Source organism: Salmo salar, chromosome 22 (assembly GCF_965601325.2).
Source record: "Salmo salar chromosome 22, fSalSal1, whole genome shotgun sequence".
NCBI lineage: Eukaryota > Metazoa > Chordata > Actinopteri > Salmoniformes > Salmonidae > Salmo > Salmo salar.
Window position 1 is genome coordinate 19,294,788 of NC_138312.1, and position 111,539 is coordinate 19,406,326.

The 111,539-nt window shown below is 43.4% G+C and overlaps 5 protein-coding genes and 3 non-coding genes across 10 annotated transcripts; all 8 read left to right on the forward strand.

The window, feature by feature from the left end:
• The first annotated feature begins 6,599 nt into the window (after nucleotides 1–6,599).
• Nucleotides 6,600–21,184, forward strand: LOC106582784 (tubulin monoglycylase TTLL3). Its single transcript, XM_082967804.1, has 6 exons — nucleotides 6,600–10,031; nucleotides 10,144–10,160; nucleotides 10,209–10,462; nucleotides 17,127–17,295; nucleotides 20,827–20,837; nucleotides 20,941–21,184. The coding sequence occupies exons 1-6, from the start codon at nucleotides 9,809–9,811 to the stop codon at nucleotides 21,182–21,184; spliced, it is 918 nt and encodes a 305-aa protein (XP_082823930.1). The 5' UTR covers nucleotides 6,600–9,808.
• A 424-nt stretch (nucleotides 21,185–21,608) lies between these two features.
• Nucleotides 21,609–30,729, forward strand: LOC106582918 (cytochrome b-c1 complex subunit 1, mitochondrial). Its single transcript, XM_014166544.3, has 12 exons — nucleotides 21,609–21,758; nucleotides 22,729–22,869; nucleotides 23,023–23,109; nucleotides 23,228–23,357; nucleotides 26,230–26,428; nucleotides 26,580–26,659; nucleotides 26,806–26,921; nucleotides 27,437–27,741; nucleotides 27,879–27,964; nucleotides 28,304–28,392; nucleotides 28,538–28,613; nucleotides 30,230–30,729. Exons 1-12 carry the CDS (start codon nucleotides 21,696–21,698, stop codon nucleotides 30,292–30,294), a joined length of 1,437 nt encoding a protein of 478 aa, XP_014022019.1. The 5' UTR covers nucleotides 21,609–21,695; the 3' UTR covers nucleotides 30,295–30,729.
• Nucleotides 30,730–41,439: 10,710 nt separating this feature from the next.
• Nucleotides 41,440–42,926, forward strand: LOC145862665 (uncharacterized). The gene is made up of 2 exons (XM_082967788.1): nucleotides 41,440–41,644; nucleotides 42,088–42,926. Exon 2 carries the CDS (start codon nucleotides 42,104–42,106, stop codon nucleotides 42,482–42,484), a length of 381 nt encoding a protein of 126 aa, XP_082823914.1. The 5' UTR covers nucleotides 41,440–41,644; nucleotides 42,088–42,103; the 3' UTR covers nucleotides 42,485–42,926.
• A 2,928-nt stretch (nucleotides 42,927–45,854) lies between these two features.
• On the forward strand, nucleotides 45,855–55,756 carry cidec (Cell death activator CIDE-3). 3 transcript variants are annotated; one of them, XM_045705013.2, is made up of 6 exons: nucleotides 45,855–45,943; nucleotides 49,074–49,151; nucleotides 49,288–49,438; nucleotides 50,498–50,647; nucleotides 51,517–51,704; nucleotides 54,937–55,756. In XM_045705013.2, exons 2-6 carry the CDS (start codon nucleotides 49,099–49,101, stop codon nucleotides 55,208–55,210), a joined length of 816 nt encoding a protein of 271 aa, XP_045560969.2. In that variant the 5' UTR covers nucleotides 45,855–45,943; nucleotides 49,074–49,098; the 3' UTR covers nucleotides 55,211–55,756.
• Nucleotides 55,757–55,988: 232 nt separating this feature from the next.
• LOC106582919 (G-protein coupled receptor 22-like) lies at nucleotides 55,989–79,737 on the forward strand. Its single transcript, XM_014166545.3, has 2 exons — nucleotides 55,989–57,722; nucleotides 73,619–79,737. Exon 2 carries the CDS (start codon nucleotides 73,701–73,703, stop codon nucleotides 75,186–75,188), a length of 1,488 nt encoding a protein of 495 aa, XP_014022020.1. The 5' UTR covers nucleotides 55,989–57,722; nucleotides 73,619–73,700; the 3' UTR covers nucleotides 75,189–79,737.
• Nucleotides 79,738–84,547: 4,810 nt separating this feature from the next.
• trnaf-gaa (transfer RNA phenylalanine (anticodon GAA)) lies at nucleotides 84,548–84,620 on the forward strand. The gene has a single exon. It is a non-coding gene; the product is annotated as a tRNA-Phe (tRNA).
• A 97-nt stretch (nucleotides 84,621–84,717) lies between these two features.
• On the forward strand, nucleotides 84,718–84,790 carry trnaf-gaa (transfer RNA phenylalanine (anticodon GAA)). Its single transcript has one exon. It is a non-coding gene; the product is annotated as a tRNA-Phe (tRNA).
• A 97-nt stretch (nucleotides 84,791–84,887) lies between these two features.
• trnaf-gaa (transfer RNA phenylalanine (anticodon GAA)) lies at nucleotides 84,888–84,960 on the forward strand. Its single transcript has one exon. It is a non-coding gene; the product is annotated as a tRNA-Phe (tRNA).
• Nucleotides 84,961–111,539: the final 26,579 nt, after the last annotated feature.

The window sequence follows — 111,539 nt, forward strand, 5'->3', positions numbered from 1 at the left end:
ATCAGACAGTCCAATAACCAGATTTAGTTCCTGTTGATATAAGCACCAAAAACAGCCTACAAAGTAAACAGGAGGGTGTTGTCCTGTTCACATGTCAACCGTTGTTTCCTCTGCTGATCCTCTGAGAGTGAATAGCCTGTAGTGCTACCAGGCCATGAAGGGAAACGAGGGGGAAGTGGGGGAGACCCCCACATACTTCTTTAACACCGCTGGGTTCTAATAGTCATCTGAGCTGGATGGGAAAGAAAAAGTTTGGTTTGCATGTGCTGTCAGCCTCATCGGCGCTACACAGGGAGCTCCAACTGCCATGCAAATGAGATGCAAATAGATTGAAATGAGGAATGATAAAGAGCGGGTCAAAGGGTGAGGGTTACAGACAGTATGTTTACATCTGTCATGACATATGAGTCACAGTTACATCCACATGAGAAGAGCCTGTACCAGAGACTACTGGTTAATATGGGAGGCTGGATCTCTTCCTCTTGGTTAGAGAGAAAGACAGTAAAACAAGTGTGTGCACGCGTCGTGTCAACATGTATATTAGTGATTATTCTCTCCCGAATAAAATTTGAATGTCAGTTTACCCTAGCAGCAGCCGCACAGCTCTGAGAATGACAAACTGTGACATCACAATAGTAGAGGCAGTCATGGTGTGGACAATGGAGCTCTGTGAGGCAGAGGAGCCGAGGCGTGGCCTATCTGGACAGAGGCTCCTCACACTGGAAGGACCACAGCAGCTGTCTGAACCGCTGTGTCTCCCTGCCTTCACCCCACTCCCTCTCTCTGTTTGCCTCAAACACTGGAACGTAGGGATGGAGGTGGAGTAGGAGGAGAGACCGAGAGAAAGAGATGGCTTGCACAGACTGAAAGACAAAGGTCCAATGGACAGAGAGCCCCTCTCTCTGTAGAGACACACGCAGGCACGTACACACACGTTGACACACACAAGCACAATATATTCATCCTCTCTTCAATACCACCACAACCCTCACACACGGTGCCCACTGTTTGCCTCCTTCCCTTCCTTGCCATTTAAACCTTGTGCCAGTGGAGCTGATCTGAGTTAGAGTAGTGTTTACCAGACCCTCCAAATGGAGTGCCATCCTCTTCAAACACCCATAAAGGTTTACTGGACATAACAGAGAGGAGCGAATACACTCACTACTGAGCTCAATTTCACAAACACATTGAGAAGGAGGAGGTAATCTGTGACTGAGTAGAGCTCTGGTGTGAGGCAGGGTGAAGTTATGGCCTTGAAGATTCATGACAGGGTAGAACCACCTGAGTCCTACTGGCATTTAAAGCCAATGCAATAAGTGTTCTTGCAAATAGTGGATGAGCATCATTGAGGGTGTATGAGTTCTGAATCAACATAAAGCCCTCCTGTCCTTCAGTTTATGAGTACAGAACGGAACAAAAGCACACGGCACAATACAACCAACCAACAGCTATTCAGCATCTCATTACATTTTATCTCATTCACTTACACACACTCGTTGAATAGGTTTCAGTAGCTCCATCTGTTTTTAAAGTTTAAATGATAGTCATTAGCATTATGAATTTGCTTAGAGGACACAGGTAGCAGCTTTACAAGCTTTACCAGTCTGGTCTCATAGACAGATGTAACATAGTAAATATAATTCCGAGACACTCAAATGATTAAATCAAATCAAATTTTATTTGCCACATGTGCCGAACACAACAGGTGTAGACCTTACAGTGAAATGCTTACTTACAAGCCCTTAACCAACAATGCAGTTCAAGAAAAATACATAAAAAAATAGATACAAGTAACAAATAATTAAAAAGCAGCAGTAAAATAACAATAGCGAGGCTACATACAGGGGGTACCGGTACAGAGTCAGTGTGCGGGGGCACCGGTTAGTCAAGGTAATTGAGGTAATATATACATGTAGGTAGAGTGACTATGCATAGATAATAACAGAGAGTAACAGCAGCGTAAAAGGTGTGGGGGGGGGGGGGGGGGGGGCAATGCAAATAGTCTGGGTAGCCATTTGATTTGATGTTCAGGAGTCTTATGGCTTGGAGGTAGAAGCGGTTTAGAAGCCTCTTGGACATAGACTTGGCACTCTGGTACCGCTTGCTGTACGTTTGCAGAGAGAACAGTCTATGAATAGGGTGGCTGGAGTCTTTGACAATTTTTAGGGTCTTCCTCTGACACCACCTGGTATAGAGATCCTGGATGGCAGAAAGCTTGGCCCCAGTGATGTACTGGGCCGTACGCACTATAGTGCCTTGCGGTCGGAGGCCGAGCAGTTGCCATACCAGGCAGTGATGCAACCAGTCAGGATGCTCTCGATGGTGCAGCTGTTGAAACTTTTGAGGATCTGAGGACCCATGCCAAATCTTTTCAGTCTCCTGAGGGGGAATAGGTTTTGTCGTGCCCTCTTCGCGACTGTCTTGGTGTGCTTGGACCATGTTAGTTTGTTGGTGATGTGGACACCAAGGAACTTGAAGCTCTCAATCTGCTCCACTACAGCCCTGTCGATGAGAATGGGGGTGTGCTCGGTCCTCCTTTTCCTGTAGTCCACAATCATCTCCTTTGTCTTGATCACGTTGAGGGAGAGGTTGTTGTCCTGGCACCACACGGCCAGGTCTCTGACTTCCCTATAGGCTGTCTTGTCGTTGTCGGTGATCAGGCCTACCACTGTTGTGTCGTCGGCAAACTAAATGATAGTGTTGGAGTCGGGCCTGGCGTTGCAGTCATGAGTGAACAGGGAGTACAGTATGATATGTTATGTTTTGGTTGCATAAGATAGATGGTTACTTAAGGCAAAGACAAAAGTAGGGTGGGTGGGCATATAACAGGTCTAGTAACCGAGAGGTTGCAAGTTCGAATCTCATCACAACCTTTAACGTTTATGCTAATTAGCAACTTTTCAACTACTTAGCATGTTAGCTAACCCTTCCCCTAACCTTAACCCTTTAACCTAACTCCTAAACTTAAACCTAACCTTAACCCTTCCACTAACCTTAAACCTTTCAGCTAACCCTTCACCTAACCATAAACATTTTAGCTAACCCTTCCACTAACCTTAAAAACCTTTCAGCTAACCTTTCACCTAACACTAATCATGTTAGCTAACCCTTCCACTAACCTTAAACCTTTCAGCTAACCTTTCCCTTAATGCTATTATATTTGGCTAGGCCTACCTGTTTTTTTTGTTATGAATAAAAGTGTCATCGTATATTACACATTTGCACAATACTACTACAAGGCTACTACTAGACTACTACTAGACTACTACTAGACTACTACAAGGCTACTACTAGACTACTACTAGACTACTACTAGACTACTACTAGACTACTACTAGACTACTACAAGGCTACTACTAGACTACTACTAGACTACTACTAGACTACTACTAGACTACTACTAGACTACTTTTGCCTTCTTGCAATGCAATACTTCAACCACTAGAAACTGTGCACAAGCATGATCTAAAGTTTGGGGGAAGATTCCACATTCTCACATCAAGTTCAGTTTTTATACATTTTAACTTTTGCGTGAAAACTGGTGCATGCATGTTTTGGGACATATATTTGTGGTTATGCAATGTTTATAAATGAGACCCCAAGTCTTCAGGTAGGCTACCATGAGGGCTGCCTCCCATACCAGTAGCTACTGTAGGCCTACTGACAATGCTGGAGTTTAAATCGCTTGTATTATCTCATGTTATGGTATAAAAAAAAGTATCCAAGATTTACACTACTTCACCAGCTGCATAAGGCCCTGACATTTCCCTGGTGAGAGATCCCTGAATGACTGGGCTGAATACTTGCAACCTTTTTTATTTATAAAACCCTCTTAGGCCTCACTCCCCTTATCTGAGATATCTAGTGCAGCCCTCATCCTCCACATACAACACCCTTTCTACCAGTCACATTCTGTTAAAGGTCCCCAAAGCACACACATCCCTGGGTCGCTCCTCTTTTCAGTTCGCTGCAGCTAGCGACTGGAACGAGCTGCAACAAACACTCAAACTGGACAGTTTTATCTCAATCTCTTCATTCAAAGACTCCATCATGGACACTCTTACTGACAGCTGTGGCTGCTTTGTGTGATGTATTGTTGTCTCTACCTTCTTGCCCTTTGTGCTGTTGTCTGTGCCCAATAATGTTTGTACCATGTTTTGTGCTGCTACCATGTTGCGTTGCTCCCATGCTGTGTTGTCGTGTGTTGCTGCCTTGCTATGTTGTCTTAGGTCTCTCTTTATGTAGTGTTGCGTTGTCTCTCTTGTTGTGATGTGTTTTGTCCTATATTTATAATGTATTTATTTAAACATTTTAATCACAGGCCCCCATCCCTGCAGGAGGCCTTTTGACTTTTGGTAGGCCATCATTGTAAATAAGAATTTAAATAAAAATAAATAAATAAAATACTAGCCCCAGAGGGAAATGGCCATAGGATGAGAACCATGACCTTGCATAGTCATCCCACAGGGAGCCATTGGCAGTGAGAGTGAGATTACCCAGATTGTCTCTATCCATGTCCATGAAAACATGGTTGAGATACGGATAGATATCAGTCCATCGTTGTACAAAAGCCAGAAATAAAACATGGTTGTAGGCTAGTGCATTTTTTCTCCAACCACATGAGAGAGGCTTTGCGCTTTTCTCCATATAAGGAGATATGTTACTATGGGCATTGACCGCCACCTAGTGATCATAAGCATAGTGATCATAAGATCAATTTCTGAGAATTTTTTTCTACGGGAAACAATATTGCTACATAACAACATTGTAACAAGACAGCAACTTTGAGCAGAAGGCAACGCATTACAAATATCAGTTCTTCTTAGATTTCCGTAGATTAACCACTCACGAGATAAGCAAAGTCGTGCAGTAAATTAAATGGAAAGGTAATGTCACCTGAATGAAATGTAGTCCAAAAAAACAAATGAATTTTGCTTTGAGCAAAACGTTTGCCTAGTAGCCTAGCCCTCACACTGTCTTCATATGTCTCATGTTCGCCATTGTCACAGTATGGAGACAGTGGGCTAGGCTGGCTAAACTGACAGCAGAGAGAAATGGAATTGCGCAGGTGCGACCCTGCAAACTGGAGAACGCACGATGTCCTATGAGTCGAGTGAATTATGGCGGAAAAATCGCTTTCTGACAACTCGTTTTTTACCGTACTGAAATGTCAGTAGGCGTAAACATTAAGAAATCCCGTATGCAGGATAAGGTGAACCGAAAATTAAACCTATTCAATGGAAAAAATGTTTTGTGCAGTCGGGCAATCACTCCGATTATTGTAGCGTCACAAGCATTGAGTGAAGCTGGTGTCTTGTAAACGAACAGCAAGATTACGAATACAGACGTGGCAGTGTGAGAAAAAGGTAGTTGATTTTTGTGTCTGTCTATCAATGACAGACTCATTTTTGTCATTTAGGATTTTTGGTTAGTTCTCCTGCTGTGTTAACCTGTGAATGTCACAGATATAGGCTGTTCAGAAGTCGGCCAGTGTTCCACTGTCTGAAGTAGTAGGTGTAACACTGCCTGGTCCAGGGTGTAAGAATCGTGACAGGTGTCCAAGCTGTCTCCACTCAGCAATTTGACCCACTTTATAGTCCACTGCATCTACTAAAGGCACATTGCATGCAACAATCAACTGTATAGCATTAGATAAACAGTGGATGTAAACAGTTGAATGGATATGACATGTTTGTAATTATGCATTGGGTATTATAGTTTCCATAATTGAAACCTCACAATAACCTGTGAATTATTTGTACAGTTACTATGGCAAACTGATCAAGCCAAACAGAGACTTAAGAGAAGAGTACAAGCTGGAGACAACATGGTATAGGGAGTAGAGACCAGGGGCCCCAGGGCCCAGAAAGTGTGTCCATCCGGGGCAGAGGCAGGAGGGAGATCAGCACACTGATGGAAGCCCAACACCAAGCATTGACAGTGGTGAGGGATACCAGCTGTAATCATCTGTCTGTCAAAGATAAGGAGAATACACACAGCCACATTTCAACTAATAGGGGTTTCTTGCATTTCTGCTACAGTGCAGCATTTATTTTCCACTGGACTCAGCAGCAGATATAATATAGGCTATGGGTGTTCTGTATGGCTTACACTCTCAGTAGATTCAGCCTTTGTGTGTGTATACCGTATGTATGTATAAAGACGGTTGGATAAGTCACGAGGTCACACTTGAAAATGTCAGATGGTTTAATGTTTGAATACAGAGGTTAGGCATTATTAACATTTCATGTTTGCTCTTTTGGTCCTGGGCTGAACAGGTCGAGGTTTAGGCTTCAGTTACACTCCCAGGGGTTTGTGAACTTCATGACATTTATCTGCTGTGCACATTAGGCCTACATGGAGATGTGAGGATGTTATATTCTTCCCTTAGACTGTCTAGCAGCATGTCATGTTATTTACTTGTTAGTACTCTGCCAATTGTTCGGTGTCATTGTCACAGCAATGTGTTTTGTTTTGACTGAATACAGAACTTTGGTTAGAACACTGAATTGCTACATGTACCCCAAACCGCATGTAGATGGCTTGAGTTGTCCCCCCCCCCCCCTCAGATTCAGACCCTCTAGGAGGGAAACCCCCCATTAACACCGGCAGAGCAGAGCCCTGTGCCAGCGACGCACTCAAATGCGCTGAACCTCACCACAGAGAAGGGCCAACAGCAAACACCATGCAGGCCTGCACGCAGAACCCTCAGACACTTAACACTCTGACTAGCCATTCATACTAAACACAGACTAGGCCTACAGTAACACTTAAACAGCTTGTAAAGTAATTGGTTATTACAGCCACTGTATCTGACTGTGTGTTTATGTACATGTGTGTGTATCAGTGCCACCTGGTGAGGGAAGAGTGAGGCACAGCCTGCTCAACCTGCCCATCATCAAACCAGAGAGACTGCAGACAGCCAAAGTACTGGTGGAGAAAGCTGTAAAGGTAAGATTCTAAAATAGCACAATCCTTCTGTCCATATACTGTATGTGATGCTTAAGGCCATGTAGATAGAGTCTCTCTCTGTCTCTCTCTGTCTCTCTGTCTGTCTCTGTCTCTCTCTCTCTCTCTCTCTCTCTCTCTGAATTCAAGGGCTTTATTGGCATGGGAAACATATGTTAACATTGCCAAAGCAAGTGAAGTAGATAATAAACAATACAAATTTACACTAAACATTACACTCAGAAGTTCCAAAAGAATAAAGACATTTCAAATGTCATATTATGTCTATATACAGTGTTGCAACGATGTGCAAATAGTTCAAGTTCTCTCTCATGCGTAAGGTGTTCTCCATACTGCGTCCAAACACTGGGGTTCGGGCTGCCCTAAGGGCGAGGGGATGGCTAGAGCATTGTCTGCCATGTCGAAACCAGCACTGTCACCATGGAGATGAGGAGGATGATGATGATGATGCTGATGACAATGGTGAGGCAGGAGGGCCACTGCAAATTGTAGTAATTCATTCTCACCAGTTTGTTAATCACCATTGACCATTATCTTAAAGACTAGATTGTAATCTCCCTGTATGATCTGTTTAGACAGCCCAGAGAGACAGACCCAGATGACAATAAAGGGAAAGGGGATACCTAGTCAGTTGCACAACTGAATGCATTCAACCAAAATGTGTCTTCCGCTTTTAACCCAACCCATCTGAATCAGAGAGGTGGGAGCAGTTGTTGGGGGTTAACTGCATTGCTCAAGGGTGTGTGTGTGTGGCTTATATTTTCATATGATCAATTCTTGTAGCACAAAGTTTTTGTGGATTTTCCCCACTCATCTTTTTGACAGTCGGACGAAACGACTGCTCATCTTTTTGGTGAGGACGAAACGACATATTTCTATTGGACGACAGATAGAGAGACAATCGACAACCGCTCATTACAAAGGAGCAGATGACCAATCACTATGCCAAAGCAGGCACCTTCACCACCAAGGTTGACTTTCACAGGGGAGAAAATAATAAACTCTTTACCTTTTCACTGTGATCATTTGGTTTGATGCTGCAGACCCTGACTCGTTATACCCACGCTGCTACAGGCTGGGGCAGAGGATAAGAAACATGAGTTTAGCGATCAGAATCCTCACCGCTCTCTATCCCAAACCCTCTTTCTCTGATCTTCCTATTTCCCTCCTCTAACGGAATGCGTCACTTCATTCGTCTTGGTGGGATTTACAGTACATCCCTTTAGTTTTCCATACTTTCTCCTACCCCGATTTCTCTGACTATACCCTCTGTTCATATTCCTCTTCTTACCTCCCACCTTTCATTTTAGGAAATCTCTAACTCCAGGGAGGGCAGGTAGCCTAGTGGTTAGAGCTTTGGGCCAGTAACCGAATCCCCGAGCTGACAAGGTAAAAATTTGTCGTTCTGCCCCTGAACAAGGCAGTTAACCCACTGTTCCCCGGTAGGCTGTCATTCTAAATCAGAGTGTGTTCTTAACTGACTTGCCTAGTTAAATAAAGGTAAAAATAAAAACTCTATAGCCTTGATCATGTTTTTACCTTCCACTTTTAACCCCTTGCTATTTGATTCTCTCACACACACACATATAGAGAGAGAGAGAGAGGAGTCCGGGCGAGAGAGGTGGGAGGTGGCACGAGCTGGATCAACTGAGCAATCATGTTAAAGTAAAACATTCCTCACAAAAAGAGGCATACCTCATCAAACCCCCCAGTGTAGGTCAAACAGAGCTCTGGGTTTCATTCTATTGTCCAATCCTTTAGGTCAAACAGAGCTCTGGGTTTCATTCTATTGTCCAATCCTTTAGGTCAGAGGAAGGCATGCAAGTGTCAAGCCATGTCATTGGTGGCCCCAGAATGATTGACAGCCAACTATTTGCATTGTGTCCTCCCCCCATCCCCTCTTTACGCTGCTGCTACTCTCTGTATATCATATATGCATAGTCACTTTAACTATACATTCATGTACATACTACCTCAATTAGCCCGACTAACCGGTGCCCCTTCACATTGGCTAAAAGGACTATCTGTATTGTGTCCCGCCACCCACCCCCTGCCAACCCTTCTTTACGCTACTCTCTGTTTATCATATATGCATAGTCACTTCAACCATACCTACATGTACATACTACCTCAATTAGCCCGACTAACCAGTGCCTGTATATAGCCTCGCTACTGTATATAGCCTCACTGCTGTTATTTTTCACTCTTTTTACTGTTGTTTTTATTTCTTTACTTATCTATTGTTCACCTAATACCTATGTATTACTTAAAAATTGCACTGTTGGTTAGGGCCTAGGGTCAGTAAGCATTTCCCTGTAAGGTCTACACCTGTTGTATTCGGCGCACGTGACAAACTTTGATTTGATTTGACTACAAGTGTGCCAGGACTTCCTGGAAAGTTTGGAACACAATGAGAGACATTGCCTTGTAAACACAGCCATCCCCTAACAGAACAAGAGTGGCTGGAGTTCATCCACAATTACTACCTGGTTGTCCAGTAAGTATTCTATATAGTATGATTATTATGTGTCTCTGTCATGCATCTCTTTGCATCTTATTGGCACTTCTCTCCCTCCCTTTCTCAGTGATGGTGTAGAGATAGAGGACCGTGTTCACTATGTGGACAGCTGTCAGGCCATGTTGCGGAGGCTTTGTGAGGTCAGTCCATAGTTCGACACAGACAGAATCCACAACATATAGATCGTCAAACATGGGGCCAAGTCCTGACGCAGAGGTGTGTGTGTTCCAAGAGGAGAAGAGACGTGACTTTATTTAAGTGTGTTTATTTGATGATACTTACAGTGTAAGCCTACGGTTACCTTGTTTGTGGGACTCTTCCATGTCCCTCATGTGTGCCAAAAGGCTGGATGACATCCTGAAGCTGGTGGACAGTAAGTGGGTGGTGCAGAAGTACCTGGAACACCCGCTGCTGGTTCACTGCACCAAGTTCGACCTGCGCCAGTTGTTTCCTGTGACTGACTGGAACCCTCTTACTGTCTGGTTCTATAAGACGTGCTACCTAAGCTTCTCCTCCCTGCCCTACTCAGTGGAGACACTAGACAGCTGAGGGGGCATTTTTACCCAGTTGCTACTATGTTTTTCAATGTTGATTCCAAATTTCACTTTGTCGCTAATTTCCTATAATCTCTGTCCCACCTCATTTCGCCTCTGTAGCCTCTCCCTCCAGTTCTGTCAGTATGTGTAAAAACTTCATCCAGAAGCACTTGCAGCCCTCCTAGCAGCATCACTCAGAGGTTCCTGAGGACAACATGTGGACGTGTGACCAGTTCCGGGCCTTCCTATCTGGGCAGGGCCAAGCAGCACAGTGGGGGGTCTCTGGTGGTCCCGGGGATGAAGAAGGCTGTGGTCTGCAGACTGCTCAAGACCTGGTGGAGTCAAGCAGAGGCAGCTTCGAACTCTACGGAGCCAACTTCATGCTAGGTGTGAATTATGTCACCATAGAATTAAGAGTTAGAATAGTAGAATGGACATGAACCTTCTTATGATGGTATAAAAAGCCAGCCAGGTTTAGAGGAATGATTCCATATATTTTTCTAAATAACTGCCAATATGCCAATAGGGCTGGGGATTGGCAGGGACAAGGACATTTCTAAGTGACCCCAAAATGTCCTTGTTTTGAAAGAAAAGCAAATTTTTCGTTGTAAATGACTATGTTGTAAATGACTATTGTAGCTGGAAATGGCAGACTTTTTTATGGAATATCTACATAGGCGTACAGAGGCCCATTATCAGCAACCATCACTCCTGTGTTCCAATGGCACGTTGTGTTAGCTAATACAAGTTTATCGTTTTAAAAGGCTAATTGATCATTAGAAAACCCTTTTGCAATTATGTTAGCACAGCTGAAAACTGTTGTTCTGATTAAAGAAGCAATAAAGCTGGCCTTTAGACTAGTTGAGTATCTGGAGCATCAGCATTTGTGGGTTCGATTACAGGCTCAAAATGGCCAGAAACAAAATAACTTTCTTCTGAAACCCATCAGTCTATTCTTGTTCTGAGAAATGAAGGCTATTCCATGTGAGAAATTGGCAAGAAAATGAAGATCCCTTCACAGAACAGTGCAAACTGGCTCTACCCAGAATAGAAATAGGAGTGGGAGGCCCCGGTGCACAAATGAGCAAGAGGACAAGTACATTAGTGTCTAGTTTGAGAAACAGATGCCTCACAAGTCGTCAACTGGCAGCTTCATGAAATTGTACCTGCAAAACACCAGTCTCAATGTCAACAGTGAAGAGGCGACTCCGGGATTCTGGACTTCTATCAAAAGTGTTATACGCACACCGGTCAAAGATAACTGTTGATAAATACCAATTGTTTTCAGCATTAGCGTCAATAGCCACGACCTTTAGCTATTTGCATTTCGAAACATTAACCATATATGGTCAAAATCATCCCTTTAAAGCCTGTGGGGGAATATACAACGCTGTACCATGAAATAGCTTACAACAGTGCAACTGAAAAAAATCTAAGAAAAAGACTATTTTCTCAGTCTGAAATAGAGGTGCTAATGTCAGAGATTGAGTAGGCCTACAACCAAAAGGTTTTATTTGGCTCGTTCAGTTGTGGCTTGACCAGTAAAAATAAAAACATATAGCTACAAAGAGAGGACCATTAAGACAATTCAAGTTGCTTTAACAATGACAAATATACTTCAAATGAGTAGGCAACACTCACCAATAAGCCATCCATCCTCAACAGCTCCCTCCTGTAGGCGTATAGGCCAACATTGCTGTTGTGCAGAATGAACGAGTCATGCGTTCCACCTGGCCACCACATTCAACAGTGTCTTTTGTGCATCATATAACCTATCACCTGCACATTAAGAGTCAAAGCCTTTTCTGTTCACATTTGAACTTGTTTTGGGATGGTGCTTTTATGGCGATGTGGGTGCCATCTATTACTCTGTTTCGTATTTGGGAACCCTTTGATGGCAAAGTAACCCTTCTCGACTTTAACCTGTTGTGCGATGGTGTATAGAAATTGTATGTTACAGTTCATTTTGCTGATGATTGCATCCAAAACATTGGTTCCTGCTGAAAAGTGTGGATAGCACTTTGATGTGCAATGGAATGGCATGTGTTTGCCTTGCCCTTCTAAAGTACAGGTCTTAAATCCTCACAAAGATCTTATGAGATTGGTTTTGGGAAACGATATCTGATAAGCCAATCTGTAGGCCTACTTTCTGCAATAAAGTCCCACCTGTTGCTAAAACGCACTCTGCGAAATGCAGCGCGTGTCAAATCTTCCAACAGAGCAAGATCAGGCATCTCTCATTTAATTTCCCATTATCCCAGTCTTTTATAGTATTTCAACAATGGTTTCACTTTCACATGCCTTTAACAAATTACTGTACTTTATATGGATTATTAATGAAACAAATGCACTGATGTAGACAAATTATATACAGTATAGCCTGTCAAGATATGTTGCAGGAATTCACAATGGAAAAACAATTAAATAGAGATTTTATTATTGTTATTAGGCCTACGCTCACAATTTGACACATTTAGAATATACACTACATTATCAAAAGTGTGTGGACATCTCCGTGTCAAATATCTCATTCCAAAATCATGGGCATTAATATGGAGTTGGTCCCCACTTTGTTGCTATAACAGCCTCCACTCTTCTGAGAAGGCTTTCCACTAGATGTTGGAAAATTGCTGCAGGGACTTGCTTCCATTCAGCCACGAGCATTCGTGAGGTCAGACACTGATGTTGGGCGGTTAGGCCTGGCTCGTAGTCGGCATTCCAATTCATCCCAAAGGCGTTCGATGGGGTTCAGGTCAGGACTGTGCAGGCCAATCAAGTTCTTCCACACCGATCTCGACAAACCATTTCTGTATGGACCTCGCTTTGTGCACGGGGGCATTGTCATGATGAAACAGGAAAGGGCCTTCCCCAAACTGATGCCACAAAGTTAGAAGCACAGAATCATCTAGAATGTCATTGTATGCTGTAGCGTTAAGATTTCCCTTCACTGGAACTAAGTGGCCTAGCCCGAACCATGAAAAACAGCCCCAGACCATTATTCCTCCTCCACCAAACTTCACAGGTGGCACTATGCATTGGGGCAGGTAGCGTTCTCCTGGCATCCGCCAAACCCAGATTCGTCTGTCGAACTGCCAGAGGGTGAGGCGTGATTCATCACTCCAAATAACGTGTTTCCACTGCTCCAGAGTCCAATGATGGCGAGCTTTACACCACTCCAGCTGATGCTTGGCATTGACGTGGTAATCTTAGGCTTGTGTGCGGCTGCTCGGCCATGGAAACCCATTACATGAAGCTCCCGACGAACAGTTCTTGTCATGAGTGTATTATCTAAAATAAGGACGCACAACAACGAGGTTCTAGCTCCAGCATGTTTACTAACCTAACCCTCGCATGTCATACATAGGTACGGATACCCCCAAGGGACATCCCTGATGAAAGGCGTGCCCAAATTAAACTGCCTGCTACTCGGGCCCAGAAGGTAGGATATGCATATTATTAGTGATTTGGATAGAAAACACTCTGAAGTTTCTAAAACTGTTTGAATGATGTCTGTGAGTATAACAGAACTCATATGGCAGGCAAAAACCTGAGAAAAATCCAACCAGGAAGTGTGGAAATCTGAATTTTGTAGTTTTTCAAGTCCTGGCCTATCCAGTAAACAGTGACTTAGGGTTCATTTTGCACTTCCTAAGGCTTCCACTAGATGTCAACAGTCTTTAGAACGTTGTTTGAGGCTTCTACAGTGAATCTTGAGCGAACAAGAGCTCCTGGAAGTTGATGACATGAGTTCAGTGGCGCACGTTCACGTGAGCGTTAGCTGTGTTCCAGTTCATTTTTGAAGACATTGGAATCGTCTGGTTGGAATATTACTGAAGATTTATGTTAAAAACACCCTAAAGATTGATGCTATACATCGTTTGACATGTTTCTACGAACGTAAATATAACTTTTTTTAACTTTTCGTTGTGACATTTCGGCGCACTTCCTGGATTTGGAGTAGTGGACTGAACGCACGAACAAAAAGGAGGTATTTGGACATAAATTATGGACTTTATCGAACAAAACAAACATTTATTGTGGACCTGGGATACCTGGGAGTGCATTCTGATGAAGATCATCAAAGGTAAGTGAATATTTATAATGCTATTTATGATTTTATTTGACTCCAAAATGGCGGGTATCTGTATTGCTTGATGTTGTTGTCTGAGCGCAGTACTCAGATTATTGCAAAGTGTGCTTTTGCCGTAAAGCTTTTTTGAAATCTGACACAGCGGTTGCATTAAGGAGAAGTTTATCTATAATTCTTTGAATAACAGTTGAATATTTTATCAACGTTTATGATGAGTTTTTCTGTAAATTGATGTGCTCATTCACCGGATGTTTTTGGAGGCAAAATATTTCTGAACATTACGGGCCAATGTAAAATGTGGTTTTTGGATATAAATATGAACTTTATCGAGCAAAACATACATGTATTGTGTAACATGAAGTCCTATGAGTGCCATCTGATGAAGATCATCAAAGGTTAGTGCTTAATTTTAGCTGTATTTCTGGTTTCTGCCAGAAACCTGAGCGGGCATCCAGCTTTGTGAAGACTTGTCAGCCATCCAACTGAGCCAGTGACTGCTCCACTGATGGTAAGATTTGTCTCTCTGCAGAGTGCCTCATTCAAGTTAGTCATGTCCACACAGATCCTTATGTCCCCATTGGCTTTTGGGACCACTACCATCCCTGCACACCAGTCAGTGGGACTCTATATTTTAGACACCGCCCCAATTTCTTCCATCCTCCCCAACTCTTCCTTTACTCTGGCCAATAAAGGGATAGGCACACGGCGAGGGGTGGTAAGGGCATAGGGGACAGCATCCTCTTTCAGGTGGATTTTGTAGTCACCTTCTATCCTTTCTAGACCAGAAAACACTTTTGGGATTTTATTTTTGAAAACCTCACCTGGATCCTCCAGTTTGCTCACTCTCTCAATGAGTTGCAATGCTTCAATTGCTGGCAGCCCCAGCAACGGTCTGGCTAGAGAGTCAATGACGAAGACAGGCTGGATGGCACTTTTGTCTTTACTCTCCAATTTAATCACCAACTGCCCTACCACTGGTAAAATCGTATTACTGGGCCCGTACAGTTTTTTGTTTGTAGAGAGCAAAGGGCCATCTCTGCTATAGCTATACAGCCTAGTTGGGATAGCTGTCACTGCTGCCCCAGTGTCTAGTTTAAATGACACAACCTCCCCATTTGATTTTAATGTCTGAATGCCAGCCAGCCTTGTTTTCCTTTACTTCTCCCAGAAAGATGCTGTCCTGCTGTACCTCCTCTGAGCAAAATAATGATATGCTCTGTTTTATCTCCAACAATGTGCCCTCCCTGCTTTGAAACAGCTTGAATGTATGATTTACTTGGTTCGTCCTTCACATTTATGTGAATTTTAAACCCACTACTGACACCATGTAGTATGATCTAAAATAAGGAGTGGCGACACCATGTAGTATGATCTAAAATAAGGAGCGGCGACACCATGTAGTATGATCTAAAATAAGGACGCACGACAATGAGGTTCTAGCTCCAGCATGTTTACTAACCTAACCCTCGCATGTCATACATAGGTACGGATACCCCCAAGGGACATCCTACTACAGTGAGTGTTGCAACCGAGGACAGACGATTTTTACGAGCTTTAGCACTCGGCAATCCCGTTCTGTGAGCTTGTGTGGCCTACCATTTCGCAGCTGAGCCGATGTTGCTCCTATATGTTTCCACTTCACAATAACAGTCACTGAGCTCTTCAGTAAGGTCATTCTACTGTCAATGTTTGTCTATGGAGATTGCATGGCTGTGTGCTTGATTTGGTACACCTGTCAGCAGCGAGTGTGGCTGAAATCGCCTAATCCACATACTTTTGTATATATAGTGGATATTTTGCTCTCTATGCATGACAACCATTTGGGACTGTGTGTACACATGGTCATGGCTGTGTGTATATTTACGCACACTCGGGTTCATATTGTTAACTCTCACAAAATGAAATGATTCCACGCTTGGTTTACGCACTATTTTGTGCCTAAGCATGATTGACAAATGAGGCCCCTGGAGTTTTGGTGCAGGTACAGCCAACTAGTGCAAAAAATAATATTGCGATATTGTCAAAAATAATATACCAATATGTAACTGTAACGATTTTTTTTTTCTTCCCATCACTGTATGCCAACATTCCATTCAAACGATTATATAACATATAATCTTTGAGATCTAACAATCACCAACATAGAAGCTAGACAGTCAGCGAGAATTGAAAATTGAAAATTTAGCAGTATATATTTTGTTATTATGTTTGAGCAAAATAAAACAGGTTTAACCATGGCAAAACACATAGAATTGCAGGAAATTTGCTTTAAAACAGCAAAATGTTCTCTTAGCTCCATGGCAGAATATGTCAATTGTATAAGATTATCTTTAAAACTGCAATATTTCCTCATATGGCAAAATGTGAAGAATTGCAGAAAATTTGCTTTACAACTGCAAAAACATCTCACAGCTCCATGGAGAAATTTGAGAAAATGTTCTCTAAAATTCAGGTGCACTGACTGGCCTGCCACGCCCACCATCTAAACCCACAGCTTTCCAAGGAAACATATTCCCAGTTGTCTTGAATGCACCAACTCACATGGCTGCTAGCACCGTCATGAAAAGGGGCATGACATCAGCGAAGCCCTACAGTTTTTCTAAGTAGTGAGAAGGCTTAGGAGCAATGTTGAAAGGTAAGACATGTTGTACTTAAACATAGTTTTATAATTGACTAAAACAAGCAGACAAAAAAATTGCCTTTGGAAAAAGGTCAAGATTTTGCTGTGAGCCAATGTGGTAACAAATATAACCACGGGTTTGTTTTCCCCCAAGGAGGACAGGACCGCGACATTCTATCATAGGGCTACCCGGTGCAACGGGCCATGTAAAACTAACTCACCCATACTGACTGGGAGTATGGCTGCCATTTTCGGACCATTCTGGAACTTTGAAGGTTTGACATATCCTATTAAATTGCTAGAGGAGATATCTATGGATGTCACTTAGTTACATCAGTATTTGTTTTTATTGGCAGTGAAAAGGTAGATAGCTAAACATATTTTATTCCACAGGTCGATGCCCTGGCTGATAGAGATCAACGCCAGCCCCACCATGGGCACCTCTACAGCAGTGACAACACCCCTGTGTGCTGCTGTGCAGGGGGACACTCCCTGGGTGGTCCTGGACCTCCGGCTGGACCGAGGGGTACACACTGGGGGCTTTCAGCTGATATACAAACAGGTGAGATGTGTGCCTTTTATTGAGGAAAGGGTAGTTTTAATGCATTTATTAATGTCATTTTGTTTTTGCAATGTTTATTCTATTACGGACACCTTAACACATACTTTTAACTTATATTATGCAAGTTAGAACTTGACATTTTATGTTATGTTACTGTCCCCATTACAACAACAAAAATACTTAAATGCATGTAATTTTGTCTTTAAAACGTTTAATTGAAATACTGTAGAATTCCATTAATTCCTATGGAGGACTGTTTCTCTGGGGAGTGCCAATATGGCCGACCATTGACCAATACATAGCATCAGCAATCCAGGGTTTATTGGTGCTTTAAAGATTGGGAACTAGGGGAAAAAACTAACAAAAAAAACAGGTCATGACGTCAGCGATCTTCAGGTCAGAAAGTCGGAGTTCTAGAAAGATGCCAGTTTACAACTTGGAATTCCGAGTTGGATGACTGTTAAACGATTTTTCTGAGATTTCCGAGTTGCAGTTGTTTTGAACGTGGCATATATACTCACGGCCAAAGTGACTCACAGCGTAGGGAGAGCTGTGACACACTGATCTGGGAAGAAGGCCATTTGTTAATGCAATATTCAGAAATTGTGTGACGGGTTTGATTGATTCTCTCAAATGTTTTTTTTTTTCCTCTGGGGTTGAGACCTCTTGTTGTTTGGATTTGAAAATCCAACCTTTGTAATGGAAGGGGTCGGCACTCAAATCAAATTGTATTTGCAACACGCGCAGAGTACAAAAGGTGTAGACATTACAGTGAAATGCTTACTTACAAGCCCTTAATCAACAATGCAGTTAAGAAAAATAAGTGCATTTTTAGTAATAATTAAAGAGGAACAATAAAATAACAGTAGCGAGGCTTCCGAGTGGCGCAGTGGTCTAAGACACTGCATCTCAGTGCAAGAGGCGTCACCTGGTTTGAATCCAGGCTGCATCACATCTGGCCATGATTGGGAGTCCCATAGGGCTGCGCAAAATTGGCCCAGAGTCGTTCGGGTTTGGCCCGGGGTAGGCCGTCATTGAAAATAAGATTTTGTTCTTAACTGACTTGCCTAGTTAAATAAAGGTTAAATAAATAAAATTAAAAATATATATACAGGGGATACCGGTACAGAGTCAATGTGCGGGGGCACATGTTAGTTGAGGTAAATATGTACATAGAGGTAAAGTGACTATGCATAGATAATAAACAGAGTAGCAGCAGCTTAAAATGGGGATGGGGGAGTCAATGCAAATAGTCTGGGTAGCCATTTGATTAGCCGTTCAGGAGTCTTATGGCTTGGAGGTAGAAGATGTTAAGAAGCCTCTTGGACCTAGACTTGGCGCTCCAGTACCCTTTTGCCATGCGGTAGCAGAGAGAACAGTCTATGACTAGGGTGGCCGGAGTCTGGCAATTTTTAGGGCCTTCCTCTGACATCGCCTGGTATAGAGGTCCTGGATGGCAGGAAGTTTGGCCCCAGTGATATACTGGGACATACTCACTACCCTCTGTAGTGCCTTGCGTTCGAAGGCCAAGCAGTTTCCATACCAGGCAGTGATGCAACCAGTCAGGATGCTGTCGATGGTGCAGCTGCAGAACTTTTTGAGGATCTGAGGACCCATGCCAAATCTTTTCAGTCTCCCGAGGGGGAATAGGCGTCGTCGTGACCTCTTCACGACTGTCTTGGTGTGTTTGGCCCATGTTAGTTCGTTGGTGATGTGGACACCAAGGAACTTGAAGCTCTCAACCTGCTCCACTGCAGCCCCGTCAATGAGAATGGGGGCGTGCTTGGCCCTCCTTTTCCTGTAGTCCATGATCATCTCCTTTGTCTTGATCACGTTGAGGGAGAGGTTGTTATCCTGGCACTACACTGCCAGGTCTCTGACCTCATCTCTATAGGCTGTCTCATCATTGTCGGTGATCAGGCCTACCACTGTTGAGGATCAGTGTGGCAAATGTGTTGTTACCTACCCTTACCACCTGGGGGTGGGCCGTCAGGAAGTCCAGGATCCATTTACAGAGGGAGGTGTTTAGTCCCAAGGTCCTTAGCTTAGTGATGAGCTTTGAGGGCACTATGGTGTTGAACGTTGAGCTGTAGTCAATGAATAGCGTTCTCACGTAGGTGTTCCTTTTGTCAAGGTGGGAAAGGGCAGTGTGGAGTGCAATAGAGATTGCATCATTTGTGGATCAATTGGGGCGGTATGCACATTGGAGTGGGTCTAGTGTTTCTGGGATAATGGTGTTGATGTGAGCCATGACCAGCATTTCAAAGCACTTCATGGCTACAGACGTGAGGGCTACGGGTCGGTAGTCATGTAGGCAGGTTACCTTGGTGTTCTTGGGCACTGGGACTATGGTGGTCTGCTTGAAACATGTTGGTATTACAGACTCAGTCAGGGACAGGTTGAAAATGTCATTGAAGACACTTGCCAGTTGGTCAGCGCATGCTTGGAGTACATGTCCTGGTAATCCGTCTGGCCCTGCAGCCTTGTGAATGTTGACCTGTTTAATGGTCTTACTCATATCGGCTACAGAGAGCGTGATCACACAGTCGTCCAGAACAGCTGGTACTCTCATGCATGCTTCAGGGTTGCTTGCCTCGAAGCGAGCATAAAAGGCATTTAGCCCATCTGGTAGGCTCCGATCACAGGGCAGCTAGCTCGTGGCTGATCTTCCCTTTGTAGTATGTAATAGTTTGCAAGCCCTGCCACATCCGACGAGCGTCAGAGCCGGTGTAGTAGGATTCAATCTTAGTCCTATATTGAAGCATTACCTGTTTGATGGTTCAGTGGAGGGCATAACGGGATTTGTAATAAGCATCCAGGTTAGAGCCCCGCTCCTTGAAACCGGCAGCTCTACCCTTTAGCTCAGTGCTGATGTTGCCTGCAATCCATGGCTTCTGGTTGGGGTATGTACGTACAGTCACTGTAAGGACGACTTCATTGATGTACTTATTGATGAAGCCTGTGACTGATGTGGTGTACTCCTCAATGTCATCGGAAGAATCCCGGAACATATTCAGGTCTGTGCTAGCAAAACAGTCCTGTAGCTTAGCATCTGCGTCATCTGACCACTTCTGTATTGAGTTACTGGTACTACCTGCTTTAGTTTTTGCTTGTTAGCAGGAATCAGGAGGATAGAGTTATGGTCAGATTTGCCATTTGGAGGGCGAGGGAGAGCTTTGTACGCGTCTCTGTGTGTGGAGTAAAGATTATAGTTTTTTTTCCTCTGGTAGCACAAGTAACATGCTGGTAGAACTTAACTTAAATCCATTTTACCTTTCCTGCATTAAAGACTGGGAACCAATAAATCTCACTCGGAGGCTGTGTGTGGATGTGTGTGTGGGTGTTTGAGTGAGAAAGACGGAGGCAACCAGTAAAAGCACAACTACATTCATTATCGACGCATTGTGCCAACACCAAAGATCCATTCCAGACTCTGACGTCAGGAGGACTTTGAGAGTTCGGTGTTAGCCAGACTACCTCTTCCCTGAATAAGAGGTTATACAGATGTTCTCTCTTGCTCTCTGTCTATAGGTAACAGGGAGGTGCCTCAGTATGCGGGGGTCAACCTCCTTGTTGAGGGCTCTCAGATCAAATGGCCCGCCGTCATCCTAAAAAAACATCAAATTCCCCGGAGCCTCGAACCAGACGGCATCACCAAAGCAAGGACAACGAGGCTGTGGCAGAGAAACCCAAGCCGGCCTCTTCTAAGAGGTGGCTGAAGGCTGTGGTACGACACCTCACCTCTGTCATCAGAGTCCAGCCCCTACTGTCTCTTGAGAAGCTCCTGGCCGCGGAGTCCTGGAGGTTGCAGCGCCTGAGCCTTGTCAACTCCCTCCATCTGCCACCCAGTCCCATATCATGGACTGCTGGTGGAGACCCTAGGTTATAAGGCCCCAGGGTTATAAGCCCCCCGCTGCCCCTGATAGTTAGGTCATTAACCTTCAAGACCCAGACAAGGAGCCCCCTGCCCTGCGTGTGCCCACTCCTCTGGTACCCCATGCTGGGATCAGGTTCCAGAACATCTCCAGGCACCAGAACCTCACCCATAGGGACCATATGTGTATGGAGGGGAACTTACAAGAGCTCCTGACAGAGGGGGGTATTGGACCTCTGCTGCCTAATGTTTTAAGCAGTTTTTTGCACTCAGCCATTGTAGGCCTACCTCATTATAATAAAGTCAGTATTGAATCCACTTAGCTAGCTTGTTTAGCATTTCTGTATAATACTGTCATTTAGATAACAGTGCATGCTGCTACAGTGTAGCCTTTGTCCAACTTGTTGGCGCTGCTGCTTGTGTGAACCGTGGGAAGCGCTGACGTCACAGTTCTATACAGGACTTCGCGGGCGTCCACGTAGTAGAACGTGCGCGCAGCTGATCTTTCTTTATTTGCCAGGAAAAGATGGCAGCGTCCGTGTGCCGAGTCGGGAGCACGGTGGGTCGAGCCCTAGCCAAAGCACGTAGCGTAAGTATTCAGGAACATCTTGGCATTTGAGGGGTCTGTAAGGAAAATAACGTTGTTGGTTGGTATCTGCCTTTCCTTCACCAGAGCGAAAAAAAGTAAGCCCCTGTGTAGGCTGTAGCAGAGGTATATCTCTGGCTGTAGCTCGTTAGCTAGCTATCTTGGCTGTGTAACCAGACAAAGTGATAGCTAGCCGGTAAGCATTATATTGGAGTTAGCGCAAGGTCAACTGGCAGGAAAGGCGCAACACATCACTGTAGATTACGTAATATGAGTGGAAATGTTGACATCATGTTAGTTTAACCTATACCTGCGTTTATTCGATTTTAAGAACTAACCCAAGGTCATTTTGACCATCTTCCACGTTGTCCTTAGCTATTCGCCCAATCGTTAACCAGTTAGCTAGCAGATGTTGGTTACCTCTTGTCCAGCTAAATGATGACAGTATACTTTAGTAGTCGACCAGTTGCGTTGCTGACTGGTAATCACATTCCACTGGCCATATGTTAAGTTGAACTCGCTAGAAAGTCATTATATGATCTTAGCTAACTATGAAGTTTATTTTCACTTCAAACTGTAGTGGGCTGCTATGCTAGCTAACCGGTGAAGTGTTTTCTTGACGGACCCTCACTGAAGATAAAAAAAATAGCCCCTCACTGTCACCTCCAACGTATTAGCTAGCAAAGGTCGACAGGCTGTACGAGTAAATTGGTGGCTATCACTTATTGTGGGATCAAGTCTGCAGATCACCCCACAAGCGCTTTATCTCTTGTCCATTTAACCTTTTTATTGGCCACGATGACATTGAGTTGGTAAAAAAAATCATATTTTGCTGTCTAAATCCCATTGCTACAAATGATTTCAGCAATTTCATATGTTATCCGTACACCAGCTGTAGTCTTTATCAACACAACCAAATGAATGTACTATTTGCTGAAGAATCTCTTCACAGCTGACTATCCTCTCCCTCTAGCCCATCCTGCTGTCTCTACGGCATGGCCAGGCGACGGTGACCTACGCCCAGAGCCTTCTAGGAGCTCCGGAGACCCGTCTCACTACCCTGGACAATGGCCTGAGGATCGCATCTGAGGAGACTGGACACGGCACATGCACTGTAAGGACCTCTGCTGTGTCACTGATTATACAATCGAAGTACTGTTCATGATGGTTTAGGGAAACATTGCGTAATACAGTCACATTTCAGATGAACCTGACTGTCTATTTGTTTGCGCAGCATAGTATAAGTTCCACCTGTACTCTCTCTCAGGTTGGGTTGTGGATCAGCTGTGGAAGTCGCTACGAGACTGAGAAGAACAATGGAGCTGGGTTCTTCCTGGAGCATATGGCTTTCAAGGTACATAACAGCAGTGACATCTGTGAAATCTACCTTGAGTCTCATAAGGGACCAGACTGGCCCAAAAGCATTTGACACTTTTCTGTTCTCCCCTTTTCCCTTGGTTTCTTTTCCCCAGGGGACAAAGAAGCACCCCCAGATGGCCCTGGAGCAGCAGGTGGAGTCCATGGGTGCTCACCTGAGTGCATACACTTCCCGGGAGCACACTGCCTACTACATGAAGACCCTGTCCAAGGACCTGCCCAAAGGTGAGCCAACCAGACACAATGAGACAGGAATAAGGAATGGAGACTGTTTATAAGATGTGATAATTCAGTGGTGTATGTGGGGTTCTTATAAACCCCACGTCATAGAGATTGAGTGAGTGTGTTTGTGTATATACAGTGCATTTGGAAAGTATTCAGACCCCATCACCTTTTACACATTGTTACATTACAGCCTTATTCTAAAGCTGATCATTGTTTTTTCCCCTCATCAGATCTACAAACAATAACCCATAATGACAAAGCAAAAACTTTTTTAGACAATTACATAAGTATTCAGACCCTTTACTCAGTACTTTGTTGGAGCACCTTGGGCAGCGATCCTCTCAAGCTCTGTCAGTTTGGATGGGAAGTATCACTGCTATTTTCAGGTCTCTCCAGAGATGTTCGATCGGGTTCAAGTCCAGGCTCTGGCTGGGCCACTCAAGGTCATTCAGAGACTTGTTCTGAAGCCACTCCTGCATTGTATTGACTGTGTGCTTAGTGTCGTTGTCCTTTTGGAAGGTGAACCTTTGCACCAGTCTGAGGTCCTGAGCGCTCTGGAGCAGGTTTTCATCAAGGATCTCTCTACTTTGCTCCGTTCCTCTTTACCTTGACCCTGACTAGTCTCCTAGTCCCTGCCGCTGAAAAACATCCCCACAGCAAAATGCTGCCACCACCATGCTTTACCGTAGGGATGGTGCCAGGTTTCCTCCAGATGTGACGCTTGGCATTCAGGCCAAAGAGTTCAATATTGGTTTAATCAGACCAGAGGATCTTGTTTCTTATGGTCTGAGAGTCCTTTAGGTGCCCTTTGGCAAACTCCAAGCGGGCTGTCATGTGCCTTTTACTGAGGAGTGGCTTCCGTCTGGCCACTCTACCATAAAGTCCTGATTGGTGGAGTGCTGCAGAGATGTTGTCAATCTGGAAGGTTCTCCAATCTCCACAGAGGAACTCTGGAGTTCTGTCAGTGACCATTTGGTTCTTGGTCACCTCCTTGACCAAGGCCCTTGTATTCTTGGGGACCTTGAACGCTGCAGAAATGTGTTTGTACCCTTTCCCAGATCTGTGCCTCGACACAATCCTGTCTCGGAGCTCTACGGACAATTCCTTTGACCTCATGGCTTGGTTTTTGCTCTGACATGCACTGTCAACTGTGGGACCTTTATATAGACAGGCGTGTACCTTTCCAAATCATGTGCAATCAATTGAATTTACCACAGGTGGACTCCAATCAAGTTGTAGCAACATCAAGGATGATCAATGGAAACATGAGGCACCTGAGCTCAATTTCGAGTCTCATAGCAAAGGGTCTGAATACTTTTTGAAAAACCTGTTCTTGCTTGGTCTTTATTGGGTATTGTGTGTAGATTGAGGTAAACATTCTAAAATTGATAAAATGACATAAGACTAATGTAACAAAATGTGGAAAACATGAAGGGGGTCTGGATACTTTCCAAATCCACTGTACCGTAATTTCCGGACTATTGAGCGCACCTGAATATAAGCCGCACCCACTGAATTTAAAAAAATATATTATTTTGAACATAAATAAGCCGCACATGTGTATAAGCCGCCAGTGCCTACCGGTACATTGAAACAAATGAACTTTACACAGGCTTTAATGAAACACGGCTTGTAACAAAAATAAATAGGCTTTAACGAAACATGACTTGTAACAAAAAAATAAAAAATTAGCAGTAAACCGTAGTCTACCAAGAAAGTCATTGGTCACTATCTTCCTCCTCCTGTGCACTGAAACCACTGAAGTCATCTCCTTCGGTGTCGGAGTTGAATAGCCTCAGAATTGCTTCATCCGATATTGGATCGTTTTCATTGTCGCTCTCGTCACTGTTTGACCTTAACACGTTCGGCAATTTCATTGGTCTAATGAAAGCTTCATGCCACCAAAAAACTGAGCACGTCACAGAATGTGTTTTTTTTGGCCCAAAAAAAATTGAAAGCGGGAAAAATCCATATATTAGCCGCGTCATTGTTTAAGCCGCGAGGTTCAAAGCGTGGGAAAAAAGTTGCGGCTTATAGTCCGGAATATACGGTAGTTGTAAATCACCTGTTGCCTTTTGGCCAATTATACTGAACAAAAATAAACACAACATGCAACAATTAACAATTTTACTTAGTTACACTTCGTAAGGAAATCAGTCAATTGAAATGAATGAATTAGGCCCTCATCTATGGATTTCACATGACTCTGCAGGGGCGCAGCCATTTGAGGGCATAGTCCTACGACTTGGCAGCCAGGCCCATCCACTAGAGCCAGGCCCAGCCAATCAGAATGAGTTTCTCCACAAAAGGGCTTTATTAAACAAATACTCATCACCCCTCCCGCCCCCCTCAGATGATCCCACAGGTGATGTAGCTGGATGTGGTGGTCCTGGTCTGTGGTTGTGAGGCCGGTTGGACTCCCTGCCAAGTTCTTTAAAACTACTTTGGAGGCACTTTATGGTAGTGAGATTAACATGAAATTAACTGACATTCCTGCAGTCAGCATGCCAGTTGCACCCTCCCTCAACTTGAGACACCTATGTCATTGTGTTGTGACATCTGCACATTTTAGAGAGGCCTTTTAATTGTCCCCAGTACAAGGTGCACCAGTCTAATGATCATGCTGTTTAATCCGCTTCTTGATATGCCACACCTGCCAGGTGGATGGGTTACATTGGCAAAGGAGAAATTCTCACTATTAGGGATGTAAACAAATTTGTGCATATAGAACATTTCTGAGATCTATTATTTCAGCTCATGAAACATGGGACCAACACTTTACATGTTGTTTATATTTTTGTTCAGTGTAGTTATTGTCGTGGATATATGTGTGTGTGTGTGTGTGTGTACTGAATCAGTACTCTATTCCCAGCGGTGGCGCTGTTATCCGAGGTGCTGCAGAGCAATGCCCTGAGCGAGGCTGACATTGAGCAGCAGAGGAGTGTAGTGCTGAAAGAGCTGGAGGAGGTGGAGGGCAGTCTGCAGGACGTGTGTCTGGACCTGCTGCACGCTACAGCTTTCCAGGGCACCCCCTTAGGACACAGTGTTCTGGGGCCATCCCAAAACGCCAGGTACACACACTTAGCCTACCAGGGAATCTTATTGGGTGAGAGCATGCTAGGGCCAAGCCAAAACACTAGGGAAAGTCCCACATACCCGTTACAGCATCCTGTTACATTTCACAGCACTCCGAGTTAGTTTAGATCTGTCTCTTCCCTTCAGGACTTTGAGTCGACAAGATCTGGTAGATTTCATCAGGAGCCACTACAAGGCCCCCCGCATGGTGCTGGCAGCTGCTGGAGGTATGTCTCCCATACTGCCATGTTAAGGCTGTGTAGAGAGGTATAATATGCAAATACAAACCGGCCCTGATTGATTTTGTGTGTGTGTGTGTGTGTGTGTAATGTCGTCCTTGTTTGTAATGGCTCACTGCCTGTCTCCTGTGTAGGTGTGACTCACGAGGAGCTGGTTGGGTTGGCCAAGCAGCACTTCAGTGGCGTTTCCTTTGAATACGAGGATGATGCTGTGCCTGTTCTGTCCCCCTGCCGCTTCTCTGGCAGCGAGGTGAGGAACGCTCCGGTCTCTCTGTCTGAATTAACAGATGTCTGAACAAGGGCGCACGTATCCCATCAGGTTTTATTTTTTGTGATTACAATCTTGTCTCGTCGCTGGAACTCCCCAATGGGCGAGAGGGAGGCGAAGGTTGAGTCATGTGTCCTCTAATACGACCCGCCATACCGCGCTTCTTGACGCTCGCTTCACCCAGAAGCATGCTGCGTCAATGTGACAGAGGAAACACCATTTCGCTGATAATCGAAGTCAGCCTGCAGGCGCCCGGCCCGCCACAAGGAGTCGACTAGAGCGTGATGAGCCAAGTAAAGCCCTCCCCCGGCCAAACCCTCCCCTAACCCGGACGACGCTGGGACAATTGTGGGGGTCACGGCCGGTATTGGGATGGAACCCCAGGTTGTAGTGATGCAGTGCCTTAGACGGCTGCGCCACTCGAGAGGCCCGGAGCTTTTCTTTGTTCTATTTAGAATGTTCATATTGTTAACCCTTCGTTGTCTCCCTCTTTGTAGATCCGCATGCGTGATGACGATATGCCCCTGGCACACATTGCCATCGCTGTGGAGGGTGCCAGTGCCGCCAGCCCAGACATAGTGCCTCTCATGGTGGCTAACGCCATCATTGGCAGCTATGACATCACTTTCGGTGGTGGAAAGCACCTGAGCAGCCGCCTGGCTCGTCTAGCCTCAGAGGAGAGTCTGTGCCACAGCTTCCAGGCCTTCCACTCCTCCTACAGCGACACTGGTCTGCTGGGCATCTACTTTGTCACCGACAAACACCACATCGATGACATGATGCACTGGTCACAGAACGCATGGTTAGTTGGGATTTACAATACGTACACTCGAGCTACACATGGATGCAGTCCTGGTCGAACACTTGTCCTCAGCCTGTGTACTTCTACCTATTCAATTTGATGGTATTGACCCTCCTTTTTCCTTTCTCTCCCTGAAGGATGAACTTGTGCACCACAGTGACAGAGAGTGACATTGCCAGAGCCAATAATGCCCTCAAGGCCAGCCTGGTGGGACAGCTCAACGGTAAGATCTTTACCTCATGTTGCCCATAAGAAGCGTAAATGGCCATTTCAGAAACGTTCTCATCTCCAGCATCACCCCAACATCAACATGTAAAATGTATTGAAAGAGGAAGATGTGTGTTTCCAATGACATCGGTATGCATCATGTGATTTTAACCATTTGTGAGTCGGTGTTGCCTACTAATTGGTTGATTTCATTGGAAACACTCATCTTCCTCTTACTACAAAACATAGAAATGTGCTGTTTTTTCCCATGTTAATGTTGGGGTTGTACTGGAGATGACATGGTGAACTAGTACTCCTTGGTCCCCACTAACACTGCCTTACTGCTGTCCTGTAGGAACGACACCGATATGTGACGACATCGGCAGGCATGTCCTGAACTACGGCCGCCGTATCCCTCTGGCCGAGTGGGACGCCCGCATCAACGTGAGTGCATCCCCCTTCTCTGCACCACACATACGGCTGTTACACCCTCCTACCACCTAGAGGGTGCTATTTATGGTCTTTCTCCCCCCGACCCCCACATTCACCCACATTCTTCCTACCACCTCTGTCCCTGTCTCCCCCTCAGGCTGTGACGCCCAAGATGGTGCGTGACGTCTGCTCCAAATACATCTATGACAAGTGTCCCGCCGTGTCTGCTGTTGGTAAGTTACCACTAGGGATGTTGACTTAAATCGGTTAGCTGCCGAAAAATACATTTGACTGGTCATGCTTATCGGTCTCTAGGTTTTGTTTATTTTGATCTTATCACATGCGCACAGCATACAGAGCCTAGTTTGAGAAACGGAATAGACTAGCACCTGTCAGACAGCACAAGAACAGCTCCTCAAAAAGCCGGTACAGGAGTGAAACGTGCTTTCGTAAGCCCGGTCTTTGCGCAACAAATAACTATTCTAAATGCAATCAAGTGTAACTGTTGATGGCCATGATTTTAAAGAGCTACTTTATTTCTCCATCTCAACACATAAAGCGCACCTCCCATTCGCGTGCGTAGAGCATAGGCTATCAGCGCGTCACACGCCACTTTGCAATGTGACCTTGAGGCAGTAGAATTGTTTGAAACCTGAACGTTTTACTTTAGTTCATAGAGCAATTCTTACCTTGCTTCAAAGTAGCCAAAATCCAGCCATAGAAAAGTGGAGGCAATTATTTTATAAAGACTTCCTCTTGACATTAACCAGCAATTCTCTCCTGTTCTATTGGTTTTCATATCAACTTTCTTTTATTGTCCAGAAGCACAATCCTTGTCATATTAACTAACAACCCCATCCTAGTCATTAACAACCCCATCCTAGTCATTAACAACCCCATCCTAGTCATTAACAACCCCATCCTAGTCATTAACAACCCCATCCTAGTCATTAACAACCCCATCCTAGTCATTAACAACCCCATCCTAGTCATTAACAACCCCATCCTAGTCATTAACAACCCCATCCTAGTCATTAACAACCCCATCCTAGTCATTAACAACCCCATCCTAGTCATTAACAACCCCATCCTAGTCATTAACAACCCCATCCTAGTCATTAACAACCCCATCCTAGTCATTAACAACCCCATCCTAACAACCCATTGTAGTTGTTGCTATTAGAATCCCTCTGTTTCTGAGATTTCTGATATGGAATTGCTCACATTAGGTTACATTTTTATTTAACCTTTATTTTAACTAAGCAAGTCAGTTAAAAACGTTCTTATTTTCTAATGACGGCCTACCCCGGCCAAACGTTCCCCTAACCCGGATGACGCCGGGCCAATTGTGTGCCGCCCTATCAGACTCCCAATCATGGCCGGTTGTGATACAGCCCGGGATCGAATCGGGGCCTGTAGTGACGTCTGCTAACACTGAGATGCAGTGCCTTAGACCGCTGCACTACTCGGGAGCCTTGGGTGCGCTGTTCAGAACAGTGTTTGCCCGCTATTGCATTTTGGCAAATGTTAAATTGGCTGCTTCATTACAGGAGGTGGATGTTAAATAATAGGCTATAGTCTTTTGATTAAAACAATTAAGCTCTTAATGAAAAATGTCACTTCCTTGTATGCATGCATAGTTTGTTGGTCACAATTTTACCTTGGAAAAAAATTCAGTTTGACTGGTTAATGGTCGGTAATTCGGCAGAAAAATTGACAGAAATTTGCATCCCTAGTTACCACACATCAGTATTCCTTCCAAGCAGCCTTTGCACCTTTATCCTCTTGTCTTGGATAGTCTGGAAGTCCATACTCTATCCTCTCATCTGTCTTTCTCTCTGTTGTACAGGCCCCATTGAGCAGCTGCCTGACTACAACAGGATGCGCAGTGCCATGTACTGGCTCCGCTTCTAAGATCCCCCATAGTGTTGCTACGCTCCTCCACTTCCATACTCCTCCCATCACTGCAAGAGTAAAGAACCGAGGACTGCCTCAGCTCATTAGCACAGACCGGTATGGGCTCGGGGCCTTCTCTCCATCTCTCCTCTCACTACGTCAGTTCTAGTTGGTTATGAGGGAGAGAACCATGGTGTTGAGGGTGTGCATAAGTTGAGTGTTCCATTTCCTTGTATTTGTCACTGATGATCTTGAGGAAGATTGTTAGTATCACGGAGCCTTTTCAGGCACCTGGTACTGTTCTGGGGAACAGAGGGGGACACCTGGACACATCCAGTGATGCATATACTGTACAACCAGTTGTGGAGGAGTATTTATGAATTGAGGTAATGTTTTGTTTCTGTCCTATTGTACATAACTCATTCTGACATTGAAATAAAACATTTTAAAACATGTTTGAGTCATTGTCACACAGAATTAGATTAGTAAGTATTAACATGTTATGATCTATCCTTGTTTTTCTATCAAATGGCATAATTCCAGTATTTAGTTAGTCCTTGTTCCACTTCAGCCACAATATTTGGTTAAAACTCATGTTCCTCTGACTTGAACTGCAGGGACCACTTCTACCCACTAGAGGGACAAGATGACTCCAGTATGAACTGATACTCTCAATGGTATGAACATGCTTTATTGACGAAGGAGGAGATTACCAGTCATGAAATGACATGTCTTCCAATATAAAGTAGATCAAATTGAAATATATAGCCCTTACATCAACTGATATCTCAAAGTGCTGTACAGAAACCCAGCCTAAAACCCCAAACAGCAAGCAATACAGATGCAGAAGCACGGTGGCTAGGAAAAACTCCCTAGGAAGGCCAAAACCTAGGAAGAAACCTAGAGGAACCAGGCAGGCTATGAGGGGTGGCCAGTCTCTTCTGGCTGTGCCGGGTGGAGATTATAACAGCACATGGCCAAGATGTTCAAATGTTCATAGATGACCAGCATGGTCAAATAATAATCAGTAGTTGTCGAGGGTGCAACAAGTCAGCACCTCAAGAGTAAATGTTAGTTGGCTTTTCATAGCCGATCATTCAGAGTATCTCTACCGCTCCTGCTGTCTCTAGAGAGTTGAAAACAGCAGGTCTGGGACAGGTAGTACGTCCGGTGAATAGGTCAGGGTTCCGTAGCCGCAGGCAGAACAATTGAAACTGGAGCAGCAGCACGGCCAGGTGGACACCAAGGAGTCATGTCAGGGAGTCATGTCAGGTAGTCCTGAGGCATGGGCTCAGGTCCTCCGAAAGAGAGAATTAGAGAGAGCATACTTAAATTCACACAGGACACCGGATAAGACAGGAGAAATACTCCAGAAATAACAGACTGACCCTAGCCCCCCGACACAAACTACTGCAGCATAAATACTGGAGGCTGAGACAGGAGACACTGTGGCCCCATCCGACGATACCCCCGGACAATTTTAAAGATTTTACTGAGTTACAGTTCATAAGGAAACCAGTCAATTAAAATAAATTCATTAGGCCCTAATCTATGGATTTCACATGACTGGGAATACAGATATGCATCGGTTGGTCACAGATGTCTTACAAAAAGGTAGGTGCATGGATTAAAAAAAAATAGTATCTGGTGTGACCACCATTTGCCTCATGCAGCGTGAAATCTCCTTTACATAGAGTTGATCAGGCTGTAGATTGTGTCCTGTGCAATGTTGTCCCACTCCTTCAATGGCTGTGCGAAGTTGCTGAATATTGGCGGGAATTGGAACACGCTGTAGTACACGTCAATCCAGAGCATCCCAAACATGCTCAACGGGTGACATGTCTGAGTATGCAGGCCATGGAAGAAGTGGGAAATGTTCAACTTGCAGGAATTGTGTATAGATCCTTGTGACATGTGGCCGTGCATTATTATGCTGAAACGTGGGGGATGGCGACAGATTAATGGGCCGGCCTCAGGATCTCATGGTATCTCTGTACATTCAAAAATGCCATCGATAAAATTAAATTGTGTTTGTTGTCCGTAGCTTATGCCTGCCCATACCATAACACCACTGCCACCATGTGGCACTCTGATCACAATGTTGACATCAGCAAACAGCTCGCCCATACAACGCCATACACATCTGCCATCTGCCTGGTACAGTTGAACCCGGGATTCATCCGTGAAGAGCACACGTCTCCAGCATGCCAGTGGCCATCGAAGGTGAGCATTTGCCCACTGAAGTCGGTTACGACGCCAAACTGCAGTCAGGTTAGGACGCTGGTGAAGACGACGAGCACGCAGATGAGCTTCCCTGAGATGGTTTCTAACAGTTTGTGTAGAAATTCTTTGGTTTTGCAAACCCACAGTTTCATCAGCTGTCCGGGTGGCTGGTCTCAGACAATCCCACAGGTGAAGAAGCCGGATGTGGAGGTCCTGGGCTAGCGTGGTTACACCTGGTCTGCTGTTGTGGGGCCGGTTGGACGTACTGCCAAATTCTCTAAAACGATATTGGAGGTGGCTTATGTTTAAGAAATTCACAAATTCTCTGGCAACAGCTTTTGTGGACATTCCTGCAGTTAACATGCCAATTGCACACTCCCTCAAAACTTGAGACATCTGTGGCATTATGTTGTATGACAAAACTGCTTATTTTAGAGTGACCTTTCATTGTCCCCTGCACAAGGTGCACCTCTGTAATGATAATGCTGTTTAAATCAGCTTATTGATATTCTACACCTGTCAGATGAGCAATTATCACTAACAGGGATGCAAAGAAATTTTGGCAACTGTATTTTGTGAAATAAGCTTTTTGTGCATATGGAATATTTCTGGAATCTTTTATTTCAGCTCATGAAACCAACACTTTACATGTTGTGTTTATATTTTTGTTCAGTATGTATGTATGTATGTATGTATGTATGTATGTATGTATGTATGTATGTATGTATGTATGTATGTATGTATGTATACATACACAACTCCCAAACTCCATCAGCTTGGGCAGGATCAGATAGATGGAGACATGTCAGGAGAGGTCACTGTAGTACAACTGCTTTACAGGGGACAGGAATTCTCATTACACATCAGTGAAAGACTGACTCACTAACAAATGTTTGGTCCAGATGTTATTTTATGATGATACCAGAGTTGACTATGCCTTATGTACCCTGATGCAGTACAATTATTATTTATTTTTTTACTGACGGCACAAACACGCTCCCTTAACCGCATCGCCTCTTCCTTTATTTGTGCTTCAACTCCCCCCCTCTAAATGTACCTCCCTTATCCCCCTTTCCTTTAAACATACCAATAATAATAATAATAATAATAATATTATTATTTGACCATTTACCTGTTCTCAAGATAGTAGATTTACTATCTGCCTCAATGGCGTACTGCAGTTTTGCGGTCTAAACAAGCGCAGGGAAACGGCTAACTTCCTACAATTAGACACATTTTTCCGGAGGGGAAGGAGAAAAATATGCAGTTTTATAGCTAATCTCAATGCTATTCTACACATTTTGCCATTAGGCTGAGAAGAAATGTTGCTGTTTTAAAGCAAATTGTCTGCAATTCTACACATACACATACACAATCCATGTCTCAATTGTCTCAAGGTATAAAAATCCTTCCTTAACCTGTCTCCTCTTTATCTGAACTGATTGAAGTGGATTTAAGGGGGCGGAATCATAGCTTTCACCTGGATTCAACTGGAGCCTGTGCCCCACCACACCCCACTTGCGGGGGCGTGTGGTACATCACTGATCTGCCTGTTCTCACTGTACAGACATGACTGGCTGTATGGCTAAACCAAACCTGAACCCTTACCGCAACGCAACCTAATGCCTGAAAAAAAACGATATCAACATGTAATCTGTGAATATGTTCTTCCAATCAGTCATCACCAGGAACAGAACACAGAAATAAATTAATTGTGGACAAATGGCAGAGAGACAGCTCATTGGTGTTATCTTGTTTGGCATATGAATAAAGCCTATTTAAAGAACCAATGTCATACCCCTAGCTTTGTGTAAGGACACAACTCTGCTACTGTATCATATGGACTGTGTGACATCATCTCACATCCTTATGAGGGCGGCAGGTAGCCAGTGGTGTATTTTTACATAAGTCATTTTTTGGGGTATCTGTACTTTTAAAAATATTTTTACAACTTTTACTTCACTACATTCCTGAAGAAAATAATGTACTTTTTACTCCATACATTTTCCCTAAGACCGAAAAGTACTCAGTACATTTTGAATGCTTAGCAGGATAGGAAAATGGTCCAATTCACACAATTATCAAGAGAACATCCCTGGTCATCCCATGTGCCCCTGGCTATTCACACACACACACACACACACACACACACACACACACACACACACACACACACACACACACACACACACACACACACACACACACACACACACACACACACACACACACACACACACACACACACACACACACACACACACACACACACACAAGAAAATTGTGCCATCTGGTTTGCTTAATATAAGGACTTAAAAATGATTCATACTTTTACTTTTGACACTTAAGTATATTTTAGCAATTACATTTACTTTTGATACTTAAGTATATTTAAAACCAAATAGTTTTAGACTTTTACTCAACGTAGGGTTGCCAGTTCGAATGGTACAAATTGGTCAGGAAGTGAGCTTGCAACCAGAGGGTTGCTGATATCAAATCCTAAATGCCATTGCCTGCCGTTGTGCCCTTGAGCAAAGCAACCCCCAAAACAACTGCTCCACGGGACCCCAGTGCGGCAGTCCCCTGCTCCAACCTGTATGCGTGTCTTTCAGAGGAGTTGGGACAAAGCGGAAGTCAAACTTCGGTTAGACCTTGTGTACGATTGATGATTAAAGTGATCTTCATCATCATCTGTGCTCCATCTATGATTCTGGGTCTGCTGGGGAGACTGGGTATTCCTTCAGCCGTTCAAGACGTCTCTATTTCAAGCTGTTCCTTTCTGTAGCTACCGAGAGGATAGCTTATGTATCGTCCCCCACTAACCTGACTATGCTGAATGACGCGTACATGACCCCCAACTCTGTGTTTACATACAGGGTCACTGACTAAAAGGGGCCTTCTCTCTGTGGCCCTCAGGGTCCAGTCCCTTGTCTCAGGCTGTGTAAGTAAGACCATGGTTATCATTAGTCAGATGAGGATAATGTCTTGATGGGCTAGATGTGACACAGGAAACGAAAGAGGCTTGTCTTCCTTTTTCCTCCTTTTGAGGTAGGCAGCCCCATCCAATACATTTTAAGAAAGTTGAAGCTCATTTACTGCATTTCTATACAATTGAAAAACTCAGAAATGTTATTTGGAGAAGAGCAGAAACAAGCAAAAATGAGCCCAGCCATTATCAATCTACAAACACAAAGCCTATTAGCTATACAATTAGCCACTACACTTTAACTCCAGGATTAAAAACTATAATTTAGTACACAAAGGGATCTCTTAGCAGAAGCAGTATTTTATTAATAAAAGGTAAAGAAATACATTTGATTTACAGATTTTTTGGGGGGCCAGTTTTACAGCAAATTTCCTGTAATTTAACACATTTTGCCATGGTTTGGGGAAACTTTTTTTTTTAAAGTTTTAAAGCAAAATTCTTGCAATTCTACACATTTTGCCATGTTAATATGATATCTGAGTGAGAATGACTTACAAAGTCAATGGTGTTCCCATGGAGGCCAGGACCCCTGGGCATGTGCCCTGCATGCCCATTTGGTAATTTGGCCATGATTACTACAAGTTCAGATTGCTGGCTAGACTAACTAAACCAATTTACCAATCTAAAAAATGTAACTGACACGGGCTAATTGTGTGACTTATAACAAGAGGAAAACTGCTGATGCACAACCAAGTTTATACATTGCACCTGGTGTATTCTACCATTCTAACTCTCAACAGTAAGTTAAGACCAGACAGTTCCAAAACATTCTATTTATTTTTTTAAGATTACTGAGGACTGGACATCGGTGTCCTGTAACTACGGCCCAAGCTAGCCTTAATGGTGCAGTTCAAGACAATGATAAATGGGTCAACGCGTACTGAACACACACCCAAGACATACAGTCACATCCAAAATTGTTGGCACGCTTGATAAAGATGAACAAAAAATGACACTATAAAATAAATAAATAAATAAATAAATAATACAAAAACTGAGATACATGGAGTATAGAAAACATTAAGAACACTTTCCATGACAGACTGAATCCAGGTGAAAGCTGGTTAAATCCAGTTGAAATCCACTTCAAATCAGTGTAGATGAAGGGGATGAGACAGGTTAAAGAAGGATTTGAGACAATTGAGACATGAATTGTGTATATGTGCCATTCAGAGGGTGAATGGGAAAGACAAATAATGTAAGTGCCTTTGAATGGGGTATGGTAGTAGGTGGCAGGCGCACCGGTTTGTGTCAAGAACTGCAATGCTGCTGGGCTCATTCTCAACAGTTTACCGTGTGTATCAAGAATGATCCACCACTCAAAGGACATCCAGTCAACTTGACACAACTGTGAGAAGCATTGGAGTCAACATGGGCCAGCATCCCTGTGGAAAGCTTTCTTATGCAACTCAGTATTAGGAAGATGTTCCTAATGTTTTGTATGCACAGTGTATATCGTATGCTATATATATATATATATATATATATATATATATATATATATATATATATATATATATATATATATATATATATATATATATTGTATGCTCAAAATAATGATATTCTTATATACTAATACAATTGCTGAGAGAAAAATATTTTGTTTAATAAGTAATAAAAAAAAGTCCAACTGATATTGGTCAACATTTTTGACATCCTAATTTTTATACTTTGAGCGAGGATAACAGCACTTAGACTATGTTTTATGATATTGGACAACACATTGGCAGGGATCACAGATAATTTCTCCATACAGAATCTTTCCAGATCCTTGATATCCTTCGGTCTGAGCATATGGACTGTCCTCTTATTAATTCAAACCACAGGTTTTCAAAGACTGGAGACTGAGATGGCCATTTTGTTGTCAATTAACCATTTCTTTGTGGATTTTGAGTGTGCTTCGGGTCATGGTCTTGCTGAAAGATCCCCTTGCGACCAGGTTTCAGCCTCCTGGCAGAGTCAACCAGGTTTTTGGCTAAAATGTGCTGGTACTAGGTAGAGTTCATGATGCCGTTGACCTTAACAAGGGCCGCAGGACCAGGGGAAGCAAAACAGCCCCATAACATCAAATATCCATGTTTTACAGTAGATACAGTAGGATGTTCTTTTCTGCATGCATCCTTCTTTCGACGCCAAACCCAACATTGATTTGCATGGCCAAAGACCACTTCTCATTTGACCATAGCAATGGTGCCAATGCTGTTTAGCAAAGTCCAGGCATTTAATTTGTTGGTTGCTCAATGAATACTTTTTTATGGCAACCCTTCCATTTTGCCAATTGGCATGGAGGTGGCATCTAATTGTAGATTTGGAGACTCAGGAATGTGACTGTAAGTTCTGTAATTCTCGGAGGCCCTTAGTCTTTTATTAACCCTTTGAAGCATCCTTCTCCCTGTTCCAGTGGTTTTAAACGTCTTAAATTGTTGCCCTAATAGTGGTATATAAGTTTTATTTAATCTTTTGTACCCTTTGTCTGAATTATGAATGTCAACAACCATTATCTCTTTTCATCTGTGAGTTCTTTGCCTTTTTCCATTGTGATGGATGACAAATGGATTTTACATGTGTGTTACCTCATTTTTATACCTCAGTGAAACAGGAACCATGAAAGTTCACAATACAGTTTCTTAAATTGAGATTAACTTAAAAAGTAGAAAATGAATGCAGATAAAATTGTGTTTGATTTCATTCATAAGAATTGTTACGTGTGCCATTCATTGACACCCATCTTTGGTGTTTTATTTTTAACATGTTAAACAAAAAGTATTTCTCTGAGACATTATTGTAGTATTAAATACTATTGCATAAAATATATCTATCTGCTACTAATTTTACTACGTCATTTTTGCTCACCTTTAACAAGGGCGCCAATTATTTTGGATGTGACTATACTGTATGTCATTGATCAGTTGATCTCATTGTTGGATTGATTAACTCAGTTACAGTGAAACCCTAGGTCGCATACACCCTCCAGTTTACTGTTGGCAGGATTGACAGAAGGAATCTGTCAGTAGAATGGCTTTGCGGTCACAGTACTCAAGGACACGATGATCTTGAGTGGCAAAGTGCTGTGACAGTCGAATGGCCCTCGATGTGAAGTCAATCTGATCTGAGTAGAAGAACTTTATCTTATTTTCAGAGTGGAAGTTTAAGTTTATCACATAGGTAAAACGTTAATCATGATAACTTCAAAATCAGAGATAGAGATCTGCATTCATCTTTCAGTGTTTGATTCTCTTTTCAAAGACCATAGTTAAAATCAAATTTATTTACAAAGCCCTTTATACACCAGCAAATGTCACAAAGTGGTCATACAGAAACCCAGCCTAAAATGCCAAAGAGCAAGCAATACAGATGTAGAACCACAGTGGCTAGGAAAAACTCCATAGAACGGCAGGAACCTAGGAAGAAACCTAGAGAGGAACCAGGCTCTGAGGGGTGGCCAGGCCTATTCTGGCTTTGCTGGGTGGAGAGAAACATACATGGCCATTAAAGAACAGATCGTTCTTCAAGATGTTCAAATGTTCATAGATGACCAGCAGAGTGAAATAATAAATCACAGAGGCTGTAGAGGATGCAACAGGTCAATATCAGTTGACCTTTCATAGCCAAGCATTCAGAGGTCGAGACAGCAGGTGCGGTAGAGAGGGAGAGAGTCAAAAAACAGCAGGTCCGGGACACGGTAGCATGTCCGGTGAACAGGTCAGGGTTCCATAGTGTTGTTACTTGATACCTGTGGACCCATTGTTTGAGGATGGTGAAATGTTGTATCATAAAGAAAAGACACTTGGTCAACTTCAGTGTACAAAGCATTTTTTTTTTGTCTGCATATGGTCTTTCTTTTGTCATACTGATAAAAAATATATATACACTGCTCAAAAAAATAAAGGGAACACTAAAATAACACATCCTAGATCTGAATGAATGAAATAATCTCATTAAATACTTTTTTCTTTACATAGTTGGATGTGCTGACAACAAAATCACACAAAAATAATCAATGGAAATCCAATTTATCAACCCATGGAGGTCTGGATTTGGAGACACACTCAAAATTAAAGTGGAAAACCACACTACAGGCTGATCCAACTTTGATGTAAAGTCCTTAAAACAAGTCAAAATGAGGCTCAGTAGTGTGTGTGGCCTCCACGTGCCTGTATGACCTCCCTACAACGCCTGAGCATGCTCCTGATGAGGTGGCGGATGGTCTCCTGAGGGATCTCCTCCCAGACCTGGACTAAAGCATCCGCCAACTCCTGGACAGTCTGTGGTGCAACGTGGCGTTGGTGGATGGAGCGAGACATGATGTCCCAGATGTGCTCAATTGGATTCAGGTCTGGGGAATGGGCGGGCCAGTCCATAGCATCAATGCCTTCCTCTTGCAGGAACTGCTGACACACTCCAGCCACATGAGGTCTAGAATTGTCTTGCATTAGGAGGAACCCAGGGCCAACCGCACCAGCATATGAGGGGTCTCACAAGGGGTCTGAGGATCTCATCTCGGTACCTAATGGCAGTCAGGCTACCTCTGGCGAGCACATGGAGGGCTGTGCGGCCCCCCAAAGAAATGCCACCCCACACCATGACTGACCCACCGCCAAACCGGTCATGCTGGAGGATGTTGCAGGCAGCAGAACGTTCTCCACGGCGTCTCCAGACTCTGTCACGTCTGTCACACGTGCTCAGTGTGAACCTGCTTTCATCTGTGAAGAGCACAGGGCGCCAGTGGCGAATTTGCCAATCTTGGTGTCCTCTGGCAAATGCCAAACGTCCTGCACGGTGTTGGGCTGTAAGCACAACCCCAACCTGTGGACGTCGGGCCCTCATACCACCCTCATGGAGTCTGTTTCTGACCGTTTGAACAGACACATGCACATTTGTGGCCTGCTAGAGGTCATTTTGCAGGGCTCTGGCAGTGCTTCTCCTGCTCTTCCTTGCACAAAGGCGGAGGTAGCGGTCCTGCTGCTGGGTTGTTTCCCTCCTACAGCCTCCTCCACGTCTCCTGATGTACTGGCCTGTCTCCTGGTAGCGCCTCCATGCTCTGGACACTACGCTGACAGACACAGCAAACCTTCTTGCCACAGCTCGCATTGATGTGCCATCCTGGATGAGCTACACTACCTGAGCCACTTGTGTGGGTTGTAGACTCCGTCTCATGCTACCACTAGAGTGAAAGCACCGCCAGCATTCAAAAGTGACCAAAACATCAGCCAGGAAGCATAGGAACTGAGAAGTGGTCTGTGGTCACAGAAGTGTGATTGACTTGGAGTTACATTGTGTTGTTTAAGTGTTCCCTTTATTTTTTTGAGCAGTGTATAAATATATATGTGGGTGGTTAGAGCGTTGGACCAGTAACTGAAAGGTCGCTAGTTTGAATCCCTGAACAGACAAGGTGAAAAATCTGTCGATGTGCCATTGAGAAAGACCCTAATCGCTCCAGGGTCACCGTTGATGGCTGACCCAACTCGCCAAGGGTGTCTCAGGGGCAGTTGGGATATGCAAAAAACACATTTGTGTTCATAGTAGTTTTGACAGGACCAGAGAGAGTAACCCTAAAAATGAACACAAAAATGATTATGGTATTTTAACATCGTATAATACACACTTGTACATGTCTGAAATAGGACAAATATAAGCACCCACCAAATGATTACTAATTTAGCATCTCTGTCTAAAGCATGAGATAACATGTTTATTATCTTTGTGTGAGAGATAAATATACAGTATTTTTAGAGTAGTGGTGGGGGTGATATCCAATCAAGACGGAGCAAAAAAAATGCAATTACCATCACGTTATTGTTAGACTAAGAGGATGATATCAAACCGTGGCAGAAAAGGAAATGAGACGGGAGGGCAATGGACGGAGAGATGTACAAGATAAACAGAGAGTAGGGGGAAAGCTGGATGTGACGGTGCAGTGACACGTGGACGATAGAGAGGGAGGAAGATAGTCTTGGGTAACAAGAGAGAAGTCCAGTTGAAAATCTGTGCTTGCATTACAGTGGTTGCTCCTCTACTTTGCTGGGCAAAACTGACAGAGATACTGAGAGAACCAGAAGAGGACAGAGGGAAACAAAAAAAAACAATACTTTGCCACCACCCTGCATCTAAGAGGTGGCTTTCGGGGACCTTACTACTTCTAAGCCAGGACATTGTGTAAGTCCCTATTACTGATGCTTGCATTGTGTTTTATACTTTCCAAGGATGAACCACAACTTACACAGTAAATGTGATTGTAAAAATAATTCTAAGGAACCAGAATGACTTTAATTATCAATTGAACAGGTGTTGAATGGTCTGATGTACTCCAGAAATAGAGTTTGAAGACCAAAGCTACATTTCTTCACTAATTCAACCATGTTTGGAAGTTTATGCGTCCGTTAGGACCACTGATATGTAAATACATCCCAGTGGGTAACCATTATTTGTGATAACTACATAGCATGGAGAAAACATTCATGGTGTGCCTTACCATCATTACAAGGACCATGGTAAATTTAGAACAAATTAACAAATGCCTCAAAATTGTAGGACAATTCTCACTCTAAAGCATGAGATTGAGTTATTGACCGTCTTCCTTTCCACCTTTCCTACTTCAGATCAACTGTGCTTACCATGCGAGGCATGCGTCTGTGTCTGAGCCTGGCTCTGTTGCTGCCATTGTGCAGCCTGTGCCAAAGGATGGGCCCTGCCAGTGCCAAGCTGGGAGAAGAAGACACAGAAAGTGACCTGTTGGCTGTCAACATCGTAAACCGCAGTGGCATTCTGGGCTCCCTGCTCCCCCTAGAGTTTCACCCAACCCTGCGGGAGACCAGAGCCCCACGCCCGGCCTCCCAGGTCCCCAAGAGAGCCCAGCAAGGGTCCCGCTTTGCCTTGTCCCTGGACGTGCCCACCAGCATCCTCAGTGTCCTCATAAACCTGGCCAAGAACCACGACATGAGAGCCAAGGCTGCTGCCAATGCAGAGCTGATGGCACGCATCGGCAAAAGGAAATAAGGGCTGGGGTCACATTGGCAAAGGCTAGGAGGACAATTCTCACCTCACCAGGGTTGTGGGTTTACAACACCAGGTTGAGGGATGGATAGGTCATGGAGAAACAAGTGTTGTTATTAGAGGAAAAGACAACTTGAAGTCTTTAATAAGTGTTGCCCTTTATCTGTTTTATATTTCCATTGCATAATTCTTACCTCATTTTATGCCAAAAAGTTCCACTGACTGCCTGTACTAAAACATTATGTAAAAAGAATGACACATTTTGCCAGATAAATGTCACTGATCAAATATAAGATGAAGCTGGTCTTTTGTCTCCGCTACAGTGAGCATAAATAATCATTTATAGGCAGATGGTCTCATGACATTGTAATAGGTAGGGAACCATTTGAATTCTGTTTATTGTGTTTGTATGTGTAACAATGTAAGGAAAGGTTGCAAAATAAAATCTGATCACATAACCTCATTTCTGTGTACTGCTTGCTTAATGTGCACTGACGTCAGAGGTGTTTCTTCATTTCAAGCATCAGTAACCAATGAAGCACTAAGGAATAAGCAATATCACCCTGCGTCATTCCCAACGGGTCTTTGACAACAGGACAATGGTACAGGGAGGAAATTGACCTCTGAGACAAACAGAGGCCCCTGTTTTAGAGATCCTCCATCTAGTTGATTTATACTTGATCCCAGTCAGGGCAGTAGCTACATATGAGAACACAGAGGTTGGGATATCTGTCATTTTTTCGAATGTAAAAATATAAATATTTTTAGTCAAAGTCTTAACTTCATGTTCAGAGTTCGAAACATGCCTGTGCGTCAGTGAAACCGTGTTATACGTCACTCACACAATTACCCATGTCAGTAAAAAAAAAAAATGTAGATTGGTAAATTGGTTTAGTTAATCTAGCCAGCTATCTGAACTTGTAGTAGTCATGGCCAAATTACCGACCGGGCACTCAGGGTACGTACCCAGGGGCCCTGACATCCAGGAGGCCCCCACTGAATTTGTTAGTCATTCTCACTCTGATATATTAACATGGCATAGGTCATGGCAAATGTGTAGAATGCAGGAAATGAGCAGGAAAACTGCAACAACAAAACATTTCTGTAAAGCAAACGTATTTGTTTACATTTTGTTAATACATTTTTTTTCTGCTAACAGATCCCTCTAAGTATTCAATTACAGTCTTTAATCCTGGTTCTGAGTTAGTGTGAGTTAATGTGTAGCAGCTGATTGTATGGCTAATAGCCAATGTGTTTGTAGATCGAGTGAGGTCACCTAAGCATCCAATGTGATAACGGCTGGGTTCATTTTTGCTGTTCTCCAAATAGCATTTTAGTGGTTTTTAATTGTATAGAAATGCAGTAAATGAGCTTAAAATTTTGTGGATATTATAATACTTTTTTTCAGACCCTCTGCTATGGCCCTGATCCCAAGTGAGTTGGATAATTAAAGTGGAAATCAGCAGTAGAAACAATAACAAAGTGACTAACTGCCCCTTTTGGTAAAAAGTGTATAGACTGACCATCCATGATATCAAAAGTATAGTTTTAACCATGTTTTGAGGCTATATAGTGTTTGTTAACTTTGTTAAAAAAATATATAGGAGTAAAACAAGCTTATATTTAAGGTTCTGAAGGGGTATGACAATGAGGCATTAAGTTACATTATTCAAGAATCATTGGGTACATACAGAGGTGTCATGCCCATAGGGTCACGTCACCCCTCAGATTTGTCCTGTTTACACATTTTTTATTAAAATACTGTAAATATATATATATATATATATATAGTTGTTGTTGCTCTGTAATACTACTAGCCAACTAGCAATTTTATGAAGATGAGTTTAGCTAGCCCAGATAGGTTCCCAATCTCCCAGCCTCATAACTAGGTATCAAGAAGCCATTTCAAGTCATCAATTAAGTTGGACGAGCTAGCTTGTCTAACTATCTTAGCTGGCATGCCTGCTGGCAAGGTTGGTAGACTTGAGAAAAGCAAGCAATTTATAAATGTAGACCTACATAATAAAACTAATATTCCTTTCAACCTTTTACCCAGAATTTAGCAGAGATGCAAAGAAACATTTAGTTTCTTTAAAAAGCTCAAGAGATATTTTAAAAATATGTATATTTTTTTCTGCATATATTTAAGCATAATGATTATGGCTCTAAATTGCCAGAAAAAAAGTTTTTCAGGTGTTTGAAAAATGCTAAAATTGTCCAATTTATGGATGGGGGCCTAGCCCCAACTCAGGACCATTCCCCAGCCATCCTCACATACTTTTTGCCCCCTCTGATTTTTGGGGTGCATGTCATTAATTTATAAATCCCAAAATAGATGTAGCAATTGCTGATTGCTTCTTTAAGCAGCAATTCTGACAGTTATTTTTTTACATCGCACACCATCACTAAACTCAGATACATGAGCAAATGATTACAAAGAAACATTAGTACTGGATGGAGTGAGTTAATGTATAGACTACAAAATGTCTGAGATTATGGTGTGAAATTACAATACCATGATGTTCATCAAAGCATATGCTTATGAAGGAAATATAGCAAATGCCTTAATTGTTCAATAAAGGTCTGCTACACACACACACACACACACACACACACCCTACCATAGGCTATACAGAAGTAGTGTATAGTATAATGTTCTTTCAATATACGATGTTCATTATGTGCAGCATTTTATCATTGATTAAAAAGCACAATCTGTATGATACCTACATACATTTTTGAAGAATAAAAGAAATGCCTATAATGAGCCAACTGTCCTTGCCCAAATGTAGGCTATCACTCCCCTTTTGGTTTCTGTTGTCATGTGTAGTCTACTACACTACCAACATTGACAAAACAAGTTAAGAGCTATTTTTAGATATAGAAACGGATATTTGAAAAGAAAATACAGATGAGTCACTGAACCCTGGGGCCTAATTTTTGGTCACTTTCCTGCGTAACCGAGACCGTAGTTGACAACTTATTGTAGCTCATTGTTTACTACCCCGAAGCGGTCTGAGGTGCATCAGAGCGGTTATAAACTATAGTGAATTAAACAGATCATACTTGAGATTGAATACCTTTCTGATGGCGCCGACGGCCTCGGGAATCATTAGACGATAAGCCAGTTCAGCGCCTCGACCGAGAGCAGCCTCACGGGTGTTGGAAATTAATTTGACATTTGTCCACATGATGTCGTTATTCACACAAAGTTGGACGAAGTAATTAATAAACCATTTATTAAAATACCAGAATCATTTTCACGGATACTTCCTCTGGTCCTGTCAAACTTATTAAGAACACATTTAATGTATTTCAGTGTTTATAGCCTATGTTCAGCACAGTAGCTCTAATTTAGTTTTATCATGTGATTAAAACAGGTGCTGCCAATAATAGCCAGGTGGATGACACTCTGCAGACAGGCATAAGGAGATGCTTTTTGACTCAGAGGAATACCAAAAAGTAAGTTTGTGATTTACATCTGCCCCTGACATTCAAATAATTAATTGAAGACTTCTCAATAGTAGCCCTAATATAGCAGGTACTTGGTGTTGCACTGATAGAATAGAATGGACATGGTCCTGAGTTTGACATTGCATATCATGAAATGTGTGTTATTGTGCAGATTAAATCTGCACATATTCTAATGTACAGTAGCCTAGGTTGTTGAGCTTTGACTATTCCTGACCTAGCCCAAGATGTACTCTTAAGGAGCCCAAGGTTACCGTTACTCCTCAAGGTCCAAGAACCTTATGTTCTTTTCAGAGGTGGACTGGTTCTAGCAGCCAAATACTCCATATAAATGTGAATTAAATCTCAATTGCATTATGGTTCTAGAAACATAAAGCCCTTTACTTTCATATCACATCGAAATCATTTCACAGATGCAGAATACACACTTACTGTATGTACACTGTTTTAACCGGCTTCACAGTTGCAGCTGAACACACAGGTGTTCAGAGCATGCTAGATAGCTAATTAGCACAGTTGGTCCCTCTGCGCTGTGATATGGCCGTGTGGGAACACTAACCCTATAAAGGTGTATAATTGACAATTTTCTTTTTTTTGAAAATAATTTCTTGCTGATATGAAAGATAAGGTCCTTATGCTTCCAAAACTGTACCGCAAGCGATGTGTGTTAATGTTCAGACCGAGCGTTGGAGCTCTTAACAAAACTCCCTCGTACAGAAGACGCCTTCGTCCAATGACACTTAGGTGTAAGGTAATGGAACTGAGAGGCATGATCAAGGGCTAGTCCTGACCCTGGCACTTGACCTATTTTGACCCAGTGCAAGAAGGCTGAGGTGGTAAGTGGTAACTTGGTACTGTGAGGTTGTGACCCGAGTTACCCTAGCTGTATTACTGAGTCAGGGTTTATAGTGAAGATGATCCTGCCACTGTTTAACAATGTGCCTCTGGCTTGTGTAACGAGGTGTGTGTTGTAACAGCACATCAGCATAAACAGCAGGACATTGTCATCTCAATTAACTTAAGCATTTTATCATACTCTCCTGCAATCCTCTCTGTCCCTAATCCATTTATGTACTTTCATTATTTGGCTGAGCGTACAAAGCTGTGTGTGTGTGTGTGTGTGTGTGTGTGTGTGTGTGTGTGTGTGTGTGTGTGTGTGTGTGTGTGTGTGTGTGTGTGTGTGTGTGTGTGGTGTGTGTGTGTTTTCGATTTGAGATGCAGTTGAATTGTGTTTTCATTTCAGTGTGTATGTTTGTTCTAAATGTTCTTGTGGTCGAGTGTGCTTGTGAATGCTCTGTATTGTTGTGGGGAATTTCTGTGTGTAAAAGCTAGAGGGTCACAGACAGTGTGTGAAATAACTGGCAAGAGAGAGCAAATTGTGAAAGAGTCCAGTAATTTCTCACCAAGCTAAAGGACTGCAGGAGGTCTTGACACTGTGTTCTGTAAAATGTCTCTTCAGTCCCTCAACACGTGAAAGCCAAGGCGGTCCCTCCATCCCCAGTGACCCTGAGGTTTCATTGGACCACACCAGATATGAGGTCAAAGGACAAGTGTGTACATCAGTGGCTGCCCCAAAAACGCCACTGCTAGTATGTGCTGCTATTCTCGGTTGGGGATGACCCATTTTTAGCTCAGATCTGATCAGACTCAATAATGAGGGGTTTGAAGATGATCTGTGATTGAATTAATGGTTTTGTTTTGTCACGCCCCAGTTTGAGTCAGATGAATCCTGTCTACATACTTTGCGTCTTTTTGATTTACCACAGTTGAATTACGACCCATAGAGTCTACACAATACCATCTAGAGCTAAATCTGACCTGGGTTTTGCAATGTGGGTGGTGTGATTAGGTTGAAAGTGCAGGGCACTCCCTATGATGTATAATTCAATTGACGTGTCATTGTGTTCTGTCAGATGGCGTCATTCTAAGGTGACAAGGCCAGAAGTCCGTGCAGGCGGCCATCTGACGCGAAACACTGAGTGACGTGTGTGATACATTGGTCAGATAACAACAGCAAGGTTGTGGGCCTACTGATGGACTCATATCAGTTGGCCCCACTACTGTTGGCATCTATTGATTTACAGCACTGGGATTTGTCATGTTTTTATTTTTGGAAACTTTATAGAGTGACTTTATAGTGTTGCCCTATACCACAGCTTCACTTACTCATTGTGTGTCTTAGACTGGTAATCAAGTTTGATCAGACAAAATGCTTTGGGGCTATATCAGAGGACAGACCCACACTGTGTCGATTTAAGAAGTGGCTTCTGTTCTTTTTACTGGCAAGGCCAGCTATATCTGCCCTGTGTTTAAGTGCATGGAAATTCACTCATTCACGTCAAAGTTTCAAGCATAAAGTAGAAAGACCACATAGAGAATAGGAGTGACACACATCAGATTGCAGGGTATTACAGTATAGGGGCAAGGGGCGGGATAGTGGGAGGGTGTAGAGAGTTGCTCAATATAAATGACTGCATACAGTCGACAGATTAGAACAAAGGTGAAAGAACAAGTGATGCAAGAGAGAGAGAGAGGGAGTAAAAAAGAGACGACAGGGAGAAATCAAGGCTCCATCGATTTAGCGATTTAGAAATTGGACCTTTGTTTCACAGAGACGGGAGAGCAAGCCAAAGAAGGTAACCCAAACTCAATACAGACCAGAGATTTAGTGTCACAACTGTCCGCTCTGTTTTCTGTCACATTTTTAGGGATTAATGTTTCAAGATGTCATTAGCAAAAAGTGTTTTCATTTTGTAGAATTACTTTACACTAATTTTTATAACTTTTTTCGTTGAGGACAGATGGGTAATAGTCACGAGACCATTACAGTTTAATGAAGTGCTAGCTGTGGTAAATTACATTATGGTAGCTGACATCTCGAGTATCTGTTGTGTCTGTTAGCGAGCTGTCAAGGGTTGCCTTTTCTCTCCAGCAATATTACTGTTTGGAGCTGTAGTCGTGGCTTGCTTGTGTGTCCATGTCGGTCATGTTTCTATCATACGAAATACTTTTTGGTAAAAAGAATTCCACCAGTACCGTGTTCAGTCAGTGTGGCGATGGCATCACCTGCTGGTGATATGTTGTAACTGCAGCAATAAAGACGACATTGGTGAATCCCCAGGCGCTGTTAGCCGAGGATCCAAAGGATGGATTATGCCATGAAGTCCCTCAGTCTCCTGTCCCCTGCCTCACTCTCCAAGTAAGAGCCTGATGCCGCAGCACTAAGGGAATTTATTTTGACATCGTAGGACATAAGTCATAGTCAAAGTTAGCATCGTTTTCCAATAGATTTGACATAATTTGAGTCTTTGTGTCTGCATATGTATCTCCACCAGGTGTGTGACAGCCAGCGTATCAGCCAGTGCCTCCATGACCCAGCAGCTCCTTGTCGGGACTCCTCGACCTAAGCCCTTCCGGGTCACCAGTGCAGACCGCAGCGTTAAGAAGGGAATCATGGCTGATGGGCTACGAGACCTACTCAACAAAGTGAGGAGAACGGTGGAGGAAGAGGGAGGGATGAAGGAGAAGGAAGAGGGTGCTTGAGGGAGGAGTACAAGTAAAAGGAAGAAGAAAAAAGTTTTTATATTTAACCTTTATTTAACCAGGTAGGCCAGTTGAGAACAAGTTGTCATTTACAACTGCGACCTGGCCAAGATAAAGCAAAGCAGTGCGACAAAAACAACAACACAGAGTTACACATGGGATAAACAAATGTACAGTCAATAACACAATAGAAAAAGCTGTATACAGTGTGTGCAAATGAAGTAAGGAGGTGAGGCAATAAATAGGCCAATAGTGGGGAAGTAATTACAATTTAGCAATTTACACTGGAGTGATATATGTGCAGATGAGGATGTGCAAGTAGAAATACTGGTGTGCAGAAAAACAAATATGGGGATGAGGTAGGTAGTTGATTGGATGGGCTATTTACAGATACAGCGATCGGTAAGCTGCTCTGACAGCTGATGCTAAAAGTTAGTGAGGGATATATAAGCCTCTAACTTCAGTGAGTTTGAATGAGAGAAGAGTAGTGTATGAGTGAGGGAGAAGAGGGACTCTGGTTACATACTCTACTTATTTATGGCATCATAAATTCAATCCAGTGAACAATGTGACTCAGAGATGGATAAAGGAATGAAAGGATGGGTGAGTCGGAGGCTTTCAAAGGGAAGCAGAAAGAACTAACGGTTTTCCTCATGCTTGCATGCTGGAGTATGTGCTCACATGCACATACTGACAATTGTCTCTGTTCTGGTTCTCCAACTGTGACAATACTGCTGTCTTACGCATGTCTTTGAAAAGTTTCACTTAATCCGAACATAATGATAGTTCCTGAAAAGTTTCAATATCATGTGTTATCTACTCAGCAGAGATAGGCTATCTTTTTTTAACACTCGCCATTTTGTATTATTCACTGTAGAAATCTATGACGCGCAAGAGAATGGAGTGGCTAAGTAACTACTTCTGAGAGGGGGAATGATTCTGTAGTCCCTAATGACTGGACTCTGTCTCTTCCAGGCTAATGGGTAGTTTGTTCCCTCTCAGGCCATGGACTCTCTGCACGTGTCCTGCGTCAGTGCCCTGGTTCTGGATGAAGACGGGACGGGGGTAGATACGGAGGAGTTCTTCCTGACCCTGCAAGACAACGCTGTCCTCATGGTCCTGGAGAAGGGGCAGCAGTGGACACCTCCACAGGTTGGTAGGGTGACATATGCATGACCTTCTTACCACAGAGTCCACTGGGTGGCGCCATTACACAGGGTCACTCTGGTAGAATGGTGAAGAGGCTTGACTTCTGTGTATTTTCGTCATCGGTGCCGACGTGTTCTCAGATGAAGATGCAGTTGTATAGCCTGCCTTTTTAGATAAGATGGGATGAACAACAAAATCTACTCCCGTATTGTATATGAATGACCTGAACTTTTGGAATTGAATATAGAGTAAGCAAATGATTCCATTCAGATAAATGCAAAAGCCTTCTTATTCTGGGCGAAGACTTGAGTGAAAGCATGTCTGACATATATGGCAAATCATAACCCCCTCATTTAGTTACCTCACACTTTTGGCCTCAATTAAAGCACCATTTAAGTCAGAGTTGAGGGGTGTTTGTTTGTCCAAAACAGGTCATTTCCATATTCATTAAATTATGTTCTGCCACCTGAATGGCATCACCCTGTGTGTTTACTTGGCTCCTGTCATGCTGAGCGTGTCTCATTAACATAATACCATTTCCTCTCCTGTTGTCCTTCCACTGTTCAGAATGAATTAATCTGTATTCCAATGCTTGTTAGCTTCCTTTGCAGATGACTGGAGCTCTTGGGTGGAGGGGAGGAAGGGGAGCGTGTAGGGGGGGGGCTAGCTAGTCTTGCGTTCATCAATCTTAGTTTGACAGACACTAAGTGTCAGAGGTTATATATGCAGTTTTCCTTCACATTCAATTTGATTTTCCCATAAATAAGCTGTAGGAGACTAGACTTAATTTGTGTTAACTGGGGAAAATTGATTTGCTCTTGTTTCTCCTCTGTCTCATATCCCTCCCTCTCTCTCCACCTTTCGGCTCCCAGAACACTCATCCCCGAATGCAGAATGAGCTCAAACCCCAGCGCAGGAAAGATGTGGCTAGAATAACCTTTGACCTATACAAGAACAACCCTCAGGATTTCATTGGCTGTCTGAATGTGAAGGCCACCCTGTATGGCACCTACTCTGTGTCCTATGATGTGCGCTGCTACGCTGCCAAGAAGATGCTGAAGTGAGTAATCTCTCTCTGTGTGTTGACGTGGGTACTTAAAGGTGAGTTTGTAAGATTTAGGAGGAGGTTGAGTTGATACAGTGCCTTCAGAAAGTATTCACACCCCTTGACCTTTATTACATTTTGTTGGATTTAATTGTAATTTTTTTGGTCAACTATCGACACAAAATACTATTATTTCAAAGTAGAAGAAAAATTCTAACATTTTACATTTTTTTGATGGAAAATAAAAAACGAATATAGCTTGATTAGATAAGTATTCAACCCTCTGAGTCAATGACAGGAGGGGAGAACAGCTCATAATAATGGCCGGAACAGAGCAAATGGAATGGCATCAAACACATGGTTTCTATGTGTTTGATGTATTTGATACCATTCCGCTCCAGTCATTACCACAAGCCCGTCCTCCCTAATTAAGGTGCCACCAACCTCCTGTGGAGTCAATGCATGTTAGAACCACCTTAGGCAGCGAATACAGCTGTGAGTCTTTTTGGGTAAGTCTCTAAGCGCTTTGCACAACTGGATTATACAATATTTGACCATTATTCTTTAAAAGATTCTTCAAGCTCTGTCCTGTTGGTTGTTGACCATTGCTAGACAGCCATTTTCAAGTCTTCCCATAGATTTTCATGCCGATCTGTTGGAAAGCAGACTGTTTTGCTCTAGGATTTTGCCTGTGCTTAACTTTATTAAGTTAATTTGTATCCTAAAAGACTCCCTCGTCCTTGCCGATGATAAGGATACCCATAACATGATGCAGCCACCACCATGTTTGAAAATATGAAGAGTGATACTCAGTGATTTGTTGTATTGGATTTGCCCTGAACATAACGTTTTGTATTCAGGACAAAAAGTTCAGTTCTTTGCCACATTTTTTTGCAGTTTTACTTTAGTGCCTTTTTGGATGCATGTTTTGGACAGGATGCATGTTTTGGAATATTTGTATTCTGTACAGGCTTCCTTCTATACAGGCTTCCTTCTTAGTATTGTGGAGTAACTACATCTTCAGTTTTCTCCTGTCACAGCTATTAAACTCTGTAACTGTTTTAAAATCACCATTGGCTTCATGGTGAAATCCCTGAGTGGTTTCCTTCCTCTCTGGCAACTGAGTTAGAAAGAGCACCTGTATCTTTGTAGTGACTGGGTGTAATGATACACATCCAATTAATAATTTCACCATTCTCAAAGGGATATTGTCCTTCTTTTTTTACCCATCTACCAATATTTGCCCTTTGCAAACAATTGGAAAACATCCCTGGTCTTTGTGGTTGAATCTGTGCTTGTTTGACTGAGGGACCTTACAGATAATTGTATGTGTTGGATACAGAGTTGGGGAAGTCATCCAAAAATCATGTTGAACACTATTATTGCCCACAGTGAGTCACTGCAACTTAAGTGACTTGTTAAGCACATTTTTACTCCTGAATTTATTTAGGCTTCCCATAACAAACGGGTTGAATACTTATTGACTCAAGACATTATAGCTTTACGTTTTTTTTATTAATTTGTAAACAATAAAAAAAAAAAATATCTAAAAAAAATCCACTTTGACATTATGGGATGTTGTGTGCAGATCAGTGACACTAAATCTTACATTTAGGCTGTAACACAACAAAATGTGGAAAAAGTTGAGGGGTGTGAATACTTTCTGTAGGCACTGTATGTTCAGATACATTTAGGAAGGTTATGTCATACGTGCTGAGAGCGGCTGATTTTCGGCTTTAGCTGAGCGGTTGTGACAACTAGGATTAAATTGTGCAGAATCAACAAATAACAGGTTTCTAGATTTCATTTTCTGCTCATATTTTTCTCTTTGAAAAGTCACTTGAGAGAATGAAACTTGTATCTCAACTAGGAGAGAGAGATTAGGGAGATGCAGGTTCCAGCCCTGCACTGTCAGCGTTTCCCTATCTTCCTGACTATATGTTCATATTATGTCTGTCTGATCACTATCTACAGTACAGGTATCTGTCTGACATAGGGTTGCAAAGGTGCCAGGAATTAACCAATGTTACCGGAATCTTCTGTAATTTTGATGATTAACAGATCATCCATCTATGGTAACTTTGGTAATATGTATTCATATACAGTACCAGTCTAAATTTCAGACACACCTACTCATTGCTTTTCTACATTGTAGAATAATAGTGAAGACATCAAAATAATGAAAGGGGAAAAATAATCCGCATTGACTGACTTTCATGTCTTAAAATAATGATGGACTGTCGTTTCTCTTTGGTTATTTGAGCTGTTCTTGCCATAATATGGACTTGGTCTTTTACCAAATAGGGCTATCTTCTGTATACCACCCCTACCTTGTCACAACACAACTGATTGGCTCAAACGCATTAAGAAGGAAAGAAATTCCACAAATTAACTTTTAACGAGGCACACCTGTTAATTGAAATGCATTCCAGGTGACTACCTCATGAAGGTGGTTGAGAGAATGCCAAGAGTGTGCAAAGCTGTCATTAAGGCAAAGGGTGGCTACTTTGAATAATCTAAAATATATTTTGATTTCTCTAACAACACTTTTGGTTACTACATGATTCCATATGTGTTATTTAATAGTTTTGATGTCTTCACTATTATTCTACAATGTAGAAAATAGTAAAAATAAAGAAAAACCCTTGAATTAGTAGGTGTGTCAACTTTTGACTGGTACTGTATATTATTGAATTTTTTATATCTATGTTCATATTGTCAATGAGTTTCTAGTGGATAGACAATATGGTTCTAGAGAAAATAACAATGGCATTATTTTCAATTAACTCTGCAACTCTTCCAACTATTGACTTCTTTCACAACTGCCAGCAGTTTGGCACCAAAACATTTACAAGAAATACATATTGACATTGTAAAATGAATCTGTATATATTGGATAATTCATGCTGAAACCCTCATTTTATTTAACTAGGCAAGTCAGTTTAAACACCAATGGTATTCACTATTTTGACGGTTTATATTTATAATGTTTTACAGGTTTGCCATTCTTTTTTTATTTTTAAATAATCTTATTTTATTATTTAATATATTTTACATGTGATAAAGCCACACCGAGGGCCGGAGATAATTACAGATACCTGTAATAATCTGAAGTACTTAAAAAGGCAACTAAATGTCTTCTGATAAAATTCCCCCTCTGGTAGTTTACTGGTAAACTCCAAAAGTTTCCAGTAAGATAACCTCCCTTTTCAACTCTCGTCTGACATATTTTCCCCTGTTCTTGTAGGGAGGTTCTGAGATGGACCCTGTTCTCCATGCAGGCCACAGGCCACGTCCTCCTGGGCTCCTCCTGCTACATCGAGCAGCTCCTGGATGAGGATGACCGGGCAGACCTGAGCCTGCCACCACTGCCACAGGATGGAAAGATCAAACAACTACAGAGCATCCTGATGGGCAAGACTGCTGTGATGGGCAAGACTGCTGTGATGGGCAAGACTGCTGTGATGGGCAAGACTGCTGTGATGGGCAAGACTGCTGTGATGGGCAAGACTGTTGTGTGATCTATCCCAATACTATGAACATGCATCTTTCCCTTCTCCCTTCCTTGAAGTAATCACCCATCTAAATCGATTTTACAGGTGAAAGGTAATGCTATACTACATAGCTTGCACATGTCCAGTGATGGCTGATAAGTAATCACTTCATGGAAAGGAAGAATGGATTGTCAAGATATTCAAACAGGGCTCTGCTCAGAGAGACACTCTAAAATTGCTGTTTGCTAAAAGGAATGAGTACTGGCAAACTGCAGGACCAATACCACGGCACAGTGCTGCATCACTTGGATGTCATGGTTACAGTGGCAGGTACACACCTTTTGGTTAGGTCACTCCTCTCGGTTGACTTTTGGGACAGGAAATGCTGTGTTGTCCTACATTTTGGCTATGATCACTTGCACTTTGTTACATTTGTCTATATGGCTTGCAACACTCCACAAGCGAATGCACTTTTCTATTGCAGTGACTGCTGCTGGTCTGTATCTTCAACTGATAGAAGGCACTTGGCTTTTTTTCATATTAATAAGCATGAATAAATCACAAGAATATTAACCTTTGAGAGATTTTATTTCCCCTCAACATAAACATGCGCGCAGGCACACGCACAAGCAAACACACACACTTGAAGTCCCACCTGAAAGCAGAGACCTGTGTAACTTTGTTGTCCAACCATAGTCACATGGCAGGGCTGTGCTCCAGTGTTGGACGTTATTATGGGTGACGTCTGTCTGCCACAGTAATTGGCAGCAGGTCTGGTTGTCTCCCACACTTCTCTAATTGCCCCCTGTTCTGTGCTGCCAGCTGGAGCCCAGCTTCCCTTGGCCTGCCAGGGGGTGGGAGAAAGCCAGGGCCAGGGAATGGCACACAGCTGCAGGGGCTGAAGTGGAGGGCCAAGGAAATGAGCCATTACACAGACAGACCAGAGAGAGGATGACGCTTTTGGCAGCAGCATCAACAATCAATCTACTCTCCCTCTCATCTCAAGTTAAATGGCGTCCGGATTTTTTTGTAATTTACCTAACACATTTTGGGATGTTCCAGCTGTCCTGAGTACTATATTGAAGAGCGGTCAATAAGGGAAAGGGTATACAGACATGCCTGGTGCTCAAAATTGATGACGTATTTCGTGCAGCGAGACTTCAGTGGGGATGAATGGATTTGGTTCAGTTCGTTCAGTCAGTCTTCCTGAGCCCTCGCCAGCTAGCTACAATAGTTTATGCTTGCGGTTAGAAACTTCCGTGAGCATTTGAAACTTGTCTGCCGAAATTTGGAATAGGGAGTGTTCAGAATCATTCAGTTTTTACCGGATTTTCAAAAGCAATTGTGATTTAGCTGTAACCCTGGCCTGATGCTACACTATCTAGCTACTTCCCTCTAAGTTACTGCAGGAGAGCAGCGCAAGGCCGTTTGTTTGCGTTGGTCTGTGGTGTGAGAGAGGGCTGCAGTGAACAACATGTAGAGCGCCTCTCCCCCTCACTCCCTACAGCTGGCATTTCTTAATGTGCTTTGGTTAATGGAAACATTTGTGTGTTGAATATAAACCATGCAATAATGTGGATGGTTTCTGTAGGCCTATTTATCAGCTCATATGCAGAACATTTAAAGTGAGTGGATTGTTGGATCGCTATTTCAAGCAGGTTGACCTGATGCCTTTACATAGCTGTGTAGTGTAAGCATTTCACTGTAAGGTCTGCACCTGTTGTATTTGGCGCATGAAGGTGTAAGGTGCACCTGTTTTCACACTATATGAAGAACCAGGAGCACCTACAGTATGTTTTGTCTATGTATTCTGCAGTAGTCAACGGAAGAACCTATCCTGCAACACAACCATGCTCTCTGTGTATGATGCTTTCTAGACATTGGAGAGCGCAAAATTCCCACACCCAGCCTTGCCTGTTTTAGCCTACATCTAGTTTAGCCTGCTTTTTCTCTTTCAACGTGACTGCGTTCGTTACAGCCTATTGGAAATCACTGAAATCTTGTCTATCCAAAAAAAATAATCTTAGTCTATCCAAAAATGTGCCATATGCTTTTCCACATGCTGATGACCTTGCCTGTCAAATTTAGCGCCTCCCTCCTGTCACTCAGGGTGCGAAATACAGTCGTTACTAAATTTCACACCACCACCGTGCAGTACGTGCAAGGCACGCCCCGTATTGGATGGAGGGAAAGCAGCTCTCCCTCTGATCTGACCAGAGGTACAGTAGTCTACTCTCCGCTGAGCATGTGGTCTCCGAAGACATTATCAACATGACCGTGAGAGATGAGTAGGGACTCTTTATGGTCGGCTACCTAAAACGGGTGAACGATCATCTCAGACAGAGGCAATGGCACAGCTTTTACATGCAGAGATGTAGGCTACAACAGCATCATTAGAGTCACATTACATAGCCATAAAACATGATATGAAATACATTGCAATATTCTGATTATTTGTCAAAGAAACAGAAGACAGAGCGCGACAAACGGACCTGCAAAAGAATGTAGCTGGGAATCTCCGGGACTGGCACGAGGCAAGGTAAATCTTGTTTCCCTATTTTAACTTCATATGGTATCTAAAATGCAAACACACAGTGCATGAATTTAATAAATTGTACAAAGTATGCGGCCCACATGTGTAAGTGTAACAAACATTTCAATTTAACAGCCTATAGGGCAGGCTACTTGTAGTCCCATAACACATTTTACTTTACAATTTACAACTGCCCTATGATAATATTGTAATAAAATAAAAAAAATACTAATAAATTGTTGCACATTTATTAGCAACATTTTGTTATATATTTACGTGTATTAGCCTATTGTCTTATATAGCACGGTGTCCCTTACTGTACGGAGTCCTAGTGTGTGCATTTTATCAAATAGGTAAACACACTCCTCTGGGAACACCTCCACTGCAGTCTTCAGAGATCTGACTAGGAAAACATCTCTCTACATACAGTCTGTCTGGCTATCTGTCTGTCTGTTTGTGGTGTTAGCCGTTAGCCAAGAGAGAGGAAAGAAGGTTAGCCAGAAAGTTGTCTTCATTAATTAACATCAGATTAATTCAAACGGCAGAATAAATAGAATAAACATCTATGCAGTCAAATTTAAGTAACTACATGATAAATAAAGATACTAAGAGCGAGAAAGAGTGATACTATTGACAGGGAGTGAAAAGTGCTTCTAAAAGCAGACCGCTTCAGCGGATGAAATCAAAATTGAGAAAGGAGAAATGGAGATAGTGTCTATGGGGGGAGTGGTGAAGATGGAGACAAGGAAATGTGGGAGGAAGGAGGTAATTAGAGAGGGGTATGATCTTGATGAAATTATTTGGAACTCTCCTCTACCTCCCGCCGTGTGTGTGTGTGCGCTCCTGTGAAGTACTTGAAGAACAGAGGGCAACCTTTTGACAGACATAGAGACACATTCATTATGAAGTCACTCTGCTCTCTGTCTCCCTGCAGCCAGGAGGCGAATTGGATTGTCTTTTAATTGCCTCCTTCTGTAGATAAGTAACCTCATAATTTTAGCAAAGCCGCTTTGTGTCCTGCATCCCTAATCCTCTGCCCTTCCCCTCCCCTAAACACAGTCACCGTACACGCGCGCACACTATCAAAAGACTCTTCCTCCTCCGCATTTCCTTTCTCTCTCTTCTTTCTGTCTCCTTTCTCTCTCTCTTCTTTCTGTCTCCTTTCTCTCTCTCTTCTTTCTGTCTCCTTTCTCCCGCTCTTCTTTTTCTCTCCTTTCTCTCCCGCTCTTCTTTTTCTCTCCTTTCTCTCCCGCTCTTCTTTTTCTCTCCTTTCTCTCCCTCTTTTCTTTTTCTCTCCTTTCTCTCCCGCTCTTCTTTTTCTCTCCTTTCTCTCCCGCTCTTCTTTTTCTCTCCTTTCTCTCCCGCTCTTCTTTTTCTCTCCTTTCTCTCCCGCTCTTCTTTTTCTCTCCTTTCTCTCCCGCTCTTCTTTTTCTCTCCTTTCTCTCCCGCTCTTCTTTTTCTCTCCTTTCTCTCCCGCTCTTCTTTTTCTCTCCTTTCTCTCCCGCTCTTCTTTTTCTCTCCTTTCTCTCCCGCTCTTCTTTTTCTCTCCTTTCTCTCCCGCTCTTCTTTTTCTCTCCTTTCTCTCCCGCTCTTCTTTTTCTCTCCTTTCTCTCCCGCTCTTCTTTTTCTCTCCTTTCTCTCCCGCTCTTCTTTTTCTCTCCTTTCTCTCCCGCTCTTCTTTTTCTCTCCTTTCTCTCCCGCTCTTCTTTTTCTCTCCTTTCTCTCCCGCTCTTCTTTTTCTCTCCTTTCTCTCCCGCTCTTCTTTTTCTCTCCTTTCTCTCCCGCTCTTCTTTTTCTCTCCTTTCTCTCCCGCTCTTCTTTTTCTCTCCCGCTCTTCTTTTTCTCTCCCGCTCTTCTTTTTCTCTCCTTTCTCTCCTTTTTCTCTCCCGCTCTTCTTTTTCTCTCCTTTCTCTCCCTCTTTTCTTTTTCTCTCCTTTCTCTCCCTCTTTTCTTTTTCTCTCCTCTCGCTTCTTTTTCTCTCTCCTTTCTTGCTGAAGTTTTCAGTCTGGCTATTTCAGGTCCAAATTTATGTAAAAGGCCAACCATAAATTATTAATGTAATAGGACAATATAAAGCCCCACAGTTGTGTCTCTGCCTCTCAAGGTCGAACAGTCCATCTGACCAACATGCTGTTTGGCCAGTTATCCCGCAAAATAAAGGAGCTTCACTATATTAACCTAACTAAAGGAATCTGATAAAGATAAAACACACATCAAAAATATAATATTTCAATATAATTCTACTCACCTACTCCGTCCTTAAATAGCCCTCACATAAGGCCCCCTGAAGGCCTGTAAATCCAGCAACTTGTAATGGATTGTTTGGAGCTAGCTATATTAAATTAGACATGCAGTAGGCCTTATCTTCCACATCTCTGTCACACCACCAGTCCACCATCTTCCCCTTTTCCTGCTTTCATCCTCTTGCATCTCATTCTCCCCGTGTTCTCTTCATATTTCATGCAACCACACTCTCAACCAGAATAGCTGCATCTCTTACTGCTCTTTAGCACAGTTAAGAAATTAGCAAAAAATATATAGGGCCTGGAAAGAAAGGGCAATTGGATTTCTGCATGAAAAGAAAGGATGAGGCCGTAACACAGAATGAGTGGCTGTTAAAATTCTATCCACATGGTCAGTAAGCCAATCACAGTTGAACAGGCCTGTGGCCCTCGACTGGCTCTGTTATGTTATGCTATTGATGAAGGTCAGAGCACTGGGTTGGACAGATCATTCTCATTTCAAGTCGTGGGAATAATGAGTTGAGAATATGGCTCTTTATAATTAGGCTCACTATATATTGTATATTCAGCCACATCCTTCTGTTTGCAGGATGGAAATATTTTGTACCAAAAGGAAGCACTGGTAGGGACCAAGAAAGCTGAAACAAGTGCAAGGAGCTATATGTCACTTTATATAACACACTGTGTACATTAATTGTGCATGTATACATTCTGGAAACAAACAATCTCTCTCTGCCATCTCCCGTAATGGAATACTGCTGGGGATAAAGCTGTTTCCCTCTCCACGTTTACCAACAAGACCACTTACCCTTAGCTGTTGCCCTGCTGGGCTGCTTACTGTGTGTGTGTGTGTGTGTGTTGTATTGCATTCCATTCCCAAATAACTGTGCTGAAGATGGGGTCTGTGTTTCGCTTTCATAAACGTGATGTCTAACCCACCCAAATCAGAATGTGGTGATGAATACAGCGTGAGAACTCAAATAGGGATCTGCTTTCTAAGTGGGGTGCTCAAACGAATGGAGATTTAGTCAGCTAGTCACTCCCTCCATCTGAACCCATGCTGTCCATTCCATGTACTTAGTTCTGTGAGGCTGGACTGCATGCAGTAAAGAACCATTTAGTTGTGTTGTTATTCACCTCGTCATGTTGTGAGGCTTCATATTGGAAAGTTGTCATTGTATTTGATCATAAAGCAGTCTTTTTGTGTTTCGCTGCGTTGTTAGTAATGTGTTTAAATCTATTGTCTTGGAGTGAGTGATACAGTAGATAGAGGGTTGTCCTGTGTTTTACTGTGACATTGTAATTGGTTGGTTTGTTTATGACACATGATTGAGAAAGCAATTGACATGTGGGAGGGATAGATGGATGGAGGGACAGGGCCAGCGGTTGTTAGTGCTGCTCTTCCTACCCAGACCATCGTCTCTCCTTCCATTTGTTTTCATATCTCCTGCTCTATTATTCATGTATTCAGTACATTCAAACTCTGTGGATTGTGACAGAGCAAAGAGAACGTTGACAGTGTTTGCAGAAAAACAAAACAATAAACCACACGAAAGAAGCAGTGTTATTACTATGATTTAGTGGAAAATTAGAGATATTGTACTATACATACAGCAGTGCAGGTGTAAATGAACACCATCACAATGCACTCTCTCTGTTTCCCTCCCTCATGTTTTCACTTTTTAAATTTAACAACCTGTTAGATCAGGCAGTCTCAAAGGAATATGATAATTCTGCTCCACTGCAATTCATATTTAACTCTGTCTTAACCCACTTGTGCAGCAAGACACAAATGTATGGGTGAAAATATACAGTAGTATAATATGGAGGTCGACCGATTAATCGGAATGGCCGATTTTTATTAGGGCCGATTTCAAGTTTTCGTAATGGGTAATCGGCATTTTTGGACACCAATTATGGCCGATTACGTTGCATTCCACGAGGAAACTGCGTGGCAGGCTGACTACCTGTTATGCGAGTGCAGCAAGGAGCCAAGGTAAGGTGCTAGTTAGCATTAAACTTATCTTTATAAAAAAACAATCAATCTTAACATAATCACTAGTTAACTACACATGGTTGATGATATTACTAGTTTATCTAGCTTGTCCTGCTTTACATATAATCTATGCGGTGCCTGTTAATTTATCATTGAATCACAGCCTACTTCGCCAAACAGGTGATTTAACAAGCACATTCGCAAAAAAAGCGCTGTCTTTGCACCAATGTGTACCTAACCATAAACATCAACGCCTTTCTTAAAATCAATACACAAGTATATATTTTTAAACCTGCATATTTAGTTAAAATTGCCTGCTAACATGAATTTCTTTTAACTAGGGAAATTGTGTCACTTCTCTTGCGTTCTGTGCAACAGAGTCAGGGTATATGCAGCAGTTTGGGCCGCCTGGCTCATTGCGAACTGTGTGAAGACCATTTCTTCCTAACAAAGACAGCCAACTTCGCCAAACGGGATGATTTAACAAAAGCGCATTTGCGAAAAAAGCACAATCGTTGCACGAAAATGCCTAACCATAAACATCAATGCCCTTCTTAAAATCAATACACAGAAGTATATTTTTTTAAACCTGCATATTTATTTAAAAGAAATTCATGTTAGCAGGCAATATTAACTAGGTGTCATGTCCTGACCCTAGTAAGATGTCATTTTCTATAGTAGAGTAGGTCAGGGCGTGACAGGGGGTGTTTTTGGGTTGTTCTATGTTTTCTATGTTTTTCTATTTCTATGTTGGGATTGTTTGGGTTGATCTCTAATTGGGGGCAGCTGATCCTCGTTGCCTCTGATTAGAGATCATATTTAAGTAGGGGTTTTTCTTCCTGGGTTTTGTGGGTAGTTTGTTTTCTGTTTAGTGTATGTCACCTGATGGAACTGTTGTCGGTCATTTTGTTTAAATATATTCATTAAAAGTAAATATGAGCACTTCACACGCTGCGCCTTGGTCCCCTTTATACGACCCACGTTACACTGTGCAAATTGTGTCACTTCTCTTGTGTTTATTGCACGCAGAGTCAGGGTATATGCAACAGTTTGGGCCGCCTGGCTCGTTGCGAACTAATTTGCCAGAATTTTACATAACATTGAAGGTTATGCAATGTAACAGCAATATTTAGACTTATGGATGCCACCCGTTAGATAAAATACGGAATGATTCCGTATTTCACTGAAAGAATAAACTTTTTGTTTTTTAAATTATAGTTTCCGGATTTGACCATATTAATGGCCTAAGGCTCGTATTTCTGTGTGTTATTATACACTGCTCAAAAAAAATAAAGGGAACACTTAAACAACACAATGTAACTCCAAGTCAATCACACTAATGTGAAATCAAACTGTCCACTTAGGAAGCAACACTGATTGACAATAAATGTCACATGCTGTTGTGCAAATGGAATAGACAACAGGTGGAAATTATAGGCAATTAGCAAGACACCCTCAATAAAGGAGTGGTTCTGCAGGTGGTGACCACAGACCACTTCTCAGTTCCTATGCTTCCTGGCTGATGTTTTGGTCACTTTTGAATGCTGGCGGTGCTTTCACTCTCTAGTGGTAGCATGAGACGGAGTCTACAACCCACACAAGTGGCTCAGGTAGTGCAGCTCATCCAGGATGGCACATCAATGCGAGCTGTGGCAAGAAGGTTTGCTGTGTCTGTCAGCGTAGTGTCCAGAGCATGGAGGCGCTACCAGGAGACAGGCCAGTACATCAGGAGACGTGGAGGAGGCCGTAGGAGGGCAACAACCCAGCAGCAGGACCGCTACCTCCGCCTTTGTGCAAGGAGGAGCAGGAGGAGCACTGCCAGAGCCCTGGAAAATGACCTCCAGCAGGCCACAAATGTGCATGTGTCTGTTCAAACGGTCAGAAACAGACTCCATGAGGGTGGTATGAGGGCCCGACATCCACAGGTGGGGGTTGTGCTTACAGCCCAACACCGTGCAGGACGTTTGGCATTTGCCAGAGAACACCAAGATTGGCAAATTCGCCACTGGCGCCCTGTGCTCTTCACAGATGAAAGCAGGTTCACACTGAGCACATGTGACAGAGTCTGGAGGCGCCGTGGAGAACATTCTGCTGCCTGCAACATCCTCCAGCATGACCGGTTTGGCGGTGGGTCAGTCATGGTGTGGGGTGGCATTTCTTTGGGGGGCCGCACAGCCCTCCATGTGCTCGCCAGAGGTAGCCTGACTGCCATTAGGTTCCGAGATGAGATCCTCAGACCCCTTGTGAGACCATATGCTGGTGCGGTTGGCCCTGGGTTCCTCCTAATGCAAGACAATGCTAGACCTCATGTGGCTGGAGTGTGTCAGCAGTTCCTGCAAGAGGAAGGCATTGATGCTATGGACTGGCCCGCCCGTTCCCCAGACCTGAATCCAATTGAGCACATCTGGGACATCATGTCTCGCTCCATCCACCAACGCCACATTGCACCACAGACTGTCCAGGAGTTGGCGGATGCTTTAGTCCAGGTCTGGGAGGAGATCCCTCAGGAGACCATCCGCCACCTCATCAGGAGCATGCCCAGGCGTTGTAGGGAGGTCATACAGGCAAGTGGAGGCCACACACACACTACTGAGCCTCATTTTGACTTGTTTTAAGGACATTACATCAAAGTTGGATCAGCCTGTAGTGTGGTTTTCCACTTTAATTTTGAGTGTGACTCCAAATCCAGACCTCCATGGGTTGATAAATTGGATTTCCATTGATTATTTTTGTGTGATTTTGTTGTCAGCACATTCAACTATGTAAAGAAAAAAGTATTTAAGATTATTTCATTCATTCAGATCTAGGATGTGTTATTTTAGTGTTCCCTTTATTTTTTTGAGCAGTGTATTATAATTAAATCTATGATTTGATAGCGCAGTCTGACTGAGCGGTGGTAGGCAGCAGCAGGCTTGTAAGCATTCATTCAAAAGGCACTTTCCTTCATTTGCCAGCAGCTCTTCGCAATGTTTCAAGCGTTGCGCTGTTTATGACTTCAAGCCTATCAACTCCCGAGATTAGCGCTGGCAACACTAAAGTACCTATTAGAACATCCAGTATTCAAAGGTATATGAAATACAAATGGTATAGTCCTTTAATAACTACAACCTAAAACTTCTTACCTGGGAATATTGAAGACTCATGTTAAAAGGAACCACCAGCTTTCATATGTTCTCATGTTCTGAGCAATGAACTTAAACGTTAGCTTTTTTACATGGCACATATTGCACTTTTACTTTCTTCTCCAACACTTTGTTTTTGCATTATTTAAACCAAATTGAACATGTTTCATTATTTATTTGAGACAAAAATTATTTTATTGATGTGTTATATTAAGTTCAAATAAGTGTTCATTCAGTATTGTTGTAATTGTCATTATTACAAATGTATATAAAAGTCCCCCGATTAATTGGTATCGGCCTTTTTGGGTCCTCCAATAATCGGTATTGGCGTTGAAAAATCATAATCGGCCGACCTCTAGTATAATAGTAGTACAACAGTATGATGAATGAGATTGTTTACATCAATCTTTAGTGACTGGTTTTTGGCATGATAAGATGATAAAGTATATCACTAAGAACCCTATAGGAAATGTCTATTCTCTGTGTGGGATCTGTGTGTGTCCTTCCCTCCTCTTTCTCTCTCCATCCCCATCTCCCTCCATGTCTGTCTCAGGGAGCTGGCCCAGCCTTCTCTTTAACTCACGAAAGGCCAGCGTCACATCAGGATGATGGATCTGCCACCTGGCAGCAGATAGATGTGGGAGAGGACCAGGCTGAGGTGCTGTGGGGGGAACAGTAGAATAAGCAGAAAATGATGCATGACTGTTCATACTTCCTACTGCAGTGACGGGGGTACATTACCTGCCCCAGACACAGTTCCAAGACTGAGCTGCTTGCACTTTAACTGATCATCTGCAGTGTTTGTTGTGAGTGCTTTTAGTGCCACTCTCTCAAGTGTGCTCTGTGAAGACAGTTTCTATTATGCTGCAAATTCAATGGATATCAAATCATTTTACATGGGTGTCAAGATAATGTGCTCACAGCATTCCAATCAGGTAAATGGGTCTACAGTATATAAAGCTGTTGTATGTACATGTTGACAAAGATATGTAAAGGACACAAATCCCACCAAACAGCAATGGAGCAGAATCCGCTTTCTCCTCCAAATTGACCCCACTTCATGACTACTGCAGCCCTTATGATTCAAACACCATCTCCCTCTGTCCCTTAGGTCGGGAATTTTCCATCCCTGGCCATATCGTATAATTTTATTTTCCATCCTCCCTCTCTCCCTTAAACTCTCAGTAAGTAGTAAGCCAGTCTTCATTATAAACTCTGCAGAGTGCATTGAGTAGTTATTGTTTCCAGGCTGGTGACTCAACAGTTGCCCAGTTGGGTGTTGATATTATCCTGCCATACTTGGAAATATGAATGGTGCCAGAGATACTGTATATAATGACAAGGTGGTCTTGTCTCCCCCTAACAATGGGAGTCATTGTCCCAAAGGCGGGAAGTCAGGCGGTCTGCTTATTAAGTAGAATCACTGTATTCCCACGTGGACAGATTTTGACGGGAGTGGACCCTCTCGTTTCACCTCTTCCTCTGATGCTACATATGAATTCAATTGTTCTTTGTGGAGTGAAGTCATTACTCTTTCTGCTGGTCGGAAGTGGAAAACACAATTACCTGGAGCCCCAGAGCTCCCCTGTGGGCCTCCTCTAGCAACCAGCAGACGACTTAATTAGAGTTAGCTTTAGAGCTGCTGCACCTGGGTTTCACACTATCCAGAGCAGACTGAGGGTGCAGACTCTGCAGAGCATGCTGATGATTAACTGTTGAGTGATCAGGATGGACGGCTCATAGCTGGACTGGTGCTGAGTTGAAAATTAACTGGTAGAGCCCTTGTTGCTCTCACTGCAGTGCTTTCATCACTGACTGTCTAGATACTGAACTAACAAGGGGAACTATGTTAACACGCTTCTGCTCTGCCAGACCTGAGCTCTCTCCCTTGTGATGGGAAAAACACTTTGACACTATGGTAACCAAGGTCTTCCACAGGCAGGAGGTGAGGCTTCGCTGTGTTTTGTGATCAGACATGCGGCTGTAAAGCCATGTGACCCTGGGTTAGCGCTATCTGGTATCCTTGGGACATCCCTACCCTAACCTTAAGCTTTACTCTAACCTTAACCTTTACCTTAACCATTTTAAATTTCAACTTCAATGGGTTAACGTCAGAGTTGGGATGTCCCAAGGATTACGCATAGCATGGACCGTGGCCCTTTCTCTGGATACTTGGGACGACATGCAGAGCATGTGAGCGGAGTTGAGCAGTTGGAAATCCCGCTCATGGAGCGCATCGCTCCAGCTCTCTGTCCTTTCCAACCACTCTGCTGAAAACCGCTCCGCACTCACAGGAAGAAAAAACTGCCTTCGCCCCATTCATTAAAATCACAATTTAACCATCTATTTTTGTGACTACCTGGACCTAACATTTGTTTCTGAAGTATTTAAACCAAACCATGTGGATTTGAATGAAAAGTATTTTAATAAACATGAAAAGGTGAATGTAAGAACAGCTCACAATTTCAAATAGGCTACATGTCATATTAAACTGCATATAAACACTCTAAATAGGTCAGGAGTCAGACAGGGAACCTAAGGGACTAAAATTAATTATTTTGGCTATATTATTTCAATTATTTCAAGGCTATAGCCTACAGAGAAATACATTGAAGAATTTGTGAGTGCAACACAATAGGCTGGTAGGGACATAAAGCACTCAGGATTTAATCAACATTTCTTTGTATTAAATCATTATAGCCAGCCTCCAGAGTGGCGCAGCGTTCTAAAGCACTGCATCACAGTGCTTGAGCCGTCACTACAGCCCCGGGTTCGATCCCAGGCTGTGTCGCAGTCGGCAGTGACCGGGAGACCCATGAGGCGGCACACAATTGGTCCAGTGACGTCTGGGTTAGGGCTGGAATTTCCTTGTCCCATCGTGCTCTAGCGACTCCATGTGGTGGGCCGGGCGCCTGCAAGCTGACTGCGGTCACCAGCTGGATGGTGTTTCCTCCGACACATTGGTGCGGCTGGCTTCCAGATTAAGCGAGCAGTCTGTCAAGAAGCAGAGTCATGTTTCGGAGGATGCATGGCTCTTGACCTTCGCCTCTCCCGAGTCCGTAGGGGAGTTTCAGCAATGGGACAAGACTGTAACTACCAATTTGTTATCACGAAATTGAGGAGAAAAAGGGGTTAAAGTACCAATAAAAAATATAATTACAGTATATATATTGCGCATCTAGCCTGTGACTTCAATAGAGTTAAATACAAATAAAAAATTATGTATTAGTGCTTTTTGAATTCATTTTTAGAAACACGAGTTTAGCCAATCTGTGGCTTCAGGCTCATGCGATGTTGCCTGGAGAGCAGGCCAACAGTGGAGAATATCCTCTCCTCACTTGCAGAGCCACTGGGGATGCTAAGCACCCTTTTAGCCACTCTTGCCAGGCTGGGCAGAGATGCAGTTTATATATATATATATATATATATTAGGTAGGCAGGCCTAAAGGTTTTTAAGCAAAAATAACCCAATCAAAACGGAAAGCTCCTTATGGGAATATGCCAGACCTATTGGGTTAAAATCAATTATGCACTATTGTATAGATAGTAGAAAAAATTCATTAAGAGATCTGATTTTTAATTTATAAATACTTTGCTACAATGACACACTTAGTTATCTACCCACCTCGTTCCTTTCTTTAAGCATGTGCATGTAGTAAGTACACCATCATGCTTTAAGGTGTCTTTTCAGATTCCACAATAATTATTTAGTTGTGGACACTACATCACCGCACTCCCTCTCTTGCTCTTGGTCCTCATCTTTGTAAGTCACCTTGATTTAGCACCTGTGTGTTTTATCAGTTTCTTTATAAAAAATATTAAGGGAACTCCATGACAGTAGCTAAAGCAAGGGGCTATAGCAGCACACAAGTAGACTACAAATGCATGCTGGGCCAGGCATGCCCTGAGCTCATAAACTGAGCGCTACTGGAGCGAAATTGGAGCAGGCGAGAAGGCCGACGCTCCAGCCTTCGCTCCAGTCAAATTGGGCAAGCTCCGCTCCGCTCACATATTCTGATGGGGTGAAGTCAGAGTTGGGTCATCCCAAACATACCATTTAGCAAAAACCCTGTGTCTGTGGTCAAACCAATCATATTGGATTGTATCTTGGGCTGCGTTTAGATAGGCAGCCCAATTCAGAATTTTCTTTCACTGTGAAAAGATCTGATGGGATTGGTCAAAAGACCAATCAGTGGAAAAAAGATCAGGGCTGCGTTCAGTACGTTTTTACCTTCTGGAACGTTCAATTGAACGTGAACTGTGCTGTACTGAACGACCAGTTGAAAAACGGGGAGGGCTGGGTTGTGGCCACTGCCCTTTAAATACGTCACTCATTGCTTCAAGCCACACCCACCAAATGGGAGCAAACGTACCTCAGTCTGTTCAATAACATTTTGTGGAAACGTGTTCAGTACAAGGTAGCAAACATTCAAGCAACTGAACACACCTCTGAATTGGGCTGCCTGTCTAAATGCAGCCTAAGATATCCAAACACATTCTTGAGTGTCTCCAGCCTCATTGCTTTTGGTCCTGAACCTATTATTTACAAGGAGAGCCTAGGGGGACATAACCTAGTTTTATTCAAGTGTCTGTTGTGCAACGTGTGGTGGTGGGGGGGGGGGGGGGGGGGGGGGGGGGCTAGAGACCAGGATTAATAGAGTATAACAGGATTCCTCTCTACATCGATCCACCAGCACAGCAGCATCATCACAGAGAGTGCAGTTCCCAGGTAGGAATGAAGTTGTCTCCCCCTATCAAGAGAGACTGTAAGTGTCGCACCTGTAGATATCATGCAGCTCTGCACATGGTGGATGATGGTGTGTGTAAGGTGGATGATGGTGTGTGTAAGGTGGATGATGGTGTGTGTAAGGTGGATGATGTGTGTGTGTAAGGTGGATGATGGTGTGTGTAAGGTGGATGATGGTGTGTGTAAGGTGGATGATGTGTGTGTGTAAGGTGGATGATGTGTGTGTGTAAGGTGGATGATGATGATGTATGTAAGGTGGTGGATGATGATGTATGTAAGGTGGTGGATGATGATGTATGTAAGGTGGATGATGATGATGTATGTAAGGTGGTGGATGATGATGTGTGTAAGGTGGTGGATGATGATGTGTGTAAGGTGGTGGATGATGATGTGTGTAAGGTGGTGGATGATGATGTGTGTGTGTGTGTGTAAGGTGGATGATGTGTGTGTGTAAGGTGGATGATGATGATGTATGTAAGGTGGTGGATGATGATGTATGTAAGGTGGTGGATGATGATGTGTGTAAGGTGGTGGATGATGATGTGTGTAAGGTGGTGGATGATGATGTGTGTAAGGTGGTGGATGATGATGTGTGTAAGGTGGTGGATGATGATGTGTGTAAGGTGGTGGATGATGATGTGTGTAAGGTGGTGGATGATGTGTGTAAGGTGGATGATGTGTGTGTGTAAGGTGGATGATGTGTGTGTGTAAGGTGGTGGATGATGATGTATGTAAGGTGGTGGATGATGATGTGTGTAAGGTGGTGGATGATGATGTATGTAAGGTGGTGGATGATGATGATGTGTGTAAGGTGGTGGATGATGATGATGTGTGTAAGGTGGTGGATGATGATGTGTGTAAGGTGGTGGATGATGATGTGTGTAAGGTGGTGGATGATGATGTGTGTAAGGTGGATGATGATGTATGTAAGGTGGTGGATGATGATGTGTGTAAGGTGGTGGATGATGATGTGTGTAAGGTGGTGGATGATGATGTGTGTAAGGTGGTGGATGATGATGTGTGTAAGGTGGTGGATGATGATGTGTGTAAGGTGGTGGATGATGATGTGTGTAAGGTGGTGGATGATGATGTGTGTAAGGTGGTGGATGATGTGTGTGTAAGGTGGTGGATGATGATGTGTGTAAGGTGGTGGATGATGTGTGTGTAAGGTGGTGGATGATGATGTGTGTAAGGTGGTGGATGATGATGTGTGTAAGGTGGTGGATGATGTGTGTGTAAGCCCTTTGAGGAAAACAGAGCAGAGGGAGCAGGAGACCAGACAGGAACAGGTTTAGGCTGGTGGGAGAGATTGGAGTGGAACAAAAACAACCCCATCCTCTCTCCCTTGGGCTTGTTTACCCTTGTTTACCCTTGCAGCATGATTGCAAATTTCCCTCCCTTCCTTTCTCCTTCCTTCCTTTCCCATCAGAAAGTGATGCAGGAAGAGATCAGAGATGCCTGCAATAGGTCCAATGTTTGAAGGTCTCGTTCAATATCTACCACCAACTCTATCTTCTTACTGTATGTGTTCAGGGACTCTGTCCCTCTCCTCTTATCTCTTTACAGTCTCGTAGTGTAGTGGTGATCAGGCAGTCTGCTCATGAAACAAGCCAGCTGAAAATCTCTAGGATAAGTGGAGCGTAGGACTGCAGTGCTCTGTACACATCCCTCCCTCCCTCTCTTGTCCTAGCCCTTTAATTCTCACCTCATTTCTCACCTCGTGTTTTCTGTCTCTTTTAGAATATATTGGAAAATGTGTCTGCCTCTGCATTCATTTGTCTCATCATCCATGAAATATTTTAATGTTCTCACCCATTTTCCAGTTCTGGAATAAACTCTACAAGTGTTGCTTGTTTTCTAAAACCCCCACGAGGAAGCTGTAGCCTGTCGTGGGTCGGTTAACACTTTCACTGCCACCAACATAATGTCACACAGTAGCTGAGTAGTACTACAGCATCTGTGTGCCCTCATTAACCATTCTAGACCCTCGCAGACTAGTTGCTATGGCTACAACAACACATTAAATTTGGTCCATCTTTCAACCAAATGTATGATTACTAAAGTAGTGCAGAAGGTGTCGGGCATAGGCGCAATTTACTGATTGGTCCAATTTCCTGATTTAAAGCACACATTGTGATTTTGATGAATCAATTGAGTGCCCTCAGCAGCTGGACTCTAATCACTGTTCAGGAATTGTGTCATAGGACATCACCACTGGTATGTTGTCAATACAGCAGTAGGTTATAGTCTGGCCTGTAGACACTAATCTGATTACCCCAGAGCACCTCAGGTTAGAAAACAGATTATACATTTTATCTCTGAAGTCTTTATTCCACTGACACACAAGGCTTAGGACAGTACTTTGTTTGGCTGACTGTGATTTCGATTGTGTATTACACACAGTATATTTTGGAATGTAGCTTTGCAGCATAGTGGTGATTCATTGTGGCCATGCCAAACTATGCAGTAGATTGGTGCGTCGGCTCCATTTCAGAGCGAGCAATTAAGACCTCGTACTACCACCTTCCACACAAACATTTTCATTGATCAGTTTCACGTGTGAATGTCAGGACATTGTGACCCTAAATACCTAATGATATCTTACTATGAAACATGCTCATGTGTCATGTGCAGTTCATGCATGTTTTGTCTGTTTCGATGCATGTCCTGATGTAGCACCGTAAATGCTCTGTGCTTTCTAAACCAACGCCACCATGACTGATGCTGACATTTATTCAGATTCAGATCAACTTTATTATCCCACGAGGGGGAAATTCATTTATTCAGATTCAGATCAACTTTATTATCCCACGAGGGGGAAATTCATTTATTCAGATTCAGATCAACTTTATTATCCCACGAGGGGGAAATTCATTTATTCAGATTCAGATCAACTTTATTATCCCACGAGGGGGAAATTCATTTATTCAGATTCAGATCAACTTTATTATCCCACGAGGGGGAAATTCATTTATTCATGTGCTTAAAAAGACAGTACATAACACAGAAACTACACAAAATAGTTCATTCAAAGTGCTATAGCTACACATTTAAAGTGAAAGTGCAATATATTGTATACTCAAGGGACCAACATACGATTTATTGTACAGCCTAATTGGCTGTTGGAATAAAAGTCCTCATATCTGTCCGTTTGAATTTTCTTTTGAAGAACTCTCTTTCCCCTTGTCCGTCTGCTGCTGTGACTGTATTTTGAGTGGAGGGTATGAGTACTGTCCTGTAAAATGCTTTCAAGTTTTAGGAGGATGAGTCTTGTGTTCAGGTTGGTGGCTGATTCTTGATCTATACCAATTATCCTTCCTGCCGTCTTAATCAAGCGCTGAAGCTTGACTTGGTCTTGCACTCGCATGTTCAGTTTGCGTAAAAAAAACATTGTCATGATGTAGTCAATCTCCTTGAGGACAGGCCGGTTCTGTCAGAGTGCCATGATGTGGTTTCACCTCCAGTGGATTATACAGACGCTTCTAGACCACCGACTGCCATTTCTATGAATTCATGGTTCAAATGATTTTACATTGAATATGATGTCCTGAAATTAATTTGAAGAGCAGTCAATTCTGACAAATTACATAACATCTATGCACTTACAGTGAAAGCGCAAAAAAAAATATAGCAGGCAATCTGAGTTATAGCTAACTGCCCAAAGATCATAACCAGTTTGCTGATTGTGATATTTATGTTTGATGACTTATCATTGCCTTTTATAGCTTTAATTAACCATTGAATTCCAGACCCCCACCAGACACTTCATCCCCCCTGTCTCCCTTTCTCTGCAGGACTGTCACTGAACTGTTCTCCATCACCATCAGGGAGCCAGGTTGCAGCATGAGAACACATCACGGCTGAGAGGTCAGCAAAATGGAGACGGACAGCTACACCCCGACCCCGGTCCCCAGCGACTGGGCTGGGATGGTGGTGAGTGTGGGGGCCCTGGAAGAGGTCTCAGGGGGGAGTGTCTCCTCCAGCACAGCCTGGTACATGCCCTACTCCCTGGGCTTCCAGGTGTCCCTGACTGCCTTCCTTATGCTGGAGCTGGTGCTGGGCTTCAGCAGCAACATGACGGTGCTGGTGCTCTACTGCTCTCAGTCCAACCTGGTCGACTCGGTCAGCAACATGGTCACGGTCAACCTGCATGTGCTGGATGTGGTGTTGTGCGTGCTGTGTCTGCCTCTGACCCTGGTGGTGGTGCTGCTACCCCCAGGGCCAAACCTGGCCCTGCTCTGCTGCTTCCACGAGGCCTGTGTCACCTTTGCCTCCATCTCTACTGCCATTAACGTGCTGGTCATCAGCGTGGACCGCTACGACATCTCCGTCCGACCCGCCAACCGGTTGCTCACCCCGCGGAGGGCAGGGCTGCTGCTGACTGCCGTCTGGGCCACGTCTCTGGCCGTCTTCTTCATCCCTTTCCTGGAGGTGGAGTTTCTCACCGGAGGGTCGGAGAATGGGAAGCACATCCCCACCTCTTCCTCCTCCGCCACCACCTTGGCGCCAGTGTGGCGTAACCGGACGCTGCTGTGTGTGGGCGGCCAGGGCTACCACACAGGCTTGGCCATGTACTACCACCTCCTGCTGCAGGTGCCCATCTTCTTTACCACGGTGGCAGTCATGCTGTTCACATACTCACGGATCCTGCGGGCCTTGAACATTCACATCGGCTCTCATATTAAGAACAGCCAGCGCTTCAGGCGCCCACCCTGTAGGGGGCGCCGTAAGAGACAGAAGCAGAAGGCAGGGCTGGGAGTGATAGAGGGAGGAGAGCAGTGTACAGACACAAGCAAGCAACTCGCTCACCCTCCCTGCATCCCCCCCATCTCCACAGCCACCTCCCCCCCAGCCCTGTCCTCAGCCCCTCTGGTCAGCTTAGAAGGCCCTGCCACTGCTGCCCCTGTCCCCGGTCCCACTGTCCAGGCGTCTGTGTCGGCCATCATCGCACTGCGGCGGGCCGTGAGGCGTCACCGGGACCGGCGGGAGCGCCAGCGGCGCGTCTTCAGGATGTCCCTCCTTATCATCTCCACCTTCCTGGGCTGCTGGGCTCCTCTGTCCATGGCCAATGTGCTGATCCTGGGCCTGGGCCCCAGCGACACCCTGGTCAGCATGCGCCTGTGGTTCCTGGCCCTGGCCTACGGCACCACCGTCTCCCACCCACTGCTCTATGCCTTCACGAGGCAGAAGCTGCGGCGTGCCCTCAGGGCCAAGGTAAAGAAGCGGGTGGTGTCCCTGCTGCAGTTGGACCCCTCGCCAGGAGGGACAGTCATACACAACTCCTGGGTGAAGCCAAAGAAGGGATGTCAGTTACGGCTGGAGGGCAGCGACGCCACTGGCCGTTGCCTGGCAGAGCCCCTGTGAGAACAGCACAGACTGAGTGTGTATAACACTACTAACAGCCAGACAACAGGTGTATTCACCTGCTCGTTATACAGGTCTGTGTGAAGGTAATTGACTCTTCACTAAGCCCCGCCCTCTTAGTTATTGTTCCTGCCTCGGTCAAGATTTTCCCAGGAAGCCAAATTCCTCATTCAAACCACTGGAGAAAACCCCTCACAATGATCTCAAACTGTGTTTTTTTTTATACACAATTAAATGAAACAGACTACCCCTTGCTGATTAGGAGACTCTCGGGTACGTTGTGGTGGACTCATTACAATCGCTTTACAGAAACCTGATAAAATTAAGCTTTTAGTGTGGCTAGCCACTGCCATGACTCAGCATGCAGTCAGCTACCACTTTTGGACAGTGGTGGAAAAAATACCCAATTGTCATACTTGAGTAAAAGTAAAGATACCTTCATAGAAAATTACTCAAGTAAAAGTGAAAGTCACCCAGTAAAATACTACTTGAGTAAAAGTATGTAGTTTTAAATATACTTAAGTATCAAAAGTAAATGTTATTGCTTAAACATACTTAAGTATCAAAAGTAAAAGTATAAATAATTTCATATTCCTTTTTATTAAGTAAACCAGGCGGCACAATTGTCTTGTTTTTTTTTAAATTTACGGATAACCAGGGGCACACTCCAACACTCAGACATAATTTACAAACTAAGCATTTGTGTTTAGTGAGTCCACCAGATCAGAGGCAATATGGGATGTTCTCTTGATAAGTGTGTGAATTGAACCATTTTCGTGTCCTGCTAAGCATTAGAAATGTAATGAGTACTTTTGGGTGTCAGGGAAAATGTATGGAGTAAAAAGTACATTATTTTCATTCGGAATGTAGTGAAGTAAAAGTAAAAGTTGTCAAACTATAAATAGTAAAGTACAGATACCCCCCCAAAAACTAGTTAAGTAGTATTTTAAAGTATTTTTACTTAAGGACTAACTAGTGCTCCCGATCGTATCCTGATGTCGACAGCAGATGAGAGTTGTACTCATAATAGGCCTATAGATAACTTAGCTAGCTGACATGCATTTGGAGAAAACAAGTTATATTAACTGGCTAGCTAGCTAGTATTAGCAACGTTTTTTAATGGTGGCCAATGAGACTGAGAGCTAGCTAGTAAACAATACAGCAAAAGTATAATTTTGGATTTGAAAAATACTCCAACAGGCTCTGCATTTCAGGAATCACAGTAGCAAGTACCCCTAGTGCACTGTTAAATTATTTAGCCAATTAAACAATTAATTTTGTGATCAACATTTTTCCACTGCCCTCATTGGCTTCCATGCGTTTGAAACGAAAGCTTGTCCGTGGATGTTGGACACAAGCTTGGTTAGAGATCAATGGTGTATTCATGACAAGTCAAACTCGAAACCCCCAAGTTAAAATGAACTTTAGTTATTTGTGTAGAGCTTCCAATTGGTTGATTCTGATTAGGGTTGCAAAGGGAGGGTATATTACTGGAAACTAAGTTTACCAGTAAACTACCAGAATTTTGATAGATTACATAAAATACTTGAAAGATATCACAAGACATCTTTTGACCCTTTTGGGTACTTCAGATTTGTAACGGTCTCTTTAATTATATCTGGCCCTCTGTGTGGCCTTACCACATGAGGACCATGAAATAAGATGATTTAAATTAAAACAAATACTGACACAGCTGTAAAACATTATCCTTAATATAAACCATCAACTTAGTGAATACCATTGGTGTTTAATATGAGAGTTTCAGTATGAATTGTACACTTATCAATTTTACTATGAAAGTATGTATTTGTTTTCAATGTAAAGGTAAAGAAGTAGTTGGAAGAGTTTCAGAGTTAATTGAAAATAATGCCGTTGTTGATTAGATGCTTTTTTTCAATAATTAGGCTATTTTGTCTTGACATTTCTTTATATATGAAATGTATTCATATATATTATTCCTTTTTTTATATCTGTGTCCATATTGTCCATGAGTTTCTAGTAGATAGACCATCTACTAGAAACTCATGAACGATATGGACACAAATATGAAAAAGGAATACTATATATATCAATAAAAAAATTATTCAAGTATACATTACCAAAATTACAATAGATCGCCATAGATTTTCTGTTAATTACTGAAGATTGGTAATCTGCGAATAGCTTTGCAACCCTAATTCTGATACTTTCCAAGTGGGAAACTCGGTCCTCATCTTTCTATAATAAGTTTCCATGTCGTAAATTTCAGACTTTCCGAGTTCCAAATAGTCTTAAATTCACCACAAGGCCCCTAGGTTCCGGTCTATTCCCAGAGAACATTATTTTTTATATATGAAATACTGTACATGTAGACTGCTTAGTTATTGCAGTTTAACTGAAGTCTGGCCAATACAATTCCCATGGACGGCCCCATAGAGAAGTCAAATTTGAAAATTCCTTTAGTCATCACCTTTGTACAAAAAAAACATCCATTGAATTATTAGTATTGTCACTGAGGCCGATTTCATTTTTCTATCACTCACACGCAAAGATATTAACATTTTGCATTCATGCTCTGACATCATGAACCAGCTGGCCAGGGGTAAGAGCCTGTTGGTTTGTTTACCTGATACCGCCAAAGATTTTTATAAGTAACCCAAGATAGACCACAACCTGTCGTTTACAATGTGAACAAATTAATCGTAGTGGGCAGAACAAGCAAGGAGTTGGGCAGATCCCATTGGCACGTTCTAGCAAAGCTTTGCAAATTTCCATTAGGGAATGCCTACTCTGAAGTGCACATGTGCAATAACTCAATTCGTCTTTACGTTCTTCCAAATAATGCGATGTCTTACAACTTTGGCAAAGGGTAAAGTCTACAACACTTCGTCCGCTCTGTTCATAACATATTTTAGTTTTGGGAACTGTATTGAGATCAAATGTTTAATCGATGAGAACATTTCAGCCAAAATCATTCTCGTTCCCTCTTCTCCCACTGCCGGCCACTGGGCTTCCAATATCACGATTTGGTAGTGAGTGGAAAAGCTAAGCGGAGGCTTCACATTTATACATCCGGTGAAGTATCTGTCTCATTGTTCTATCTGTGATACTGCTGTTTGTCCAGTGCGCACTAAGTGGTAGTCATTCTGCTAAAAGCCGATGTAGAAAGATGGCAACAGCCACAAAACGGCGATTGCAAAGGTGAGTAGATTATGTTGAAAACCACGGTCGTCCAATTTGGACGCTGTTTCCACTCTATATATACCATAAATACTTGAAGAAATGATATGGGAACCTCAATGGCCAATGTATGGAGGAACGTAAAAGGCCCCGCTCAGCAGACTTTTGATCAATTGAGTTCACGGTGTCATGCAGCTGCATGCCGTTGCTAAACTAATCGCCACGCAATCCCTTCTAAAAGTAATGTTATGAGTCGAGAAACCTGCCCATTTTCCTGTAAAGTACCAAATGTCACGATTTCAAAGCTATATGGTTATTATCTCCCATCTTGGAAAATATGTATACATTTTGTGTTTTATTAGCTAGCACCCAATTGACTCCCATTTACTCCTTGTCCGACTCCCAACATCGCCCAGAATGCACCGCGCGGCCCTTGACAATGTACACAATAGGTGTTAATACGAATCGAATGGATTTTCCCATCTCATTTCTTAAAGTATTTCTGAGGTATACCTCAACGTTAGACACTTGCTATCCAACGGAGCACTGCAATTGGTTGCCAAAACATATGGGGCGGGGCTTAGTGAATTGTCAATTATACACTGTAGCATCCACCTCGGGAACGTACAACAATATAACCAGCAGCAAACAAGTGCTGGATTTCAGAAACACCTCTTGCAGCACTATAGTCCAACCATGTTGTTGCATCTCTGTTTCCTCAGCCACCTTACTCTGCCTCTAATACTAATAAATTATTTGTTAGAACAAACAAAGCATAAAAGACAAGCTAATGACAGGTCAAACATTGGTCATCTTTAATATACTTAAGTGTCTGTTTACAAATGGAAACATATACTGTATATAATTGAGTATACTCCCTAGATGCTTATGTAACTTCTGTACAGTATGAGTGTATTTAGCCAGCAGAGGATCAGAATGCCACCCACTCAAGCATTCGAAAGCAGCTTCCAACACAAAAACATTGACACTCATAGATACACAAATACAGATCGTTTGGATCTGCTAAATGTTACCGATGCCTTAATTCTATTAAGAATGATTAATTGATTCTGAATGAGAATATTAGTACATGTGTATATCCTTCCTGATATAAGACTTAACTACACTCTTAGAAAAAAGGTTTCAAAGGGGTTCTTCGGTTGTCACTATAGGATAACCCTTTTGGGTTCCAGGAATAACTTTTTTGGGTTCCAAGTATAACTATTTTGGGTTCCATGTAGAACCCTCTGAATAAAAGAGTTTTCAAAGGGTTCTCCTATGGGTACAGCCGAAGAAGCCTTTTAGGTTCTTGATAGCGCTTTTTGTTTCCTAAGATTGTATGTACATATTGTGAACATTATCATCTATTCATATGTAAATAGAGAGGGGGGGGGGGGGGGGGGGGTGTTAAAGAACTTACTGCTGTATGTAATAGACAGTGTTGCATTGGATAGTTTGTAGTAAACAGATGTTTTAATATTGACAAACTTCCATAAAGCTCATAAATGTGTCCACTCTTTGGCACTGAATTTGTAGTCATGTATTGATATTTATTTATTGCGGTGTGCTGTAAATTAAATAGACATTGTCATTATTTATTCAATGTGATTTCCACCTTGTCTATTGATCCCCAAATCATTTGGTCATGTAACAAAGAGTGATCTTGTCAGCCCCTGTGTCAAACCAATTCAACACCTTTGCAGATACAAAGGTCCCTAGAGCTGGCGTAACTGAACAGGAAAGTGTTTTCCCCATAATTGTCCTGTATGAAACACAGGTAGGTTTTTGCACTTCTAGTATATTTACGTTTTTTGTTTGTTTGTTGTTTGCAAAAAATAATACATGAAAATATAGGACTGAAAGAAGTTATACGTGTTGATCAGGTAAAAACAAAACTGAACAACACTTGGCTTGTGTTTGATTTCTGCACAACACTGTTCTGTGGTGTAGGACCTTCATCCTCCTGTGGGACTCTTAGATTTATTGTCATAAAACCTGAGACAAATCTGATGTATTTATGGTAGGCTTACTGAATGCTCACACCTGGTATATATACACATGTATTCATTGTATACATTCTAATTGTGTTTTCTTGTATCTGAATATATAGAGAGAAGACACTGACAATATCAATAAATTTGACTATTGTATTGGGGCTTTTGTTTGCAGTCAGTCACCTTTTTATCTGGCTTCTCTACTCCTGTGTTCTTATCATCTATAGGTTTTTCAATAGGAAGCACATTTCATCCCTGAATAAAGATGGGTACCATACACATTGCTATATGAATAAATACACTTTATGGCTCTATAAGTGACTCACGGCATTATACCTAAAGCGGACATTACCATTGGCTGCCTGGTGTTGCGTTAACAGAAATTCCATGCGGCCTTGTTTACAAGTTCAAACACTGGAAAGTGAGATATAAACTACACCATGATAGAAATCCTCATTATTTTGTTTAATGATTTTTCAATTTGAGCGTAAAAATGTCTATAGCCTATACTTTCTCGTTCTAAACTTCTAACGCGGCTGTGGCTTCGTGACAATGATCGCGAGAGCATCTTCCCACCAATTTGAAGGCTCTGATGCAGTTTCAACTCTGGCACCGCCAAAACATCCGCTATGTGGGTGTCTGCTATCACCGGTTAACGCTTGATCTGATTGAATCTAGGCCTTAGACTACATGGTTTAAAATGTATTGGAGTTGAAGACTGGGGAGCTACAGTGCTTAATGGAAGTATACTGCTCAAAAAAATAAAGGGAACACTTAAACAACACATCCTAGATCTGAATGAAAGAAATAATCTTATTAAATACTTTTTTCTTTACATAGTTGAATGTGCTGACAACAAAATCACACAAAAATAATCAATGGAAATCCAATTTATCAACCCATGGAGGTCTGGATTTGGAGTCGCATTCAAAATTAAAGTGGAAAACCACACTACAGGCTGATCCAACTTTGATGTAATGTCCTTAAAACAAGTCAAAATGAGGCTCAGTAGTGTGTGTGTGGCCTCCACTTGCCTGTATGACCTCCCTACAACGCCTGGGCATGCTCCTGATGAGGTGGCGGATGGTCTCCTGAGGGATCTCCTCCCAGACCTGGACTAAAGCATCCGCCAACTCCTGGACAGTCTGTGGTGCAATGTGGCGTTGGTGGATGGAGCGAGACATGATGTCCCAGATGTGCTCAATTGGATTCAGGTCTGGGGAACGGGCGGGCCAGTCTATAGCATCAATGCCTTCCTCTTGCAGGAACTGCTGACACACTCCAGCCACATGAGGTCTAGCATTGTCTTGCATTAGGAGGAACCCAGGGCCAACCGCACCAGCATATGGTCTCACAAGGGGTCTGAGGATCTCATCTCGGTACCTAATGGCAGTCAGGCTACCTCTGGCGAGCACATGGAGGGCTGTGCGGAGTCCCAAAGAAATGCCACCCCACACCATGACTGACCCACCGCCAAACCGGTCATGCTGGAGGATGTTGCAGGCAGGAGAACGTTCTCCACGGCGTCTCCAGACTCTGTCACGTCTGTCACATGTGCTCAGTGTGAACCTGCTTTCATCTGTGAAGAGCACAGGGCGCCAGTGGCGAGTTTGCCAATCTTGGTGTTCTCTGGCAAATGCCAAACGTCCTGCACGGTGTTGGGCTGTAAGCACAACCCCCACCTGTGGACGTCGGGCCCTCATACCACTCTCATGGAATCTGTTTCTGACCGTTTGAGCAGACACATGCACATTTGTGGCCTGCTGGAGGTCATTTTGCAGGGCTCTGGCAGTGCTTCTCCTGCTCCTCCTTGCACAAAGGCGGAGGTAGCGGTCCTGCTGCTGGGTTGTTGCCCTCCTACGGCCTCCTCCACGTCTCCTGGTAGCGCCTCCATGCTCTGGACACTACGCTGACAGACACAGCAAACCTTCTTGCCACAGTTCGCATTGATGTGCCATCCTGGATGAGCTGCACTACCTGAGCCACTTGTGTGGGTTGTAGACTCCGTCTCATGCTACCACTAGAGTGAAAGCACCGCCAGCATTCAAAAGTGACCAAAACATCAGCCAGGAAGCATAGGAACTGAGAAGTGGTCTGTGGTTACCACCTGCAGAACCACTCCTTTATTGGGGGTGTCTTGCTAATTGCCTATAATTTCCACCTGTTGTCTATTCCATTTGCACAACAGCATGTGACATTTATTGTCAATCAGTGTTGCTTCCTAAGTGGACAGTTTGATTTCACAGAAGTGTGATTGACTTGGAGTTACATTGTGTTGTTTAAGTGTTCCCTTTATTTTTTTGAGCAGTGTATTTCCTTCATTATAAAAATGGGCTAAGGGAAGGCCTGCTGTGAGGCCTTAAGCTGGAGGCAGATGAACATACACAACCACTCACACTCACACAAATGGACACATACTGTAGGCACACTCACATGCAGAATGTAATCATGCACCCATGTATATCTTTGAAATAGACTTACAATAATGCCGTTGGGTCTATTTGTACTGTAGGCTCTCTGAGACTGCCTTTTCCCATACTATAATAAAAGACAATGCTGACATGCATTATTCATATACGGGGTGTGTGTGTGTACAAATGATGGGTTCTCTGTTGCTATGAGCAATAGGCCTATCTACAGTTTGAGTACAGGCTGAAGTGTGGTGTGGGAGATGGGAAAAAATACCTCTTCAGCATGTCAAAGGAAGTTGTGTGTGTGGGCTGTAGCAGTTGCAGGGCATGCAAAGCGCAGGAACAACAGTTCAACAACCAACAACAGAGTGAGCTGCAGGCACTACCCAGCAAGCAAAATGTATTTTCCAGATGTTGAAGTCAGGTGTATTTTAGGTGCTGAATGAAAGGTGAAAAGACGTCTTCTCCGGACTTCAATAAAAGACGTCTTATATGTATATGTATGTTGCAAATGTCTTATTCGGAAGACGAAAATACCTATTTTAAGGACGTTGAAATCAAAGTAATTTCCGGTTCTGAATGTAAGTAGAAAAGATGTCATTTACAGGCAACTTTTTTGGTCATTGATTCTATACACAAATTTGAACTGCCCATACATTCTCAGTAAAGTAATCATATCACAATAATACTTTTTCAATCCTATTAATACAGGAGCCAACAGAATATGTATTATTACTCCCATCTGTCACATGCAGTTATCGTAGAGTTTTCAAAAGCTTTAAACTGGCAGCAATCATGTTCAAAGTAGTCCAACAGAACAGTTAACATTCTCAGTAACGTTTTTCTTTTCTTTCTATGACTGTGATATGTTGTTATTTATCTACCTTAGTTGAATGCACTGACTGTAAGTTGGTTTGACCAAAATGTAAATGTATATTTTTGCAAAGCATGCTGGGTATTATCCTAATGAGCTCCGCCCCCAAACAAGTACACATTTGGTTGGTCCAGACCAGACCAAATCTGAATCAATCATAGATTTCAAGCACAGGAGGTTGGTGGCACCTTAATTGGGGAGGATGGGCTTGTGGTAATGGCTGGAGCGGAATCTTTGGAATGGTAGCAAATACATTAAACACATGGTTCCACATGGTTCCCATTATTATGCCTTCCTCCCCTCAGCCCAGAAGTCAGTGGAGGCTGCTATGTTTCATAAATTTGAACATCACAGTACAGTACGGCACAGTTTAGTACAGTACGATATGGTATGGTACATTTACGTTTACATTTACATCATTTAGCAGACGCTCTTATCCAGAGCGACTTACAAATTAAACGGTACAGGACTACTGTGCTTTATTCTACTGTACTGAACTATGATGATACTGCTGTGTTGTTCAAACTGAATTAATCATAGAAGTCTGTTTGGACCAATTCAAGGTGAGTCCGGACCAGACCATAGCGGAATCAATTATACATCTAAAAGATGTCGCTGTTGGTAAATGCTTAGTGGGTAATGCCTGTCATAAACATCTAGTATTATCCAGATTGTATGTCATAGCCTTTTGGTCAATAGTATTTTGTTTACAATGTAAGACAGTATTTTAATACAATTATACAAAACGTTTGAGTAGCTATGTAGTGGGGTGCAGTAGTTTAGTTATGCTTTGCATTACAATCTTTAGCCTTATGTCGACCTCTGCAGGTATATCTGTCAAACTACATGCAAACGAATATCATATCCCATAATGCCTTGGAGATATTCAAATCGTCGCCTGTTTTCTGAACCCGTACGCCAGCCGAAATAGCTCAGTTGGGAGAGCGTTAGACTGAAGATCTAAAGGTCCCTGGTTCGATCCCGGGTTTCGGCAGAGACGAGACTGTGCAGTTCTTTTACAATTTCACAAAGAAAATGGACACCTTATACTGTTTAAAACTAGCTAACCACGACTTTCAAATGTCACGCAAGCCGAAATAGCTCAGTTGGGAGAGCGTTAGACTGAAGATCTAAAGGTCCCTGGTTCGATCCCGGGTTTCGGCAGAGACGAGACTGTGCAGTTCTTTTACAATTTCACAAAGAAAATGGACACCTTATACTGTTTAAAACTAGCTAACCACGACTTTCAAATGTCACGCAAGCCGAAATAGCTCAGTTGGGAGAGCGTTAGACTGAAGATCTAAAGGTCCCTGGTTCGATCCCGGGTTTCGGCAGAGACGTTCTTTTACAATTGGTTAATGTTGCGACAGTTCGTTTCTGGTAACAGAACAAAATAGTCAGCACATAGTAACTTCTGATTTAGCTGTACTTTAATTAATGCAAACACGTGCGTGGTATATGTGTGGTTCGTATATATACGGTCTCGCTGTTTTACCTCGCAGGGCAAAACAGAGAAGAGAGCGACACATCCTATTGTTCTCTCTTTTATACTGAGAGATATTTCCCGCTCAATGCTGGCCTGTCCGAGGGAGGAGGAGCGTGGTTTAAACTTGCTCCTCCTGTCGTCGGCGTGTTGGCTGATCCCAGCGTCGTGACGCACTTCCTGTTGCCGGTTGTAGTTCTTCTTGTCTTCAACAGTTGATTTACTCGTAGTTTATGTACTTAGCATAGCTTCCCCAGTATATTATAAAGGTTATGCATACAAATAGCCAGTTCAACCCTAACAAATTTCACAAAGAAAATGAAATGGACACCTTATACTGTTTAAAATACATAGCAAGCTAGCTGACAAGTTAGATTAAGCTATACATCCGTTTGATTAGTAGAAATTAATTGTTCTTCCTCCAAGTAATGTACATTTCTGATTACTTATTTGATTAATAATGCCTGATAACCTAGATAGTCGTACTCTTCTGAAACATAAAATGCTCGATATCCTCCCCTGACAACGGTGTGTCGAGGAAATGTCTGGTTGCGACAACCAATCATATCGCCGTCTGCCACCAAGAACTAACCAAGAATTGCACTCTCCGACCAATCCGAGACACCAGCGCAACCACTAGGTAACCAATATTGACCAATGAGGATAGAGCTATGGCGGGATCTTTAAACGCAGAAAGAGTGCCATGCAAATATATATTTCCTCTCAGGTAATTCTGTTCGCGTGTTATCTTTCTTTTCTGAAGTAACGTTAGCTATGAGCTATGGCGGGACCTTTAAACACTGGAAGAGGACAATGGAAACATATATTTCCTCAGGTAATTTTCGCGAATTATCTTTATTTTCTTGAAGTAACGCCAGTTACATTTTTTTGTTGTCTTCTGTTTTCATTCATCATCATCGATCGGAATATCTAGCAGGTAAAGTGTAGGCTACAGTAACATGCTGACCACACCGCGCACATCCGGTTTTGTCAGCGTGTAATATGTTAGCACAGTTAACAAGATTTACAGTGTAGTTACAGTAACGCTATCTAACGCGTTAGTAAACTGGTGTTTTGACACTGACACAGTTTATCGAAGTAACGTAGCTAGCCAAACGTCCGATGACTCTGACCATCAAAATAGTTTGTTAAACCCACTATTTCCATACTAACGTGGAGTTATTTTCTTATTACCGTAGATAGCTATCTTAACAAAGTGGGATTTTTTTTATAGCTTGTAAAGTTAGTTGTGTTTTGTCACTCAACTCAGCAAACCTCTCCTTTACTCGTTTTAATTCATTTAGCTAATTAGTAGACATAACTATAGGGCAAACACTATCTTGATATCAAATAGGCTAGGGTCATCATGTTAATTATGAATTAAAAGCCATGAGTGATATCCTATGCACTTGCATATACTGGTGTGTCTGTCTGTGATAGAAATGTGCTTTAGCAAGTAACTAGAGATGACAACATAGGTAGCTAGAGTTTATACACTTCATTTTATTGTTCCATCTATTAATCCAGTCTGCTCACTGTGATTAAAATGTATATAATTTATGCTTATTAAAGACAAACTTTCCTCTTTATTTTCACAGCGGGCATGGAGCCCAGCTTCAGAAAACTGCCAAATGTAAGCCTTGTCTTAACGGTAAGGATTCCAGGATTTATGGGACAAAAACTACTAAATGAGCGTGGAGCAGGGCTGTGTCTCCAGACAAAGTGGTGGTTTCAACCAGGAGGGCTGTACTGCTCAGAGGTGGCAACCCAGCAAGCAGCGCACATTTGCTGGGTCAGCATGAGATTTGGCCTTTATAAGGAGCAGACACGCGAAGTGGGTGATTGAAAACGTGCTGGGCTAGGTATTTGGTGGCATCAATGCAGAAAAAAATCTGCCTCTCAGCCAGCAAGAAGTTATTTCAAAAACCATGCTGCTAATAAGATGGCTTTCAAGGAATACATGGAGCTCTTCCCTGAGGGCCGGGAGGCTATCAGGATTAAGTCTGCCATTCACCACCACCCAGCAATGCAAAGACCAGATGACCACTGGTTCCCAGAGGTCCTCAACATCCTCACTCAGGTCATTGCTGGTTGGAAAACTTCGCCCCTCCCAGAATCTCGACAGGACAATAAGGAAGCTCATGTCTTGGAAGGTTCAGCCTAATAAGCTCTATATTATGTTAATATTAATTATATCATAATGATGATGCTTTAGTTTATGGAGATAATAGATAAGTAAAACAAAGGATCATCTTTTGATGGTGTTTAATCAATTGATATAATTTATTTAATAGTTCTACTTTTCAGCCCTTCCATCCTCTGAGCCTGATGATGGTGAGCTCTTTATGGCAGCAGAGCAGCTTGAGTCACAGGAGTCAGACATGTCATGACCAATGGTGTTACGAGTATCAAGTTTATTACATATAGTACTCACTGCTCAGCCTCTGAGTCTTATTCTATGTGTTTGTGTGGCGTATTTATAGTGATGACTTACATTTCAAATTATGTACTAGGCCTACACAGTATGTCTCATGTGATATGATAACCTGTTATTTGGGGAATGTATCATCCTTACATTATTTCTCGTGTGGGGATGTTGTCTTTTCTTTTCATGGAGAGACGTATGCCTTCCCAAGGGATGGCAACGCATTTTGCCAGATGTGGACCGTAAGTGGGTGTCCAAGGCATTGTGCAGGTGGTCGGGGAATGGGATTCCAGAGATGGACTTTGCCAGGGTTGACAAAAGGTGGTAGGACCCTCCACCACCCCTCATCTGCAGCTCAGTACTGGTGATGGAGAGGTACTTTGCCCGTCCTCTGCTGCAATGGATGCCCAGGAAGCTCTGGCAGGTGAAGCTATATTCCCCACATTCTGACTGTGAGAGGGGGGAGCTGACCACATCAGGACTCCACCAGAAGATCAGGCAGGTTGTGGATGGATCCTACTATGTGGCAGCAGAATACCTTTAATGTCCCAGGTGCAGTAGGAAGGTCATCAGTGGTTCCTTACATTGTTCCACGCAAATACACTGGTAATGATTATATATTTAATAATCTAATGCTGTTTGTATTAAATATAAAAGCTGCAACACATTTCTCTTTGTGATATGTTATTATAGAATTATTCCATACTCAGTCCGGTGTATTCTCATATTTCTGTAGTTTTTTTTCTTTAGGGAAGCTGATGGGTTTGGAGTACCTCTTCAATCAGACTGGTTAGGCCAGTTGAGAACAAGTTCTCATTTACAACTGCGACCTGGCCAAGATAAAGCAAAGCAGTGTGACGCAAACAACAACATAGAGTTACACATGGAATAAACAAACGTACAGTCAATAACACAATAGGAAAAAGTCTATATACAGTGTGTGCAAATGGCGTGAGGAGGTAAGGCAATAAATAGGCCATAGAAGCGAAGTAATTACAATTTAGCAAATTAACACTGGAGTGACAGATTTGCAGATGATGTACAAGTAGAAATACTGGTGTGCAAGAAAGTCAATAAAAACAATATGGGGATGAGCTAGGTAGATTGGATGGGCTATTTACAGATGGGCTGTGTACAGCAGCAGCGATCCCAATGTCCAAGGGGAGTATGATGAGGGCTTTGTCGAGCTTGTGGAACAGTTCCAGTGCTGGAGACAGCCCTGCCTCTTGTTGGCACTTTTTGTCCTACTCCCACCCCCTCTACCAGCATCTAGTCCACAGCTGCATCAGTCAGTCCCCTGTCCTATGTTCCTGTACGGGCTAATATTACTCCTTAGTCCAAAAATGTTGTGAATTGGCTCTGGCAGTGTGAATTGGCTCTGGCAGTCAAAACAGCCAAATACTCAATCTAAACGTGAATTGATTCTCAATTCCGGTACGGTTCTAGAAACATAAATCACATTAAAATAATTTCAAATGCAAAATACACACTTACTGTACACTGTTTTAACACAGCCAACCTTATGTTTTTAGTGACAACATGTTTGTGACGTCCGTCTTCCGTTTTACATATAGGTGTTAGGAGACGCAGATAGCTTTTTAGCATAGGTAGCATTATGCTTTGGGGGTGTTTTTCTGCTAAGGGGACAGGACAACTTCACCGCATGAAAGGGACGATGGACGGGGCCATGTACCGTCAAATCTTGGGTGAGAACCTCCTTCCCTCAGCCAGGGCATTGAAAATGGGTCGTGGATGGGTATTCCAGCATGACAATGACCCAAAACACACGGCCAAGGCAACAAAGGAGTGGCTCAAGAAGAAGCACATTAAGGTCCTGGAGTGGCCTAGCCAGTCTCCAGACCTTAATCCCATAGAGAATCTGTGGAGGGAGCTGAAGGTTCGAGTTGCCAAACGTCAGCCTCAACCTTAATGACTTGGAGAAGATCTGCAAAGAGGAGTGGGACAAAATCCCTCCTGAGATGTGTGCAAACCTGGTGACCAACTACAAGAAACGTCTGACCTCTGTGATTGCCAACAAGGGTTTTGCCACCAAGTACTAAGTCATGTTTTGCAGAGGGGTCAAATACTTATTTCCCTCATTAAAATGCAAATCAATTTATAACATTTGACGTTTTAAAAAAGAAAAATGTATTTTTTTATTCTGTCTCTCACTGTTCAAATAAACCGACCATTTAAAATGATAGACTGATAATTTCTTTGTCAGTGGGCAAACGTACAAAATCAGCAGGGGATCAAATACTTTTTTCCCTCACTGTAGATGGGCGAGATATATATATATATATATATTTAGTCAATTTTGAATTCAGGCTGTAACAAGACGTATGTGGCAGGGACTCCAGACAATCATGGACTATTAAGGGAAAACCAGCCACGTCATGGACACAGACATCTTGTCTGCCTGCCCTCCAGGACAAACTAAACACCTTCTTCATCCACTTCGAGGGAAACAACGTGCCGCCGATGCAGGCCGCTCCATGGACTGTGAGCTCTTGTTCTCCGTGGCCGACGTGAAGATTGTTAACCCTTGCAAGGATGCCGCCCCTGATCGTCGGCTTCAGGCGACAGCAGAGGGAGCATGCCCTCAACCACATCGACAGGGCCTCAGTGGAGAAGGTGAAAAGCTTCAAGTTCCTCGGCGTACACATCACTAACAATCTGAAATGATCCACCCACACAGACACTGTGGTGAAGAAGGCACAACAGCACCTCTTCAATCTCAGGAGGCTGAAGAAATTCGTATTGGCACCTAAGACCCCGACAAACTTTTACAGATGCACCATTAAAAGCATCCTGTCGGGCTGTATCGCCACCTGGTACGGCAACTGCACTGTCCGCAACCGCAGGGCTCTCCAGAGGGTGGTGTGGTCTGCCCAATGCATCACCAGGGGCACATTGCCTGCCCTTCAGGACATCTACAGAACCCGGTGTCACAGGAAGGCGAAGAAGATCATCAAGGACCTTAGCCACCCAAGCCATCCAGAAGGCTAGGTCACTACAGGTGCATCAAATCTGGGACCAAGAGATAGAAGCTGTTTTTCAATCTCAAGGCCATCAGACTGTTAAATAGTCATTACTAGCCGCCCCACGCCCTGTACCCTGCCCTGAACTTTAGTCACTGTCACTACCACTTGGTTACTCCACCATGCACCTTTAGGGCAGCAGCCTCTATGTAAACTCAGCAAAAAAAGAAACGTCCCTTTTTCAGGACCCTGTCTTTCAAAGATAATTCATAAAAATCCAAATAACTTCACAGATCTTCATTGTAAAGGGTTTAAACACTGTTTCCCATGCTTGTTCAATGAACCATAAGCAATTAATGAACATCCACCTGTGGAACGGTCGTTAAGACACTAACAGCTTACGTCTGGGACCCGTTGGATCGGAGGGCAAGGGCCATTCCCCCCAGAAATGTCCGGGAACTTGCAGGTGCCTTGGTGAAAGAGTGGGGTAACATCTCGCAGCAAGAACTGGCAAATCTGGTGCAGTCCATGAGGAGGAGATGCACTGCACTACTTAATGCAGCTGGTGGCCACACCAGATACTGACTGTTACTTTTGATTTTGACCCCCCCCCCCCCCCCCCCCCCTTTGATCAGGGACACATTATTCAATTTCTGTTTGTCACATGTCTGTGGAACTTGTTCAGTTTGTCTCAGTTGTTGAATCTTGTTACGTTCATACAAATATTTACACATGTTAAGTTTGCTGAAAATAGATGCAGTTGACAGTGAAAGGACGTTTCTTTTTTTGCTGAGTTTGTAATGGACACAATCTAGAATCGGAATGCATGATTTGGAAAACAACAATGAAGGCAATGCGGGTGCCAGCTATAAAATGTGCCAGGGGAAAAAGTTTGTGCAGGGCCTGTTCTGATTAGAGATTTGCAATGTCTTCATACTTGATCTGGGGAAACACCAGGGAAGTTCTTGGGCTCTCATTGAACAGAGAAGTTTGTCCAGCTTAGTAAAGCCTCAAACATAAATTGTCCGCAACAGTGAAATGTTTTATTTTTTTATTTCACCTTTATTTAACCAGGTAGGCTAGTTGAGAACAAGTTCTCATTTGCAACTGCGACCTGGCCAAGATAAAGCAAAGCAGATCGACACATACAACAACACAGTTACACATCGAATAAACAAACATACAATCAATAATACAGTAGAAAAATCTATATACAGCATGTGCAATGAGGTAGGATAAGAGAGGTAAGGCAATAAGTAGGCCATGGTGTCAAAGTAATTACAGTATAGCAATTAAACACTGTAATGGTAGGATGTGCAGAAGATGAATGTGCAAGTTGAGATACTGGGGTGCAAAGGAGCAAGATAAATAAATACAGTATGGGGATGAAGTAAATTGGATGGGCTATTTACAGATGAGCAATGTACAGGTGCAGTGATCTGTGAGCTGCTCTGACAGCTGGTGCTTAAAGCTAGTGAGGGAGGTAAGAGTCTCCAGCTTCAGAGATTTTTGCAGTTCGTTCCAGTCATTGGCAGCAGAGAACTGGAAGGAGAGGCGGCCAAAGGAAGAATTGGCTTTGGGGGTGACCAGTGAGATATACCTGCTGGAGTGCGTGCTACGGGTGGGTGCTGCTATGGTGACCAGTGAGCTGAGATAAGGCGGGGCTTTACCTAGCAGAGACTTGTAGATGACCTGGAGCCAGTGGTTTTGGCGACGAGTATGAAGCGAGGGCCTGTCAATGAGATCGTACAGGTCGCAGTGGTGGGTAGTATATAGGGCTTTGGTGACAAAACGGATGGCACTGTGATAGACTGCATCCAATTTGTTGAGTAGAGTGTTGGAGGTTATTTTGTAAATGACATTGTCAAGGATCGGTAGGATGGTCAGTTTTACGAGGCTATGTTTGGCAGCATGAGTGAAGGATGCTTTGTTGTGAAATAGGAAGCCGATTCTAGATTTAATTTTGGATTGGAGATGCTTAATGTGAGTCTGGAAGGAGAGTTTACAGTCTAACCAGACACCTAGGTATTTGTAGTTGTCCACATATTCTAAGTCAGAACCATCCAGAGTAGTGATGCTGGATGGGCGTGCAGGTGCGGGCAGCGATCGGTTGAAGAGCATGCATTTAGTTTTACTCGCATTTAAGAGCAGTTGGAGTCCACGGAAGGAGAGTTGTATGGCATTGAAGCTCATCTGGAGGTTAGTTAACACAGTGTCCAACGAAGGGCCAGAGGTATACAGAATGGTGTCGTCTGCGTAGAGGTGGATCGAAGAATCACCAGCAGCGAGAGCGACATCTTTGATGTATACAGAGAAGAGTCGGCCCGAGAATTAAACCCTGTGGAAAATGGGTTACTCCTTATGTGAATTAATGAGAAGGTATAACACACCTCAATTCAAACTGTTGGAAAATAAAACTTGTTAGAAAGTAATTTTAAATGGACAAGTTGATACATAGACTATAGATAATTAGCAGACATCGCGTGTTAACTGCCTTGTTGCGTAACAAACATATATTTTGGAACAGTGAGGGCGTTCTGACATCACATGCATAAAACAACTCACGCTGGGGTGACCGTTAGAGATATTTGGAACTCACACGTGAAAAGGTTAACATCATGCTGTGTGTGACTGCTGTCTTTCCATTATCCCTATGCAGTGGTGTCTGGAGAAGTGGGTATACTCTAATTTAGCCAAAAGTTGCCAAACGGCCCACCCTGTGAAGGAAAGGCTCCCTGTGTAAAGAAATACTAGAAAATCACACTTTTTTAAATAGATTTTTTTTTGGACGCTCTAAGATTACTTAAACGACATCAATCTGATTGGGTGGGCCTGTCAGGGCCTGGCTCCCCTTTGGGTGGGCCTCTTTCCACTCAGGTCCATCCATGTCTACGCCCCTGATGCAAACAGGGCATGATGACAATTGCGCATCACAAATAGCCTACTAACCAACACGTCAGACTAAAGCTTTTCAATTCTTAGGTTGCATGCCCATTGTTGCCTTAGTTAGCATTTACTGGTAGACACAGTTGAAGTTGGAAGTTTACATACACTTAGGTTGGAGTCATTAAAACTCGTTTTTCAACCACTCCACAAATTTCTTGTTAACAACCTATAGTTTTGGCAAGTCTGGTTAGGAAAACTGCTTTGTGCATAACACAAGTAATTTTTCCAACAATTGTTTACAGACAGATTATTTCACTTATAATTCACTGTATCACAATTCCAGTGGGTTAGAAGTTTACATACACTAAGTTGACTGTGCCTTTAAACAGCTTGGAAAATTCCAGAAAATTATGTCATGGCTTTAGAAGCTTCTGAAAGGCTAATTGACATAATTTGAGTCAATTGGAGGTGTACCTGTGGATGTATTTCAAGGTCTACCTTCACACTCAGTGCCTCTTTGCTTGACATCATGGGAAAATCAAAAGAAATCAGCCAAGACCTCAGAAAACAAATTGTAGACCTCCACAAGTCGGGTTCATCCTTGGGAGCAATTTCCAAATGCCTGAAGGTATCACGTTCATCTGTACAAACAATAGTACGCAAGTATAAACACCATGGGACCACGCAGCTGTCATACCACTCAGGAAGGAGACGAGTTCTGTCTCCTAGAGATGAACGTACATTGGTGCGAAAAGTGTAAATCAATCCCAGAACAACAGCAAAGGACCTTGTGAAGATGCTGGAGGAAACGGGTACAAAAGTATCTATATCTACAGTGAAACAATTCCTATATCGACATAACCTGAAAGGCGTCTCAGCAAGAAAGAAGCCACTGCTCCAAAACTGCCATAAAAAAGCCAGACTACGGTTTGCAAATCCACATGGGGAAAAATATTGTAATTTTTGGAGAAATCTCCTGTGGTCTGATGAAACAATAATAGAACTGTTTGGCCATAATGACCATTGTTATATTTCGAGGAAATGGGGGGAGGCTTGCAATCCGAAGAACACCATCCCAACCGTTAAGCACGGGGGTGGCGGCATCATGTTGTGGGGGTGCTTTGTTGCAGGAGGGACTGGTGCACTTCACAAAATAGATGGCATCATGAGGGAGGAAAATTATGTGTATATATTGAAGCAACATCTCAAGATATCAGTCAGGAAGTTAAAGCTTGGTCGCAAATGGGTCTTCCAAATGGACAATGACCCCAAGCATACTTCCAAAGTTGTTGCAAAATGGCTTAAGGACAACAAAGTCAAGGTATTGGAGTGGTCATCACAAAGGCCTGACCTCAATCCCATAGAAAAATTGTTGGCAGAACTGAAAAAGCGTGTGCGAGCAAGGAGGCCAACAAACCTGACTCGGTTATACCAGCTCTGTCAGGAGGAATGGGCCAAAATTCACCCAACTTATTGTGGGAAGCTTGTGGCAGGCTACCTGAAACGTTTGACACAATTTCAAGGCAATGCTACCAAATACTAATTGAGTGTATGTAAACTTGTGACCCAATGGGAATGTGATGAAAGAAATAAAATCTGAAGTAAATCATTCTCTACTATTATTCTGACATTTCAAATTCTTAAAATAAAGTGGTGATCCTAAAAGACAAAAAATCGACGTGAGTGAACTGGTATTACGATTGCTGTCCTTTCAGAATCATCAACCTGTCACACACTGAAGGCCTATAGGTTCGCCACTGCGCAAAAATGTCTATAATATATATATATACAGGCTGTTAAGATATTAATATTTCAAGAAAGGAGTGTATATATGTATGCGCTGAATGAATGAATGGAAGCTGATAATTATTTGTTTTCTACTCTGCTGGTCTCGGGAACAAATTAGAGTCCTCACTGTCCCAGACCGAGTCAAGACAGAGTACATGTATCTGACATCAGATAAGACCAGGAAACTCAATATGTGGTCTCGAGACTGGACTGCCTCGGTCTCGAGTGCTACAACACTGGTTACACTTGGCCGCGAATGTCCCGCAAAATCATCCTGTTGTCCCGCATTTGGGTATTTTAAATGTGGTCACCCTATCCCCGCTAGCACTAGCAGTAACCAGAAATGAACATTATATGTGGATCCCTCCCAACACTTTACAGCATCAGCTACCGAGGTTGCTAACATTGTTTTACAATGTCAGAGACCAAGTGTCACTGTGTGTTCGACATTTTTCAACACTCTCAAGAGTTTGCGTAGCTTGTGTGCAAATGTGTTCCTTCAGTTAAATTCAACGTTAGGTCTGTAGTTTTTCCATTTAACCTTCAAAGCACTGTGTGTGTGTGTGTGTGTGTGTGTGTGTGTGTGTGTGTGTGTGTGTGTGTGTGTGTGTGTGTGTGTGTGTGTGTGTGTGTGTGTGTGTGTGTGTGTGTGTGTGTGTGTGTGTGTGTGTGTAATAAGAGAATTCTCTTGTCTCTGTTGGTGTTGTAGGCTTTGAGTCACAGAGGTAACAGCATGTGTCTGGTTTCAAAGACTGACCTTGTCTCTCGCCAGAACAAACATCTATAATGCAGAACCGCCTCAGCTTGCTTTGGTGACCACAATTTGATATAGGAAGCACTCACTAGGCTAATGACTAACCTGGCAAATAATAGCCTAATTTGTTCTGATCTGAACCTAAACTGGGCTGGCCGCAACATGATATCATAGGAAAACGTCATTCTGTGAATTTTTTTGTGAAAAGAAAACAACAGATGATGTTTATATCAATACATTGCAGTATATGGGAAAAGAAGAGTGTCAACCATTCTCTCTCTTTTTCTTCCTTCCTCACTTTCCCTATCCCCCTGTCTCTTTCTCTCTCCCTCCTCTCTTCTCCCCTCCCTCAGTCAATCTCCCTCACTCTCCCCTTCTCTCTCTCCCTCCTCTCTCCAACCTCCACAGACTGGATATTGACATATAGAAGTCAATACATTGCATTGAATGCAATAAGTTTCAAGGATATTGACTGATAGGATTGCATAAATCAAAATATTGCATTCAAGGGAAAAAAGTTTGATAAAGCTGCAATAGGTAAATTGGTGAAAGACTCAGACAGACAGACACTGACCTCTGTGACAGCTTTCTGTCCAGGAGGCTATCTACCAACAGCTGCAACAGTCTGACCCTTCATCTGACCCCCTCTCCCCCCAGCATGGCCGTCCCTAGCTTTTTGGGGGCACTAAGCGAGATTTGGTAGACCCCTTCTTGACGGCAGAGAGAATTCTTTATTTTATTAGATTTTTTTGTACATTTCCTGTAATTCTCTCCATTTTACCTTGAGGCACAGGGAAAATGTTGTGGTTTTAAAGGAAATTGGCAACCCCTTATATTGCTTATGCCCCTGCCCCCCAGGACTGCCTGACTCACCACCTGAGAACAGACTTAATTCCTTCTCCCTTGTCAAGGAAACCACCATCACTGAACTCTTTTCTAAATTTAAAACCACAACCTGCTCCGTTGACCCCATGCCCGCTGCCATAATTAAGGCATGCCTCCCTGTTCTCTGCCCCCTGGTGGTCACGATTGTAAATGCATCCCTCACATCTGACCCTGTTCCTACTCCTTTGAAAACAGTGGCTATCTCCCATTCTGAAGAAACAGGGCCTGGACCCTGAGGTCCTCTCCAACTACAAGCCAAACTCAAACCCCTCCCTTCCTCACTAAAGTGGTAGCATCACAAATCCAACAACACATCACCTCTCATGAAATATTTGAATCGCTCCAGACGGCTTTCCGGGCTATGCATAGCACTGAAACTGCCTTGGTAAAGGTAGTGAACGACCTCTGTGCTGCTGATGCTGGAATCATTGCCATCCTCATCATCTTGGACCTGTCTACAGCATTTGACACTGTCATTTTGCAATCATGCTGGGTAGGCTACTCCGGTTTTACAGTTGACGAATGTGCTTAATATTAGCAGCTGAGAAATAAGTATAGTAGCAGCTGGGATCCTCCTCTTTTTAGTGGCAACCATTAAAACTTCTTTCACACGGTATTGTGTATAGAAATGTCTGGGCTAATAAGAACACGTATTTCACTCCATGCGTCAAGCACTGTTTGAGGAGCAGTCTCTCGCTACACGAGAGGTGATATTCTGCCCAAACTCTGTATGCCACGGGCTCTCCAACGTTGTTCCTGCAGTTACCCAGTGCTTAATTTGGGAAACCAAGTGAAATCTGTTCGGGAACATCGGTAGTAACATGTTTTCACAATGAAACTTATTTCATGAATTTAACTGACAGCCCCTCTCTCTCTTCAAGCTGGAGAAAGGAATGAAGGAGAGAGGAGGAGATTGAAACGCAAGGTGGTGAGATATTCTGTAGCTAGAGGTAATGTGTCAACCCATTCATTATGAAAATATAAAAAATGCCCTATTACTAGGCTATTCAAAATCAAATACAAATTCACTATAATTGTAGGTTATAACTATACTCTGCAAGCCGCCCTGCACAGTCAATGAACCAACAGCATCGCCTAGGCCTATGTTCTATACCAAACTCATGGATAGAAAGTTTGGAGCGTAGCATAAGGTAACCAGTCCATCCAGTATGCATAATAATACAGTCCCCACTTATAGACGATTAATAGAGTTTAATTTTGGAGATTAGGCTCGACCAATTATGTACCAAAGAGCATTTCTGATGCGGCAGCGCCATTCATGTACCGAGTGCATAGGAGGAGATTACCGTGACTCAACGGTCATGTGGAATTTGACTGTGGTCTTGACTCATGACTGCCGGTAATACGGTCACTGCAACAGCCCTAATTTCAATTTAATTGACCACCAGAGCAACAACACAAGTTATATCATCTGTGAGAAAGTGCACACATGCCTACAATGCAAAAATTGCTGTCCGTTCAGCTCCATGGACAGCACAATGGACAGCCACAGGCATCAAACAGAGGACAAATTAGGCTACTATACTGAACAAAAATATAAATGCATGTAAAGTGTTGGTCCCATGTTTCATGAGCTGAAATAAAAGATCCCAGACATTTTCCAGACACACAAAAAGCTTATTTCTCAAAAAAAATTCTGCAGAAATTGCTAGTGAGCGTTTCAAATTTGCCAAGATAATCCATCTACCTGACAGGTGTGGCATATCAAGAAGCTGATTAAACAGCCAAGTCTACAACCATAAGGCTCCTTAACAGCTTCTACCCCCAAGCCATAAGACTGCTGAACAATTAATCAAATGGCCACCCGGACTATTTACATTGACAACCCCCCCAAGCTTTACCCACTGTATATAGCCTCTTTATTGTTATGTAATTTTCTTATGTTACTTTTTGATGTTTTAATTTTTTTAACTTATTTTCTTAACTCTATTTCTTGAACTATATTGTTGATTAAGGACTTGTAAGTAAGCGTTTCACGGTAAGGTCTACACCTGTTGTATTCGGTGCATGTGTGTAAGGGCTGTCGTCATGGAGACAAGAAGACCAAGGTGCAGCGGAGTTAGTGTTCATGATTTAATTCAAAAAGAACACTGGAACACTACAAAACAAGAAAACACCGCAAACTCAACAGCACTGACAGCTGAAACACAACTGAACAGAAACAATTACCCACAACCACAAGGAAAAACACACACTACTATACAGGACTCCCAATCAAAGGCAACTCAACACACCTGCCTTCAATTGGGAGTCCAACAACCAACTCACACGTAACACAAAAATCTCTGCCACGTCCTGACCAAAACTACTACAATTGCTCCCTCTGCTGGTCAGGACGTGACAATGTGACAAATACAATCAGCGTAATTCCGTTACTGTGAAATTCCCCTTAGGCTATGTTCTGATTAGTTGTGTTGGTGGCATTGGAATTGCTGCCTCACATCTTTCATGGCTAGCTAGCTACAAAGTTGCTTTGTATCATGACAAGGTGTAGTACTGAAACTATCGAGGTTACCTAGCCAGCTACACGTTCAAAGTCAATAACGCAGCCACTGATAGCTAGCCTACTCCACCAGCCAGCAGTACTGTATCATTTTCGTCATTTTAGTCAATAAGATTTTTGCAACGTAAGCTTAACTTTCTGAACATTCGAGACGTGTAGTCCACTTGTCATTCCAATCTCCTTTGCATTAGCGTAGCCTCTTCTGTAGCTTGTCTACTATGTGTCTGTCTATCCCTGTTCTCTCCCCTCTGCACAGGCCATACAAACGCTCCACACCGCGTGGCCGCTGCCACTCTAACCTGGTGGTCCCAGCGCGCACGACCCACGTGGAGTTCCAGGTCTCCGGCAGCCTCTGGAACTGCCGGTCTGCGGCCAACAAGGCTGAGTTCATCTCAGCCTATGCTACCCTCCAGTCCCTAGACTTCCTGGCGCTGACGGAAACATGGATTACCACAGATAACACTGCTACTCCTACTGCTCTCTCCTCGTCTGACTACGTGTTCTCGCATACCCCTAGAGCATCGAGCCAGCGGGGTGGTGGCACTGGAATCCTCATCTCTCCCAAGTGGACATTCTCTCTTTCTCCCCTGACCCATCTGTCTATCTCCTCATTTGAATTCCATGCTGTCACAGTTACCAGCCCTTTCAAGCTTAACATCCTTATCATTTATCGCCCTCCAGGTTCCCTTGGAGAGTTCATCAATGAGCTTGACGCCTTGATAAGTTCCTTTCCTGAGGATGGCTCACCTCTCACAGTTCTGGGTGACTTTAACCTCCCCACGTCTACCTTTGACTCATTCCTCTCTGCCTCCTTCTTTCCACTCCTCTCCTCTTTTGACCTCACCCTCTCACCTTCCCCCCTACTCACAAGGCAGGCAATACGCTTGACCTCATCTTTACTAGATGCTGTTCTTCCACTAATCTCATTTCAACTCCCCTCCAAGTCTCCGACCACTACCTTGTATCCTTTTCCCTCTCGCTCTCATCCAACACTCCTCACTCTGCCCCTACTCGGATGGTATTGCGCCGTCCCAACCTTCGCTCTCTCTCTCCCGCTACTCTCTCCTCTTCCATCCTATCATCTCTTCCCTCTGCTCAAACCTTCTCCAACCTATCTCATGATTCTGCCTTCTCAACCCTCCTCTCCTCCCTCTCTGCATCCTTTGATTTCCTCTGTCCCCTATCCTCCAGGCCGGCTCGGTCCTCCCCTCCTGCTCCGTGGCTCGACGACTCACTGCGAGCTCACAGAACAGGGCTCCGGGCAGCCGAGCGGAAATGGAGGAAAACTCGCCTCCCTGCGGACCTGGCATCCTTTCACTCCCTCCTCTCTACATTTTCCTCTTCTGTCTCTGCTGCTAAAGCCACTTTCTACCACTCTAAACTCCAAGCATCTGCCTCTAACCCTAGGAAGCTCTTTGCTACCTCTCCTCCCTCCTGAATCCTCCTCCCCCCCCTCCTCCCTCTCTGCGGATGACTTCGTCAACCATTTTGAAAAGAAGGTTGACGACATCCGATCCTCGTTTGCTAAGTCAAACAACACCGCTGGTCCTGCTCACACTGCCCTACCCTGTGCTTTGACCTCTTTCTCCCCTCTCTCTCCAGATGAAATCTCGCGTCTTGTGACGGCCGGCCGCCCAACAACCTGCCCACTTGACCCTATCCCCTCCTCTCTTCTCCAGACCATTTCCGGAGACCTTCTCCCCTACCTCACCTCGCTCATCAACTCATCCTTGACCGCTGGCTACGTCCCTTCCGTCTTCAAGAGAGCGAGAGTTGCACCCCTTCTGAAAAAACCTACACTCGATCCCTCCGATGTCAACAACTACAGACCAGTATCCCTTCTTTCCTTTCTCTCCAAAACTCTTGAACGTGCCGTCCTTGGCCAGCTCTCTTGCTATCTCTCTCAGAATGACCTTCTTGATCCTAATCAGTCAGGTTTCAAGATTGGGCATTCAACTGAGACTGCTCTTCTCTGTGTCACGGAGGCTCTCCGCACTGCTAAAGCTAACTCTCTCTCCTCTGCTCTCATCCTTCTAGACCTATCTGCTGCCTTTGATACCGTGAACCATCAGATCCTCCTCTCCACCCTCTCCGAGCTGGGCATCTCCGGCGCGGCCCACGCTTGGATTGCGTCCTACCTGACAGGTCGCTCCTACCAGGTGGCGTGGCGAGAATCTGTCTCCGCGCCACGTGCTCTCACCACTGGTGTCCCCCAGGGCTCTGTTCTAGGCCCACTCCTATTCTCGCTATACACCAAGTCACTTGGCTCTGTCATATCCTCATATGGTCTCTCATATCATTGCTATGCAGATGACACACAATTAATCTTCTCCTTTCCCCCTTCTGACAACCAGGTGGCGAATCGCATCTCTGCATGTCTGGCAGACATATCAGTGTGGATGACGGATCACCACCTCAAGCTGAACCTCGGCAAGACGGAGCTGCTCTTCCTCCCGGGGAAGTACTGCCCGTTCCATGATCTCACCATCACGGTTGACAACTCCCTTGTGTCCTCCTCCCAGAGTGCTAAGAGCCTCGGCGTGACCCTGGACAACACCCTGTCGTTCTCCACTAACATCAAGGCGGTGACCCGATCCTGTAGGTTCATGCTCTACAACATTCGCAGAGTACGACCCTGCCTCACACAGGAAGCGGCGCAGGTCCTAATCCAGGCACTTGTCATCTCCCGTCTGGATTACTGCAACTCGTTGTTGGCTGGGCTCCCTGCCTGTGCCATTAAACCCCTACAACTCATCCAGAACGCCGCAGCCCGTCTGGTGTTCAACCTTCCCAAGTTCTCTCACGTCACCCCGCTCCTCCGCTCTCTCCACTGGCTTCCAGTCGAAGCTCGCATCTGCTACAAGACCATGGTGCTTGCCTACGGAGCTGTGAGGGGAACGGCACCTCCGTACCTTCAGGCTCTGATCAGGCCCTACACCCAAACAAGGGCACTGCGTTCATCCACCTCTGGCCTGCTCGCCTCCCTACCTCTGAGGAAGCACAGTTCCCGCTCAGCCCAGTCAAAACTGTTCGCTGCTCTGGCACCCCAATGGTGGAACAAGCTCCCTCACGACGCCAGGACAGCGGAGTCAATCACCACCTTCCGGAGACACCTGAAACCCCACCTCTTTAAGGAATACCTGGGATAGGATAAAGTAATCCTTCTAACCCCCCCCCTTAAAAGATTTAGATGCACTATTGTAAAGTGGTTGTTCCACTGGATATTATAAGGTGAATTCACCAATTTGTAAGTCGCTCTGGATAAGAGCGTCTGCTAAATGACTTAAATGTAAATGTAATGGCAGTTTTTTAATAGTCATTCATTTGTTACTTTGTCTCTGATGATGGAACACACACACACTGGGGCAAATCTTGCCATGTAGGTCCTTCATAAAGTAATGATTGGTTTGGCTCCTCTCAACCAAAGGCATGTTGTTTTGTTCTTTTATTGTTGCAAGGGTTGTCAAGAGACAGCACTGCTCCTGGACGTCTCAGCTGTTTGAATTTATTCTACTCTGTTACATGAGAGGGAACGAAACACACATAGCTTAAGTCTTACATTGTCAGCAGCACTTTCGTATGTCGATAGGGACGTTGCAGAGTTGGCTGGTAGGTTACATCTCCTTAATTCCTTCTCTACCCCTTGGCAACCCCCTGGTACTCCCCTTAACTCCACTCTACCAGACTCGCAGCATCACACTGTGAGTCACTCTTCTCATGTTAATATGAGATCCCTCTGAAGTTTGGGCTCTGATTACTTACACACTCCTGTCCCGCTGGCATTGTAATTACTGGTGTTGAGTGGGTTGGGAACATACTTGGAGGTAGGCAGGGAAAGGGTTAGACCCGTAGTAACAGGTTGAAGAAGGCAAAGACATCGTCAGGATGAATTTACACACACACGTGTATATATATACATACACACACACACATTTGTCCTTAGATGGCCCTGCTCACACACTCATTTATATGTAGCCAGGCTGTTATGGGGACTTGATCAGATATCCTTAAAAAGCTTTCAATTGCTCAATCTTTGGAATTGAGATTGGTGGAGAACCACACGTGATATCATTGTATGCAGATGACATTTTACCTTATCCAAACCAGAACATTCTCTATCATTTATTTTTCAACTGTTGGACACATGGTGCTGTATCAGGATTCAAAGTGAATGACTAATTATGACTTTTCAAGCTTGGAAAGTACATTTCAGTGGAAATGGACAAAGACGCATATGAAATACCTGGGTGTATTGATACTGTTAGGAATTGAAAACTGGTCAAGGTGTGGAAATGCTCGATGCAAAATATAAGGTGAACAACTTCTATAGTTAAAGGTTTAATAGACAGACATAGACAAGCATAGAAAGATATATGCATATGGGAAGACGGACACGTTCCTCTAAGCGGTTCGCAGCAAATCTCTCCCCTTCTAGCGGGGAGGGCTGACCTAAATACTCATCTTATCTTTATCTGTTTGTTGTCTCATCCTTCCCTGGGTCAAAACATTAAATAAAGGCTGAGACCTAGGGAATGAATAGACTATACATTTGAAACATCTTAATTGCTTAAGGACCCCCATGGCCGATTTTATGGCTCAAGGCCCTAGATATCAGTTACTAAGACCTACTTTATGGCGACCTCTGGCCTTAGAGAGGGTTCCTGGAGGCCAAATTCCAATAAGGAGTAATCATCCGAATATAGTTTTGGAGGAGGACTATAAAATCAACTACTCTCCTTTAATAGATAAGATTGAATCTGATGTTTAGAGATGGAGATCTCTCCCTATTTCTATGTTAGGTAGAGTCAACATAATCAAAATGAATATACTACCAAAGCTCAAGTCTTGTACACTCTTGTGGACTGACTACTAGTGATGGACAGATTGTTTGATGAGACAAAAGCTGTAATAGAGTGGAGGGATTCTCTTTAGGCTAGGACTGTGTGGATCATACTAAATCACAACTGAGCCGTATCTAAAGTACACATATTCACTCTTCTGCCAGCACAGGAGGGTGGGTTTCCCTGCCTCCTGAGAGTGAGAGGAGAGAGGGGACTGGGGAGACTAAAAGCCCTTCTGGAGGGACACCATGGCTTTATTTGTGCACCATCAAACCTAAGATGAGGAGTGACACTGCCAGGAAAAGTAATACCTCCCCCAGTCCAACTGCCTGTGTGTGACCTATGAGGTGCCATCGTGCCCTTTGTTGGACACACACAGTCAGTCATTTGGTTGCTGTCATGGAAAGTGTGTTGGTGTCTTGTCAAATGCATGAATCATATATATAGCCTAACTTTTGCTCTTTTGTTTTCCTGGCCTGCAGCTCTTAGCCTAGTTGTCGAGAAGCATGGTTTGCTACAGTATATAAGGCTCCATAAGTGGCACAACCATGAAGAGACTGTTGTGCCAGGGAAGTCGGTTAGATTGAGTGAATGGGGGGGAGAGAGAGAGAGAGAGAGAGAGGGAGGGAGGTAGGCCATGGTATTTGTCCTTGAGAGGGCACAGAGAATGGCTCTGTTTCACAGTAACAGCCGAGTCGTTGCAACCTGCTTTGTAAGGTAGAGTGTAGGGCTGTGAAGGTCATGGAATTTTGGAAAACGGTAATTGGCCAGCCAAATGACCGTGGTCACCGTAGTAACTGTTAGAGTAATAACTTTTACGCACATTTTCTTGTGCTTCTGACTGCATGTGCTGCCATAGAAATATAATCATTCATTTTATTTCTGTGTGCTGCTGCTGCTGCATTTTGGGGCTGTTTTCCAAGGCAATTGAAGCCTTGTTTGTTTGAGCAACAAAGTTTCATCATGTTGTTAAGAGTCCATGTCAGAAATGGACTCGACTGCACGAATGCCCGGCCGTCACATCTTTAGTCAACTGTTCGTTACACACACACACACACAAAAAAATATGGTTATGATGGTGCCAACTACATTTCTCCCTCTACCCCACCCTACCGTACCCTACTCTACCTCCTCTCCCTCTGGCGCCCTAATACTCTAATTCAAATCTGACACACTTTTGTTGAACTATTATATTGAACCTGGGATCTTATTTTCAATGGGTTTTTATAACATACATTGGGCTGGCGCAGTGGCTGGGTTAGTGTGTCTCTCTCTCGCTCTACTTCTTCCATTTTGCTATGGCAGGGCCAGGCTGATCCCTCCTGTTCTCTCCAGCTGGGGATTGCGTGCAGCAGAGCACCCAGAGAATTGGTTCCCATCGTTACTTTGGATGTGATTCTTTTTTTTTTTGCTGATGGTGTGTGTGTGGGGAACACACTGTTCCTGTTGCCACTGGGCACACTGCACAAGTGTTGTCTAAGTTGACATCTGGGGAGGGCAGCATGTGCACTCAAAGGTCAGGGGCCAGGAGGACTCTGGAGGAAAGCAACCCAGGCTGCTTCAGACAGAGACACTGTGAGGGCATAGGGTTAGAAGTTCTCTCTCTCTCTGTATAGCTGAGCAGGCATTGGGTGTGGTTTGGAGTTTTCCTTGTTTTGGTGACTATAAATAGAAGGCAATTTTGTTTGGGAGTGGCTTGTTGAAGAGCATGAAGGGATTTGGGGCATCAAGGGGAGTTTGTCTCAGATTGCGCAAGCAGGGAAGTACAAAGTAGTGATGTAGGATTGTAAAGGGGTTAAATGGGGACAGAGGGGTTGGATTGAGTGGGAGCGGTGATAATGGTGGAGAGAAAAGGCTAGAAATTACTGGGTGTACTCTTCACGCTCTTATCATCAATCTGACACACTGACCATATTCTAGCTCCCCACTCATTGGCATAGACCTTATTTTCTTGATTAGTTTTCGATATGGAACTGTCTGTGCAAAATGCACTTCTCTTAGCTGTTCTGATCTGAATCTGTTGCCTAGTCTACTTGTAGTATGTTGTTTGCTTTGCACATATTTTAACATTCTGTGTGTCTTTATGAATTTATCTGTAGTTGTTGAGCTGCTTGTAAGCAGGTTGTTGTGTGTGTGTGTGTGTGTGTGTGTGTGTGTGTGTGTGTGTGTGTGTGTGTGTGTGTGTGTGTGTGTGTGTGTGTGTGTGTGTGTGTGTGTGTGTGTGTCAGATCACTGTGTTGTGTGACTCAGGCTGCTGTACTGTTCCATTGTGCTCTGCTTTGTCACTATCTCCACTGTGGGTCTCAGGTGTAGCCTATTCATTGGACCAGGCCCAGGTTCCCCATCAGCACCCACTCAGGGGTCATCATCAGACCAGTCACCCAATCCACTTTCTGGCTAGCTCACCTCACCTCACCTCACCTCAGCAGCCAGCCAGACAGACACCCGGTCTGTATTCTTTCAATCCATCACAGACACTGCTCTTCCTTTCTACAGAACTCTACACAGAATGCCCAAGCAGTCACACATGAAAAAATACTATAGGGTGTACTATGTTTGGAATACTATTGTATTCACTGTAGTGTTTTTGCAGACTGACAGTGAATACTGTAGTATTCTATAGTATAAACTATAGTATAAATGCTATAGTTAAAAAAGAGCAGTATATACTATGTTTTGGCTGTCTGTAGTATTTACTATAGTGTTTTTGGGGACATACTGTATTATTTTGAAGTGTTTTTTTGTGTGGATAATACTGTAGTATTTGCTATAGTATTCTACAGTATACTACACCATTCTATACTAAGCACTACATACACACGATCGAGGGATACTACAGTGTGTAGTATAGTATTCTACATTATGCTACAGTTTACTACAGAATTCTATTGTAAGTTCTGTAGTATTCTATAGTAAACTGTAGTATTTGTTATGTGGGGTAGCATGAGTGGAGAGGATAGGAACAGAGAGAGGGTGATAGTGATTCAGCATGCAGATGGAAATGGTTTTGTACATTAGTACATTAGAGGACAGGTAGGAGTTCCTCTGTGATCTGCAGACACGAGTCACATTCTCCCTCACGTGCACACAAGCACTGCAGAGCCATGGGACAAATTGTTGGTCATGACACCAAAATACACTGTGCTACTGCCCAAATAACTTCTATCCACCGCCTGTGTCATACTTGTTTTAAAAACACACACACACACACTACACTTATTATGCACTTCTCACTGATTATTATCAACAAGAACTTGCAGGAACCTAATAGGCCCCGCCCCCTACATCAGACCACCAATGATAACTGCTGCTTCCCAATATTCTATTCAACTGTCAGAAGTCTGGCTGCTTTTAGTTGTGTCGTTGTGTGTGCGTGTAGGATCTTAACTTACAGTAAGTATTACGTTTCCAGGGTGAGACAGCAGATTCCAGCCCTCAGTCACCCTGTAATGATCATATATCCTATTTTAATATGATCATATTTCCAAGTGAAACTTTAAAAGCCAATCTTGAGTTTCCCTTAGCCAGCCTGTCCAGACTAGTTGTCCACGTAAAACGCTCTCTCTCTTTCTCCCTCTCTCTCTCCCTCTCTCCAGAGAAGTAGACTAATCGCCCCTTTTTCCCTTTTTAAACCTTTCACTTCTCCATGTTGGTTTCCTTTAGTTTACCTGAGACTGGTCCTGTCACTATCTGTCTCATACAGACAAGTCCGGTTCAGGTAGGTGGGTCGATAGGCTACTTGTACTGCTGCCTCTCCTTTTCTGGTCATGCACAAAGGACCCAACATGCATGCAGGATAATGTGAAGTGCATGTATTTATTGTGCATGGGCCTTAAGGAGAGCCAATCCTGGGCTATGTGAGTAGATGGGATGTTTTGGTCAGTGTTGGTGGCATTTCTTTGTTTGTGTCAGAGCTCAGGCCTCTCAGACCTTCAATAGCATGTGTTTAGATGCGTGACTGCTGATATTTAAGGTGAGAGGTATATGATTGAGAGGGTTTATTTATTGTTGATGAGCCAAGACCAAAAGGCATGTGCACGTCTGGTGAGACGAGATCGTCACTCTGCTCTGGGTGAGAAAATCTCAGGAAGGCTCGTACACAGACAGACAAACATAGGCCTACACGTACACCAACTTGACGATACCTTTGAATAGCTATGCCCTGGTGTCAGGAAAGAGACACCTGGTTTAATTCTAATGGACTCCTTGACATTCTCAAAGTTCTCTTACACACCCACTTCCAGTTCAAACACATACATTGTGCCTCTCTCCACAGAGGACGACCCTATTGACCTGCTGGCTCAGGCTATGCTGTGGGTAAGGCCTTCATTTCCAAAGACGCTCTGAGGCTGAACATCCCTGGCCACTGTATGGAAATAGCATGACACAACATTCAAACACAAACAAATCATCCTCCCATTTGACAGGTAGGCTAGATCCCTGTGATCTTGGCCTTGTTATGAACAGATTCTGCTCTCTGGGTTCCTGGACACTGACTGGACACAGGTAGTGGGGTGTTGAGCCAACACCCGTTCACCCCTAGTGAAAAAAGGCTCTGTCGCACACACCACCACTGATCAGTGTGTTCAGATGCACTTCTTGAGTGAGAAATGTCCAAACCTTCAGAAAATGTCATCAACAAACTTGTGAGAAGGGCACTGATTTTCAGTACTTTTTGGTCCTAGGACTGCTTCCAGAGAACAGTGAGGTGTATGTCCTCTATTCCAGATAGCCTTAGCTGAAGCCAGTAATGCTGCTCTCCTGGTTACCTGCAGGATATGACGTCAGGGTAGGAACAGGAAAAGGCTGTTGGACCGGAACCAGATGGGCTGGTCCAGGATGGGTGGGACTCCTCAGTGACCTCATCACTGACACTGTCACGGTGTCACTGCTGTTACTTAACAAGGTCACAACCTGCATATCTGCCCCTCTGCTTTATTGTCCTGGTTGCACTGTGTTTGGCACTTCCTAATCAATCTGTGTCAGAGAGCTGAGTTACTCACCTACTGCAGTGGCTCAGATTAAAATACATTAACAGGGGCTTTGGATGGGCCCCAGGGAGGCTGGGACACTGGTTGAGATAAGGTTTCGGATGTGTTGTAGAAATCCAGCGTTGGAGTGAATTCCATTTAGATTCAGTCAATTTAGGAAGGGAATTTAAGTTCCTCCTTGCCTCTAGCCTTGGCATGTTGCCCTCAGAAGTGAGTCAAATAGGTTGCCATCACTTTTGGCAACTTGCCATTTCCAGAGGGAGTAAGATAATATTCCATCCATGCCGTGGGCAGGTTTTAGAGGATGTGCATCTGTGTGTGGACTGTAGCCAAGGTGATGCAGCTTTGTCAGGTAGGCTGAAGTGATCTAGTGTCACACCTGTTGCACTCTGGTTTATGGACCTTTTACCTCTCACATTAACTTTAGTGTCTGTGAGTGTGTAGCCTGTTCATGTTTGTAAGCGTGCGCAGAGAATGTTGGTACTGTACATTCAAAAGATGAAGCATTCTGACCCTACTTAGTGTCATTAGCTAGATTTTCTGTTTCTTTGTAAATATTATAAAATATGCAAAACAAAAATCCACCAGAAATGAGTTTCCATCAAACGAACTCATTGCAGCTAAAAGCCCGTCCGTGATAACGTAGTGCACATAAAAATAACTTTTGCGCTTACATTCCCATGTACAAAATATATTTTTTAAGATAAAATAGGTTTCCATCGCATTTTCAACTCTACTGATGGTTTTATCACAACAACTGTTGCGTTATATAGCAAATGAGCCCACTCTGGTCTTTTCATATGTGCTCTAGCCAACAGCTGGCAGATACAGTGCGGGTAGGCTACCTATATGATGAAATTATTGTTGATAAGAGTGAGATTATTTTGATTAGTCAAATAGCAGCCAATTATCAATCATCATGTCACCACAATAAGACACTTGACATTTTTTGGAAAGGAGCAAGATGATCACCTTGCACTTTCACCACCCTGTGAAGTTCATCATAACTTGCATGCTTTTCCAAGTTGTAGTGAGAGGACCACACAACATGTCATGGCGTGACTCCACGTGTACTTTGATATGACTGGTTATTATATCAGTATTTGTGCATAAAGGACTTTCCATCGCCATTTCTCGCATAATACATTTTACCAAACAGAAAGATCTCACCATGTCAAACATTGTTAAAATTGTACCGGCATTTCCTGTTTCCATCAGCCCGGTCGTGACTTTTTTCATGCGTCAGGTAATTCATCCGCATGAAATGGTGGAAACCTGGTTAGTGTGTAAATAGTGTACATGTTTCGGATCTGATGTGATCTGTCTGTCTGGGGAATAGGCTGAAACTGAAGTGAGCAAGCTGAGCCTTTCTCCATGCACCAGCCCAGAGAGAGGGGAAAAGACAGACCAGCAGAGGTGTTCTGTCTATGTGTATTGTGTGTGTGTCCTTGTGTACAGTCAGTCTGGGTTATTGTGATATTAGGGATGCCATAGACACCTACTAAACCTGTAGTCTATCGATTCCATTCTAAATCTGTTCTAAAGCACTTAAAAGATAGGCCTAACACAAATTCCTAGAGGTATGCAAATAGCCTAGGATGTTGTTGTGGAGTCAAGCTCAGGCCTGCCTTCCTTTGCAGAGGGATGTGTGTGACTGTGATTGATGGGTGCATTTAGCCTACAGTGTTAACGTGCTTGTATGTAAGCTACAGCCTTTGTTAATCTGCCCTAGGCTGCTCTCTAGGTTTACTACAGTAGCTCCTCTCCTGTCTGAAGTTACTCAGCACCTGCATATTAGCTCCCCTCCAGTTACTGCTCTGCTCTGCCCAATTTGCCTGTGCCCCTAGCCCAGGGCCAGCCCTAACCTTTTGGGGGCCCAATGAGAGATTTGGTTGGAGGGCCTCCCACCTCGCAGGCAAAACATTTTAGCGTCTCCTCTCTTGATGTCAGAGAGAAAAAATTACTTTTTAAATTCTACACATTTAACCATGACTTATGCCATGTTAATATGATATCTGAGTGAGAGTGATTAACATTTTACATTCACCTTTTAGTCATTTTGTCACGACTTCCGCGGAAGTCGGTCCCTCTCTTTGTCGACAGCCGAACGCCGCCCGAACGTTACCGATCTTCTAGCCATCGCCGCTCCACCTTTCTTTCATTTTCCATTTGTTTTGTCTTGTTTTCCCGCACACCTGGTTCACATTCCCTCATCAGACTAAATGTATATTACCCTCTGTTTCCCCCATGTCTGTGTGTGGAATTGTTCTTTGTGTAGGGTGTTACGCTACAGGCTGGCTTGCGCTAGGTTTGTTTCAAACCTAGGTTTGTTTGTTTTGTTTAATCCGGTTCATG

What these genes read in the sequence shown, in the direction of transcription:
- LOC106582784 (XM_082967804.1), top strand. Translation starts at nt 9,809, where the DNA reads ATGTCCCTCATGTGTGCCAAAAGGCTGGATGACATCCTGAAGCTGGTG. An exon ending in AGAATAGTAGAATGGACATG is followed by an intron (nt 10,463 to 17,126) that starts AACCTTCTTATG and finishes TTTATTCCACAG; the next exon opens with GTCGATGCCCTGGCTGATAG.
- LOC106582918 (XM_014166544.3), top strand. Translation starts at nt 21,696, where the DNA reads ATGGCAGCGTCCGTGTGCCGAGTCGGGAGCACGGTGGGTCGAGCCCTA. An exon ending in GCCGCTTCTCTGGCAGCGAG is followed by an intron (nt 26,922 to 27,436) that starts GTGAGGAACGCT and finishes CCCTCTTTGTAG; the next exon opens with ATCCGCATGCGTGATGACGA. An exon ending in AGTGGGACGCCCGCATCAAC is followed by an intron (nt 28,393 to 28,537) that starts GTGAGTGCATCC and finishes TCTCCCCCTCAG; the next exon opens with GCTGTGACGCCCAAGATGGT.
- LOC145862665 (XM_082967788.1), top strand. Translation starts at nt 42,104, where the DNA reads ATGCGAGGCATGCGTCTGTGTCTGAGCCTGGCTCTGTTGCTGCCATTG.
- cidec (XM_045705013.2), top strand. Translation starts at nt 49,099, where the DNA reads ATGGATTATGCCATGAAGTCCCTCAGTCTCCTGTCCCCTGCCTCACTC. An exon ending in TACGAGACCTACTCAACAAA is followed by an intron (nt 49,439 to 50,497) that starts GTGAGGAGAACG and finishes GTTCCCTCTCAG; the next exon opens with GCCATGGACTCTCTGCACGT. An exon ending in AGCAGTGGACACCTCCACAG is followed by an intron (nt 50,648 to 51,516) that starts GTTGGTAGGGTG and finishes TTCGGCTCCCAG; the next exon opens with AACACTCATCCCCGAATGCA.
- LOC106582919 (XM_014166545.3), top strand. Translation starts at nt 73,701, where the DNA reads ATGGAGACGGACAGCTACACCCCGACCCCGGTCCCCAGCGACTGGGCT.